Raw genomic sequence first — 142,394 nt, 5'->3', positions numbered from 1 at the left:
TTATATTTTTGTGCTTATTTCGAACTTGAACCCATATTTTCAAGGCCGTGCTGGCACCACATCTATGGGGGTAAAATGCATGATGATAGACCGGCAAATTTGAAGCCCGGTCGCTGGCGTTCGGGTCTTATACTAATCCACTACGCTACAGCCGCTACCTCGCAGCGGTCGAAAACATGCTATACATTTCTTAAATAGGGTGTATTTAAAGTGAAATCCCTAAATGATAGAATAAGGCAGGATGGACGTTGCTTATGGATTTTTAAATCATCATCATTCTATTTGGATTAATGGCGAACAATTCTGCATTTGGCATAGTTATTTTACAGACAATATGCAGAATCTTTTCACTTATACTCATATAGACTGCTTGATCTATCGTAAAGGTGAGAAAAATGACGCAAAAAACGCCCCTTTCACGTGAACGCGCACTGAACCTAAAGCGGAAAACCTGGTTCAACTAATTGAATCTAAAGTGAGCTTCGTGGTACCATTTAACTCTGATTGCGAGTTGCGGCTCTGTCGAGCCAGGTTTTCCCAAGAAAGCCTGGGTATGTTCAGCGAGCTTCGTGGTATAGGGCACAGGTTTGGTTGCGAGCATAAGTCACCATGGTGATACATCGACGCTAAAAGAGATCGACTTTCGTGGTACAACTAACCCAGGCTTGGAGCAGGGGCGGATCTACTGGGGTGCCAACTGCCACCCTAAAAAAAGCCTTGCCACCCCAGCTGCCACCCCAGTTGGCAGCTCAAAACTCATTTTTTTTTTTTTTTTTTTGCTTTTACAAGACATTTACAAAAGCGAGTTTCAAAGGTCAGACTGCAAGTGAATGCAACCAGGAAATATTGCCCCATCCCGCCTGCCCCCCCCCTCCCCGAGACTCCCGCCGGCACTGATTTTGAATACAAGGAAGGCGCGAGAGTCCTCCAAACGAACGATAGCGATTGGTTATGGCATATCCAGAGTGGCACTGGGCAGATCCAATCATTTTAAACTTCAACAGACACCCGCCTTCAAGTGAGTTAACGTTTGTCAATTGATTAGGTCCTGACTCTCTGTACAAATGAAATGAAATGAAGTGAAGTAGGCCTACGAGAGTCTGGTAGAACCAGGCTAGATCAACCGTCTATCTATGAAGAAATTATAATAATTAGAAAAGAGCAGGGCTGTGTATTACAGAAACATCATAGTTAAAGACTTAAGTTAAGATTGGAATGCCTTATAGCTGCATAGCAGGCGCGTGCCGTATGGGCAGGAAGGGCGGCGAACTCCCTGCAAAAGCATTCTCCCAAAAAAATAATTCCTCAGTAAATCATTGCTCCAAGTTTATTTTTAATAATGTGATTGTCACATTAACTATCTATAGTTTCTGTAGGCTTTCCGACTATTTTTGTTCTGTTGATATCAAATTGATGGTGGCGATTCTAGTTGAGTTTAACGTGTCATGCAATGTGGGGCGGCGGAGCTCAACGACCGCGTCCCTCCGTATGTTTCTCGCATAACTCTGCAGGCTGCAATAAGAATTGCAATCCGCGCTAACGAACACAAACCCTTCTACACTCAGCTGGTTTTCCTGACCGTTAACTTCATGTGCCTCCTTTTGTATCAACAGTCATTCGATTTGGTTATATTAAACTTTATTGTCATTGAACCAAGTAACAGGTACTTGGACAACAAAATGCAAGTCATCTTCTGTAAATTATTTACAAATGGCCATCTCTAATCTACTTGGTTGCACACCTGTCTGAACTTTTATAAACCAATATAAGTCATCAATAATTAATAATAAAACAAGCTTCACATGAAGAGCAAAAAAAATAATAAGGTAAACCCAAAAGGTCTTAAATACTTAGAAATTAAAGATATAAAAAAAGAGAGGGAAATCTTTGATAGCACTTCCCCTGAATCCCCATTTGGCTCTTCCAAGCATGCAGGTAATACACTCTACTTTGGGAGTTATTCTATGTCACCGCACTTTGAGGGTGGCATTGTATGTAAATTATTGGAATCGGTGAATAAAGTGATATTTGCACTCAAGTTGGACTGATGATTGACATCTGATAGGAATATCTCATGGACCAATACCAACTTATTGTTAACTAAAGTACATATACTCTCTTTGTATATATTTTTAGCCCCATGCCCCTGCGGTTGTAATAGTGCAGGTGTTTGTTGTAAGGCAGGTTGATTTTGTAATTATTCAGTAATAATTTATTACATTTTGTCTGAAACCTTTTATCTTTAAATGTATGTATGAATTTGCAACATTAGAGTGAGGCAAAATTAATTTTCCCATTCCGCAATATAATAGGCATAACTCTGTTATCCTCAGTCCTCGTATGTCATCTTCCACTCTGTAATTTCTCCTTTTGTTTGATGTAGTTTCCCCTCAGGAACATGGGTGGATTACTGCACGGGCATGCCCAGGGGCCCAAGGGCTCAGCCCTGAGCCGCCCCACAAGTTACTAACAGTGGGGTCCAGGGCCCCACAAGTTACTAACAGTGGGGTCCAGGGCCCCACAAGTTACTAACAGTAACTGTTAGTAACTGAAGTAGACTGAGCCGCCCCACAAGTTACTAACAGTGGGGTCCAGGGCCCCACAAGTTACTAACAGTAACTGTTAGTAACTGAAGTAGACTGAGCCGCCCCACAAGTTACTAACAGTGGGGCCCAGGGTCCCACAAGTTACTAACAGTGGGGCCCTGGACCCCACCGTTAGTAACTTTTAATGTTGCATTGTCGAAGCAATCAGTAGAGAAATACAAAAATTCAAGCGAAAACAGCAATAGTAGGCCTATTACTACTGAGTAAATAAATTAATAAAAAGATCAATAGGGGGCACTATTTCAGTTTGTGAATTTGAGACCGGTCACGAACAAGTCACTGTCATTTAAACATGGAGCAACGGCGAACTCTAAGTGGAGCTTTGAAGCAATGAATTTATTCAGTTCAGATCATTTAACAAGAATGATGATGCAACCCCAAAATGACTGCTACGAATTCTCTCTTCTGTCCAGGATAACAAATGAACTGAGGACGAAAATGTCACAAAAACGCCTCAAGGCACTTTCTCTCATGGCAATTGAGAACGACCTTACCAATGCACTGGACTTAGATGATATCGTGGAGGATTTCGCACGGAACAGTGCCCGGAAAAAATGCATTTCATAGGTGAAATGCGTTACTGTCCATTAATGTAAGGAACTGTTCGTATTGAGTTGCTTTAAGTCGTTTTTATTTGTGGTTGAAAGCGGTGCATTCGAAATTCGTTCAAATCGCCCAAAATTGCATCAATTATATATATTTTTTATCCTGTTTTGGTTGAATAAAGATGCATTTATTTGTAATAATTATTGCGAAGTTGCCTTTCCTGTGCTACAAATCCTGCTGAGTTGCAGGTATAGGCCAATGACTTATTATCGCCAATAAGTGTGTGTGTATTCTGGGTGCGTGTGTTTATGTTGGAAGGGGGGGGGGGGGGGGGGGGGGGCTGCGGAGTCCACGTGCCCAGGGGCCCGATATGTCATTATCCGTCTATGCTCAGGCAGTTGCTGAAATGAAACCTCCATTTTGAATAGAAATTACCACCGAAGGACAGATAGAATCGTGCTGCTCCCGAAGCATTGAAGAAGAATATAACATGAGTGGCACATCTCTTTATGTCTGTCAGTCAGTCTGTCAGTCTGTCTGTCTGTCTGTCTGTCTGTCTGTCTGTCTGTCTGTCTGTCTGTCTGTCTGTCTGTCTGTCTGTCTGTCTGTCTGTTAACTGTCTGTCTGTGTCACTGTATTGTTGGGCTTTATCTTTCTTTGTACTGAATTACAGTATTCCAGTAGACAAGCTGATGGAATTCTTAACCCACTTGGATCTTTACTGCTTCTTACAGGCTGTAAGAAGCATTAAAGATAGATTTTTGTAATGTAATGTCGGCTGTAAGTTACAGCCGACATTACAATAAAAGGAACTAAAATCAATGTCAATGTTCAACGTGTTGAGAACGACCTTACCAATGCACTGGACTTAGATGATATCGTGGAGGATTTCGCACGGAACAGTGCCCGGAAAAAATGCATTTCATAGGTGAAATGCGTTACTGTCCATTAATGTAAGGAACTGTTCGTATTGAGTTGCTTTACGTCGTTTTTATTTGTGGTTGAAAGCGGTGCATTCGAAATTCGTTCAAATCGCCCAAAATTGCATCAATTATATATATGTTTTATCCTGTTTTGGTTAAATAAAGATGCATTTATTTGTAATAATTATTAATTGTTACTATGTCTATTTGGCACAAGTTAATTTTTTTTTTTCCACTGACCACAGAGTGTCGCTGGTTTGGGTTAGGGATAGGGTCGTGTGTTAGGGTTGGTTTAGGGTTAGGCAAACAACTAATGTTTAATTAATGATGAAAAACTATTAACTTGTGCCAAATTGGTATTTTAGTAGTAATTAACAAATTTTGACAATGGGTTAGGTAATGACTAGTTTGCTATGTATTAGGGCACCTTATTATAAAGTGTTACCTTCGATTACTTATTAATTTAACTTCAGGACTGCAGACAAAAGTCCGGAAGGTTCAATATCGTCTCGCACTGTCTTGCTTGTCAACTACCCGTCTTATCCATTCATGTTGCAGAAATGACAGAAGAAGAACTGTATACCACGTACAAGGGTGTGTATTTGCCCAAAGTGGTTCACTTCAGAGAGAGCCTGAAATACTACGAGGAGTTCTCTTTTCGTCCAGATGACATTCTTATTGTAACTTATCCGAAGTCAGGTAAGAGTTCTCCTGGTCGCTCAGTGGAAGTAAATGGCAAATGGAAGCAAAAAAAATATTAATAGGTAGTTTTGCAAAATTAGTTTTAAAGTAGTATTTAGGTGGGACCTTAAAAAATATAAGTTGTTATAAATTGTCAACATTTATATATATTGTGTTCAAAATCAGAATCAGAATCACTTTTATTATCTTATTATTATCTTATTATCTTATTGTACAGTACACAAGAGTAAAAATCTTAGGCTTGGTTCCTCAACATTCACGTTGTTGTTTTCATCGTGTTTAACATTCAAAAGCAAAGGTTAACATTCATTGAAATTCTTCCTGCAAATGCAGGAAGAATTTGTGTATGTGTTTGAACATGTAGTGTTAAATGTGTTAAACACTGTGAACAACAAGTATGGACATGGACATAGACTATGTGGAATAAACCACAATGGGGTCTCCCATTATTGGAAATAATGACCTGAATAAACAACAACAGATGATGCTAGTATGACACTTTACGCATTTTGTTGGATTTGTGGAGGTGTCCAGGTATTGCAAAGTAATACAAATAATAATCAACTCTTGGAACGATATTGATCAATCAGGATCAAGTACTCAACCACACTGTGGTATAGCCTAATAATGGTGTTTAAAAAATGATATCAAAACCAGTTGGCCATTTAAAAAAACATGTATTAAAGGTCCCATGGCATGAAAATCTCACTTTATGAGGTTTTCTAAAATAAATATGAGTTCCCCTAGCCTGCCTATGGTCCCCCAGTGGCTAAAACTTGCGTTCGGTGTAAAACGAGCACTAGGTGTTCTGCTCGCCTTTGAAGAAAACGGAGGCTCAAGCACACTGATTTGGAATGTGCTCCCATATGTCGTCTTAAAGGATCTAAGCTCCTCCCCTTTCTCTGCCTTGCCCGCCCAGAGAATTTGGCCCGCCAATGAGACAGGACCATGCGAGCGCCACATGTGTGTGTGTGTGTGTGATTGCACACACTGTGACGCAAGTGTTTGCTGTCGGTTCTTTGACGTTTCTTGTATTTCCACAACGAGAATGTAGCGGGGGACCCAGGGGTGATCTCAGCCATGGTTGAGAATGAATTTGGGGAAAGGAACTTTGGCTTTGACTCCCTCAAGAACATGAACCACGACATGGAGGTGAAAGGGATTGTTGGCCGCGAATGTCTCCCGCTTGAGCCCGCTTCCCGTTGCCAAGGGACCGCTGCCGAGGGACCACCGCCTCGGCGCTGCAGGAGGCGGAGGTAAGCGCTGCCCGGCAACAATCCCTTTCTCCTCCATGTCGCAGTTCAGTCTACTTCAGATTGATGTGGAAGTGGAAGAACCAGGAACGCAACGCGGTCATTTGAGATTCATAATATCGGCTCACACAGCTTTTGGCCGTGATATTATTGTGGCGAATATCAAAAGCAGAGGCGTGCTATATTCTTTCAGTGACTTTATTGAAAAATCGCCAGTTCCCCGTAACCACAACCAAGCTCAACGAGCACCCCGTAACCACAACAAAGCTCAACGAGCACCTGGTAACCACAACAAAGCTCAATGTCTTTTTAACTCCTCCCCTAACTTCCGCACCGCAAAGCATGATGGGAACACATCAACCAATAGCAGTCGTATAACAAAACAACAAACATAACCCCGGCGCTACATTATATATTATATGATATAGATATCTATGTATAATATGTTATTATTTAGAAAAAGAGCTCCAGGACTCCCGTGTGTTCTAGAATATTTACAGAACACGGCTAAAGGCTGTGTGCGCCTCGCCATTGAGATCAGGGATGCAAACAGCTCACTTTTTAAGTGAGACTCACTTTTTTGACGGCCAAATGGGTCACTTGTGTGGTTCATGCAGATCCAAGGAGTTTTTGTTTGGGGGGGGGGGGGGGGGGGGGGGGGTCTAATTTGCGCCAGAACTTTCGTGCGCATGCGCACTCCTCATTCCCGTAACTAACCGTTTCTGCTATGCTTTCTGCCATCTAAATCGTTCAAAAACTATCAAGCGGAGAAATAGAGCTTGCGCCCGTATATTAATCATTACGGTAGCCACACCACTTCCGCAGAACTACCGTCAAATCACAGAGACAAGATTCACCAGCACCTGAAGTATTTGTAACGTGAGCTTCTATGTACCGTAACTCCTGAATGGTTGGGGAATTTCAAAAATTTCGACCGGTTTCTGAAAGTAAAGAATGAGAGCTTAAGGTAAGGTTGCAGTCTTTTGCTGAAAGTTTAACATGAATATTATTTGTCTTGGAAGTATCCATGATGGAGTGACCAGACGTTCCCGGTTTCAGGGGACAGTCGCAGCTTTTGGTTGCCTATCCCCGGGAAAATAAAAATAAACTCTGTCCCCGTTTTTTTTAAGATAAAAAATTAAGGAAGGCCGATAACAATCAAACTGATGGCCACACAGGAAATCTCCCCGTTTCTCTCCGCCTTTTTTGGATTTATGTCCTGGTATTGAACATCGGATGACTGGTCATTTTCATCCATGATATCAGTTAACTTGAGCTGATGTTAGCTAGCGTATAGACCTGCATAGTTAGAGATAACACTGTTACCAATTAAGTGTGGCGTAGGTAATCTAGGCCTAGGGAACGTGAAAGCTTGCGATGTGTGCGTTCGCACCAAACGCGACGGGGCGACAGGATCCCATACAAAGTGAGGCGTATCGGGCAATTTTTTTGCGAGGGAAAACCGGCGATAAGTTTTGATTTGTCACACCATACTTTCGCCGTGCACAGGCGAGCGCGTTCATGAGGATTTGTGGCGCGACAAATTCGCTTGACTTGAAATATTTAAACTTTGACGCGAATTTCGTGTGATGACAGCCAATCAGCGTTCAACAGCGTGGCCACTGAGTGACATGTGTAACGTAACAGTCAATCAGCGTTTAACCGTCAAACTCAGTGCAGTGCAGTCCGGGGTGAACTGCAGCATGGAGGAGAAAGTGATTGTTGCCGTATGCGACTCCCGGAGCTCTATATATATAATAGTATATAATATGATATAATTGTATATATAATATCACAGCCAAAAGCTCTGCGCCTCCGGATGGCCGTAGCGCGGGGAGCTCACAGGGATTGGGCTTCTCAGGGTTTGTATACCGGCGTTGCTATGGTTTCCGGTCTTGTGTGTTACATGATGAATGAAACAGGCGGTCGAAACTGTTGTGCATTAAGCTTTATTGTTTAGTGACTCTTTTAGTCAGATTCTATCTAATGTAGGGAGGTAAAGTAAAAACCATTCAGGTAGTAAATGTTGAATGAAATTAACTAGGACTTAAAATTTGCAATTTGGTTCACCATGGACTAGGCCCACATGTTTCAGACCTGGCCTATATCTACAAAAGAAACTACCTTTGGAGAACCCCATCCTACAATCCCTCTCTGCTCTAGACCCCATCCTCAGAGGTCACTCGCAAGCTGTGATCCATTTGAAGAAGCTGGCCACCAACCTTCAACACTTCACAGACCCTGAAAGTGATGTCCACCTCTGGGTACAGTGTGTCTCCAGATTTGGCCTCATTCAGTGAGGGAGAGGACATGGTCACTTGGTTGGCCAAGGTCTTCAATTCTCAAAAGTTCCCTGCATTGAGCAAAGTCGTGAAAGCCGCCCTCTCCATCTTTCATGGCCCATTGGTGGAGGCCTCCTTCAACCTTATGGGGGACATTATTGACCCAAAGAGCAGCAACATGGCTATCCCTACATTTAATGCATTCCAAACTGTTAAATACACACTAAAATCAGGCAACATGTCCGCCACTCAAATTTTTAAGAGGGACGATCCAAAATATGGGAAATTGGATCAAAGGCTGTGTCAAAACATCAAGACTGCTGGGGCAAGGGATGCGGCTAGACGCCAAAAGAACCGGATTTCAGCAATGGAGAGGGCTAAAGAATATGGGTACGAGAAAGCACAAACTGCAGAGGACAGTAAAAGGGCTGCACTCGAAGCCGAAAAGAGGGCAAGAATGAAGCATGCGGCCAAAGAAAGGCGTCGGGCACTCGAGATCCTGGTGGCAAAAAAAAAGAAGTAATTCTGTCAAAATGACAATGAAAATGTTGTTTTGTTTGTTGTATTAATCCGTTACTCTAGCTATTGCCAATATGTTTACAATTCAATAAAGAATGGAGTAGAAATCTTTGGCCCTTTTCATCATTGCGTCCCTTCCATGGTCTCATGTGGGATCGGCAAGTCGCCGCGATGTACTCACTTTTTTGACCCTTCACCTGTTTGCATCCCTGTGAGATACATCCACTGTAAACAGAGTGCTTGGTACCGTGGCTGCAAGCTGCTCAGGGCCACACCCCCACCCTCCTCCTTGACCCGCCGCGCTCCTCCTCATTTGCATTATAGCTACAGACACCAAAACAGCGCATTTGGGGGAAGCTCAATGTGCGACTAGCTCGGAGTGGCTGTAACTCTGCACCACGGTTGAATTTCGGGAACGTCTTTGAATACTGTGTTATTGGCCCACTAATACCTATATTAAAGCATCCATAAAATAGCATGTTGTGGGACCTTTAAATAAGACAACCGCAACAGCAAAAACACCCTGCGTGATGCTTTCAGGGACAACATGGATGCAGGAGATAGTGCCTCTGATCATAAGCCAGGGAGACCCGGAACTGGTGGACACTGTGCCCAACTGGGACCGGGTACCCTGGTTGGAGGAAACCAGAGCATGTGACCTTAACCTGGACCAGAGACCGTCCCCACGCGTCTTCATTACTCACTTCAAGTATGACATGATGTCAACGGGCTTCTTCAAGGTCAAACCGAGGGTATGCTATGCAGCTTGGAGCCATACATCTTCATTAAGGAAAGATATAAACCAATGGAAATGTCCCTGAACACTCCCGCTTCTAGATTAGATTAGATTAGAAAAACTTTATTTACCCCAAAATGGGCAATTTCGTTCACAGTTTCCAGTCTCACATAATAAATTACTTAATAAATACAATAAATAGCAATAGGAGGCAAACAAAAACATATATCAAAGGCAGTCCAACGCACACATTTAACATATTATATATTAACCTTGTTTATATAATTATTACATTAGAAGGAACTGTATACATTCTCCCTGTAACTTAAAACAAATCCCTTCCTCTCTTAAACTGAGAGAGGTTAAGTTAATTTGTATTCAAGTTCCCACTGGAGCCAGTAAGTCTGGTTTTGTGACCAGGCCAATCAACTGACTTCTTTGTTGTGTAAACTCGTTTAGAGCCAAACCTGCAGACATGTCCAATACCCACCCATTGTATTACAAATTTACTTGGCCTAAGGTCACTCCCACTCCCTTCCCACAATGAAAATGTTCCCTATAAGAATCTTGTGAATCTATTGTCTCGTCGAATGTGTTCTCGGTAAACTTTGCTGCCAGTACTTTTCCCATGATCATGCCTTAAGATTAAATCAAATATTTCGCTGTCCGACGTGTCCGTGAGAGAACTTTCTCTTCATCAGTCATCATTTAGTAACCTGATGGTTGCAGGGATTAAAGAGTGGGAGTACCTCATTGTTCTTGTCCTGATTGAACAGTAGCGCCGCCCTGAAGGCATTAGTTTAAATTCTTTACTGAGAACATGGTCAGGCGGACTGATAGTGCCTTTAACTTTCTGGACTGCTTGTTTGTTACACAATGAACTTATGCTCTTGAGCTGGATGCCAGTGATCTTAGAGCAGATCTTAACAATTTTATTTAAACTATTCATGTCCTTCACTGACCGACTGTCCAGCATATAAATGAAAAAGTTAAAAGACTCTCAATGAAAGATTGGTAAAAATTTCTCAAAATAACTTTAGGTGTACCCTTTGTTGTCCCTTTTTAACAATTACCTCAGTATTTGTTTGAAATTTAAGCTGGTTATCAAATACTGTGCCTAGATATTTGTAGGTGTCTACAAGTTGGACTTCCTCCCCATGGATGACACTTGGTTTGAGCGCTCCCTTCACTTTCCTAAAATCTAGCTCCTTTGTTTTTTCTACATTTAGATCTAAGAAGTTGTTATCACACCAATTAACAAACGATGTCAAAGCAAGGCCATGGCTGCAATGTGGACCTTGGAAAAGGGACAGCAACGCAGTGTCGTCTGAGTATTTAGCTAGATAACTTCCCTGTTGCGAGGACCTACAGCTATCTGTGTACAAAATGAACTAGAACTGCGAACAGTTATGCAGGGGTCCAAGCGATGTGCATTTCGCCGACACAACGCGAAGCATAAAATGAACAACAGGGGTGAGAGTACGCACCCTTAGGGTGAACCAGTATTCGAGGTAATGGCCTGGGACAAGTGTCCATTTACAGAGACCCTCTGAGTTCTGTCTGTTAAGAAGTTTAAAAGCAACAACAGTATCTGATGGGGTAAGTCAAACTCAGCAGCTAGTCTCTCAATTAAAATATGTGGCTGCATCTTATTGAAAGCAGAAGAAAAGTCTGCAAATAACAATGTAGCATGAGATCCAGGCTTTTCTAAATGTTTATACATTGTGTCTAAAAGGAAGGGTTTTGCATCATCTACTTTGCTACACTATGGGACTTGATATGATAACTGTGCGTGTGCGTGTTTGTGTGTGTGTGAGTGTGCGTGTTTTCTTTGTTATTTAAGGTAATTTATGTGATGAGGAACCCGAGAGATGCATTCACTTCCTACTCTCACTTTAGTAGGATGGTCTCCTTCTTGGTTAATCCAGGAACACGGCTGAAGTTCTCCACAAATTCCTTGATGGAAAAGGTGTATATGGATTGCTGGTATACTTAAGTCACTTTTACCCTTTGAATGATGGGTATTTGATGTCTTCGGTCATCGCAGATTCACATCTGCAATGACCTTTTTTCTTCACTAATCTTCGTGGTTTTCGGCTCTTGGTTCGATCACGTGAAGGGGTGGCTGTCTGTTGGAGAACAGCAGCACATCATGTACATCTCCTATGAACAGATGATCCTGGTAAGAAGACTGCAAATACAGCTCAAAATACCCCTCTGTTTATCATGTACACTGTAACAATCTAGATCAATCTTAAAACTTAAAGTGGTTCTATATCATACTAAGAAAATGAATAGTCATGATGCTTTTAACCTATCACTCTATGTAGAACCTCTGATGTTTAGTTTTTTGAACCCCAGAAGGGTGAGATATCAAAGGTCTGTCACAAACCTGCATAGGCTGGGAGTGGCACAAAGAAACCGGAATGATGCGAAGAGAGACAATGCTAATGATTATTTAGGATGATGATTAAAATAAATACTTCAGTAACTCTGCTTTGATAACCCCATATAACAGTATGGTTAATCATATCATTAGCCCTTAGTACTATCACTTCTTCATCATTCATCTGATTCATCTTTTCTTTTGCAGGTATTGTCGGGGACTGGAAGAATCATCTTACCGTAGCAGAGGCGGAATACTTTGATGAATTTTACCAAAAGAAAATGCAACATGTAAAACACACATTTGATTGGGATTAGAACATATGTTTATTGTGTTTTCTATCGTTCTTTGGGAAAGGTAGCCAATCCGCAAAGTCGATTAGTTCTGTTCTTGCTCTCTCTGTGTGTTAATAACCTGGGACTAGCTCAGAGAAGATTTGACTGATTTTCCGGATGAATGCAGATCGTTATTTCATTGAAATGCATTTAAATTCTTGAAATTAATTATATCTGACCTTAATAATGTGTCTGTTCCCGGTTGTGGGTCCAGGACCCATTCTATACCTATAAATAAAAGTTTATAATCTGATAATAAATACTTGGTTATCAATTTATACATCTCGTTGATTCTAGTATCAATACGAAGTGGTTAACGAAAGCTCAAAGGCGATCTTGCACACAATATACCACATGAGTGAGTGAGAGAGAGCGGGATAGTCTGAGTCTGCGTGTGTTTGTGTGACGAAGGTGCTTTAGGAGACCTGACTTTATTTATGTTCCATTATGTTTTGATCCTAGGTTCAGGAGCACAATATGACCTCAGACTGAAGAATGATTAATTACTTAATGGTGTATGAGGTGGGCTGGGCATCATAGACACGGATGCATAGTTTCACAATCTATTTGGCCCATTGTCTAAGATCACACCTCCTGCTAGAAAAAGCTCTGTCAATTCGCCCATAAATTGGGCTCCTACTCCACCCTCCTTCTGTGGAGACCTCAGACCGAAGAATGATTCATTTACAAAATGTCACACAAGGACATACGCTTGCCAAAGTTAAGTGACAACGTGTTCTTTTTGAAACTGGAACATCTCGTACAATCTGTACTAGTACTGAATGGTATCTCATTAGGTTGTAAAGCGGCCCTTCTGGTCTCTCTCTGTCCCCCAACATCTGGGGAATGATGCGTGGCTGAGGCCCGTCCTGCTGCCTCTTTACCAGTCTCATACCAATCTTCAGAAGACAGGGACGCCTCTGGTCACTAGCATAACGTCTAAGACACATTCACAGTGGGCTACCCAACGACTATAGATGACTATAACATGACAAATTCTAAAAATGTTGTGTTACAAGACAGAGATATCTGATATTTATTTTGTTGTTCATCTCTGGTTATGTACAGCCAGACCCCGGCCCAGTATACTCTTGGATTAAGATTTTTCATTATCATCAGCAATTCATTGATTCAGTCATTTTATTAACCCTTCAGGACTGTAGATCAGTGACTGAATGCTTCTATAAAGTCTTTCACTGTATGCTTGTCAACTACCATTCCTATCTATGCAGGTTGCAGATATGGCAGAAGAAGACCTGTATATCGTGTACAAGGGTGTGCATTTGATCAAACAGACTCATACCCCAGAGAGCCTGAAGTACTACGATGAGTTCTCTTTCCGTCCAGAGGACATTCTGATTGTTACTTATCCCAAGTCAGGTAAGGGCATTCCTGGATACCCAATGGAAATAAATGGCGAATGTTTGATGCATCAAATAGTAAGAAGCAGTTTTGCTAAATTAGTTTTAAAGTAGTATGCAGGTGGGAAGTTTAATAATTAGCATGTATAAATTGTTACACATTCATGTATATAACGTGGTGGTCGTTTTCATCGTGTTTAACATTCAAAAGTAAATGTTAACATTCATGGAAATTGAAATTCTGCTAATTACATGTTAATTAGCAGAATTAACATGGATTGAATCCTGCTAATTAACTTGTGTGTAAAAGTATATCAGATTAACTTTTATATGAAATTTAAATATTTTAAATATATTTTTGATGATTTTAGCATATTGTTGCATTTAAGAGTTGTCCAGGTATTGAAAAGTAATCAAAGTAATATTCAGGATGGAGTATTCAACAGCACTATGGTATAAGCCAATACATCACAACCAGTTGTCCAATAAAAGCGCATGAATCAAATAAGACGACTGCAACAGGAAGTACACAACAGCACCACAAACCCCACAATAACACCCTGCGTGATGCTTTCAGGGACAGTATGGATGCAGGAGATAGTACCTCTGATCCTGAGCCAGGGAGACCCAGTAGTGGTGGACACTGTGCCCAACTGGTCCCGGGTCCCTTGGTTGGAGTCCAGAGCATTTATCCATAACCTGGACCAGAGACCGTCCCCACGTGTCTTCACTACTCACTTCCAGTACAACATGATGTCAACGGGCTTCCTCAAGGTCAAACCGAGGGTATGCTATACAGCTTGGAGCCATACATGTTCATCATGGAAAGATATAAACCAATGGAAATGTCCCTGTAAACTGCTATTTTTATATTTTGAACTATTTGTATGCTCAGACTTCATAATTTAGTCATTGAGCAGAAGTTCTTGCCTGCTAGGTGAATTGGTATGAGTAACAATCAAAATGTTATTGCTGAGGTAAAGCCACCTGTGTGTGTGTGTGTGTGTGTGTGTGTGTGTGTGTGTGTGTGTGTGTGTGTGTGTGTGTGTGTGTGTGTGTGTGTGTGTGTGTGTGTGTGTGTGTGTGTGTGTGTGTGTGTGTGTTTTTCTTTGTTATTTAGGTAATTTATGTGATGAGGAACCCGAAAGATGTATTCACTTCCTACTCTCACTTTAGTAGGATGACCTCCTACTTGGTTAGTCCAGTGACACAGACTGAATTTCTCCACAAATTTCTTGATGGAAAAGGTATACAGTATATGGATTGCTTGTGTATAGCGTTTGTTCACTTTTACCCTTTGTGTTTGTTTTCACTGCTTGGCTTAATATTTAATCCTTTTTTTCATCTCTAACCTTAGCGATTTTTGGCTCGTGGTTCAATCACGTGAAGGGCTGGCTGTCTGCTGCAGAACAGCAGCACATCATGTACATCTCCTATGAAGAGATGATCCTGGTAGGAAGACTGCAAATACAGCTCCATTAATCATGTACATTATAACAATCTAGATCAATCTTAGAACTTAAACTGGTTATATTTAATACTAATATAATAATCGTGACACTTATAACACATATTTAGATTATATATTGATAGATTCATATAGATGAAGATGGGGATGATGATGATAATTAATACTCTAGACACTGTGCTTTGGTAACCTCTGTTGCTGTAGGATCTGGAGGCCTCTGTGACCCGGATGGCTCAGTTCTTGGACACACCTCTGGATTCTGAGATGATAAGGAAGATTACCGATCGATGTGTGTTTAAGAATATGAAAAAGAACAAGATGTCGAACTACTCCCTGATGCCAAGTAAAATGATGGACCAGAATGGGTCAGAGTTCCTCAGGAAAGGTAAGGGATTACTAAGAGCAGAAACACACATTTATGGTTGATCTTATCATTAGTCCTCAATACTTCTTCATCATTTATCATATATCTTCTTTTTCAGGTATTGCTGGAGACTGGAAGAATCATCTAACTGCAGCAGAAGCGGAATACTTTGATGAATTTTACCGAAAGCAAATGCAGGATGTAAAATACACATTTGTTTGGGATTAGTTTTGTGTGTTCTATCACGTCCTGGGGCAAAGCCAACCCATTGTAAAAGTACTATTCCTAATGGCCATGATTCATCATGATTTAAAATCACATTCAGCATTACTTAGACGGAGACGATCTTGACAGAAAACGCAAAAGTGGCGTTGCGTTCTCACTTTTTATTCAGCGTTTAACAGGCACTGTTCAACAGGCCCACCCAAAACTTTTCTTAAAAAAATTAAAAATAAGATAATATATAATATATTTTTAATGATATATTTTTAATGAGTGAACTAGGATTTCAGTGCTGGATTGGGTCAGTGATGGGCGGAGTCTGGCGATGTTGCGGAGGTGGAAGAATGCAGTCCGGGTGATGTTGTGAATATGGGGTGCGAATGAGAGGGTGTTGTCCAGGATGACGCCGAGGCTCTTGAATTTGGAGGAGAAGGGTACTGGGAATCCATCGATGATTATGAGTGGAGCTGGGGTGTGTTGTGATTTGGTGATGGTGGATTTGGAGCCGATGAGCAGGGCCTCGGTCTTGTTTCCATTGAGTTTCAGGAAGTTCCTGCTCAACCAGCTCCGGATCTCTTCCAGGCACGTGATGAGGGAGGTGGGGGGGATGGCAGCGGTGGGTTTGGTGGAGATGTAAATTAAATCCAGAATGTGACCTTTGTTATGGGTTGGGAGGGTGAGATGTTGTGTGATGCCAAGACAGTCCAGAAGTGATGTGAAGTCATTAGCAAAAGTACAGGATGGGTTGTCAATGTGGACATTGAAATCACAAAGGAGGATAACAGTGGGGGACATTGCACATACAGATGTAAGTAGTGATGAGAATTCATTGAGGAAAACAGCAGAGGGTTTTGGTGGTCTGTAAATGGTGACCATGATATTGGGTTTGGGGCCTGTGAGTTTTACAGCTAGACATTCAAAGGAGGAGTGATGGGGGACTGTGACAGTGGTGACTTTGATGTTATCACGGTGGAGGAGAGTGAGGCCTGATCAACAATTCGAATGGTAATTATAAAAAGACCCACCTTGTGAAGTTATATTTTCGCTTTGGCAACATAGCCGTGTATTAAGCGGCTTTTAAATGTGCAAAAAATGTCTAAATATCCAAGTGATCTGAAAGTGTAAACATCATTCCAGTAAAGGACAATGCTGCAACCGTCGTTGTTTAGGTACCTTAAACGTACACGAACGGTCTCGGAGTCATACCTGCAACCAGGAGATGAAGGAGAGCTGAGATTCACAACACCTACATCTTCCTCTCTGCCACCCCAGGATGCTAGCGCGACCAGCGCCAATTCTATCGCCTCTGCCTCTGCCTCTAACCCGCGAGTGATGATAGCCCTGTGGATCTGTCTACCGTGGATGAGCCCGCAACTCAACCAGTGCTTAAGTATCCAGTCACAGTGATGGGTGACAAAGCAAGGAGTTTCTCCAAAAACTGGTACAGCTGATACAATTTCCTTGAGTACAACATTAAGAAGGATGCAGCCTTCTGTAAGATGTGCAGGCACTTTGGTGAGCGGGGCAGGGAGGAGAAGTTTAGCCAGACTGGATACTGGGACTGGAAGCTCCTCAATCCCGCTGGTTTAAAGCACCAAGATAGCAAATCGCACACGATTGCGCTGGATAAATTTAACAATTAAAGGCTGTCAATGTCTGAGCGTGGCTCTTTCATCCATCAACTCAACAACACAGATGGCAGACAGGGTGAAATAATAGTGAGCAAAAGTGTGTGAAACTGGATGTAGTTTGCCTGTACTGCACATGGATGTGACATAAACGCGTACGCGACGAGAGCCAGAATGAGCAGATCAGAGCCCACTTGTGTGACGCATACCAAGAGGCCAGATATGTCCTTGGCGACTGGGGAGGCGTCTGGCTCATGTGAGGAGCAATTGATTCACGTATCAATTCTAGAGATACGTTTCATCTATCTCAAAACACACAAATGCTTGAACTGATGAAACAGCAACACTTTTCGTGTTTGCTGAGCTTTTATTCCAAAATAATAATTTCAAACTTTGCTAATTTTATTGTGAATCATATCTCTAACACCACAGTCAAATATGCAGGGCGAGTGCTTTCGCACCCCATCTTCTTCCCGGCGGGTTAATCCCTTTGATGGCCGCCGCCTCACCCATGATCTCCCCGAAGAGATTGGCCATTCGGCGCGGTCTCTCGTGTTGTACGACGGTGGCGGTTGTAACCCGAGAGCGGGAAAAACCGGACGCCGAGTCGCCGAAGACTTCGTCCATGGGGTGAAGCGGCGGCCATCAAAGGGATTCCCATGCCGGCCCTGCCTCTCGCCCCCGTATCTGACGATATGCAGGGCGAGTGCTTTCGCACCCCATCTTCTTCCCGGCGGGTTACCCAGTGCCCCTTGTTCCCGCCTGTGCAGCACTTGTTTACTGCTGCAGGTGGGGACCCTTCGACCCTGAAGGCTCCGGTAAGATCCTACATGGATTTCACCAACGTGGAGGGGTGGGCCGATACTCAGGGGAGTATCGGCGCTGCCAGGGAAGCGCTGCCAGGGGAGGATCCAGGCGAGGGGGATCCCTCGCCTGGAGCCTCCCCTGGCAGCGCTTCTCTGTCCGGGCGCCGGATGGCGCCCTAACGAAAAGCCGCTGCCCCCCGACCGCCTCCAGAAGCAGATTGTCGGCCTAACGGACAGGCTGTTCATTTGTGCCTCTCAATCCGCGGCGGCGGTCAACAACATCGCCCTGCTCTCCTCTGCCATGGTCTCCTTGTCGGCTGACAGGGAGGCCTACGGCCCGGAGGAAGCCGCGAGATGGCTGGCGGTTTCCCGCTTTTCCAGCGCCATCCTCCAGCTATGCCAGCCGCTAGCCGTTTCGGCCGGCCGGCATATGGCGTGGGCTACCATGATTCAAAGGGCCATATGGCTATCCCACACTGCGGTGCCGGAACGAGAGCGGGCCAGCCTCGTCCAGGGTCCACTAGCGCCGGATGGCCTATTTGGTCCCTGGTTCTCCGAGGTGCTTGCGCACCAGCCATCAGTCCGTGAGAATCGTTCCCGGTTCGGGGCGATTCTCACGGGCACCGATTCTCACGGGCACCAGCAGCAGGCTGGGAGGAAACGGGGTCCAGGCCGGTCCCAGCGTTCCAGGGGGGCGCCTCCGACCCCAGCCCCGGTGCAGCAGCAGCAGCAGCCGCAGCCGCCGCAGACGGGGAGAGCAGCGCCACGGACCGGGAAGTTCCGGAAGCTTGCTCCTACTTTTTCTTTCCCTATTAAAGAAAAAAGTAAAGACCGTTCGGCCGAACGGCAGTACATGGTACCTAAAGAGCGATATTCCTTAGGCCACCTGCGTCCTACGCTTGTGGTGCGTTCCTCCATTTTGCCTCTTTCCCCCTCTCAGCCCGGTGGCTGTAGGGTGGCGGTCGGACGGCGTGTTCACATGGCCTCTGGTTCACCTGCTTCTAAGAAGCGGCGTTTCCTTGGAGCCTCGTGGACGGATCAGAGACTCGTTGCACGAGCCCGTGGATACGGCCGCTTGTACCGGTCTCCTGGTTCCCCACATTATAGTTAAGGAGATGGGTCCGCGCGCTGTGGCTACAGCCTGCGGACAGCGCATGCGCACAGGTGCGGCGGCCGGACGGCTCGCTCCCTGTTCAGCGGGCACGAGCGCGACGTCTAGACAGCTCGTTGTTTTTACAGCGGCTGGTTCTGGTACGTCTCCTACGCTCGCTGAGCCTGCTCCCTTTCATGGGAAGGAAGAGGAGGAGGAATACGGGTTATTCGTGGACGGTCTTCCTCAGCTGTCGGCTCGCCCTCTCTCCGACCGCTATGCGTGTTGGCAAGAGCGGTGCGTTCGTGGTTGGACACCACGTTGAGATGGGGCCATCCCATACAGTTCAAGCGTCGTCCCCCACCCTTTATGGGGTTGGTGGAGACCACGCTACGGGATCCGGCTGCGAGCACGGCTCTGGCAGCAGAGGTGGCACGTCTCTTGGTGAAGGGGGCCATCACTGTCGTTCCCCCCCACGAGTCTCACCTAGGGTTTTATTCCCGCTACTTCCTGGTTTCCAAGAAGTCAGGGGAAAAGAGACCTATTCTGGATCTTCGCGTGTTCAACAGATTCGTTGCCACGAGGAAGTTCAGAATGCTCACTGTCGGAGCGTTGTTCCGGTGTGTGAGAGAGGGCGATTGGTTCACATCCCTGGATCTCAAGGATGCTTACTTCCACGTCCCTGTTCGGCAGGCGCACAGGAAGTTTCTCCGCTTTGCCTTTATGGGGATGGTGTACGAACGGCAGTCCCTGCCGTTTGGCTATTCCCTGCCGTTCGGCTATTCCCTGGCTCCGCGCATCTTCTCAAAGTGTGTGGAGACGGCGTTGGAACCGCTCAGGCGTCAGGGAAAGAGGATTCTCTTCTACCTAGACGACCTGCTTATTCTGAGCAACTGGGTTTTGCCATCAACTGGGAGAAGAGCTCCCCGCTCCCCAGCCGGCAGACAGTCTACTTGGGGCTTTGCCTACACTCAGCCACCATGACTGCGATGCTTTGCCTCCTCGGCGAGACGCCATCCTGTCGGCGCTCTCCCGTTTTCGCGTTCGCAGAAACGTGACCGCACTGTCCACCATGCGCCTGTTAGGGCTGATGGCAGCTGCCCACCCCGTGGTCCCCCTGGGTCTGCTTTTTACTCCAGCGGTGGTTTGCTCGCCAACGGTTGGACCCCAGACGACACAAGCTCAGGGTGCTCCTCGTTCCCCGTTCGGTGTCGCCGGACCTGGAATATTGGAAAAGACCCTCCGCCCTTCTCAGGGGTGTTCCCCTGGGCAGGGTGGCGTCCTACATAGTGGTCTTCACGGACGCCTCGTTGACGGGTTGGGGAGGAACGTGCCTCTCTCACTCGGTCGGAGACGAGTGGCGCACGCCCCCTGCAGCACACATAAATGTGTTGGAGCTTGACGCTGTGAGGAAAGTGCTGTTGCATTTCTTTCACCTGGTGCGCGGCCGCCACGTTCTGATCAGGACAGACAGCGTGTCGGCGGCGGCGTACATCAACAGACAGGGGGGAGTCCGCTCCCCTGATCTCCACCGAAAGGCGGTCGAGCTCTGGCTTTGGGCTCACCAGTATCTCCTCAGTCTGAGAGCCCTGCATATCGCGGGCGCCCAGAACTTTGGGGCGGACCTCATGTCTCGAGGCGGTCCCCGTTGAGACGAGTGGCGGTTACATCCCGACATTGTCAGACTGATCTGGCAGAGGTTCGGGACAGCGCAGGTAGACCTCTTCGCATCCAGGGAGAACACGCACTGCAGGTGATGGTTCTCCCTCAGCCCTCGGGATCTCCCCCCGTTGGGGGTAGATGCGTTGGCACACACACCTTGGCCGCAGGCTCTCTTGTATGCGTTTCCCCCGCTCCAGCTGATCCTTCCTCTTCTGGAACGGGTCAGACAGGAGAGACTGTCCCTGATAATAGTGGCCCCGGAGAACCGTTCAGCTCTGTGGTTTCCAGAGCTGGCCGCGCTCTCGCGGCCGGCGCCGTGGCCGGTACCGTTCAGGCCGGATGCGCTTTCACAGGCCCACGGGACGGTGCACCACCCGCCCGATGTCTCGGGACGGCTGTTGGTTTGGCTCCTGAGAGGTTGATCCTGCAGGGCAAGTGTTTGCCTGAGACGGTTATCAACACTATTCAGAGTGCTCGTGCGCCTTCTACTTCTTCCCTCTATGCGGCGAAGTGGTGCGCCTTCTCTAATTGGTGTGAGAGGAACCACGCTGTCCCATCTCAATGCGAGGTGGGAAGCGTGCTTTCGGTTCTGCAAAACTTATTGGAGAAAGGTTTGGCCTTCTCCACTATCAAGGTCTATGCGGCAGCTGTTTCGGCTGGCCATGCAGGCTGTGATGGTGGACCGCTCTTCAGCCATCCACTGGTCAAGAGATTCTTGCGTGGGGCTAGACGGGTTAGGCCTGTTTCACGCGTGCTTACACCGCGCTGGGATCTACCCACCGTGCTGCGCAGATTGTCCGGGAATCCTTTCGAGCCTCTTTCTCAGGCCCCTTTGGATGCCCTGTCCTTTCAGACGGCGCTCTTGTTGGCCTTGGTTTCTGCCAAGCGGGCCGGTGAGCTAACCGCTCTGTCTGTCAGCCCGAGCTGCTTGTTGCTAAACGAGGACAGCTCCTTCGCGTTGCTCAGACCTAATCCTGCATTCCTCCCGAAGAACATTAATAGTTATTTTCGGTCTAGGGATATTGTGCTTAAGGCTTTTCACCCCCCGCCTCATTCTAGTGAGGCGGAGGCGGAGTTGCTTCTCCTGTGCCCGGTTCGGGCATTGGCTATGCACGTGAACCGCTCGGCCGCGTTCCGCTCCACACAACAGTTGTTTGTGTGTTATAGTGACGCTAGCAGGGGCCGCGCTCTCTTTAAGCAGCGGTTTTCTCACTGGATATGTGAGGGTGTTTGCTTAGCCTACTCTCGGCAGGGCTTGGCGCCACCGTTGGGCGTTAAAGCTCACTCCACACGGAGTGTGGCCGCTTCAACTGCTCTACTCAAGGGCGTTTCGGTGGAAGACATCTGCGCGGCTGCGTCTTGGTCTTCCCCCGGCCCCTTTGTCCGTTTTTACATGTTCTTTAAAACGGCGTGGTTGGATTTCCTCTCGCCGGCTGGCGAGTTGGACGACTACCAGTCTTACTCTCCCACCTTTTTTCAAATGAAAAAAAGGCTCTGGGTTTTTTCCATTGGCCCGCCAATTGTCAGGTGGTTTTGTTTGCCAGTATGGCACTCCCGCCGTTTCTTTCAAATAAGAAACGGCCGAGAGAGACCCCTTATTGGAGAGACGGATTCCGTAGCTCCACCCCCGGTGGTAGCGGACCTAATGGAAACCGTGTTGCTCTGGTTTTTCTTTTCCTTTTCTTGGGTTCCATGAAGCACGGATTAGAGCCGGAGTCTTTATAGACTCACTTTTTTCTCTCTTCATCATTGCCTTGCTTGATCTAGGAGGAATTCGTTTTTTATTAAGCTGTTGTGTTTTACACTTCCTTGGCTTTTTGAGTCTTAATGTGCTCTGGTGACTTAAGTCGTTTTGACTGGGGTCCAGCAGGAGTACATTGATCGGGCTCCGCTCGCAGCTTCACCTTAGCCCATAAGACGAAGCCTAGACGGCGTAGCCTACATGAAATAGAACGATAGTTATGTTATCATAACTCTAGTTCTATGATTGTAGGCGTAGCCGTAGGCGTAGGCGTAGTTTCCCACCTGCTGTACCCTCCAAATGCTGAAAGAAAAGCGTGGAGGATGAGGGACGGTATACACCGCGTTATATAGACACGATACCGTGGGAAATGTGGGCGGTGCCCACGCTGATTGGTGCATAGTTTCGATTTTCAGACAAGCCCATAAGGCGAAGCCTAGACGGCTACGCCTACAATCATAGAACTAGAGTTATAATAACATAACTATCGTTTTGAACCTCCTGACAGTCAAAGTCTGAAGAAAAAAAAAACGTTCCTGGGGGCGGGACCATTTAGCTCTAAACCTATTGGTTGCTCTCGGCTGACGTACATTCCAATCACATTCTTGTCATCGGCAGAGCACTGTCAATCACGCACAGCCCGGTGAACGGCACATGTACATCCTTCGTCCCTCCCTTATCCCCATGCGGGTGTTGGCGGATGGGGGAGTCTGGGCGGTGGACTGCGACGGTATGATAGTTGTCTGACCGCTTGGAATGTACCGACGTACATTCCAATCACATTCTTGTCATCGGCAGAGCACTGTCAATCACGCACAGCCCGGTGAACGGCACATGTACATCCTTCGTCCCTCCCTTATCCCCATGCGGGTGTTGGCGGATGGGGGAGTCTGGGCGGTGGACTGCGACGGTATGATAGTTGTCTGACCCCTTGGAATGTACCGACGTACATTCCAATCACATTCTTGTCATCGGCAGAGCACTGTCAATCACGCACAGCCCGGTGAACGGCACATGTGATTGGAATGTACGTCAGCCGAGAGCAACCAATAGGTTTAGAGCTAAATGGTCCCGCCCCCAGGAACGTTTTTTTTTTCTTCAGACTTTGACTGTCAGGAGTTTCAAAACGAATGCGCGACAGAACACTGCCAATATTCACGTGACTCAAAGCTTGCGCCTGTGTGGTCAAATCTCTGAAAAGTCAGTGCCGAAAATTCAGTTCTGAAAAAATACATTGCAATGGCGTAAACGTACACCTTTACAAGTTTTTAAAAATAAATATTCAACCTTTCAAAACGTATTTCTCAATGTATGAACACCTGTTTGCAGAATCCCATTTACAAGGTTTCAAAACCGGGAAACAATGAAATACACTGTTAGAACAGTGCCAGATTTGAAACTCTGCAAATTCGCTGGTGATATTGTTTGAACTTTGAAAACATGTTTGTGAAAAAAAAAATACTTTGAAAATGTGTTGGTGAAAATTATGAAGAAGATAAAATAGAACACAAAATCATATTTACAGATGCCTGAATTTTTGTTTGAATTTTTTTCAGGTTATAATCTATTTTTTCAGTGTTGCAAAACCTTTTTTACAAGGTGTTGAGATTTCAAACCCAGACTTACAAGCCTTTGAAACTTTTTTTTTCAGGTTTGAATTATGGCAGGAAACTGGCTCCATAGATAACCCAATAGCGATAGCCTTAAAAGGCGAAGCCTATACGACATAGAAGCGTCGTTTTGAACATCAAACCGCTATGGCAAGCCATCCCCGCCAGAAAACGGCATCATTTAGACGTGTATCACCTTCATTATGCCGTAAAAAACTTGAACCACGTTCAAGTGCGGCCATAACTAAGGCTAAATATAATTAGACTATCTAGTCTAATTATATATATATATATATATTAGTCTATTGCTGGTTAAGGTGGTTGGCTCTTTTTTCTTCGCTGCGTTCTGCCTTCTGGTGTAGCCTATATGCATGTATCTATTTTTGTTTTTCTGTTTCGGGTTTAAAAAACCAACACACAAACACAAATGCCGTTTATTTGTTTATTCCTTTTGCCCTTTTTCAGTTTCAAAACCAAATCAGAAAAACCAAAAAACAATCCTGTTAATTGTTTTTTCTGATTTTGTTTTAAATCGGAATATTCAAAGAACGAACCATACACAGATTCTTATACCTCCTATATTCTATCACTTTACTGACACATACAATGTGTGGCAGTAAAGTGACAGGATCATTCCATAGACAAAAATCTTTCCATATAACTAATTTCATTTTGGATAGTCATTGCACAGCTGTAACCAAGTATTCTCATTATAGCCTAGTTCCTAGTTTTGCATAATTATACATTGTATCCTATTTTCATATTTCATGTGGCATCTGTATTTTTATGTAGGCTACAGCATCTGTATTTTAAATTTAGCTTATATCTTCTTTTTACATTTTACCTTTTGCTGAGGTGGTCGCTATATTAGCCTACTGTATAGGCTGTCTGTATTTGCTTAAGAGTTATTTGTATTGTGTAACCTGCTGGATTATGAAAGTTAGTTTGGGGTAAATAAAGTGTCTGTCTGTCTGTCGGGGAAAATGCCATGAAAAATGTACGCACGGTGCGTTCAGGATTAGGGCTGATATAGCATATGTCGGCTATAGGCCTAATCAATCGTGTTTTAATATTTGAAGAATTCATATTAGTCTATTCATTTCGTAGGCTACAGAAATCTGAAAATAAATGGATTCGATCCGACAACCTCCTGCCTACAGAGCAAGCGTCTCTATCGATTGGGCCACAGTGACCACACTGTTACAACTGCATTTACTAATATATATATCTATATGACGCTACAACAGCAGATCTGTGCTGAACTGATTTGGTCTGCTTGTCTTGGTCAGCGATTGGGCTCAAACACTTCAAATGCATTAGCTGAGAGAAAAGAAGGGCGGAGATTATTAGCATACTAGAGAAACGCCATATTTTACGCCGTTGTGATGTGCACAAACGCGCCGTATTTTAAGGTGCGGTATGATGTTCAAAACGGTGCTTTTTACGTGCGCACTTGAAAAGCTTAATTGCGGCGTAAAAAGCGGCGCTTTTTTGCGCATATGATTTTTTTCTACATTTAACAGCGTTTTTTACGGCGTAATGAAGGTGGTATCGCGTCTCAATGATGCCGTTTTCTGGCGGGGATGGCTTGCCATACCATTGTTCTCTGGCCACGGCCCATACTGGCCGTGGCCGTCGCAACTGTGGCCTGGCCACGGTAGGCTCTTGTACATACGTCATCACGTCGTAAGTAACACGTCATCACCAAGCGTCCGCTGCATGCACCATAATAAAGTCTGCCGCCAGTCAGAGTTTTAACAACAACGGACAGCAACACAGAGAACACAGTTCGCATTTTGCTGAGTCTGTTGCTTATTTGGATATATGTTTACCGTTTAATGGGAAAGAAGACTCATCGCCTTTATTATGTCCGTGGTCGTCGCATGGACTATACGTCATCCAGCTCAGGTTGCGTAGCCGTGCGTGTGCGCGTGTCGGCTCATTAGCATCTGTACCGTAGCGGCCCATACCGTGGCAGCACACCTCTCCCAAGTGGCCAAATTGGCCTGGCCTGGCCAGACTGGCCACACTCACACTGGCAGATTTGAGCACGGTTAGGTGTGAAAACGGCCACTGCCACGGCCAGATGGCCTATTGTGAGTGCACCCTAAATGATGCCGTTTTCTGGCGGGGTTGGCTTGCCATGGCCCCTGACTGCAGCTGGTAGATCGAGCATGGACATAATAAAGGATGGACCACGGACTGGAAAATGGCCGCCCATTCATTCCTATACAAACTGCTCAGTGGCGCAGGGTAACATACAGGAGCGATTTGCTTCCGCGTTATGGGGCCAAGACAGGTGGCCTAGTCCGTGACGTACCGGATGCAGAGATCTTCTTCTTCTTCTTGTTTAGTGGCGGATCATAGTTTTTCCCCATATACCGCCACCTACTGGACAACTACACAGGAGTGTGTGACAAGGACGTTGGCAAATGATACTTTAAATCATAATAATAAATTCAAAGAAAAAACCAAACTAACGAAACAAAATAAACAAAATAAAACAAACTAACTAAATAAATGAATAAATAAAAAATATATATACTTAAGGTTAAATTCTTCTAATTAGGTTAGTATCTTTTAGCTAATTTATCAGCAATTTCATTGCCATATATTCCATGGTGGGCTGGAATCCAACAGAACTGAATTACTAAACCAAGGCTTATAATATTTAAAAGAAGATGCTTTACCTCTATCACCAAATCTTCACGTATTGAATTATCTGTTATAAAACGTTGTAGTACTGCCATAGAGTCAGTACATATCACTGATCTAAGAGGTTTAGTATCTACAACCCAGAGCGGTTATTATTGTGGCCATCTCGATTGAGTATACTGGTAGAGTCACCCACTCTATATATCCTTTTTCAAATTCTGGAATATATATGCCAATACCACATTGTCTTTGGATCTTTTGAATAAATTGATCAATACATGATGAATCACAATGATCGCAAGCAGAGGACCGTGAGAGTTATTGAGCAGCAGATGAACCAGTCCAAAAATCGGACACGTTAACGGAGCACTGAACTAGGCCCTCTCGGATGCCATTTGTTTTACTACGACTCCTTTCAGCTGAACACCCCTCTTCCCCAGCGAGATAACGGCTAATAAAACGCTTGAGGTGGCGTTTTGAAAAGAAAAAACTTAATTTTTTTTAGGACATGGCATGAAGGTAATTTTGAGCCTTTGATTGATATCCAGACATTTTTTGCGGAGACACATTCCTGTTCCCCACTTGTATTGGAGTGGACGGCGATATCTACTTCTGGGCCACATGAAATAACGGACCCCCGTCCACAGCCAGCCTAAACAGCTGCAATACCAGGCTTGGCCTCTGAGCACTGGTGGATTGCGGAAGTATGCACTGCTCCTGGGGGCCTGGAGATCGAGGAGGAGCTTAAATTTTCCCTAAATGTGGGCTGGCCTAAACGTTTAACCCATGGTTTCACCCCCTCGGGCGCCATCTGGTGGCGGAGATCCGGCAGCACATTCTCAAACGTCAATACAGCACAGCACAGCACAATGACTTAATATGGAAAAAGCTTCATGCATTTGATAGACTTAGAGATTCCTACTTTTAACTTGTCAAATGACTTTTTTTTACCATGAAAAAAACAACAACATATATATAAACCATAGCATTATATTTAAGCAATAGATCACGCCAGGCTGTGGTATGTGCTCATTATACCACTGTTAAGGGCCGTTGTCCGGCCCCGACGCGCAGCGGAGGGCCGGCGACCCCCTTCACAGTGGTAGGCCTATAATGAGCACATGCCACTGACTGAAGTGATCTATTGCTTTTATACAACGGTTACTGTTATGGCGAAACGAAAGTCATTGACACACTTCATTTAAAAAGAAACCAAGAAAGTCAAAATAGCCGTTTTTATTAAAGACTACCAAAAAGTAGTCCCTCCTGGCTGCCGCTATTTATCGACGGTCGCTATGCAACACACTTTAGCGTCCCTCCGAGAGAAGGCTCCGATAGAGCGGTTCGCCAGCAATTTATCCTATGGAGCAGTTCACTCGCCGTGTGCCTAAGATTTCGTTAGTCTCTCCATCGCCTTGCTCACTCCCGGAGTAACAACATTTACACCCTCTCCATCATCCAAAATATGTTTTACTTTGAACTGTTTTTACTTCCAGGCGCGGAGTGATATGCAAACTTTCACAAAATGATCGGGCGTCATAGCAGTTATGTATACGTTCATTATACAACAGTTGGGAACCAATCAGATCGCTGGATTTAGGTCCCCCGTTGTATAAATATATATATATATATATATATATATATATATATATATATATATATATATATATATATATATATATATATATATATATATATATATATATATATATATATATAAACCATAGCTTTTCCATAAGAGTATAGACACATATTATTTTGTGCACTCAATTATATTAGTCAAATACACCAAAGACAGAAGACTTCGCATCAATGATTTTTATTTTCACCCCAGGCAAAGATAATTTGATCTGCAAAGAAATTTTCTTTTTTATTTTAGCCTAGCCAAATACATTCCTTAAGCTTCCAGAAATGTTTAATAATGGCAAGTATCAGGGTATTTTTTCTCGCCCATAACAAGCAACCGTGTTCCCGGTTTCCAGTTCTGTCAATTTCCCAGCGTCTAGAAAGGAAACGGACTGCGGTTCTTATAGGCACAATAACAATGCAAGATGTAAAACAGATGATTGAAATAAGTGGAGGGATTAAGATTTAGTCTAGCAATAGTTGACTACAAGACTAATTAATCACTAGACCTCTCACCTGTAGCCCTCCTTGCACTCGTCGCCGTTTTCTGTGCTGCAATCGGTCTTCTTCAGACCTTAGTGATTTAATGACAACATACATTCACTATGAAAACATTCATGTTGGTCTGTTGACAGTGAGTAAAACAGTTTTTTTGTGATTTGATTCAAAAGTGTGATATTCAGGGCACTTACGGCTAAGGGAATTTCTGCAGGAGAGAGAGACACCACCATCTCCTAATTTGCAGCATGTTTTCCCTTGAAGAAGGAAATGCAGGAAGATGTTAATATGTTGTAAAAAAAATAACACCATGTACACTTAGCATAATGTGTCACGATTTACACATACCTCTCTGAAATCACAATTGGCCCCCATTACAATATACAGAGTGTCACGGTTTGACCGTGACACCAATGATTGGATGTGGTGGCAATCGAAAGGCAACATCCCGCTCCTTTGAGCAAAGTCAGCATTCAAACGACACTGGTCGACCTCACAGATGATCTTCTGTGCTGGCCCCCACATATTCTTGATGACATGTATGGGTGTTGCAGGACCACAAAAAGATTTTTCAACTGCAAACGCACCATGTGTACCATCGATACACTGACAGGCCAAAAATCTGTCCTTCGTTATCCTCTCAAGGAGGTTGGTGTGTTTTCTCCTGCAGTGTGTTTTGAAGTTTCTTTTGTTTAAAATCAACTTGCAATGAGGACAACGGAATTTATTTTGATCACTTGATTCTTTAGTGGCCGTGGAACATTCTGCAGGAGCCAATGGGAGCTGAGTGGGGGCCACAGGGAGCTGAGGGAGCTGAGCGGGGGCCACAGGGAGCTGAGGGAGCTGAGCGGGGGCCACAGGGAGCTGAGCGGGGGCCACAGGGAGTTGAGTGGGGGCCACAGGGAGCTGAGCGGGGGCCACTGGGAGCTGAGTGGGGGCCACAGGGAGCTGAGTGGGGGCCACAGGGAGCTGAGCGGGGGCCACAAAGTGCTGTGCAGGGGCCACAAAGTGCTGTGCAGGGGCTGCAGATTGCACCTCCTCCTGGTGTATTTGTAGGTGCCTTACCAATTGCAATAGATTTCTAAGTGTGAAAATGTGTTGCCGCCCGACAACTAAATCCACACTTGATTATTGTGAACTCTGTAAGAGAGGAATAAAGGAAGTAAGATTCATACTTGTGAGAAAATACAAATTAATTCATTTGTGTAATAGGGTTAGGGTTTTCACTGAGGAATGGCCTTTTACATTGTTGTCAACTTTATATTTTGCACCCACGTATTTACAGAAGGGACGGTGGAACAGTTCACTGTTGGTGATATTATTAATGTTTGGTGTATCACCATTTAAAAGTATACTAATGTGTCTCTATATATCAGAGGGGAAAGGAATAAACATTAAAAGGCACATCAACACTTAAAACCCTCCTAAAACATAACTTTTACCATCTGAAATTGACACTGACATTTTTATCTTTTTTAGAGAATATTACTATGATAAGCCCAAAATATTGGAGTTTATTTAATTGTCTTCATATGTTGACGCCATGCACGAAAGGGTTAAAAAAAAGCTGAAAAACACTGCCTAAATGCTATTATTCAAACGACCTCATGACATAAACATGAGGCCTATGCATGTTACTTGCATTAATATTTTAATGATCAACTTGTTGGTCTATCCATACATTAGTTTATAATGTACACGAACAGAGAGCGGCAACTTACCTCTAGGCTGAAAAGCGCGCAGTATCAGACGGAAATACGTTCTCCCGCTTTCTGCTTAAACGTGTAAGCCAGCCCACATTTAGGGAAAATTTAAGCCCCTCCTCGATCTGCGAGCTGCAGTCAGGGGTTACTCTGGCCACTGGCCAGGCCACACTTGCGACGGCCAACGGCCACGGCCAGATGGCCTAGTGTGAGTGCAGGCCAGAGAACAATGGGGCCATTTGAGCACGGTTAGGTGTGAAAACGGCCAACGGCCACGGCCAGATGGCCTAGTGTGTGTGCACCCTAATAATTCATTCCCAGTTTTTTTAATCACATTTTTCACTTCACTTAGATATCGTTGGGAAATTTTTGCAAAGATGATGTGTGTAAAACACCCAGGCGCATCCTATTACTTAAATGATATCTTTTTTCTTTCAGTAGTCCCCCCAAAAATAAATTATATGTCTCACATGAAGGTGGCACTGTGGAGCCACAGAGAACAGCTGCTGATACAAAGCTTCTATACTTCTTCAACCCTAATCAACACAATGACTTCATTAATACCCTGGTAGGATAAAATAACATCTAACAATCATGCTTTCAAATTCATGATAGCTCAGGTCCTACGCTTGACACAAGTACAGTGATAGAAACATTTGAGGACTAATCCCAACACATTGAACACTTTTTCAAAACTGCAGATGGCGGGCTACGTATAAAGCTCCTGGGATCAAAATACTCCTCTTGAGGGATTGGTTTTCTATGTATCTATTTCTATTTTCAATTGTAGTTAATCCAATTAAATCGATTAAATTTGTCAAACTATTAAAAAAAAATTGAAACGACCCATCTTAGAAGAGTAACACTTTTATTTATTCACACACAAACTTGAATAAATACATCAACATTCAAATAATCAAAATAATTGACCCTCAAAACAGACCTAATACTTTAGGCCTACGTTAACTCTATAGACATAAAAGTATCAAGTAGGCCCACAGTTGCAACAAGCTAAAAAATCCCAGTGTCACAACAAATGTATAAATAAAGTCCTGTATTAATGATAAACCAAACAAAGGCAAATATAAGACCATGTTCTGTTTATGTTATGTTCAATGCTGACGTACAACAATATACATACACTCTGTAGGCCTATTTCCTGTTATAGCCTTTATAAACACAATGGTATGCAAACAAGATATTTTAACATGATCTTTCTTGAAGAAAACAAAAATGTTGCATTATAAAATATAATGAATAAAGTGAGGCAAAACATACACAAAACTCAGCAAACCAAAAGAGGCAAATGACACAATCTAACAAGGGGAGGCCCGACAATGTTTATTTCATATAACAATCGTTAATTGTAATTAAAAATACATTTTTATTTGAGATTTAAAAGATGGTGTTGTACACAAAAGTGTAAATCAGACTAACTAATATGGCATATTTCCTAGCATGCTTTTTTCCAGGATACATAAAAACCTTGCCCATCACAAAAACAGCATAACAGGCGCTAGAAGATAAATCAATACACTTTAACTACCCTACATTCCCATCCGCTTAAACTCGGCCTTTACTTTGAAAATAATCAATCCAAGCCCTTAACACGTGCAACTTCTAATGTATTGCACTAAAAAACATATTGCATAGGATATAAGCTGTTCAGCAGCTCCTTGTTGCCCAGCCGTTACACTGTAGAAAAAACACAACTAGCTCTTTGAAACACCTCCACTGCAGGAGTAAGCCATTTGCTTTTGATACAGTGAGAGTAAAGTCGAATACTGAAAAGCTATCAAAACACCTGTCCCCCTTCGCAAAGACTTCGGCTAAGCCTCAGAGACATTTGCACCAGAATATCTCGTATCTCTGAAGCCGTGAACCGGGATGATTTATTGTTCTGAGGGTAAACGCGGTGATATATATAAACACTCGTGCTCACTTAGTCCCCAGCGCGTCCCCAGAAGCCTTGGATGACACACTAATGGCTCTGCTTGTCAGGACCCGGTCTAGCAGTCCTGCCTCTCACTGCAGGTGGAGGTGACCCTGGCCTCGGACAGGACCAGTTTGCCGCTGGGACACACGCACACCTCATAGAGTCCCTGGGCGTCCCCGAACACTGCGTCTCCGCTCAGTGGCAGGCTGGGCATGCGCACCGTCTCGGCGTCCAGCACCAGCTGTGGGACGGAGAGCGAGGACGTTTAAACGGGAGCGCAGTTAGGGGAAGGTTGTTGGCTTTGTTTCTGGGGGGAGGGTATCACAGAGAGAGGATGGAAAGTACAGAAATGCATCGTAGTGACATTGGTGTGCCCATGCAGTACACAGTGCAGTTCAATACTTCACAGTTGAACACATAATCACCCTGACAGTACTGTCCCATTTTGTGTGCATACATGCAATCACTGGCCATGTATGAAAAAGCTGTTTGGCAACTTGCACTATGACAGAGGTAGAGAAGATGAGAAAGGGTATTGCCTCATTCTCCAGAGTCTAGGCGACATTTTTATACTTGGATTCAAATTAATATTTAATGTGGTCCGAGATACATTATAGCGCATCCCATTGACAGACGGTCATTTTACTGCCTTATCATCTCTGACACAGAACAATTCAGTTGGGCTTATCTGACTCAAAAATAACCTGGAAAATATTTTAAAAAGGCGGAAAGGTGAATGTAGGCCGATTGGGGTACAAATGTAACACTAGTGATTCTGCTCTGAGACAATGACCTGCCTTTGTAGCTAAAAGTCACAGGCTAATGGGATGCATGCCTTTTGCCAACTCCAAATGGAAATACTGCGAAGCAAGTCAGGGATAAAGTTTTTGCTTGATAACCTGTTGAATAAAACAGCAGGCCTTTTGCAGGTCTATTGACATTGCTTTGATTAATGGGGGGAATGGGGTTAACGGACTTAACGGCCAAAAACATCTCAGCTCTCTGCCGGTCTTCAGCGGTGGAAGGAGCTGTCATGATGTAACCGTGACAACGCAGAATAAACATGAGTTGTCTCACCAGGCCTTTACTGGACTGCAGAATGAAGTCCATGTTGGTGGAGGCCTCGATGTTTCCGGACATGGCTTTGAGCAGCACTCCGCTGGGCGCGTCCATGGTGAGGGAGCGGGTGGGAGACTCCAACCTTAAACAACACCACGCTAAAGCAAGCCCTTCTACCTCGGTACCGTACTGCCTCATAAGGAGGTTTGTTTCCACAGAACCGGAAGCGTAGATCATGTTTGTTTGAGTGGATGAATGGATACTAGTACAAGTAGATGTTATATTATTGTTGATTTTTAGCAGAACCATGGCAAGTATTCAAACCAAACAATTCATCCTAATTTTTTATAATTCTGATATGACTAACCGAGACTTCTTTAAGAAAGGATGATGTCATTACCATCCATTCAAATGATCGATGCACCGTTAGTCTCACCTCAAGTCTTTCTGCGCTTCTGATTTGAGCAGAGGCGCCTCTACCGAGTGCTGAAACAATGCTCCCTCAGCGCCTGATAGGAGACACAAACAAACACACTCTAGAATTAGTACGGGAAACAACTTTGGATAAAACATTTATCGCAAGTACAGTTCAGACAGCTGGGCAAATCTTTAAGTAGGCTTTAGTACGACAAACTCATCTGCGTAGCTTACATCACATCCCAAACGGCGTACATGAAGACGTATTATAGATCATGAGGTTGAACTATCATTCAGCCCAGCTCGGTCCAGCGTTCATGAAGTTCATTTATATTTTTACGAGGGAGTAGAGGGAGCGATTAAAGAATAGAGAGAAAGAATTGCAACCACAACTACTTGTACCAATAAGGCTTCATTGCCCCCCTGCTGGTTTTAACAGGAACAAAATGACCAAAACACAACACTTATCAGTTGAACTTCACACAGTGAAGCTGATCACCCACCATCGACACAAACCATTTACAATGTTTGGTCCTATCAAACATGTTCACTATTGTTCATTGTATTAGCTTCCCGTGTTCAACGGTCACTGGAGGAGAAAAGGATGTGTGGCTGTCAGTGTACCTAGCACATGAAGCTTCCCTGTGCCCACCACAGCCTCTTTGCCATCTGCCATAAACAGCATCTGGCCGTCGGGAGAATGAATGACCATATTCTGAGCTTGTCCTTGCACTTGCGTCGGGCCTACAACACAATAATAGGAGCAAAACAAGGAGAAACAGTTAAATCAGAAGTTAAGTAATTTCAAAACAACCCTGACATCATGCAAGCCAACAGGGTGTGGATTTGATTACTAATTAATTAGGGTTTATTACATCAATATATCCATCATTATTTTGATCATTTCGCCTTTATATTACTAAACCAGATGCAGGAGTGATGAAAAGATCCAACCCCCCACTAACTGTTACAGAACGTTGCAGAAGATAAACTGTACGACCTAAATACATTTTATAGTGTTGTACTTAATATTTACAGAACAAATAGAAAACAGCTTCAATAATCATGGTTGCATGATGGTCCGATAATATGTGTATGTTGGTATTTTCCTCTTGTTCCACCAAACCAATTGTCTTTCAGAGACCAAATAAAAATCAATAGCTTGGAAATGTCTTGTGGCTGCTAAAAACCCATTGAAGGAATTTGGCTCAAATCTATTTAAAATGGGAAACTAAGGGATTTTTAATGGAAGATGCATTAATTTTGACACTGTTAATTTCAGATGATGACTGCCTCGAGACAGGTCCGAAGAAGAATGGTGTGTGTGTGTGTGTGTGTGTGTGTGTGTGTGTGTGTGTGTGTGTGTGTGTGTGTGTGTGTGTGTGTGTGTGTGTGTGTGTGTGTGTGTGTGTGTGTGTGTGTGTGTGTGTGTGTGTGTGTGTGTGTGTGTGTGTGTGTGCCTGCCTCTTACCCACAGATATTCTCCCCGTCACATCACCGATGGGTTCACGTGCGTTGAGCACAACATTTTCATCAGAGGTCACTTGAAGAGAGGAGACCTATAGAGCAGGTCATAGAGGCCATTGGGGAACCAGGACAAAGACATGAAGAACGATCTCAATTAACATTTTGAAAATGTGGCGACCATTGTCTCTTATAAGTAATGTTTTATGTTTCAATTTGGAGTTATACATGTTTAACCAGGCACTGGTTTAAAAAACTGCTTCTGAGAGAGTAGTATGCCTTCTTATGTGATTATATAGTTTACTAAATAAACTGTGATCATCCAAAAATAACACAACCTTGCTACCATTGAAAATAAAGTAACGCGTACTATAAGTATACGAGCCACTCCATAAATAAGGTATACAGCTCTACAGAATTAAATTGGGCTAAATATCGCAGCCATGAGCCTGAAACCCACATAACATTTAAAGAACTCCAGAAAAGTGTTTCCATCTGCTCCTAGCAAGCATGCTATGAAGCTGTTGCCACCACAGACATGCATGAGGTAAATCTGCCCTGCTCTCCTACCACCATGAGAGGAACTCCGCTGTAAGCCAATTCCTCTAAACATCCCCAAAGCTGGAGGCTGAAAGTTCAGTTTTCTGATTGCAGCTTGGCTGAAATGGTGTGCGTGTGCGTGTGCGTGTGTGTGTGTGTGTGTGTGCCTGTGACGTGTGCGTGCGTCTGTGAGTGTTTAATGTGAATCAGATCTTAACAGGAAGCTAGTTTGTCCCCACGGATACGAGCACCACTTTAATCACTGTGATCAGTGAAATTAAATAATATTCGTCGGGCTTCGGGAAGGTCACTTAAAAGACTGAACCGACAGCCCTTACTGCTCACAAGGGGAGGCGGGCAGGGATGGATAAAGCCAGAGCAAAGTAGATGAAAAGGGAGAGAGGGGAATACAAGAGGGAATGAAAACTGCAGAAAAGGTGAATTCCCTCTATAGGGGTCAGAGCATGAAGGAGCTGGGAGATTGTCTTACATTTCTGGAGTGGATCTCATTCGCATAGAGCGGCAAAAGGAACTCCGACTCTCCTTCCTCTAGCCTGACTCCGTCTGGGTGGACCCCCAGCAGTCCCATGCCATCCTGCAAGAACAGCCAGAGAAGATATATGTAAAGACACAGCAAGACCTCAGAACTCTGGAGCTGTATGAGACCAAACCTCAACTGTAAATCATCTGAAAGGCTCCTTTTCCTCCACCACACATTTTACAAGCATGGCATGCGAGGCTGTCAACCATTTTGTTTCCATTATCCCGATTCAACAGATTGCCAGGTGTTCCAGCCTGCACAACACGCTACGGGGTGCAGCAGAGCACGTTTTGTAATAAACCAGCCAGGAAATCGTTGTCTGTCGGTCGGTCCATGTCCCATTGCGTACGTGTGAGCGACTTTGTTTGTTGATGTTGTCCTTTCTCTGCTAAATCTGGAGTTTGCCATCTGCTGTGCTTAGACAGAACCACCGCTATTGCCTCATGCTGGGACACAAACACATCAACTATCCTGATAATACAGCCAAATATCCACAGTGGATACCCACAAGCTTCTGTGGCTTATAAAACAGGAAAACAACAAAAATAGAACTACAACAAGATAAGCCACTGATAAGATGCCTTGTTTGCAAGATTAGCAAGACAATCAACCCAATGTAAAACGGGGCCTGGTTGAGCATCTCACACATACACACACACACACACGCACGCACCCCTCACGCACACGCACACACACACCGTGTCGAACCACATCACTCGGAGGATCCAGATGGTGAGGGCAAAGTTGACCAATAGTATGGCGATGAGCAGCAGCACAAACAAATAGAGGCATCGTTTCCGCCAGCCGTAGATGCCGATCTTGTAGACGTGGTCGGGGATTGGGCTGGGCACGCTGAAGTCCTGCGTGGTGGTGACATACTGCTCCCGGACCATCTGCTGGGCGGGGAGGAGGGAGCAGGGCAGCACGGCGACCATGGAGGAGGGAAAGAAAGAAGAAAGAATCACTCACTAGAAAGTACTCAGCACTTTCTTACTCGGTTTGTGCAATTTCATGCACATCACTGAGAAACAATGTTGAAGACAAGGAATAAGTTCTCATGTACATCCATTATAACGACATAGTATTATAAAACTGTTTTTTTAACTATTTGCTGATTTTAAGAGCATTAGGGGCAGGACATTTTTCTGCAATCTACCTACCAATGCATTTTTTACTTTGCCTTTATTTTCTTTAATTAATCTATTTTATTATTGCATTCAATTGTATGATGAGGTATTTATGTGAAGCACTTTGAGTCTGCCTTGTGTATGAAAAGTGGTATATAAATAAAACTGCCTAGCCTACCTGTACCTTGAATTAGACACCCAACCGTTGCTCAATAAATGCATTAATATAAAGGGTAAGAAGATCAGAGTAACTTGCTTAGGATAAAAGTATATTCTAAATGACTTAATGCTAAATCTCTCCGCTTTGGGGAAACTCCTGTGTTTGGGCAGTGCCAGCCAGCACTTACAGTTCTCGTCCTGGCATATCTGGCAGTCAGCGATGGAAAGCTTGACAGGACTTCCAGGAGTGGAGTAAACTAAAAGAGTAATGCTACTTGGTGTAGGATATAGACGCTGTAGTGGCTGGCTACAGCATGCTATCGGGGGAAGCATAATGTGAGTTACGACTCGAGTGAATAATTCATTACGTATTAATTATGTATTATTTATCAGTCAGTTTACGCATCCAGTTAGTAAAGGGGCTATGAACTAACCCAAAGCACACGTACCCTGCATGAGAAACAGCTAAGAAGCAGATTCAGACTGGATGAGGCTCATTAGAGAGGTTAGGGTAAGGCACTTAGGGAGGCGTTCTGTTGCTCAATCAGCCTTATAACACAAGCTGGTCTGACTGAAACCGGCCTGGAGAAAGATATTGGTTTCTATTAATGAAATCTAAAATAGCAGAAACAGGTCATAACATTCCAAAACAGAGTCCCTGTGGAGTTATTTCGACTCTGAAGCCTAAAAATCTAAACTGCTCTGTGGACTGAAACACAGATGAAGCGATCAATATAACTTTCCCCTCCTTTGGGGAATCAGGAGAAAAGAGAGACACACACACACACGCACGCACACCTTCTCACACAAACAAACAACAGCCATTTCTCCAAACTTCCTGGGTTCCCTGAAGGCACCACTGTTCTCGTACCGGCTTACCCAATGTAATTCTAAAGACATCTAAACAAATGTGCACTTGCACTGTCTCCATGGAGTGAATCATACATCCAACGGGGGCGTTGGATTAACATAGAGGACAAATGCTGTCTCCTATCACCACAGTAAACCCTGGTTTCCATCACCTTTAAGGGGCCACTGTTCAAAGCCAAACAATGCATCTTGGTAGACACTAACAGATGTTCTGCCAAGCGCCTCAAAACCCCAGGTGAGCTTTGGATGACCTCCATGTTACGCCGGTGTCTGACAAGCAGCAGCTCATGCCTCGCCACGTGTCTCTGGAGAGTCCTTCTGATTGGGTGGATCTAAAAAAGGAACTAATACTGGAAAATCGGATTTGGTCATTCAAGCTGGAGAATCTTCTTATGAGTTGATACAGAGAATATATGACTCGATATTATATTTATTAATAGATCCACAATCCACAGTGATCATAAATACAGTGGCCTGTTAGAAACTGTTGGGGAGTAAAAACCCATCCCCCCAAAAATGCAGGATCATGCGCACCAAGACCACAAGTTATGATTTATGGCTGTCCATTGTACAACCTGAAATATGTACACGTTGCTGGAAAAGGCTAAGCCCACTTGAAGAGAGGGTGGGAGAGCGAGGGAGCGCTGATAAGGACCAGGTTATTAAATGCAATGCTATTTACTTCCTCTCTATCTGGCCTCATTTATATTCATTAATTTTGGGAGATGAGTGAGGATATGTCAGAAAGGCCCAGGAATGAAATGTCAGCAACAATTCCTGAAAACGTGCTGTGAAACTATAAGAGTACAGTGTTCTTCTTTTAAATATCGGCCTCGTTCCTCCGGGATCAGATGCAGAGTCTATCCTTGTTTCGCCATTGGGTCCTTTTTATTTTCATTGGGGGAAATAAGTATTGGAAATATTTCACAAAAATGTGAAAGTGACCCGTGGCACAAAGGCAAGCATTGAGAATTAGACACAGTTTGTTGCAAACACTCTGTGATATGGAATCTGGGTAAACTACCACAAAAAGTATTGCAGCTCTGGGTTTCGGTCATTATGGTGTTAATGAATTTGTTCAAACTCATTCTAATAAATAGAAACGAGGGCATTACAGGGCTTCCAACTAGGAGCATAGGGGAGGGGAGGGAGGATCCTGAGGCTAAAGAGGTTGTTTAAGCTGCTGCTCCAGGCTCGAGTTTCAGACTGGAGCCCCTCCACCAACTGAAGCCTTCCATAGCAACCCAAATAAACACTGTTAAAAGCGACCTCGCCACTGAACCGGTATGGAAGTAATGGTCCTAACCCTAACCTCAATTAAAGGGGCGTTGTGATCAACATAAGGTCTGACCTTGGCTGTGTCTCATGGAGCAGTGGTCTCATGTTATTCCTTCAGGGCTAAAGGCCATTACAGACGGACACATTAGTGGAATACGTTATACGTCTGCACTAAGGACAACAGTCCTCACTCTATTTGTTCATCGAAAAGGTAATTGAAGAACAGTGCTTTGCAGCAATGTTATTAAAAAGGACCAAACAAGTCAGTGTGGTTTAGCTTCTTTCGTGTTGAAGCCAGTGATAACATTTCCACTCTCTACATTATGAACCCAATTGGGGGATGGCACCTTCTAGTTTAGCTTTTTCTCTATTAACCTATTGAGATGCGGTGTGTCTGTGTGTTTGACCTCTACTCTGAGAACTGTTGTGTTGCAGAGAATAAAAGTCCCTACTAACCCACAAGGGTTAGTAATTGAAATTCCAGGCTTCTCTGACTTACAGCGTGACCTGAGCAAACTCCAGAAAATAGGCGTTTAGGGAGATAGAGCAATAACCACTTCATTGAGAAATGGCCTTCATTTGTTTTGTTGTGTCAAGTTTAATCTCATTCACCAATAAAGATGGATGGAACATGTCAATAACCCAAATTAGTTAGCCACCGCAAGTTGCATTTGTTGATTGAAAGCTGAGCACAGACAGAAAGAGATCTGTTTCGGTCCCTTTCTAGAAAGTTGCCGTCTGCCTGTCTCTGCTGTAATGCTACAACGTCTAAAAATAGCACACAGCATTGTGAACTAAATTTAAAAAGGCGCCTGAGCACTGTCACAAACACGCACAAACTGTTTTAACTCATACATTTTTGCATCATTAAAACTTGCTCAGCAAACACTTCACACACACATTCATACCCAGACACAGTCAGGAAAACGTGGCTCCTCTGAAGGAATATCACCATGTAGGGTAAAAATGCCTGACAGTAAAAAAAACCTTTTTTTTCCCACTCCAAAGGCAAAACCATCATTTCAAAGGACACCAAGTCCTACAGACCATTCATAACACTCTTTAGACGGACTGGAAAAAGATGATAATGCCACTTGACCTTTGACAGCTTACAATACGGAGAAATAAACTACTATTAGCAAATGGGAAAGCAGGCAGTTAACAGAGAAAGAGTCTGGCTTACCTCTGGGCTGTAGTAGGCCTACGGCAGTCCTCTCTCTCTCTCTCTCCCTCTCTCTCCGAGGCTGAGGAAAGCAGCGGCAGTGGTGAACCTCCTCGGGTGTCTGACAGCCAGTCAACAGCTGCGTGCCATATACCTATAGCCCTGTCCCCCAACCCATCTCCACCAGACGGCGCTCCCACTCCCTGCTGGTCTAGGGAGATTTAGGAACACCCATTCCCTATCTCTCCACGTGTCCATCCCATCATCTCATTAAAGTGTGGCATGCGTTGATATGTATTAGGAAAGGCGGGTGGGAAAGCCGGAGAGACGCGCACTTAAAAGAAAGGGCTCGAGTAGACTGTATTTCGGGGACTGGAAGGAATGCATTTGGCAGGCAGCAGCTTCACACGCACATTGGTATGAACGTGGGATATTTTTTTGTTACTCCACTGAGAATGAAGCGTTTCGGGAGTTTATAAGCTATTATGTTTTAATTGTTGCGGCAACTTCTTTTTTGTGGTTTTGTTACACGGTCTCATTCTGAATGTTTCAAACATGAGTAGGCCTAATGATGAGTTCAAATACTACTAAATCATCCGATATTTTTAATAAGTTCTGCAATTCACCTTGCGAAAGATACAGCCTTCGACCTGTACTTAGAATAATTGTTTTAAATGTCTCCATAGACCAAAAAACGATCACTTTGCACAAAAAAATAAAATTGGTCGTTAAGGATCCTTACAATCTAAATCGTGCAAGACAATTCCTCGCACGGAAAGAACTAAAAGCTCATAAATAGAGCCACGTTTCCAGGAGATACGATTGGCTCGCCCCTCCTGAAGAAGAGCCATTCATGAGGTGAATCAATGAGCGGTCACGTGACCTCCGAGGGGAAAACGATGGGTTGTGCAGTAATTGTTTTTTGCTCTCGCGGGCATACATTAGGATGGAGGACTCAATGTTTGCTGATACTAGCCAATCCGTCAGTGGAGAAAACCAATGTTTGTTGTGCCACTGCTGCTTGCGGTGGCGCTCGGCGGTGACAGAAGAGACCTGACAGCATCCATCAGACGGCCCCCCTTGTCTTGCACGGTTGCAAGCCCAGAGAGAAAATACACAATACCATTTCTTATAAATATCTCAGAATGGCCCGTAGCCATCGCATTGGAAAGGAAGACACAGGATTAATCCCCTGCCACTGAAAGTTGTGTGGGAGATAGCCCAGTAATAGTTTTTGTATTACCCAGGTGACAACATAAGTTCATGTCACTATTGGGTAAACGAGCTATATATCGAACGCTGATAGCAGAGCACAACATAGGCTACCCAAGGGAGTGTGAGAAGTGGCAATATCCCATGAGGCTTTTAAGGGCACTGCTCATGCTGCACTCCCAACAGCAAAACATCCAATTGCAGGGGTCTACCTGATGAGCTAGATGCTCGTATAATGACGTGGGAAAACATTGTGGAATTTAATCAATGCATTTTGAACTAAGATAATGGAAGGCATTGGGCTGTCCGCCTCGTTAGAGATGAACATGCATCTAATAGAAAAGAGAAAGACTAATTAACATAATGACAAAGATGTAGTCAATATAACCATATTACCATTCTAAAAAAAATGAGCACTTATTCACTCTTTAGACACCTTCTCCCAACTATGACACAAGAGGCTAGTCGTTTATAAAGATTACTTATTACTTTGAACTGCCACTAGGTGTAAGGCATCAACTAGTACCATCATACAATGGTTAGGTCAGACGATAATTTAATTTGTTGGCCAAATGACATTGGGAAAGCATTGGAAAAAAGAATTCTAGACTCACTCATCTGGAGAAAAATACATCACATAATACGTAATTCGGCAGTTGTTCGATTCCTCTAAACTCTTAACATTTAGATACAGCCTTGACATTATTCCATTTAAAATCAAGCAGCCCTGCTGTTCATCCTCAAAGGTTGGTCTGGCTAGAGATGACTTAACAGGGTTATCAATAATTCACCCTCTTATCCATTTAATAGCCTAGCATGAAGCGAGTGAGTCATTAGATGTGGACTTCTGAATTGAGGAATTCAGGCACAGCAGCCCGCTCTCAGATTTAGGCTACCTGATTGTGTTTCTTTCCAGTCGCAGATAGCCCCTTCACTTTTATTGATCCCTTCTCACAAGTCAAACTTCTGCACCACTTTCAGTTGCCCTGAAATTACTCAATTTGAACTACTTATCGGCAAGCTTAATTACCAGTCACATCCCCTTAATTTTTGCATCCTGATTAAGGAAGCCGAACATTCCCCTCCAATAGGGGGTTGCTACTTGTATGTTTGCTACAGTTGAGAAGTCCGAAATGCTGATTTAATTTCAAAATTATACAATACTCCAAAACACTATTGTACAGTGACCTTGTATGGTAGAGCAACTTCAGTGTAGTATTAATGTAGACAGGGAGGACATTGACACCAGATAGAGTTGCCTTTACATTTTTTATTCACCTTCCATTACAAACAGCTCACGAGACAGCCAAGCAGAACCACTGTAAGGGAAAGCAAAAAACTGTTAGAGATCAGTTCACCATTTACTCTCAATTCAAAACAATTTCCTAAGATTAAAACTGTATTCAACATACCAGTTTATGCTTTCTCTGCTTTAGTAGTAGCCGCAGCCGCCGCCTCTTCCTCCTCGGGGCCCTTGGTGTTACGTGTGTAGATCAGCTGAGATCTGTGTTTGGACACCAGTTTGATCATGCCTAGATGATGGGAAGAACACATTGGACCATAGTTAAATGGGCACGTACAGAACTCAATAGAATTCTCTCATCTTTCACATTCTACATCCGGTTCTGGATTTGTATTCCATTTTATATTATGCATCAAGTCAAGGATATTCATTGCCATGTGTGCTTGGTGATGAACGTGCATTTATGTAGTTTACCAGCAAAAACCATGATGGTACGTTGAGATGAAGATTGTGATTCAATTTAATAGTTACAAAATATACAGTTCAAATTGAAGGTGCATGGGTCTGCTAGTTTGCCTGCAGTACTCACCTTAAAACTTCTCAACGACTTGAAACAAGTCAAAGAAAATCCACGAATGGCAGAATTTAATCTCTAGTTTCTGCTCAAAAGATTTAAGGGGTCGACATTTGCCCAAACTATTTTCAGGGATGCTGTGCATGACTAACAGCTGCTTGTTTGTGGAGCATACCTTTGGTGAGCAGTTCCTGGAGGGCGTTCCTGGCCAGGGAGCCGCGGATCTTCAGCCTTTCAGAAACGACAGCGGGTGTGATGAGCTTGTAGTTAGGGACCTCCTTGTACAGCTTCTCGTATGTGGCCTTGTCGAAGAGGATCAAGTTGTTCAGCTTATCCCTGACCTTTCCCTTGGACCACTTCTACTCGGGGTAGACAAAAAGACAACGTTAGAAATATTAGGACTCACACAAAGCGCATACATATTATTAATAAATACACGTCTGCCATCCTGAGGTTGGGGAACATACCTTCTTCTTGGCCTTGCCTCCAGACTTGTTGACTGGGTCCTTGTCCTTTTTGGACTTCCCCGAGTCCTTCTTCTTATCCTGCTTGGGAGGCTAACAAATATAGACAACACAAGATTACTAAAGAGTACTTTAATAACGTAACAAATTGAGTAATTGAAGGGTTCTGTAAACCAAAATGTGGTAGCCAGATCATTCATTGATTTACCAATGCGACCTGACATGAATAAGATCATGCATACAAATTCCCTGACTTGTCCAATGAAAGATAGATGATAGATGGCCTTAGAATAAGTTCACATTTTTCAAACCTTTAAATACCTTTTAACGTCAGATACAGGTAGGAGTTATCGGATATTGAGTTTTTATCGGTGTTATTGTAAGAGATCTCTCGCTCTGCGCCTATTAGCATGAAAGCATGGTTGATAGTAGCGTTATCCTAGCTGGCTAAATGCTAAACGGATTGAATGGGTGTATTGCTAAGATTAAGGCAATATTTCGACATAATAACGAACCATCCAAAAATGCAGGAAAATTCCGGATAATTCATAACGACATTTATTTAACTAAAGGGTGTATAACGAACAAAACCGACTCGTAAATCGGTGATTCGCATGCTCACCATGTTTCCTCGTCAAGATGTCGGAGGGAAAGGAAGTTGGTCCGTGCAGGAGCCCCTTAGACAACCCGTACTTACGGAAATGGAACACAGTGGCTTCTGGGAAATTGAGTTGTTTAGCGCTTCGGTATTTTTTTGCTGTCACGTTATATTAGTATATGACATTTATTTTTTAGTACGGAGAACAAAAAATAATGACTTGTTTTGAGAGGGAAAATCTGAGTCTGATTATTTTGTGTCAAAACGTTTTTTTTGTGTGACAGCCTTTTCCTGACAGACAGGGGTCACGTGACTATCTCGTCTACAAGCGTCAGCTGGACGCGTCGTGAAGATGGCGATCTTTGCGACGGATATGAAACACGGTGGCGTCTGGGAAATTGAGTTGTTTTTGCGCTTCGGTCTTTTTTGCTGTTACGTTATATTAATATGTGACATATATTTTTTCGGATGTATACACGGAGAAAAATACATAATCACTTGTTTTGGGAGGATGAGGAGGCGTCAGATTATTTTGTGACACAAGTTTCTTTGTGTGACAGCCATTTCCGGACAGAAGGGGTCACATGACAGCTCGACAAGTCGATGAGCTGGACACACCGTCGCAGAGATGGCGATATTCAGTGTTTATTTGGTGAATAAGGCCGGGGGATTAATCTACCAGTATGACAACTATGTTCCCCGAGCAGAGGCAGAAAAAACCTTTAGCTATCCTTTAGATCTGGTGCTCAAAATCCACGACGAGAAGGTTATTGTGTCATTTGGACAACGTGACGGAATCCGAGGTAATGTGGTGAGGCATTTTCACATAACATGAGACTGCTGCAGGTTTTTGGCCACATATTCTGATGCACTTTATAATGAAGTCTCTTACGTCTCATTGTCATTGGTCGTGAACCAACATGCTTTCAATGGATTTACTGATCAATGACAATAAACATAAGAAAGGTCTGCCATATGCCATGGTCCACAATGACAGCCACAGACTACTTCTAAAACTTGACGTTTAGTGGTTTGCTTTCTAACTTGTCCTGTGTACATTCCCAGTGGGACATGCAGTGCTCTCTATTAACGGAGTGGACGTGATGGGGAAGAATACCGCTGATGGGAAGGACGTTATTGAATATCTAAAGGACTCCTCAAACTACCCGGTGTCTATTCGTTTTGGACGGGCCCGTTTGAGCTCCAACGAGAAGCTGATGCTGGCCTCTATGTTCCACTCGTAAGTCCACATGGACGTTTTCATCAAGGTTTCTTCATTTGTAAGAAGCACCAAAGAGATAATAGTCGTGCTGTGTTTATTATGCTTCTAGGTTGTTTGCGATTGGTTCACAACTGTCCCCGGAAGTCGGCAGTTCTGGGATAGAGATGTTGGAAACGGATGTCTTTAAACTGCATTGCTTCCAGACACTAACTGGTAATTTGGATGCATGAGAGACTAAAGGCTCGATTCCACCGGAGGCGTACGCGCCGCGGTCACCGCTGCTGATCGCTTCCACTCTAATCAATGAGACCATTTCCACCGGGCGCGCCGCGGAACGTTTCAGCAGCGTCCCAGGAGCGGCGCGCCGCGCCGCGGCGCTATCTTTCCGTCGCACGTCTTTTTCTGCCGCGAGCAGCTGCTAAACAGCGTCAATTTCAGATCGAGCAGGGCAGGAAGTGAAAAAGTAAAAGACATAGAGCATCCGGTCAATTTTCAAAATAAAACAATACCCAGCTCATGTAACTTCACATCAACATTATTACGTCATGACCGGTGGCACCAGGTCAGCAGTCAATCAATCAAAGGGTCTCAGTCAGAGGGTCGGCAACATGGACGACGAGAGACTCATTGTCGAAGTTCAGCAACATGAAGTCATTTATGTACCAAATCATCCTTTTTATAGGGAAAATGTCAGAAAGGACAAAGCGTGGCATTTAATTGGAATAGTTTTGGGAGTGGAAGGTGAGTACATTAGGTTTAGGATTATCGCGTGATCTCGTGATCTTGCGTGAATACGGCTGGCTCGCAAGGGAGCGCTACGCTGCCGTTACGCGCCCGGTAGGAATGGACGCAGGGCAGAGGACGCAGCCGTTCCGCGGCGTGTAGGCGTCCGGTGGAATCCCGGTGTAAAGGCTCGCTTCCACCGGAGGCGTACACACCGCGGCACGGCTGCGCCGCGGTCACCGCTGCTGATCGCTTCCACTCTAATCGATGAGACCATTTCCACCGGGCGCGCCGCGGAACGTTTCAGCAGCGTTCCAGGAGCGGCGTGCTGCGCCGTGGCGCTATCTTTCCGTCGCACTTCTATTTTTGCCGCGAGCCGCTGCTGAACCGCGTCAATTTCAACAGAGCAGATCAAGCAGGGCAGGAAGTGAAACAGTAAAAGCCATAGATCATCCGGTCAATTTTCAAAATAAAACACAATACTCAGCTCATGTAGCCTATCACAACGTCATTTATGTACCAAATCATCCTTTTTATAAGGGCAATGGCCGGAAGGACAAAGCGTGGCATTTAATTGCAGTCGTTTTGGGAGTGGAAGTTGAGTACATAAGGTTTAGGATTATCGCGTGATCTCGTGTGAATACGGCTGGCTCGCAAGGCAGCGCTACGCTGCCGTTACGCGCCCGGTAGGAATTGACGCAGGGCAGAGGACGCAGCTGATCTGCGGCGCGTACGCGTCCGGCGGAATCCCGGTGTTACACCGGGATCCCACCGGACGCGTACGCGCCGCGGAACGGCTGCGTCCTCTGCCCTGCGTCCATTCCTACCGGGCGCGTAACGGCAGCGTAGCGCTGCCTTGCGAGCCAGCCGTATTCACGCAAGATCACGAGATCACGCGATAATCCTAAAACTAATGTACTCACCTTCCAGTCCCAAAACTATTGCAATTAAATGCCACGCTTTGTCCTTTCTGACATTTTCCTTATAAAAAGGATGATTTGGTACATAAATGACTTCATGTTGCTGAACTTCGACAATGAGTCTCTTGTCGTCCATGTTGCCGACCCTCTGAGACCCTTTGATTGATTGACTGCTGACCTGGTGCCACCGGTCATGACGTAATAATGTTGATGTGAAGTTATATGAGCTGAGTATTGTGTTTTATTTTGAAAATTGACCGGATGCTGTATGGCTTTTACTTTTCACTTCCTGCCCGGCTTGACCTGCTCTGTCGAAATTGACGCGGTTTAGCAGCGGCTCGCGGCAAAAATAGAATTGGACGGAAAGATAGCGCCGCGGCGCGGCGTGCCGCTCCTGGGACGCTACTGAAACGTTCCGCGGCGCGCCCGGTGGAAATGGTCTCATTGATTAGAGTGGAACACATCAGCAGCGGTGACCGCGGCGCGTACGCCTCCGGTGGAATCTAGCCTTTATGGTGTGCTCCTGAATCCTCGAATGCCAGACTTCGGAGTCGAAAGTCGAAGAAGTCTTGCGGCATTTCTCGAAGGCACGCCCCCTTTTTGTCTTTCAAATTTCGAAAATCTGAGAGTAGACCGGGAGCAGTGATGACGCCTTCAACAAAATGGCTGCGCCCTAGAAGAGATTTTATTTTTTTGTATTTGTATCACGTAGGTCATTTTAATCTCGATTTTAAATGCTCTTACATCACATTGCTACTTTATTCCGGTCACCAATTGAGACATCGCATGGTCTTGCTGTGCGTGCAATACAATGTAAAGTTGTGTTGTTTGTTTTCGGCTTGGTTTGCTAAAGAGGCTAATGTAGCTAACAATAAACAACGATTAGCTAATTTCATGCCACAATCACAAAGACGAACCGGAACGCTATGAATGCTCCGAGACCCGAAGTGACGTCAAACGTGCAACTCGGAAGGCTGGTGTCCTAGGATTCTGGAACACACCATTATTCCAAAGTATTCCTATTGTAAACCATGCTGTACATTTGAGATCCAAATATATTATCTGCCAAATGCAATCTATTTAATACTGTTTATATCAAAATGTAAATATCGAAGATGCAATATATATTTTAATTGCAAGTTATCTGCTTATTTGTGACTTCTGATTATCTGTTCTCCGATGTTAAAGGGATAAAGTTTATAGTCCTGGCAGATCCACGGCAGTCCGGCATTGATGCATTGCTGAGAAAGATTTACGAGATCTATTCAGACTTTGCCCTCAAGAACCCCTTTTACTCTCTGGAGATGCCTATCAGGTAACTATGAAACTATGAAGATAGCTTGATGAAAAAGCAAAAGAGTCTTACACAAAGCCTTTCAGAAATGTTGGCTGAAATGATGTGCCAGTCTTGCCTTAAGTGCTTTTGTTTTTCAGGTGTGAACTTTTTGATCAGAATTTGAAGATCGCATTAGAGGTGGCAGAGAAGGCTGGAAGCTTTGGACCTGGTTCTTGAACTTGAGAAGACAAAACTAGACTGCCTAAACTAGGTCATGTATATTCAAAACAGATGTGTTGAAGTACCGTTGAGACACATTCTAATGTTGGATTTTTGCTAATGATGTGGTTATATTTGTTGCATTGTAAATATGACATGTGTAAATACCTTGGGAATAAATTCCTGTTCATATCTTTGTCTTTTTATGTTTGCAATCATATCCAACCTGATCTAACCATATTTAGCAGACATTTGTATGATTAGGCTTGAATTATACAAAATGAGAGTGAGAGTGAACTATGACAAATGTAGTTAACTTTACGATTCCTTAAAATATGACCATGCACCCCATAAATGTACTCACATGAACAATATTTATAGTTCCCAGCAATATAATTGAAAGTCGTTAAAAAAAACTGAACATGATACACCTTTCGAAAAATGTTTGCAAAAAATGCAGCACCATGAATGTATAAGACAATGTTTCACACAATGGACACAAATTGTACTATAAAAAGTGGAAAGAAACAAAGGTAAATTATCCATTCTGAATCAATTCCCTTCTTGGCAGCGGTGAATGATGATGTGCGACCAGCGATATCTAATCTGCCTTCTTTGAAACGTGTCCCATCTTGGTTCTGATGTTGCGCATCAGGAAGAATGCCACCGCAGTGATGAGGCAAGTGATCTCGGCCACCCAGAAGGCCATTTCCCAACTGTAGTGTTTGGCTATGGTGCTGAAGGGCAGGCCGGACAAGAAACCACCAACTGGCAAAAAAAATGGGGCAACCATGAGTTTAAAGCACACAAAATAAGCCTCAGCTCATTACACTAATAGGATTAGTGTAATCCTATTTTGAAATATAATACAATATATCTTTAAAACAAATAGGACAAACTTACTGTTGGCCATCAGAGCAACAATAGCATGGGATGTCCCACAGTAGTTGGATGGAGCGCTCTCATTGGCTATCACCCCAAATAACGCTATTGGTCCATAAGAAGAGAAGCCAAATGCAGCTCCCAAAAACAAAATCCACATCTATAGATGGGGATACACGTTAAAAAAAGACAATTAGTTCTTGTTATCTTTCACACGTATCCTGTAAGGATGAACGTTTGAAACGGTGAAATAGTACCTTGGGGCTGTCAGGAGTGACGGTGAGTCTGAAGAGGAACATGGACACACACATTCCCGCCATCATGCAGATCAGGAGGAAGTGACGAGGGTTGCCATAGGCCTTCATGCCTTGCTGCACAAAATATGAAATGAAATTATAGAATAAGAAAGCAAGAAAACTAGGTGATCAAATAATAAATATTTTTGGAAAAAAGTATAGTGATATGTATAGCATGTTGATACTCAATTAAGATTTTAACTCATGAATATGGTAATACTAGTTAGTACTACAATATTGAAGTTCTAAATGGATTTTATATCTCACCAAAACAAAGGATCTAAAAAAAGTCTTTGAGGAAGTCCTCACAGTGTGCTATGTATGAGATCACCTTGGCAACAGCCTTGTCAGAAAAGTATCCTGCTGCTAGACTACCCAGTAGGCCACCAAGCTCCAGAGAACTCATGTATGAGCTGCCTATGAGAACAGAAAGTTAGAAATACCACAGCACCTGACACTTTAGCCTGTTTCCTTTTAAAGATGAATATTAGATCAAAGATATATTCAGTCAATTGCGGTCATCACCGAGGTATCAACACAGACTTCTAAGTGGTTGGTAGAATGATTTGCAGTCATAGCCCTTCCCAACCCTACCCATGAGTGCGGACTGTCCCTTGTCCTGAATGAGGAAGAGCTGGCCCCAGTCGGTGCAGGCTGTCTTCACACCAAACACCACCAGGTAGGCACAGGAGAGCAGCCACAAGTAAGGGGACAGCAGGAACTCCTTCAGGGTGCTCTCGTCACTGGACAGCCCTGAGACAGCCGGGAGAGAGAAGAGGACTTTAATAACACAATACTGTGATAATACTTGCTAGCTGTGCTTAACATGAATCAGAGGTGGAACGTGTCGGTTTAATACAAAAAACGAAATGCCCCCTTGGAGTATTTTGAGACAACCATGTAGAATATGTTTTGTTGTAAACAGGGGTATATAAACCGGCACAATAGCGTGGGATGAACATGGACATTCACATCAAGAACTTTAATTTTCCACATCTACAAATAATTATTTTTGTTAAGGTTACAGAACACACAATCAATTCTTGTGTTTATGAAAGTTTCCCTTCATTTGTACAAAATAAGTGATTGTGAAATACCAGGCCCCTAAGTCAGCAAAAGGATCCCAACATCAACACATGACGTATCTGCGCACTCATTGCTGACGTCAAGCTCACTAACGCTAACCTAAACTCTGCTCATGCAAGTCGCATGTGAGGGGCATGCTGGGTACAGGGTCCGCTGTGTTTCTGAACATTAGATGTCTCGCGGACGTGCTGAACCACACGATGCAGGCTCAATTGTTGATTGCAACATACCATAAACATCATAGAGCTTTTCTGTCCCCCAACAAAAACAAAAGTCTGGGTTTTTAAATGGTTTCATATAATAAGTGAGTGAGGATTTGATGAACATTTTATGTCCCCTTCACAATCATCCACTTGCCTGTCTTGGCCTCAAGCTCAGACTCACCCACTTTTCCTGTCTTGGCCTCCACCTCACACTCACCTGCTTTGCCCTTCTTGGCTGATGTCTCAATGTTGGGCAGGCCCACGTCCTTGGGCTCGTTCTTAATGACCAGCAGGCAGACGAAGGAGAGTACCACACAAATCATCCCTGAGACGAACAGCGTTGTCCTCCAGCTGTAGCTCTGGGCCATCACTGTGGCGATGATGGGTCCCAGACTGCCAGCCAGATTCATGCTGCAGGAGAGGATGGCCCACCACGTGCCGAACTGAGAGGGCTCGAACCACTGTCAGGACAGAGGGGGAAGACATCCGGTATAGAGGACATTGTGTCGAGGATTCTAAAGGGCCTCGACACAAAACCCTTCTGTTTATAGTTTTAAACAGAAGGGTTATTCATCACCTTGCCTGTTTTCACAAGGGTTAGGAGGTTGTTTTTTTCTACTCAGGTTAAAATACAGATTTAAATAGCTGAGAGACTTTGTTATTTTCCCCTGCAGTCCACTCTCCCGCTGTAAAAAAGTTACTATCAAACACGCATTATAAATCAATGCATGTGCTTGCGTGTGTGTGTGTGTGTTTGTGTGTGGCTCCCATGCCTTCTACGCATCTCTTTGTGGATGTGTCGAGTACCTTACGCAGCACCCGTCCGCAGGGGGGCCAGCCCAGGCCCTGGCCGAGGCCGTTGAGGAACCAGAGGCCAGAGAAGACGGCCACGGTGGAGGACCAGGAGAACAGCACGTTGATGCCCCCCACCAGGAACAGGCCGATGGAGAAGAGCCAGCGGGCGCTGATCTGGTCCGACAGCACGCCGCTGATGAACTTACTGATGGCGTAGGCCAGTGACTGGCTGCTGGTGATCATGCCTGGAGGCAGACCGTAGGGATGGGGAGGTGGAGCATGAATAGAATTTTTATAAAAATTCTCATAACAACAATCAAGCCTTACAGTACACAATGGTCAATGATTGTGCTGGTTTTGAGGTTCGGTGAATTATTCATAAAGTATATTGACAGCCATTACACACAGTGTTCTCCAAATAATAACAGGATGGGAGGTTAGGTCTGACAAACATATGTGTAGGATATGTCCAGGTGGTAGCCATCTTCATTTAGCTGGATAAGTAAGGATTGTACTTCAACTGGTGGTAACTAACGTGTCTCTGTTCATAATTGATCACCTATCATTTCTACATGGTGGAGGATTGCAGGATTATATCCACAGCAAATGGAGCAAATGGATCAAAACCAGTGGATAGTTATATTGGATAGTTTCAGTCGGATAGGCAAACCAACGTCCCTGGGGCCAACAATGCAATGTTGGTTAAATTATGCATTAACGTTCAAGCTAAAGAATGAACCAGATTTTGACAAACAACAAAACTCATACCCAGGTCATCTTTGTCCAGCGTGATCTCTTGCATGAGGGAGGGCATCACAAATGAAAAAGTCTTTCTGTTGAAGTAGTACAGCGTGTAGCCAACAAACATGGCCAAAAAGATAGTGGTGCGGTAGTATCCATAGCTTGGTTTACCCATTGCTGGTTTGGGTCCCTGCAAAAGTGCAATACTTTAGGGTGAAATAACCAACAGAAAAGGTCCAAGATCGTTCCTGCAGTGTGTGTCAGGTCTCAGCTCTCTGATGCCAATGAAGCTGAACTTTGCATCATGATCCACAGTACAGATCGTTACAAGCTTGTACCTCTTTGTTGAGATGTAATCAATAGGTGAGGTTAATGGTCAACTTCTCAACCCTGAGATTTGACACATACACACACGCTCGGGCGCGCCCACACACACACACACGCACGCACACACACACACACACACACACACACACACACACACACACACACACACACACACACACACACACACACACACACACACACACACACACACACACACACACACACACACACACACACACACACACACACACACACACACACACACACACACACACACACACACACACACACACACACACACACACACACACACACACGAGGACTGCAGTTATGTATCAAGTAAATCCAGAAAAAATACATAAAGACATCACAAGATCTCCGTGTCCACGTGTTCTGCTGCCGTCCACGGCTGTAATGCGGGTCAGTCAGTCAGCCCGATGAGGTTAATGATTTATTGCGAATTCGAGTGAACTCTCGTCGAGCTGTTGGGATTTTAAGCGCTTCTCGTCAAATAAATCCTGCAGATGCACACGCAAAACTGATCAAAACCAAAATGGAAATCGGAAATGTCCCATTGGCTTACTTTGACGTCCAATGAGTCAGAGTGTAGGGACAGCATGATCTAGTCCTAGACCAGAGGGTCGGAATCCAGGTCTTCCGTGAAAACCGTATTATCCAGAAGTTTAATTAGTAAAAGGTACAGGTGACCCTCCTAAGATGGCGCATTTTGATTGGTTCGCTATCTCGAAATATTGGGCAATATCCCATGATTCAAATCTCGAACTCTGGATATTGTTTTCATCGCAAAGGAGCGCGTGTGACGATAGTCATCACGCTAATAAAAACAAATAAAAAGTGTTATCTTGTTTATTTTTGGAGTGTTCACGTGTATTATATACTAAAACAATTATTCACCTCACTCAGGCTCCGTGAATAGTGGGGGATAGCCCCCGAAACCGAGCCTTCGGCGAATAATTGTTAACTATAGTTTTAGAGTTTAGTTTTTTCTCCCCCTATTGGTTACTGTTACGTATTTTAAGAATCTAAGCTTCCCTCACTTGTCAACTAGGAAGTAGGACCAAACATATAAGCTGCGTTACCCTCACATAGCCACAAGGGGAGCATGACGTTATTGAAGGCTGCTCCTTCTTCACCTTTAATTAAGTGAAGAAGCCGAAGCCATAACGTCACCCCGGCCACGCCCACTAGGCCACGCCCACTGCATAGGCCACACCCACTTGACGTCCTGTACGGAGGACGTCGAGTGAACAGGCCAGGGTTCAATAGGTAGACGGCAGAGAGCCCTCGGGCCTAAGCCCGGGGGCTTGAAGTAGATCACGGTATTTTCCTCTCACTCGTGTTAGATACAATTCCCTCCGTATAGCTTCACTAACCATGCCGAAACATGCCTACTTTATAATAAATTAAGTGAGTTAAAGCAACCCGGGATTGGACAACTTTCTTCGAGAATATGCAACATTACCCTCGTGCCTTTAACGTGGAGCCACCATCAAAGTTACCTACTCGGTTAATCTAGTGAAGGCATTATCTGAGGAATTATCTAACGTGACTCACAAGCCTGTTATTTAGGTCCCCCTTAATAATTGTTGCCGATTTAGTTTGAGCGGGGAATTTTATTCGGGGCAGCTCAGTGATATAGGCCTATACCAAATGGAATAAAAACGGACCTATAATTCATCACATTCATAAATTAAAGAGTCAAACACTGTCAGGCAGGGGAGAAGGCACGTGGACCGGGACCCCTCCCTCTTCCTCCTCCGAGATATGCCTCCGAGGTTCCAGGCGTGTTGTCATAGCAACACGACAACAAACACACGTCTGAACCTTTACGTCTGCAGCAGGGTCTCGTATCCATAGCAACTAAACGGCGGCGATGCGGTGCGATTGTCATACACCTTGAACATTTTATTACAGCAAATAAAGGAAAAGCTGCCCCTTTCTTATTTTCTGAGCTCAGAAATAGACCTACCCGAGGATCATGGTAAGTGGTCAAATTATTAATATTCAATGTTTCTTTCTTCCTTGCTCTGTTAACCAGGTACAGCATACATTTACCCACATGTCAGTCTCCATATCCCTGTTAATGTGCCGGTTATAGCATAGTAATGAGTTCATTTCCATCTGTAGTCCTTGGGCAGATTATTACAAACGTGTGGCCTAATATTAACAACAGTACTTCAGCCAGCACTAGAGTAACACCTCAACATAACACAATAAAACGCAATGAAAGACAAAACACTGCAAGGGTAACAACCATCTGTAAAAACAGTGAGTCTGTGAAGGACGTGGTGGAGAGGAGGCAGCGTGATTCCTCATGATTGGGGCGACAGTAGCTCAGGAGGAAGAGCGGGTTGGTTGCCTGGTAACCTGAAGGTTGCTAGTTCGATCCCCGGCTCATCCTCGCTGAGTGTAGAGGTGTCCCTGAGCAAGACGCCTCACCCTGACTGCTCCTGACGAGCTGGCTGTTGCCCTGCGTGGTAGACTCCGCCGTCGGTGTGTGAATGTGTGAATGAGCGGTTGAAATCCCCTAAATGTAAATGAAATGTAATGATTGCTTCAAGCCACCTCTGAAGGTTAAAGCTCTGTCAATGTTAATAACCTCCTCAGCCGCAGAGCTCGGGAGCGTCCACCTCCCGGCGCAGCGGGAGCTGCAAGACGCGCCGCTACCGCACCCTGGCCCCCAGCTCCCAGATAGACGAGAGCCTGTTCGGGGGCCCCAAACGAGTAAGTCGCCGTCGGGCTAAACGTGCAGAATTAATATGCAAAGTTAGACGTGTGAATGTCTCATCAGGATACAAATATGTGTATCAAATTTGGATATATATCGTCCCCCAGCAATCGCCACCAGACAACCTGAAGTCGGAACCCCGAGGAGGCAGAGGCCCCCCGTCCAGAGAGCAGGCCCGCTCCGCCCCGGTGCAAAGGACCAAGCGCCCCCAGACCCTCCGCATCATCACCAAGGACCTCATCCGGGAGCTGAAGTAGGGAGGGCTGTTTAAACACACACACTGTACATGTTTGGATGGGTATGTTATGTTCGTAAGTTAAAAGTCATTTGAGAACAACGGTTGATTGCTAATTTACCTCCGGATGATCTAATCTAATCTAAAAATGAGTCTGCAAATTTACACAGGTTGGCTTGCAAAATAACGACTAACATTTCGAAGTACATGGATGGCATCGAACTTCCTTCTCATTCAAGAATGTCATGAGGTCAAAATACAGCTAGCTAGTGTCTCAGACTATATACGGTCTGGTAATGCCACCAGGTGTTAGTGTGATTAGCCATTGCAGGCCGTTTGAAAATCAGCCTTTTCCTGTGTTTTAGTGACATCACAAGTGGGCGTGTCCAGCCAGATGTATGATGGATAGTTAAATCTAGATAGACACTCCCACTTGTGATCTCACTGAAAACCCAGAGAAAGGAAGAATTTCAAACGGCTTGTCATGGCTAATCACCTGGTGGCATAATATCACCCCTTTAAATGTCAATACCACAGGCATACCCACTAATACATCGACTGTTCTGCTCATTGTCCCGTGGTGATCAGGATTCCCAGTGAAGATCCTTCCGGAACATCCATCATCCTGCCGCCGATAGAGGTGTCGCGGCTAACCACGTCGTCCCGCGTGCTCAGCAAGCAGCAGAGAGAGGCAGTGGAGGAGTCCCTGCAGCAGAGGAAGGAGGCTCTCTTGGTGAGGGCAGTGTGGTCATCCCCCTGCCCGCTGCTTTACCCTCTTCTGACGATGTGTCTGACAGGGCTCAGACTTCACCACGTCACGTCACAGTGACCTCCGCCATTTTGGAAGCATAGGATTATTGAAATGTTAGTTGTTGGGTTGTCTGCGAAATGATTTGCCGTTATCGCGGTACCTCTCCTGGAACCGTCACCTTATCGTGGTGGAGAGGTTTGCGTGTCCCTGTGAACCTGAGGGCTGTGTTGTCTGGAGCCTTGTGCTCCTGGTAGGGTCTCCCATGATAGAGTGGTCTCAGGTGAGGGGCCAGACTAAGAATGGTTCACAAATACCCAGTGAATAAACTAGCGTTCCATTACTGAAGCTGAAGCTTGGAGGCAGAGCTTCAGGCTGATGGGGGTCCGTGGTTTCCCTGGTGGAAGTCACTGAGGTAGTCAAACATCTCCACAGTGGCAAAGCCCCAGGGATTGATGAGACCCAGATAGAAATGCTGAACGCTCTGGGTCTTGAGGGGCTGTCTTGATTGACACACCTATTCAATATTGCGTAGGAGTCTGGAACAGTGCCAATGGAGTGGCAAACCGGGGGTGGTGGTTCCCCTGTTAAACAAGGGGGACCAGAGAGTGTGTACCAATAACCGTGGTACCACACTACTCAGCCTCCCTGGTAAAGTCTACTCCAAGGTGCTGTAAAGGAGGGTTTGGCTGATCGTAAAACCTCAAATTGAAGAGAAACAATGTTGTAACCGCCTCGTACCTGGAACTACGGACCAGCTCTTCACTCTCGCTAGAATCCTGGAGGGGGCCTGGAAATATGCCCATCCAGTCTACATTTGTTTTGTGGATCTGGAGAAGACGTATGACCGGGTCCCCGGGAGATACTGTTGGAGGTGCTGCGCGAGCATGCGGTGAGGGGGTCACTACTCAGGGCTACCAATCTCTGTACTCCCAAAGCGAGAGCTTGGTCCGCGTTCTCGGCAGCAAGTCAGTTTTGTTCCCGAAGGTGGTTGGCCTCCGCCAGGGCTGCGCTTTGACACCAATCCTGTTTGTGATATTCATGGACCAGACCAGATATTGAGGCGTAGTCGTGGTGGGGAGGGGTTGCAGTTTGGTGGTCTGAGGATCTCATCACTACTTTTGCAGATGATGTGGTTCTGATGGCATCATCGGCCTGTGACTTTCAGCACTCACCGGATCCGCTCACAGCCGATCCAGCTCGCAACAACGCTATATCTGAGGCCATGACTCTCTGGGTAGCAAATTACTCCTTAGCCCAAGTGATGGAGTTGAAGTACCTCTGGGTCTTTTTTTGCGAGTGAGGGGACGATAGACTGTGATATTGGCGTCTCCCATAGGGAAAGGGTGAGAAGCTCAGCCATCAGTTGAGGTGGTTCGGACATCTGGTAAGGATGCCCACTGAGTGCCTCCCTAGGGATGTGTTACAGGCATGACCAGTGGGGAGGAGACCTCGGGGTAGATCAAGGACTAGGTGGAGAGATTATATCTCAACACTGTCCTGGGAACGCCTCAGGATCCCCACGTCAGTGCGGGGGGATCTCGGGCCCCCTGCTGGAGCTGTTGCCGGTACTACAATTCCCTTGAGTCTTGAGTCAAAATGGGGGACATTCACAAACAAACAATCCCATGATGTATTCTGCCCTACAGACACAATTACTGATTGGTTGACTCTCCTATCCAATATCACCACGAAACAACTGCATTGCTGAACTCCTGTCCTGTGATGGGTTTGTGTCTGAAGGACAGACACAACTGAGTAACACACTCAGAGACGCTGCACTGATGACAGCCAGAGTTACTGATGGTTTGGATGTTCTGCTGCCAGTTTGAGAGCTTCCATTCCCACTGGGGCCTCATGTAAATGTAAATGGACTGCATTTATATAGCGTGTTTTAACCTATTGGCCACTCAAAGCGCTTTACAACAAAAAACATTCACGCACACATTTTGACAGACCGACGGCGTAGTTTCCAGCCTTATTTGTGTTCCTGGCTCGGGCTTCGATTTTTCTAGTTTAGCAGACGTAGAAAAAGCATGATATCACCCCTTTAAGCATGTGTGCACCAAGGAACTGCGAGACACTGTGGATGTCAGCGTCCACCAAAAGGGCATGTATAGTCTTTCACACAAATTTAAATTAAACAGTTTACTCGATAGCAAGCCTCGCACTGAAAGTTGAGACATCGATATAATTCACTTTCTGATAAAGAAAAACTAAAACATTCTACTCTTTTGTCCAATCAAGTCACAGCGTGATATTTTGTCAGGATGCCGTTGAGGAGCGGAAGGCCCAGATGCACCAGGCCAACATGTCCCGCAGGAAGAACCAGGCTCTGAATGACCTGGAGGAGGAGGCTCGGGACCGGGCCCAGTACTTGCTGGAGAAGGCCAACGCCATGCGGATGGAGCAGGAGGACGAGGTCAAGAGGCTCAATGAGGTGCCCACCGCCCGACACACAGCAGATACACATCCTCAAACAGCTGCTAGAGAGCATTCCTAAGACCCAAACATAAGATGACAAATGTTTGCAATTCCCCATTTCTGATTGGCTCAAACGGACCATGGTGTCATTAGCACCAGGAACCGATTCCAATCAAAATCAAGAAATGCAACAACATTTTATAATTATTGTTATTATTGGTTATATTTTTTGACCCCAGCAACCGATGACACGCGACACAAAAAAATAAATAAAAAAATAAAAAAATAAAAACTAACACTTTCAGGTACAGACCGCTTTGAGCTCAGTTTTTATCCCTTCGGGATGGAAGCCATATGAGAAAAAAAGCGGTATATAAATACCGAGGATTGATTGATTGATTGATTGATTGATTATTCTTAAACAACCTGTGTGTGTGTCTCTGTGGATGTGTTACCATGTGTTCGTTGTGTGTGTGTGTCTGTGTATGTTTTGTTTGTGCGTGTTACCATGTGTGCGTTGCGTGTTTGTGCGTCTCTTTGGGTACGTGTAACCCCATGTGTGTGTGTTGTGTTTGCGTCTGTGTCTGTGTGTTTATGCGGGTGTGTGTAACCATTTGTGTGTTGTGTCTGCATGTGTGTCTTCGTGTTTGTGTGGATGCGTGATACCATGTGTGTGTTGTGTCTGTGTCTGTGTGTTTGTTTCGGTGCGTGTTACCATGTGTTTGTTGTGTGTGCGTGTCTGTGTGTGTGTTTGTGTGGGTGCGTGTTACCATGTGTGTGTTGCGCGTGTGTCTCTTTGGGTGCGTGTAATCATGTTTGTGTTGTGTTGTGTCTGCGTCTGTGTGTTTGTGCGGGTACGTGTAACCATTTGTGTATTGTGTCTGCATGTGTGTGTGTGTGTGTGTGTGTTTGTGTGGGTGCGTGATACCATGTGTGTGTTGTGTCTGTGTCTGTGTGTTTGTGTGGGTGCGTGTTACTGTGTGTGTGTTGTGTCTTCATCTGTGTGTTGGTGTGTGTGTGTGTTACCATGTGTGTGCTATGTGTGTTTGTGTGGGTGTGTGTCATCATCTTGCGTGTTTGTGTGTCTCCCCCCTGGTCAGCTGATCCTGGGGGCTCGGTGCCATGCGGTGCGCGAGGGTCAGATCCTGGAGAGGAAGCAGATTAAGGCGGAGCTGGTGGAGGAGGAGAGGCACCTGGACGCCCTCATGGAGCAGGGCCGCCTCAGGGCCATCGAGACCCAGGAGCAGATTGACATGCTACGCAAGGAGCAGAGGATCCGGTGGGTGGTGGAGGACGGACGCTGATGACGGCATGCTTTAACATTTACACATAGGGCGTTTAGCAGACGCTTTTATCCAAAGCAATTTACAACGGTTCATGCACACTCAGACACCGAGAGCGGAGTGGTAAGCCACGCAGGGCGACAGCCAGCTTGTCAGGAGCAGTCTTGCTCATGGACACCTCGACACTCCTGGGAGTATGCCTTCATGACGTCTCGCAAATCGGACAAATCTGAATCACATCTAAGTCTGAACTGAGATCTGCTTCACTTTGTGAAGCTTCATATTATTTTGGGTCCAAACCTGTTGCTGGAGTTATTATGTTCCAGATCAACACTGAGTGGACTGGCCACTTTAGAACTACTACTGATGATATCTGATGATTATATATCCATGCATTTCATCATCAGTATCAGAATATTTCTCAATTATTTTTAAATTACTTTAACGCTTTTAGGAAATAGTCTTCCTACAACTTTTTGGCACAACCTCTGAGTTGAGCAGCTATTTCATTTGAATTGCATGCATGAAAGGATATTTTGGAAGTAATTTTGGTCTTTGACTCTTCTGTCGTTAGGGTTAAGGTTAGGGTGCCATACCGTATGAATGATGTACTATACAGTACCAGTTTGGGGCTAACTGGTAGTGTGTGTGTGTGTGTGTGTGTGTGTGTGTGTGTGTGTGTGTGTGTGTGTGTGTGTGTGTGTGTGTGTGTGTGTGTGTGTGTGTGTGTGTGTGTGTGCTACAGAGGGAAGCAGCAGATCATCCACCAGATGGAGGAGCGTCGGGACGAGGAGCTGCTGCGGGGGGAGCTGAAGGAGCAGGAGGCCCAGCAGCTGCTGGAGGTCCTGGAGAAGTTACAGCTGGAGGACTTGGAGGTACACACACACACACACACACACACGCACGCAAACACACGCACATGCACACACACACACGCACGCACAAACACACACGTACATACACACAAATACACACATACACGCACGCAAACAAACACACGCACATGCACACACACACATGCACACACACACACACACACACACGTACACATACACACACACGTGTACACACAAGCTCAAACACACGCAGAAACACACACACACACACACTTGTAAACCCACGCATACACACGCTACACGCACACAGAATCTTTAAATCTCATTCGTGAGCAGGTATAGGTTGACCTATATTGAGACTGTGGACATGGGGAAGTGAACCGAGTACCCTTATGACTGGGTGTGACAACTGAACCAAGCACCCTTTTGATGCATGTGTCTGTGTTTGTGGCCCCAGGCTCTGGAGAAGAAGAGGCAGCAGCAGAGCCTCCTGCAAGACGAGATTGAGCGTATCAACAGAGAGACCATACAGGCCAAGGAGCAGAAGAAGGAGCAGGAGAAACTGGCCGACCTGAAGGCCATGGAGTACACAAAGCAGAAGATGGTCAGACTCCCACAGACTTTCTGCACACATGCACACACAAATATCACAAGAGGCGGACATTTGTAATCATGACATGTGCTGAAACCTTGTAAGTAAGTAAGACACACATTATTTAATCGTTGGAGACGTGTCCATGCTATATACATACATTTTACTTTTGACTTGAAACAGAACTTTATCTAAACTCAAAATCCTCTTCTCTGTTCCCAAGTGGATTTTAACCATGTGGTCACCAAATAGCTGTTGGCTCAGTCGACTGTGTGTGCCTGGGCGCGTGCGTGTATGAGTGTGCCTGTGTGCGTGCATGTATGTATGTGTGTGCATGTGCCTGTGTGTATATATGTGTGTATGTGTGCATATGTGGCACCTGCAGGAGCGGGAGGCAGAGCACGAAGAGAAGCAGATGCTGTTGAAGAAAGGGAAGGAGAAGGAGGTGGCCCGGCTGAGGGCCCTTCAGGAGAGGGACAGAGACCACAAGGCTGACCAGGTCTGCCTCAGCCCCCCAGGACGAGCCGCCATTAACAAAGGAAGAATTGGCAGAAAATGTTTTTCAAAATGATGGGAATGTGCCTAAACCAATCCACAAGCTAAAATTTGACTTATTTTCCTGAAATGACTTCATGATTGTGTATTTCATGTCATTGAAGTTACTTGAATAGCCTTATTTATAATTTTTTATCACTTTTGATACCGACCACTGCTCTTCTGAGCATTATTCTGAGGACTCCCAGTTCCATCTCATCTGAACCTATCAGCGTAATCGATTGCCTTTCTATTCCTTCGCCCTACTATCACTTTACCGTTCACCATGCCGCCAACAAGGACGAGCTGCGGGCGCGCCGGAACCGCGAGGCGACGGAGAGGGAGTGGCGCCGGAAGACGAAGGAGCTGGCGGAGAGGAAGGTGGTGGAGGACGCCAAGCTGAAGAGGGCGCGCCTGGAGCAGGTGGGCCACAAGGAGCGGCTCCTCTCTGTTGAGGCGGGCCGCGAGAGGGCCGAGTTTGAGCGGGTGCTGAGGTGAGAGCTGGATCCATCACAACGACACTTTATCAGCGAATGTAGCATTCAGAATCAGAATTACTTTTACTACATCTTATTGTACAACTACACAAGAACAAAATTCTTAGGCTTGGTTCCTCAACAACCACATAGCAGCAACAATACAAGATAGTAAATAAAGATACGTACAAATACAAATATGTAAAAAATAAGTTGATAAGTAGCAGCATAGATCCCAATAATCAATAATAAAATAAAGTAAGTAATAAGAGAAACTAAGACAGTGGTCAAAAGTAATAATGAGTAATGAGGTTTATTAAAGTGTAAATTGTAGTGTTAATTGTAAAGTGTTCAAGTGGTAGTGGTACTCAAGTGGGATTCAATCACGGATGATCCCGGGTTGCGTGTCGGGGTCCGTGTTGCTAAAGCACCACACAGTCCGTTCCATTGGCTGCCGTGTAAAAACACGGATTTGCACGGATTCAAACATGGCCTTCTTTTTCCTAAAGTGTGACTTGATGGGATTTATTCTTGTACTCAACTAATCATAAAAGAGCTCTTTTATGAAAACATGAGGTCCTTTTTTCACCCCTTCAAGGGGATTCAAGGAGACGGGGCATACCATTACCAATCCATTTAGATTTTATCTGGTTTGGTGTGGAATTTTATCCTAAAATCTGTGTGATACAACATTATAACACAGTTTAAGCATTTGTAGTAATCTCTCATTTCTCATTCATCTCAATATTGTTGAAGACTGAATAACCCATAGGTTTAGAAATGCATGTTGTCTCTATGTTGTGTGTATCTATGTGCTCCTAGACAGTCCAATGATCCACCCACTTGCACTGCTGTTCATTGCATGCATACAAATACCTCAAAACATATTATTATATTGAAATACCAAGCGCAGTATAGGCATGTACTACAGAGAGAATACATCCACTCCTGTGATCTGAACATTAAGAAATGATCCAGGAAATAACCATATAACACACTATAGAAGGGCCTACCGGCTTGGGCAGCACACTCATCGACTCCATGCCGCTCCTCATTAAAGGGGTGATATTATGCAACCAGGTGTGAGTGTGATTAGCCGTTACCAGCCGTTTGAAAATCAACCTTTTCCTGTGTCTTAGTGACACGTCAAATGGGCGTGTCTGATGTATGGTTGATAGATCGGTCTACCAGCCTACCCAGTGGACTGTAGCAAACGTTGTTTATCTAGCCTTCATACATCTCGGTGGACGCGGCCACTTGTGATGTAACTAAAACACAGGAAAAGGCTGATTTCCAAACAACTTGTAACGGCTGATCCCACGCAAACCTGGTGGCATAATATCCCCCCTTTAAGCATCACCACAGCATTGAAATCCACTTGTATTCTCACCGCGGTTTACAATCCTATTTCAAGGTTCAGCATTGAGTGCTGTCCAAGAAGGCCATCGATGTACGATCATAAATCATCCGCACCCCCTCTCCCTCAGGGCACAGCGGTCGGCCATCAACCTACACCATTAATCCTCATCATCATCATCCTCTCCCTCAGGGCCCAGCAGGCGGCCATTGCCAAGCAGGAGGCGGAGGAGCAGGGGCACCGGCAGAAGGCGCTGCAGCACGCCGACGGGGTGCGGCAGCAGGTGAGGGAGCGTGAGCTGCAGGCCGTCGCCCGGCGGCGCGAGGTGTACAAGGAGCGGGAGGAGCTGGACGAGGCGGGCCGCCAGAGACGCCTGCGCCTGGATGAGATCAAGGAGAGGAAGCTGAGGGAGCTCAAGTAGGTAGAGCGTGAGCCAGGGGAACATGTGATGTGATGTGGCGGGCGGCTGTAGCTCAGGAGGTAGAGCGGGTTGACTGGTAACCAGAAGGTTGCTGGTTCAATCCCCGGCTCCTCCTAGCTGAGGTGTCCCTGAGCAAGACGCCTCACCCCGACTGCTCCTGATGAGCTGGCTGTCGCCCTGCGTGGTTGACTCCACCATCGGTTTATGAATGAATGAGTGTTGTTAAGTTGCTTCAGAGTTGGCAGACACAGATATTTGTGTCTGTCTGTACACACAGACCAACAATTGTGTCTGTACACACACACTAACATTTTTGTCTGTACACACACCCACTTACATCTGTGTCTGTACACGAACACACTGATATTTGTGTCGGTCGGTGCACGCAGACCAACAATTGTCAGTACACACAAACACACACTTACCTTTGTGTCTGTGTGTGTACAAAAACGCACACATCTGTGTGTGTGTCAAACGCTCTAACATTTGTGTCTTTTTGTAGGGCGGCCGGCATCCCAGAGAAATACTGCAACCAAGTGGAGAGGAAGCTTCATGCGTTGCCCCCTCTGGCTCAGTAGAGCTGGCAGCCGCTTGTGTGACCCCATGACGATATATACTCTCATACCAGTTATGTGAAGCACTTTGAGTCTACCTCGTGTATGAAAAGTGCTATATAAATAGAGTTGCCTTGCCTTCCCACACTGTGCATTGTGTATTTCCATAGACATAAAACTAGAACAGTTACGGAAACGTTTGGAATAAATTCGAAGTTGAACTTGATGGGTTTCCTTTGTGTGTAAACAATACAGGCGTACGAGTCACTGAAGAGAGAAAAACACTTCAAACTCCCCACAGTGTTACACGACAGTGTTCCACGACACGGTGCTACACGGCACGTCAGAAAGAAGCAGGCCACAGCACAGCCACACATTGTACCTTTGTGTTTTAGTGTTTATTAATATTTTAGGTACTCTGGCTTGTATATCCCTTTCAAAGTAATCATAACCTTCCTTAAACCCTTCACTGTAATATGACCATAGAAAGGAATTCACATTATAAGGGTGACGATGTATACACACATACACACAAACACACACACATCTCAAAAGCCTTTAAGGAAGTACATCGAGGTAAATACAGACATTTTCTTTATTTCATAACCATTCTGGACAAAGTATTGTTCGAAGCACGAAGACCTAGTTTCTTACCATCTAAACACATAAACCTACAGGAGTGTTTTAAGGATCTATTCAAGTGGACATTAGGACACCAAGCGTTCCACCGCCCTGTCCCCCTCCCCCTCCAGGGTGGTCCGGGGGGGGGGGCTTATTATCCTCCCATGGGTGTGTCTTTTTGTGTGTGTGTGCCGGCGGCACGGAGCACGCCTACAAAAAGAAGAGGAGAGCAGACAGGGCGGGCGCCGGCCGGTCCGAGGACAAGTCCTCATCAAAACAAGTTCCTGATTCATATTCATATGTTTTTTTCAGAGCTGTACACACAGAGAAAAAAATAATAATAATAGTACTGGTGACCTAGAGAGAGAAAGTGGGGCGGGGAACACCACAACACCTGGCATATACACACAAACCAGACCTCTGCAGGAGGGACACACACACACGAACACACACACACACACACACACACACACACACACACACACACACACACACACACACACACACACACACACACACACACACACACACACACACACACACACACACACACACACACACACACACCCCTTCCTGCCCGTAGACAGACGCGGTCTCACGCACAAGCACAGTACAAGAGTTCACCGATATACGCTGAGCCGACGTCAAAGAGCTAACATTGAGGGGTTGGGATATAGCCTCGCACAGGCCGAGAGAAGGGGGGCTTAAAACTATTATTTTGATCTTCGGCTCACACACATACACTCATATACACAAGCACGCATACACACAGGCGTGCACGTAAACACGTGTCAACGGACTCCCTTCTTCCACCCACAGGTATTCGTTAAAACTCCATAAAGCCACACGCCTGTGCACAATATACTATCGTTACTTAGTGTTTTGCTAGCTATAGCCATCCGAGTGGCCAAATATATGTTCAAATATTATATGTAACGTTTTTCTTTACTCTTCCTCATAATATACATTGATGAAATGCATTATACAGACAATGGACAACTTTCACAAGGTCAATTTATCACTAAATTAAGAGCTTTCTGTAAATCATTGCTGCTCACAACAAGAGTGCAAATCACCGCTTCCCAGCACACTTCAAAAGGTTCACTGCTCAGCTTCCAGTCCACCTCCACAATAAACCAGTTTAAAAAATAATAATTATACATAAACATACACAACAAAAACAAAAACAGTCTAAATAACAAGTAGTCATAAATATGGAATGTGAGAAAAATACTAAACAATAACATCATACGGTCCCCAGCCTCTTGGTTCGCCTCTTAACGCAAACAAAAGTCCTTCAGTACGGTTACAATAAACCATGATAAAAAAAGTAAAGAAATAAAAAAGGTGTTTAAAACGAGTGTGGGCCGTTAGTCGCAGACCCTTCAGTAGAAGACCCTGGTGAGCTGGTGAGGAACACGAGTATAGATAGAGACGAAGAGAGAGAGAGAGAGAGAGAGAGACAAAGAGGGCAGCAGGAGAGACAGAGAGAGGGAGGGAGAGAGACATAGGAGAGAGGGAGGGAGAGAGAGACAGGATGGTTGTAGATGAAGGTGTGTTTTGGGGGGAGGGGGGGAGATCACATGCCGTAGCTGAAGCCGGGCTGTGCGGGCTGGGAGTAGCCTCCGGGGGCCGCCGGGTAGCCGTAACCGTAGGGCTGCTGGGGGGGAGCGGCCACGTTGTTCCCCGAGGTCAGCATCAGCTGGGGGGTGCCTGCAACAAATCAACCAACCCATCACCCAACCCACCAATCAACAATCAGCCAACACATCAAACATCAACCAACCTAGTACCAACCAACCCATCAAACACCATCCAACCCACCAACATCAACCAACCTATCAAACAACCCAAGCAGAAGATAGCAGCATGTCTGGTTTAAATGGGTGAAGCCCCACAATGAATCCTATACGGAGCGAGTGAACCCATACAGCCTGCTGTAACCCAGTGTGCTCCGTTAAAACAACACCACTCATTTCTTTTTTTAAGGTTGCGCTTCAAAATATGAAGCGAAAATCGTTGCATTCTGCTTTCAACGGCTTTGGAGGCTGTACCATAGACGATGGGCTGGGCCTCGGTTGCCTGCTCCTCCTGTTTCCTCAGAGATTCAGAGGCCTCGAGCTGGTCGACCTATGGGGGGTGGGGGTGGGGGGGCAGAGGGACAGAGGGAGAGGTGTAAGTCCCCAAGGCAACCACTTGGGTGGGAGGGGCGGAGCTCTTGTGACGCCAAGCTCGTGTTTCTTTTTTTTTTTGTGCAAACAAAGCAAACCAAACTGACCTCTGGGTTATTGCACTGGCTGGCGGGTGGGACCATTCCTGACAGGCGGAGACGAGTACACTTTCAGATTGAAACAGCCGCTAGAACTAGCCATGCTGGGTTGGGAGGGGGGGGGGGCGGAGCAGCTGACACTACAACTACAGGCTGGCTCTACGGAGCTGGGCTAGGTCACATGACCCAATGGTTGTGGAGGGGGGGGGGATCTCTTTGATGAAGAGTCAAAACACGCAAACAGCTAAAGGTAATCTAATGGTCCCACCATCCAGCCAACAAATCCATCCGTCTTTTTCTCACACTATGGACGCCCTCAGTATGTTGACAACAAGCAGTGTGTGTCTGTGTGTGTGTGGGGGTGGGGGGATTTACCGACCTCCATTTAAAAGTCCAGCACAAAAAAAATTGAGTAGTGGAATAGCGTAGCAATGCAGTCAGACAGACATCCAACTTTTTTTCTCAATAGTACAAAAAGGTTATAAAACCAAAAAGGGAAAGGAAAGCAGCTGTAACTCAACCGTTTAACTCGTATGAAGCGCCAGGCCAGCACTGGACAAAAGGAAACCACTGACAACATCTCTGAATCGAGCAGTGGAAAATTTGATAGTGCCTTGATTCATGGTTGTAATAATCAATATGCATGACTTAAAGGGGCCCTGGCTGATGCTCTGGCTCGAGTTCTCCACATACTTGGTCGCCACTACATCTACTCAGCCAGTCCATCTGGTTATGCAGGCTTTGTTTCTTTTGGTCAACAAAAAAGTTAAGATAGGCTGCAGGTTTGGATTTGAAGAGAAGAGAGAGAGGGAAGAGTGACATGCTGAAGAGGCAGCCAAGTCATTCCCCTCGGTTAAAAGAGTGCGCGAGTGAGGAGGAAACGGAGAGAGGGGAAGAGAGGGAAAGAAGAGAAGCCAGAAGCCGGCTGTGGTGAGAGGGAGGCCGGGGTGGGGTTTGTTCCAGCTGTTTCAAGGCGTTCAGAAGCAGGCAGCAGCCAACAACAACAGCGTCTTCTAGCCTGGCCGGAGACCTGCTAACGCTACACGGAAACAGGTGGTGGTGGTGTGTGCGTGTACGTGTGTGTGTGTGGGGGGGAGCTAGGCTGGTTATCGACACCGGTGGCGTTTGATGATTAGTTTAGCTTTTTTGCGCGTGCTCTAGTTGATGAAGAGGGTCACTGTCAGAGTTAAGTCAATCAAAAACAAAATCGGGTCAGAATTGCACAATGTCCGTTGATCAATTCAAGTTAGATTTCACATCATGTGGGCATAATGGAAAGATAATCTGAAAGAATGGTGACCATTCATTCAGATTAGGCCCTAGTTTTGCCCTAGTTAGCGCATCTTGCCACCCTATCATGCACTTGCTATCATGGTACTTAACAATGAATAAAGACAGAACTCTGGGCCATTTTATTGAGCCTTTATAGCTCAGGGAGGCACGGTCTCTCCCAGAGCGAGTTTGGGTCTGCCGCGGCCTGGCGCTAGCGGTGCTGTCCAGACTTTGACGTGATTACAAGACGTCTATCGATAGGGTCCAGGGACCAAACAGGCCTTTAGATTCGAGTAGGGCTCTCTGCGGACCGCACCCTGGAGAGACACTGGGCCGGCTGGTGTTGATGGATGCCTCATGATCATTCATACGACGTCTGGCTGAGAGCATACCACTTTCTCCAGTTTATTATAAGTACACACAAAACCCTAGAATTGAGATTGGACATTTGTGATCACCTCTCTACCAAAACCATAGAATGGCAGGGGCACAGGCATGGCCAGGTTGCCCAGGTCCTATACCAAAACGCACTAGCACTATCTATTATGTTAAGGCGAGTGCTTCCTCTTTACTCTGCATTTACACACATTTGGCTCTTTAGTCGGGGTAACGGTTCAGAGTCTCACCCCTATTCCCCATGATAACACAAGACCATCACTGACACCAGCAGACCCTTTGCATTCCCTGGGGTTGGGGAGGAGAGAGGAGGAGAGTGGACCACTGAGGTGTGGCTAGCTATAGTTCAGTCTAAAGTACTAGCTACAGTCCTAGCTACAGTGCTAGTGAAGCTAGTGGTGAGAATAGACCAAGAAGCAGCAAGAGTGATATCAAGGGGGAAGGGGGGGGGCAGGGAGAAGGAGGACACAGTCACATGCAGTTTAATGCTAATCATCACTCCTCCAGAACTACAGGCTACCGGGAGCAGGAGGGGTCAAAAAGAATGGCTGGAAATGGATTAGACTTTCACCTTTTCCTTTATCGCATCAACCTGAAAGGGAAGTTCAGAGAGGCAACTTAAGGAGGAAAAATAAAACAAAAAGAGTCCAACAGTAGACAGACAGAGAGAAAAGCAAGCAAACAGAGGTATCATCGCTTACCAAAAAGAATTATAACAAAAGGTAGATGCAAATAGCGCTACTTTTTATACAAATGCATACTTTGGCTTGGTAAAATTCTGACGGCTCATAGTAATGAATGGAGGTATGTATTTGGAATTAAAGACAGTGGTCGCACAACTCTCAACTGTTCATAAGAAAATCTGATCTAGTTCAAATTCAGCTTAGGGCTTTAAACTACTTCAAATACTTCACCTATCCACCTAGATGCCATCTTGGTTCCGTCTTGTTTCTAAACGCTATCTGGTTGAGCTGAATACGGAATTCCACATTTAGATCAACCAGATAGTGTTTAGGAACAAGATGGCCGCCGGGTGGATGAAGTTCACTGAGTCATCAAGACAGGCTCGTTATCAATCTATTTAATCCACAATCTCAAAGTGTGGTTTTGGGAGTGTTTCACTCTGCTGAATAAAAAGAGAAATGTGGCGTGGTGACAAACCTCCTCAGATACACATTTGTATGGAAAAGGAGCAGAGAATGAAAGGTGAAAAAGGGACAAAAAAATGGAAATAAGACCAATAATGCCACGCATCATTGAGGTAGAGGATGAAAGCATATTTAAAAAAGGAAATGGGCTTTGGCTCTCAAAACGTCCCCCAATGTGAAGCTACAGTCTGAGGACCTCAGATAATGTTAGGATGAAGGATCCATCAATGGCTATATTATTAATTATTTTTAAGCAGAGTTTGAGGCAAAAACCAAAAAAAATTACATTGCATAGATATATTTGCAATGGCGAATATTTATAAATGACTCACATTTCAGTACCTGCAAGTTCTGGAACCTTCTGGCTATGAAATATAATTCAGAAAATTGTGTATTTTCTGTATCGTCTTTTTCTATAAAGAAACTGCTTATGTTACATCCTCAATTATTCATCTTAGTTACTTGACTTTCGCTCAATTACATTGTATTTGATGAGGATTGTTTTGTCTCACTCAAAACACCCCCCTGTTATGTTCTGTCTAATCAAGAAAAGAGGGCCACCCACCTTGCTGAGGTACTCCCTCATGACTTGGATGAAGTAGGGCATGGAGAAGTCCATGAGGTTGTGGCGCCAGGCGGTCTCCAGCACCACGTCGGGCCGTAACAGGTCGTAGCAGGTGAAGAGGCAGGCGGCGAAGCACTCCTTCTTGTCCTCCTCCAGGAACCAGGCCAGCAGCTCCTCCGCCAGCTCCGTGTCCTTTGACTCGGACGCGTACTGCATGGCATCCTGGGGAGGGGAGGAGGGAGCGTTACATGGGGAGGGATTGGGGTTAATAGTGGAAGGGAGGCATATGAGACAGACTGGTTTTGTGTTTCCAGTGGGAAGAATGAACATGAATGAGTCTGTCCATTCTGGGTTGAAAGCTGTTTTTTGCTGTCCACTTTTCTAGAGAGCGCGATGTGTAGTTATTTTTCTGTCTCCGGCTCACTCTGTCCGTCTCTTTACTGTCTCGCTGTATTACTCACTCTTCTCCCGCTGTATTACTCACTCTTCTCCCGCTGTCTTTCTCACTCTTCTCCCGCTGTATTTCTCACTCTTCTCCCGCTGTATTTCTCACTCTTCTCCCGCTGTCTTTCTCACTCTTCTCCCGCTGTCTTTCTCACTCTTCTCCCGCTGTCTTTCTCACTCTTCTCCCGCTGTCTTTCTCACTCTTCTCCCGCTGTCTTTCTCACTCTTCTCCCGCTGTCTTTCTCACTCTTCTCCCGCTGTATTACTCACTCTTCTCCCGCTGTATTACTCACTCTTCTCCCGCTGTATTACTGACTCTTCTCCCGCTGTATTACTCATTCTTCTCCCGCTGTCTTTCTCACTCTTCTCCCGCTGTCTTTCTCACTCTTCTCCCGCTGTCTTATCTGCCTTCTCTCTCTTTAATTCTCGCACTTCTCTCATCTCTCGCATGATCGCTCACTGTCTCTGTGAGCCAGGCAGCCTGCGCCGGGAATGCACATATTCGATTGGCTGAGTAGCATCACATGGGATGGCTTAACTCGAATGCAATTGGTCAGTGGATTTCCTGATTCTGATTCGCTAAACCAGTACCGTAAAGTTTAGAAACGCTGCGCCGGTCAAAATTGAAGCGCCCGTCAAAATTTTAATTACTTGAATAATTGATTGACTTTAAGTCCGGGTCCGTATAGGACGGCGTCTGGGTCCGGACCCGGATCGCGTTCCGCCTGTTAGTGACCCCCGCCCTATGCTAACGCTATATAATAATGCTTAATACTGAATAAACTAATATTAATGAACTGTTCACCAATGTGTTCCTCTCTACTGTAACAGGATTTAGAGGGTCACATTGAAGAGCTTGGTTAACGCGTTACCTTGTGCTGTAACAGGGTTTTGTGGGTTACCTTGTAGAGCTTGGTTATTAACATGTTACTGCAACAGGGTTTAGGGGTCACCTTGTAGAGCTTGGTTATTAAAGTGTTACTGTAAAAGGGTTTAAGGGGTCCCCTTGTAGAGCAGGGGTCGGCTACTGGTGGCCCGCTGGCCCGCAAGACATAATATCTGGTCCACCAGATTATTCTGAAGTTATATTATTATTATTTATTTATTTTTGAATATCGGATATCGGCTATCTTAAATGTAAAGGCCGGATACAGTGAACTTTGTATCTAATTGTATCTAATCCTGCTACTAGTCCTGGAAGGTTAGAGACACACTCGTCACGGTCACGCATAAGCTGCGAGGGGCTGAGCGGGAGTTATAGAGTGGCGAAGCCACGCCCCTTCCGGTAAAGCCCATGGGACCTATTAGATCTAAAAATATTAAATGGTAAATGATGATTTAATTTTTCATATAAAGAAAACTAAAAATGTTTGCGAAGAAGTTTGATAATGTTAGGTTATGTGTGAGGCCGCTTTGTGAACTACAGCTTTTCGCTGATCTCGACGCGAATGATATACGTCCCCACCCGCACTTGGAACTCCGGTACAGACATGGCGATCTCTCTTCTCCACCTCACTGCTTTTTTCCAAGGGGAGGATAAAAGCATCGAAAGAGGTGAAAAATATTATAAGTCGGGGCATTTGGAGAATTTCAGTCTTGTCTTGTCCACGCCAGTCGCAGGGAGCGTGACGTTACATGTAGCCTTTCTCATGTATTTTCTCTACAGCCTTTAACTGAACAATTGCACAATAAACGGTCAAACTCTTGACATGAAAAATTATCATTTAAATCCACAAACATATGTGTAATCCGGGACATAATAAGACTGGGACCAGAAAATAATTACTTTCTCTCCATTGAAATTCATATTTTTTAGATATCATAGGTCCCATGGGCTCTGCTGGAAGAGGCGTGACTTCGCCACTCTTGGAAACTATGCAATATTAAATTAAACGTAACCCCCTCTATAGGCCAATCTACAACAACCATGGCGACCCAACATTAAGTATTTTTGTGTGATGCTGCATGCAGAGAAAGGCAGGAGCTGTTGACAAAGTCCACAAAAGATTTAAGACGTCAAGCTCTGAGACTTTGCTGTTTAACGCAAGTAGAGTCATGATGAGGCTACTTCGCCTCTTCTAACGGTGAGTAGGCTAGGAACGGAGGTTTGTGTGTGTGCAGTCAGTCTACACTGCCAAGCCGGCACGCCCGGCGATTTTACCGTATTATCTTAAGTTACCCGTGTAAAACCGAGGGGGTAAAATCCCCCGTTCCTCACGACGCAGGCTTTCTTGGTTCAATGGAGAAGGCGGGGCTGCGCACAGAGTCTAGACCTCTTTAGAAGAATTAGCATATTCCCGAATGTTTTAATTTTTTTATGAATATAGACACCCGCATGCAATAATGAGTTCACGTCCGAGTGTAGGCTACAATCGCGATTAACAATTTACAAGTGCAAAAACGCAAACATATTCTTTATTTTGCTGACCACTTGTTTTTTATCCCAACTAAAGTCTCCCAAGGACAGTTCCGCTGCGTCCCTCTCGTAGATCGTCTTTCAACATCTTCCTTTAAAACGACTGCATCATCTTCTCTCACATGATCAGCAGCTCGCGGATTTCACTTTCTCTCCAGTTAGAACTGCTCATGATGATATCGCTGCGTTGTCTCTGTGGAGACAGTGCAGCAACACCTCTACCCTCTTTGTGTTACTGTAACAGGGTTTAGGGGGTCACCTTGTAGAGTTAGTTTAGTAATGTGTTACTGTAACAGGGTTTAGGGGGTCACCTTGTAGAGTTAGTTTAGAAATGCGTTACTGTAACAGGGTTTAGGGGGTCACCTTGTAGAGTTAGTTTAGTAATGTGTTACTGTAACAGGGTTTAGGGGGTCACCTTGTAGAGTTTGTTTAGTAATGTGTTACTGTAACAGGGTTTAGGGGGTCACCTTGTAAAGCTTGTCCTTCTTGCACAGCTCCACGCTCTGCTTCCAGCGGTTGTTGCCCTTGAAGAGATACGCCGCGATCCTCCTGAACTCGATCAGCTCGTGCTTCTCCAGCCCCTGGGCCAGCGAGATGTTGTCAAAGTTGTCGTAGGCATCGATGGATGCGCGCAGGGCCTGGATGGGAAGCACACCGCACAGCGGGATGAGAACGGAGGAAGAAGAACCAGGCCGAGGCCTCACCGAATACTGCATCACTACTGTCTGCATTAGCACAATAAACAGGTTCATCGGGTTTCTCAGTTGCTGTAACGGTTAATGCAAATAAACACAAAGCCCAAAATGGTATGCCGTACTGCATAGTCTTCCTCTGTGATGAAGAGGTTGTTCAGCGCCTCGTTCACAGATTTGTTGTTGTGGTTCTGGACCGACCGCAGGTACGGTTTCACCAAGGGCAGCTGCTTGACCTGGAGGGACAAGTAGATACCAAACATTAATGATATACACTTAAGAATAAGAATCAGAAATTCCTTCTCATTACTGCCCCCTTCTGGCCGGTATGTGAACTTCAGCAATCTGGAGTTTGTGCCACTGAGCTTGTGTTATCAGAGCCCTGGAGTGTGAGCTCCGTGGGATGAGACAAAAACAATCACAAACTAATGTTGTTTTTAATCCTAAATAAACTTCAGTTAAAAAGGGTTGAAGGAGTAGGGATTTTTTGCCATTGTTGCTAGGGATGCACGATATATCGGCAGTGATATCGTTATCGGCCGATGTTAGTCATTTTTTAACATTTCGGCATCGGCCCGATAAGTAAAACTGGTCCGATATTAACAGCCGATATTTATTTCCTAGTCTAGTTGCCGTTGTGTGTGTTTTTTGCCCATGCGCAGCTTGTTTGGTCATGTGACATTGTCAGTGACGCAGCCAGAGACGCACAGAGAGGCAGTACAGGAGTGTTTGTCACCTTAACTGAAAAGAATCAATGTCGGCGGTTTGGATGTTTTTTACGGTCTCAAATTAAGGTACTCGAATTGCAATATGCAGTACTTGCAAAGCCGAAGTAATGCGGAGGATGCCGTGTCAAATCATTACATACATTACCGTAGCGAAATACAGTTTCTGTTGCGTTTTATTTGGCGTTCCGTAATCCCATTGAAACGGAAACTGGAACCGGAACCGGATATGTTTATATTTGGTTGTAGTCTTTTCGCTCGGTTCTCCGGATCAACAGTAGGGATAGAACCGAGTGAAAAGACTACAACCAACCTCCCTCGATACATTTGATTTAGCCTATTTCACATATTTGAGTTGAAATTTACTTAAACTTGAAACACTTTTTCTAATTTATCAGACAAGTGTCTGGTTTCCATGAATACTGGCAAATTTGATTTAAGTTATAAAACCTTGTCAAGATATTGACAAGTTGTAAAGTTGTATAAGTAGCCTAAAACTAACACTGTTAGTAACTTGTGTTTGTTATGGATGCCCTGTAACTTGTTGAAGAAACAATGTATTTCGAAGTTTTGGTAAATAAAGAAAGAAATAACTTTTTCATATTCATGTTCTTCAGTATGCAAAATCATCATAGAAAATTGTTTTTATACCAATATCGATATCGGTAAATATCGGTTATCGGCCGTAACAGCAATTTTAATATCGGATATTGGCATCGGTCAAAATTTTTATATCGGTGCATCCCTAATTGTTGCACTTTATTCCTTTTTCAAAGCAAAAAGCCTGGTTCAGATATAATATAAACCATAACGCAGGCTGTTCTATTCCTCAGAGGCTCCTAAAATTTTAATTGAGAAATGTTCTTTTACATTGTTCCCTACAAATGAAATAGATGAATTGTAAAGATGAATTGTAAAGATAATGTTAAAAAGATAAACCCATTTCAAAACAGTACACATGGTAGGAGGTGGTCCTGAAGAGGTACCTTGCTGAAGTAGTTGACGGCGCGCGTGTGGTCCAGCCTGGGAGACAGCACAATGAGCAGGTCGTTGAGGCACAGGGGCTTGAACTCCAGGTAGAACTGAGTGGCTTTGTAGTACAGCTCAACGTTGGCCACCTGCCACAAACAGGACACGTTTTAGACACCGGGATCAAAGTAACAACACCATTACGTAAACACAACATAAAAATAAACGATGGGATTCTTGCACGTGAAACCATCACTCAGTCAACCCGTTCTGGTGAACGCCCCGGGCCGGAGAAAATCCTCCACCTGTCCCGCACTGCCACGCGTGAGGGGAACTGAATGAACGAGCCCCCTAGAGGCGGTCGTGTGAACAGATGGGGGTCGGCGTTGGCGTACCTTGGTGACGATGTCTTTGAACTGGCCCTCCTTCCAGGCATCGGAGGGGTGGCTCATCATGGTGATGATGGCGTTGTCGTACTCCTCGTACTTGTCGTACAGGAACACCAGCTCCGCCCACAGGTGGGCCTGCTCCGCCGCCCGCAGCACCTGAGCAGGGAGACCAAGGGGAGGTCACGAGGAGGTCAGGGAGAGGTCACAGGGAGGCCAGGGAGAGGTCAGGGGTAGTCGGGGAGAGTTCACGGGGAGACCAGGGAGAGGTCACAATGAGGTCAGGGAGAGGTCACAGGGAGGTCAGGAGGATACCAGCGAGAGGTCACAGGGAGGTCAGGGAGAGGTCACAGGGAGAGGTCACAGGGAGACAAAGGAGAGGTCACGAGGAGGTCAGGGAGAGGACACAGGGAGGCCAGGGGGAGGTCAGGGGTAGTCAGGGAGAGGTCACAGGGAGGTCAGGAGGACACCAGCGAGAGGTCACAGGGAGGTCAGGGAGAGGTCACAGGGAGGTCAGGGAGAGTTCACAGGGAGGTCAGGGAGAGGTCAGGGAGAGGTCACAGGGAGGTCATGGAGAGGTCACAGGGAGGTCAGGGAGAGGTCACAGGGAGGTCAGGGAGAAGTCACAGGGAGGTCAGGGAGAGGTCACGAGGAGGTCAGGGAGAGGTCACAGGGAGGTCAGGGAGAGGTCACAGGGAGGTCAGGGAGAGGTCACAGGGAGGTCAGGGAGAGGTCACAGGGAGGTCAGGGAGAGGTCACAGGGAGGTCAGGGAGAGGTCATTAGGAGGTCAGGGAGAGGTCACGAGGAGGTCAGGGAGAGGTCACGAGGAGGTCAGGGAGAGGTCACGAGGAGGTCAGGGAGAGGTCACGAGGACCGTTATGCATGTTTGGGGGGGGTTTCCCTTTAGAGCCAATAGTACTTGGTAGAAGTCAGATAAGGGATATTTATCTTGAACGTAATGTAAAAAATGCTAAAATTAAATGTAAACATAGTGATGTACTCATCATCATATCAGTAAAAACTACATAATTACAGTAGACATAACGTCCTAGCAGCGGTACTATGAGCAGCTGTAGTGGTGGTGTTGTTTAGAGCCATGCTCACCTTTGGGATGTTGACCCGGGACCAGAAGAGCTCCAGGTGCTCCCTCATCTTCTGGGGTTTGAACTTAGAGTAGAGGATGGCCAGCTCGGTGAACATGCCCATGTGGGCTCGCTCCAGGCCCAGCGCCGCCTCCAGCATGGTGATCAGCTCCTCGAAGTAGCCACGGTCCTGGGGAGAGGAGACGCACCACACAGGCAGAGGGCGTCACAGGTCTAGTTTGCCATCCTCCCCATGCATATACTTAGGCAGGCACAAACACACACACACACAGCCATAACCTAATCAACAACTGGCCAATCAATTTCCCTTTGAAAATATGCCACACACCATCAAGTGATTAGTAGCAGTTTGCTCGTGGCTACATACCCATACAGTCTAGGATCAGTACTCTCATCCTATACTGAATACGGGACCTTTAAGAGAGCTTTCAAACCCTTTACATATTTGATAAACAAAAACGTTTTGTTTAATATCTATCGATTTTAAGTCAGCAACCGCCGACGGAGACCAGGCGACCCTAGTAAGGGTCTACTGTGGACATCTGGGAACACTAGTATAAAGACTAATAGAGGAGTCATGTGTTCCTGCGTCTCTGGAACAACAGGGGTACCTGGTAGTAGTTGATGAGCTCCTCCAGCTCGTCAGCGTGCACCACGATGTGGAGACCGCACATCTGGGCCAGCCGGAACTCCTTCCCATCCACACAGGCGAAGCACACCTATCGAGGGGGGGGGGGAAGTAGAACAGAGGAGTGTGAAGAGAGTGGAGAGAGCAGCGGGTCACCTGACCTTTCTACCATGTTTGTTTGGATTTTAATTTTATGTATGAATTTTTTTAATCTATTTAATGTATTATATTTATTATGGAACCAATCATTACTGACTTCAAAAAACAATGCAACACAATTCAACTATGTTCAATACTGATCCCGGAGCCTTAAGGCCCATTAACTACCTCACAGAAAAATGGGTAAAAGTGAGATTTCCATACATTCATGTATGCATTTATTTGCCCAATATACCAATAAACACGTCCCCTGTGCGTGGAGTGGTGGGTTAGCAGCCTACCTCCTTCCAGGTGCGGGTGCTGTTGGCCTTGCGCGCCCCGTCAACGGCCGCCTGGAACTCCCCGAGGTGCACCAGCGTGGAGGCCAGCCGGCCGAAGTTGGACACGTTGTTGTACAGCAGCTTGGCCGCGTCGTACATCTTGTCGTCGTAGCAACGGTCGCCCACCTGAGGACCAGGACCCGAGGAGAGGAAGACGAGAGGAGACGAAGGAGAGGGTCAGGACGCGGGGTTGTGTGTTCCACAGGGGGTTGATGAGTGAGTGAGTGAGTGAGTGAGTGAGTGAGTGAGTGAGTGAGTGAGTGGCCTGAGGCGGACCTGCTGGATGTGGGCGTTGTTTGGGCCGTTGATGAACTCCTCCAGCTCAGCCAGGCGGTTGGTCTTGGCCAGGGCGAAGATCAGCTCCGTCTCCACGTAGGACTCTCGGGCCTTCTTACGAGCCATCTGGAGGAACTTCACCAGGTCCTCCCAGTTACCTGCGGACCAGCATGCACCTCACCATCATGACCGATACAAGGGCTCAACCAACATGCACCTCACCATCATGACCGATACAAGGGCTCAACCAGAACAGACTACAAGACATTACTATTAACTTAACTGAGAGCAAAGGCATTTTTATATGTAACACGGATGAACAAATCTTCCCTTAGAAGAGACCTGAAAATTATTTTGAATGACAGAATGCCTCATATCACGCATGTTGTTTATACAAGTGGATACAAGTGTGCAATTCAGTTAGTTTTCTTATTTGTATCCTAATAGTATTTCCCAGGCTCTGGATCAACCTGACAGTGGACCCAACGCTAGCGGTTCCTTACCGCTCTGTGCGGCCGCCTGGCCGACCTCCATGTAGGCGGAGGGGTCGTCCGCCTTGATGTAAGAGTCGATGGCCTCCTTCACCAGCCCCTTCTGCAGCTGCGCCTTGGCCAGCTGGCTCCACACCGGCGGCTCGTTGCAGCGCTCGGCAAACTCGTAGGCCCGGTCCAGGTTCCCGATGTGCTCGATCAAAACCTAGTGAGGGGGGGAGGTCAGCGGGAGCGCATTGATAAGAGGCAGAACCCACTTCTGGAAGTTTGTGAGGAATATATTTAGATATGACGGATGCGTCAGTGATAGCGCACTGCTGATGAGAGCACGGGACAAGGTGTATGCGTGCTGGTGCTTTGCTGGCCATGTGTTAATAATCAGCATCATGTCATGTGCAAGTACATCACAATGCTAATTGGAGCTCTTCCCCTTACAAAATCTGTTCATCTTGATTTGCATTTTATTTCTCAAACTATTTAATCAACAGGCGACCGACCTGCACAGCCGAGGTGTTGACGTCAAACTTCTTGAAGATGGCGAAGGCCTCCTCGAATAGCTCGTTGCTGATGGCGATGTTGGCGATGTCGGGGGCGTCGTAGTTGTCCAGGCGGTTGATGTACTCCATGACGCGTGTGCGGTCCGCCTTGATGGCAGTCAGGATCAGCAGGTTCTGCAGGTTCCTGTTGGAGCCACAGAGTAGGGAGGTAAGAGTTAAATATAAAACTGAAAAGGAGGACTGCGCAAACACAATGTATAAACATTAGAGCTGTCAGTTAAACGCGTTATTAACGGCGTTAACGCAAACCAAATTTAACGGCGTTAAAAATTTTGTCGCGCGATTAACGCAATTATTTTATAAAAAAAACAAAACATTTTTTTTTTTTTTTTTTTTTTTTCTTTGGCTCAAAACAAAGAAGCAGTAGCCTGACTGCTATGTTCAAATGACATTTGTTCAAAGCAGTCGTTTAATTGCACTATAGGCTCTTTTTTTGTATCGTCCTGTTTTGATCAGTGTATATGCCAATGTTGTTATCAATAAAAAATCATTTGCACAAGGCAAGCCGATGCACTTCACCATGTTGATAAGATAATTAAAATGAGAAGAATTATGGGACAAAAAAATCAAGGGATATTTAGCATAGAAAAAGAATTTGCGATTAATCGCGATTAATTAGAGTTAACTATGACATTAATGCGATTAATCACGATTAAATATTTTAATCGCTTGACAGCTCTAATAAACATGTAATGTATAAGTGTTTAGATCCGCGATGCCATTGTGCAGCCCCATTAAAATGACGAAATAACAGAGAAAGCAGAGGGTTCTCTCCAGGACAAAGACAAGAGTATCAATATACCGGTTTTAAAATTATACCGGTATATTTTTGAAAGCGATGTGTAGTCGAGACAATATCACCATACCGGTATATTATATATTATTTTAATGTTGCCTTGCGAGCGCCATTTTATAAAGCCGACCACTGCTCTCTGAGCCTACAAACCATGTTCAGCTGCTCAATCCCGCCCCTTACGTACGTAGCGTTCTCCCACCCACGGACGTTACGCATCACAACAAACTTCGAACAAAAACATGGCGGACACGGTGGTCGAGAGTACTGAACCCATAAAGGGACATGGGGTAAAAATAATGTTTTTAACGTTTCTCGTGAGCACGAGAAAGTATCTGGTGCGCATATCACTGGCTGTGTGTGTGTGTGTGTGTGTGTGTGTGTGTGTGTGTGTGTGTGTGTGTGTGTGTGTGTGTGTGTGTGTGTGTGTGTGTGTGTGTGTGTTTTCAGCGTGTGAGTGCGGACGAGTGAGCGGTAGCGTGCATGTCAGTTTAGTGAAGTAATGATCGAGTCCGGTTGTGTGTAAGAATAAAGAGTACGGCAAGGATCGGTGGCCGCTTCATTCCGACCATATTCCGACCTATAAGCAGACCCACTGCCGGTCAAAGTGAGGGTGTTGCCCCCGAGAGATCATCTGCCCTGGAGGGAACGTCTCCCCTGTGCTCCTCGTTCTGGGAGCCGACAGCAGGAAAGGTGTAGAACCAGCTCGCACTCAGAGGCGGATCGCAAGAGAGTAGTACGTGCTCCAATAGTGCAAGATAAAAATAAAGCACATTAATTTGAATGATTTTAGCTTGTTGTATGATTTATCGCGGGCATGGGCACACACAAGCTAAAATCATTCAAATTAGAGAAGAGGCTGCTTGTCAACCCCAGCGTCTTCGGTTGCTATGCGACGTCAACGGCAGACTATTTCTCTGCTGATCAACACTACGAATGCTGGTTACAAATAAATTGTAAAAAGACACACCATGGTTATTTTTGTCGTTTAGGCAAGTAGCCGTAATAAACGGGATAATGTATAGAACGTCGCCGCTCATTATCGAAAATAAGCCCCTTCAGGGCGTCCTGTTCGCCCTGCCGGGGCTTATTTTCCGATAACGACCGGCGTTCTATACATTATCCCTGACATATCTGTTGTTAAAGTACAGCTGTGCTTTGTTGAGCAAAAAAAAAAAAAAGGTTGATAGTGAACACTTGTGGCGTGGAGTTAAAACTACACACTTTACCCGTTTTGTTCAAAATATCGTTATAACATCGTATATCGCCATTAGAACAAAAAATATCGAGATATGAGTTTTGGTCCATATCGCCCAGCCCTAATCCATGGTACATCCATGGGCTACAGCCATCATGCAGACAAAAAGAGATCTCCCTACCGGTGCTCGCTGAACACAGAGTTGTCCAGGACGATCTTCTCCAGCAGCTCAATGAGCTCGTTGGGTAGGTCGGCCGTCATGAAGGCCTTGACCGTGACCGACACCTCCTCCGGGTCCTGGGTCTCCGAGAGGGCAGTCTGCACCACCTAGAGAGAGATGGGAGAGAGCGCGAGAGGATGAGATGCTGCGTGGTCTGGATCAGATTGGACTTTAAAAAGGGCAAGGTGTGATGGACCAAATGCAGTTCATTACAAGGTTTTGTGGCTGCTGTACAGTGATGCCATTTATAGATGGCAAGGGTACATTACAGCTTAAATATATTCACAGTGTGGTTAAAAAAGCAGCCATCTACGATGTGTACAGATAAAACACACAGGTAGCGTGGTGGTCTCCACAGACTCAATGCCAGTGCTGCCAGCCTGGGGCAGTGGGGCGTACCTGGTCGATCAGGGGTCTCCTGTAAGGGTTGGTCTCCAGCAGCACGCTGGCCCACAGCTCGGGGTCTTTGCGACGCACTAGGTAGCGAGACAGACTCTTGAACAGAGAGTTCTCGTTGCAGACCTTGGGACAAAGTAAAGCACACACACACATACGTTATTCTACAGTCCTGACCAACACTACTGTGATTGGCTGTCCCAAGCCCTCAAAAAGGGGCAGCATTTATTTTTCCAATTATGAATGTTGCGGTCAGTATCAATTCAAGGTAGAGATGTCCGATATTATCGGCCCACCGATATTATCGGCCCGATATTAGCATAAAAATGTAATATCTGTCAATATCGGTATCGGATTTTTTTTGCCTTGAAACCGATTTTTTTTTTTTTTTTTTTTATAGCTCAAATAAATGTTTTCAAAATTGTGCAGTACAGTGCACATTGTAATTGACTCATATTTGTGCATTTATTCAATTAAGGTTATTGAGTTTTAGTTCAAGAAACATACTGCTATGTTGCACATAGTTGTTCTGGTACAATGTTTTATCATTTGTGAAGTCAAGTTTGCCCTATTTGTTGTGGGCATTGTCAAGATTATCTCAGGGAGAGTGTAATCCAAACTGTTGTCTGAGACCATTAAAAAAATAAAAATAAACATGGCACTTTTCCCTTAAATTAAGTTGAAGTATTTTTCATATTTTGCACAGACAATGTTAACATTTGGAAAGCCTTGTTGCATTCAAGAATGCATCCAGTGGGGCATCACAATAACATTAAGCATGTTGTGTTAATTCCACAACAGGAGATATGTAATGTTACCTAAATAAGGTTTGAGGAAAAAAACCCAAATATCGACATCGGTATCGGCTGATATCGGAATCGAAAATTTAGAGTTGGACAATATCGCATATCGGATATCGGCAAAAAAGCCAATATCGGACATCCCTAATTCAAGGTAATCCATGAATCGCTTGGGGTTGCCGTATTCAAATGACGAAATACGCTTCTCACGGATAAAACGTCACCGTGTTCACACAAATAATGTACTTCCAACATGTTGGGCACCAGGGGAAGGGAATAAGGAAATGTTTTAATACCGCCAATCATAAGAAACAATTCATCATGTCCTCCTTACGTGGATGAGCTCCTGGTCGCACTGGCCCCTCTCGTAGGCCACGCAGGCCAGGTGGGGGTCCCTCTTCTCGCAGTACTTGCCCACCACGCGGCTGTCGTAGAAGGGGTTTTCCCGCAGGAAGCGCTCCGGGTTGTTGTTGCTGTCGATGTAGATCTTGGCCAGGGCGTTGTGGGTCGCCGGCTCCTCGCAGCCCTCGTGGATGCGGGCCTCCAGCCAGGGCAGCAGCAGCTTCAGTCTGACACACACACACACACAATAATGCTTATTATCAGACTACACCAGACTAGCGCTGGTGACTAGCACAGTACAATTAAGAAAAAACAAATAAGTCCTTCCTAAATTTGCATATGGTTTCCATCATTTCCATCTGAAGTTGCTTGAGATGAGACATTTACATATTCTATTTATATATAAGTATATATAAGTATATATATTTAAGGCACCGGTAGTCTACTGGAGTTGCTGCAAATCAAGCGCCTCACTAACGTCCTTTGTTTAAATATTCACTGCTTTCAAGTCACACTAACGCAGGGATGGGCAACTTTCATGATAAAGAGGGCCACATTTTTCATCATAACCATCGGAGGGCCACATGACTGCACACTTCAGCTAAACGTGAGCTGAGAGGAGCTACACAATTTTGAATTTGGTAGATATGATTTCCTGTATTCTGGTGCATTTTGGGGAAGGCCACTACCTAAAAAATCATCGAGAATCATAACCTATGTACGGTATGTTAATTGAACCAACATACATTCATTTCATGTTTTCCATCCTCAAACAGCCACATGAATGGTCAGTATTTTTATCAGTGCAAAGGCCTCACATACATCATCATTCAATGAAGTCAAAAAACTGAAAAACAGTGGCCCAACATTAAGTGCAACAACTCAATGAACTCAAACCCAACAAGCAGTTGTAGTAGTTGTAGTGGCGACTTAAGTGGATATCTTTAATGACTGATATCGCTTCTAAGCAAACTAGACGCATGGGTTTGCCTTCGAATTCTATGAATTCTTCTCATCTTTCTTGACCGAGTTTTCTGTAACTCGATCAATTATTATTATTCTTTTTTTTATTTTTATTTTTTTTTATTATTATTTTTTTATTATTATTATGTGCGGGCCTGACTGAGTGAGGATGCGGGCCGCATGCGGCCCGCGGGCCGCCAGTTGCCCATCCCTGCACTAACGCAATGGAAAGGTTTGCCCAGTTAATAGGGTTTGATCCACTCCTTAAAAAAAGACCCAGGTACACAAGCTCCAACCCCGGTCTCACCTGTTCCTCTTCTCCACCTCGGCCACCAGCTCGTCGGTGGAGAACTGCCCCCGCACCACCATGATCAGGTTCTTGATGACGTCCTCGGCACAGTCCACGTCCAGCAGCCCCCCAATGACCACGGGCAAGCGGCTAGGGTTCACCTGAAGGCCGGACCAAGACATCAATTCACGGTCACAGAGCTCCCCGGCTCACGTCTATGTAAATCAAAGTCTTCAATATGAAACCGTTTACAATTTAGCAAAGGCTTATCAACAGTCAGATGGATTGTTTGGAAACACTTTAGACTAAGGGTACGTGAATAAACCATTAATGAACCAACAAATTCGTGCTGAGAGTTGAACACCCTCACCGCCACACTGTCCTGTTCAGTGTTCAATAAAAGGCACATCTGATCAGATACACATTATTAACAACGGAGGGGACTTGGGAACATGTTATCTGATATAATGCCTGCTTTGCCTTCAGTAGTGCCGCTAGGCTTTGATTGAGCCTATGAGATCGCCGTTCCGGGAGCATTTTATTTCTAGTACCTTCTGCACATAGATTTCAATGTACTTCTGCAGGCTGTTGCGGTAGAGGTACAGCACCAGGTCGTGGACGAAGTCGAAGCGGTCGCACACGATGATCAGAGGCAGCTGGTCCGTCAGCTTGGCCTCCTGGAGGGACGCCGCGGGGAATGAGATTCAGAAATAAGTCCAACCACAAATCACAGCTGGTGACCAGATCCAACCCACAATCAAAACAGCAACGCTTTCAAAGAGATGGCAGATGTAAATATATATTTTTTTTTATATAACAGAGCTACGCTCGGCAGCCGCCCCGGACCTTGAGGAAGTTCTTGACTCGCTCGGGGTCGTAGCAGTTGCTCTCGCGGCAGATGCGCTCCACTTCCTTGATCTGGCCTGTCTTGCAGGCCGCCTGGATGTACTTGAAGTGGACCTCGGGGTCCTGGCTGAAGTTCACGATGGAGCCCAGGAAATAGAAGAGGCCTGTGGGACGAGCAAAGGCATTTAAAACAGCGATTAACCCCACTTGAAGGTTTATGAGTGAATGGAAGCGCTGAAGCAGGTGGACAGCGACTCGGGACACAGTTTAAGGAGATGAGGATGGCTTGGCTGTACGCCTACCCTCGAAGCTCTTGAAGGACTCAAAGAGCTCGGTGAGGGACTGCGTGGAGAGCTGCTCGTGGTACTTGGAGGCCACCTGGACGCAGATCTGCAGGTTCTGCCGGATGTTGGCCGACAGCATGGCCCGCAGGCACTCCAGGGAGTCCTCCACCGACAGGGAGCCGAAGAAGTTCACCAGCCACTGGGGGGAGACAGAGGCAGAGGGTCATGACGAAAGGTCATTATGAGCCGTAGAACAGGTTTGGAGTCACTTTACAATAAAGGGTATATTAATTAGCTGTTATTTAACATGAATGAATGCAGTAATAAGCCTTATTATATAGCATAGGGGTTAAGGTTAGTTGGTAACTCTAGCATAGGGTACCACGAATACCATTATTTAACAACCCCAGTATAGGATTAACATCAGTTTACTTAACGCTTATAACCGTAATAACTAATGTCAATGTTTCAATGGTATCTATAACAACAATACTATTGTCATGTAGTTTAATGTTTCAATGAGGGAGCACCAATTAAAAAACATTCCTAAAACAAATTGAAATTTGTCACACGGATGTGCCAGATATTTGAGAGCTCACATTTTTCTCAGACGGTGGGCCTTCGCTCTCGGTACAAATACGTTCCACATTAATATGACATAATGTAGACCGATGTGTCTGGCTCTCCGAGGTGACGCGCCTCCCCGGGCCCCTACCTCAGGGTTGAGCAGGTGCGTGTGCACCACGGCCCGCTTGATGTCGTACAGGTCGGTGTAGTGCTCCAGCGCCCTTTGCAGGAGGCCCGCCTTCTCGCACAGCTGGGCCACGTGGGCGCGGTCGTAGTGGGTGAACATCTGGTTGCCCAGAATAGCGTCGGCAACCTGTCCAAGTACACGGGCGGTGAGATACACAGATAGGAAGTACCAGTGGTACCAGACCAGTCCCTTTGGTGAATGGACCCGTGGGACACACATCACATCTGCTCGGAGAATGAGTATCGATGGGAAACCCGTGGATTAGTTGCTCAAAGCCACCGTGGGCACCTAAAGCATTTTAAAGACAACTATTCAACCCCCTCAACCAGCTCTGTCCCCAGCCACCCCGTACCCACTATGAGTGCCGTGTTTCCCTGGGTGGGGGCGGGGCTGAGGGGCGGAGCTACCTGTGGGGCGTGCACCAGGTTCATCTCCAGCAGGCGCGTCTGCAGCGGGCCCTCGGTGGGCCGGTTGTTCTTCAGGGCGTCCAGCAGGAAGGAGGTGCACTGCTGGATCAGGTTGTACTCCATGAACACGTCCACGATCTGGAGACACAACGCAGTGACCGGCCATGTCAGCAGGAGGAGAGAGTGGAACGAGCTCGTGAATCAATGACAACTACCAAGGGGTGATGCACGGTGACGCCCCGCCCCCTGACCTGTGTGATGTCAGCCAGTGGCTCCTCGTCCTGGACCAGCATCTGGGAGAACTGCAGGCCCTGCTCCGGACTGATGCGCATCACGTTCCTGAGCAGGAAGATCCAGTCCGGGGTGTACCCCACCTACACACACACACAGATGGACACCGTCAAAATGGATTCGGTATGTGTTCAGTATTATTCATTCTTATCTGAATATTGTGGTTACAGATTATAATTTTATAGCTGAATAACCGATACCGTTTCCTTCCATAGTCAACCAAGAAATACATGTTCTATGATGTATTAGAAAGACAAAACTTTTGCCTATTCTGAGCATTCAAACACACGGTTTCAAAGATGGGAGTGGCCAGAGCCACTAGGAACAGACTGACACCAACCTTCTTAGCGTAGAGGACAATCTTCTGGAACTGGCCCGTCTCTGCAAAACACTGGATGACCTTGTTTGGGACGTTGGCCCTCAGGTAGACGCTGAGGGCCAGCGTGGGGTCCACAGACTTCACTAGGTCCCCCAGTTCCTCTGAGCACTCCAGCTGCACACACACACAAACACACACACACACTTTAGGAAAACATTCTATACTTTTGCTAGAAAGAAATGCTTCCAAATGCAACCAGTTATAGTTCGTACTTCAAGTACTAGTAATACTAATAAGTACTAGTACTTATTAGTTAGGCGAGTGCTGCATGCAGCGCTCAACTATTGTTCTTCATAAGTTTTATTAGGCAAGTGCTGCACGCAGCGCTCAACTATTGTTCTTCATACGTTTTATTCTCTCTTTCTTTCTTTATTATTCTCTACAAACTTGGGGACCTATCTCCTTCCTCAATTTTTCACCTAGAGACTCTATTCAAATTTTTAAACATTCAGAATAGCTTGGAATCTAGCACTTCTTTTCAGATTAAATTAAATTAAATATTTTATACTTTTTAAGATATCTACTATTAAAATATTATCTTTTTTTTAACATGGGAGTCAATGGGAGGACGGCAGAGCCGTCCTCTGGTATGGTTTTTCATTGGCCGACGGTGACTGTGAACCGTCAGTCAATCTCTATCTCTCTAAGTGGTCACCAACCTTGTCCTCCTTGAGCCACTTCTCCAGCAGCTGCTTGCGTCCCTGCTGGAGCACCGGTCTGCACAGCTCTAGGGACTCAAACTTGTTGAGCTGGCCCTGGTCCAGCAGGATGCCAAAGTACTGCAGCAGGGGGGACGTCTGGCCCGGCTGGGCGGGCACGCTCTGGAAGCGCCGGATGGTGTCCGGGGTACGGAGGATGCCCTGCACACACACACACACACACACACACACACACACACACACAGTGTGAAATGGAGAAGAAACCGTTGCTGTCATTGACGGCTGAATGTAAAGGTACTTATAGGCCAGGATAATTGCATAAAATGCACACTTTGACCATTGTACCAACATGCTGCACTGTGCAGTGTGACAATTTCTGTAAAGAATCATTGACATTTCTGCAAAGAATATAAATGCAAATTAGCATCCCTTAAAGCTAGGGTAGGCAATTAATTAAAATATATAATATATATAATATATATATGCTGAAATTCTCTTCAGAAATTATCATCCCAACAGCAATCAGTAAATCAAAGGCTCTGACCAAATAAGAGTATTCAGTATCCATGGCTGTCGCAGGCCTGTAATAAGCCCATCCAATTATTTATTGCAGCCCTAATGAACTGATTAGATGGTTTGCGGGTGTGACCACCTTCCTAGCCGGCTACCTGGGTGCACTCTGCCCGTGCTCTCATTGTGCACGACCAGAGTCTTCCACAAGGCTAGGCAGACCTATTGCCTAAGCTAGCAAGCCATTCCTGTGTTTTTGGGGCGGGGCTATGGAGGGAGCCCGGAAGCCGGGGAAAAGGATTTCCTCGGTTGACTACTTTCAAAATCTAGCTTCCCCTGGCAGGTGTCACACATGGCCTACCCTGGCTTTTCCTACCCTAGCTCAGATACCTGAAGACGGAGGTGTCTGAGCCCTGCATTAGCAAGAGTTTTAGGCGCGGAGGAGCGCCTAGCGCTGGCCGTACCTTGGGTGCGTTGGCTGCCACCTTGGCCGCCTCGGAGTAGTTCCCTGCTGCAAACAGGGTGTTGAACTTGCGGGCGAACAGCTCCTCGGCGCCGGCCAGGTTGTTGCGCACGGCCATGCGCAGTGCCAGGTCAGGGTTCTGCAGCACGTTGGTGATGTAGGGGATGATGTTCTCCTCCTCCACGCACACCGACAGCACCTGCAGCCCCACAACACAAGGGGGGGGGGGGGGGATCCCTGGGTCACTCTCTCTGGGTCCATGATGAACGGCCACAGAACTAATACATTCAAAGAAATATGTGCGGTTTTGCCAAGGAGATGTGTAAATAAAGCTTTTGTAACATTTGAACAAAGATTTGATCATCATTTTAAAATTGCAACTGCAAAAAAAATTTTATTTAAAAAGACTGCTCTCTTGCCTGGGCCACGAAAGCATTAAAAAAAAGAAAATCCAAATGAAACACCGATATCTGAACAACTTTGAATGGTTAAGTCAGAAAATTGAACTATGCATTAAAAACTATTACCCAATCACATTCTCAGAAGTAACCTGGCCACGTACAACATTAAAAAGTCTTTGTTTTTCAGTTTGTGGAGTGAGGCTGTGGAACAGACTGGGTGTGGAGCTCAAGCAATGTCCAATCATGATCCAGTTTAAAAAGAGGTACAAACACATTGTATTCAGAAGGTACCAGGAGGAAGAAGGGATTTAATAATCAGGTGTTTTCATAAATGATAAATGTTTTATATATTTGTTCATTTAATCTATTTATTTTCTAATTTTTGTGAATATGTATTATGTAAATATGTATGTTTAGGGAGAAAGATAAGTTAGTTAGTTAATTGAGTAGCGTAGAAGGGGTAGGTTTAAATAAGCAAATGATTCATCCTACTCCTTATCAGACATGTTAGGTTTACATTATTACTTTTGCTTTGACTATTGTTATTGTTGTCTTGACTATTCTCATTGGATTTGTTTGTTTTTCAGTTTATTTTGCTGTATTACTCGAACACGTTCGAAATAAAAAAGATAAACTAAACTAAACACGTTCCTAAAGTGTGTTTGTGTAATTCTAGATTGTTTAAGATAAGACAAGAGCACTAAGTAGGAGATTAGCAGGCCTAGCCTGTCGGACATGCTCTGCTTATGTGTCAGTCCCGTGCTGCTCAACACCCCTGGTGGGGCCACTACCGCTGACATTCACATGTATTCCTTTGGGTTTAGAGGCTACAGTGAGGTCATACATCCACTCACACAACAGGAGATGGTGACTTAAGATGGCAGCAGTAGCATACAACACACACGCACACACACACACGCGAGCGAGAAAAATAATTATAGGGCAGTCATAAACATTAAATAAAAACTAAAATAATAATCACTCTGTATCACACACAATGACATTCATTCATTGAAACCGACTGCATAATGAAGGTTCTGCTCTGTTGAAAGCGCTTTGATAGTACATCAGCGGCGGTCGTTAGTGTGCCACTGATCGCTGCAAACCAGCCATTAGACAGAATTAAAGGCAGCGAGCAGAGAGGGCTGGGAGGAGTAAGGGGGATGACACACCGAACATAAGACGCAGCACTGTACCTGTCCTTTCCTGTTGACCCCGATGATGCCCGCGGTTGGCTCGTGGGGGGCGGTCACGAAGATGGTCTCCCCGCTAATGCGGTTCATGTAGATGCAGGTGCCGGTCTCCAGGTCATACAGGTGGATGTAGCCATACTTGGTGATGAGGAACACCACGTCCTGCTTGGAGCTGATCTGTGGATGTGGATGTGAAATCAAATGGTTAATATAAAGATAATGATTCACTTCCGACTCGGTTACCACTTAGGATTTTATTTTGCTGTATGGATGCTTAACGCACAATGAGAATGTATTAGTTTTACCCTGCCACATACTTTCACACCGTTATTCCTTGTAAAATCTGGATTTATATTGGTTAATATCTCTCCTGAAAGCAGGTGCTAATTGCAGAATTACAGTCAGGCCTAGTTCGTGCTGAGGAAAGCATCGTTAAAGTTTATGTCACTGTTCACAGTCCTATTTTGAAGAAGCTTATGAAGTAGATTCTATTGGATTTTATTGTCCTCATAAGAGATACATTTCCGCCGATGTACACGACAACACGACCTCCGCCATAACAACACTTACATCCCAGATCACCAACAGGCACACCTCCTACTAGGGATGGGCAAAATGATTCTTTTCCGGGAACTAGTTCTTTCAGTTCAGTTCACTATAACGATTCGTTTATTTGATTCGTTCGTTACGTCAGATTACATCTTAAAAAAAATAAAAAATAAAAAATAATATATTTTTAATAATTTTTTTTTTTTTTTTTAATTGGTCGTGGGTCCGGATAGGACCTTCAAGACCGCAGTCCGCCGTTTGGAGATGCCTGCTATTTAGTATGTCGAACGTCCCACCAATATTTATACCACTTGCTTACTCTCTATATTTCATTCATGGTTTTACATTTATAACTTTATTTTACTTTACATTTAATTCTTCATTGTTCAGGCATTACAGGACTTGCATGGTCATAAATAAAAAATAGGAACTGCAGTTTAATTTCTTTGTTTGTTCTTAAATTGACGTAGAATGGAGCAAAGACTCCTGGGATTGGGAAATGCGTTTATTCAATAAACAGATGCAGGTCAAGTCTATTTTCGAAAAAAATGTAGGGGGATATATGAGTCGAATGGTATGACCCAAGATACGTCAGACAGAGAAAGCGCGCATATTCGACGGTACCGCCTTGTCATTGGTTTACCCAGGTGCCATTCCAACACCATTGCTACCTCTCATTGGCTGAATCTTTGAGAACGTTGTAGACTCAATCAATGGAAGTCGCGAGGAAGACGGAGCTCTGTTCGTTTGTATATTTTATTTACGTGACCATATGTTTGGTTTATGTTAAAAAAAAAGAATCAAAGAACCAGTTCTTCTTGTTTTGGGGAACCAGTTCTTGTCGTTCACGTTCGGGATTCGTTCGTTGTAACGAATCAGTCGTGACCGACACATCCCTACCTCCTACCCTTCCTGTACCAAGCATGCTTACTAGCCTCGGGACCTCCATCACTTCAGATGACCTGGAAGCGCCCATTAAAAGGCCACTGAACACAGCCCAGGTACCTGCATGGCGACGGGGAAGTCGTTCTGGGCCTCCGGTGGGAAGAACACGTCCACGGCTTTCTTTGGGAACGGCTGGTTGCCCGTCGGGGGAGTGCCCACCTCGATGATGTGCAGCTAGGAGGAGCAAGCATGTGTTGTTCCCAAAATCAATACACACATCCACCATATTCTACCCGATTAAATAACGATAGCCTTACACGGTGTGGACATGGTTGCCCGAAACTAGGATGCAGTCCCTGCCAAGAGTTGTATTGAGAATATCGAGAGATTTATTTTTAAGCCCCCTCTCAGCGGAGGTCATTTGATGGTTTGTGGATATTGAACCGGGGTGATTGTTACAATTTTAACAGCCAGACAAAATGCCTGCTGGCCACTCCCGTCCTCCCCCTGCTGAGTAGGAGGCTTGGTGTGGATGAGTCATACCTTTCCTCCAGCCTGTCCCCGCACGGCGAAGCAGAACAGAGTGGACTCCTCTGTGTTGCTCTCCATCTTGAACTGGGCGAAGCCCGCGGCATGGCCTTCGATGGGCTGGGACACCTTCCTGTCCACCGAGTACAGCTGCATGGCCCCCACCACACGGTTTTGCTGGAGCAACGGAGAGAGGGAAAGGAATATGAGGCGAGGGCCCTTCGGATTTTAAATCGTAGTACGAAACCTCGTATCCAGAGATTGATGATATGCTGGTTTCCACAATGATTATTAAGTGCATGCATCCGGTTGACATTTTAACGACATACAAATGCCCAAATCCTTATTTAGCTGTTTTCTTAGGTGGTTCATCCAAAAAACCTTAATTGACAACCTACAAATGACTTTTAAGAACCAATATTTTCCTCTTCATCTAATCTAATGCACAGCCAGGCAGGACCAGCTGATAGTATGAACAGGATGAACTCATGAAATATAGCAGGTCATAGCATTTTGGATTATGCCTTTAAGCAAAGACCCTTTCAAACCATTCCGCATTTTCAGTTCAGAGGGACTTAACTAAATGAGAACCATGCCCTGATTTAATAAACACTACCAGGGATTCCTACCTGTGCTGAAATACCAATCAGCAGAAGCCATTTCTGTTTGGCATCGGTGCGGTAGTTAATGATCTGACATCCGGCCAGGCTGGAGTGACGGTCAAAGACTTTGATTGGCTGGGAGTCTCCTTCCATGCTCCAATGGTAGACGGCATTGTCGGTGACCAGGGCGACCGTGTTGAGGGAGATCCACTTCCAGAACGTCACGTCGTCCGTCATGGTGTGGGCCTTCATCTTGCTCTTCATCTCAATGTTAAAGATCTGTAGAGTCTTTGCAGCTGAAAAGAACATACAGGATGGGTTAAGGCATGCAGGTCAAGATAATGCTTTTTATTTGAAAAAAAATAAGCAATATAATATAAAATACTCCGACTACTAAACACACAACAAACACAACTACAAAAATCTGACCAAAAAATACAATTACATGAAATTAAAAAAAAAACAGGCTTCGGGAATAAATGAATGGAATATAAAAAAGGTCACACTCATAGGAAAAGTGTTAGCCAGGGTTAGACGGAAGAACCACCAAAAGAGCACACAACAAGCTAGGACCAGGGGCAATGCAAAGAAGGAAGCACGGAAGAATCAAATAGGTGGTAGGATCTCCATTCAGGTAGGAGCTGGTGAAACAATCCTCACCATCCACATACAAACCACGTGCAGAGCAATGAGCACCATCACTTGCACCCCACCGAGATTGGTGAAAATAGTCTGTTCATCATTTGATGCAAGCCTTTCTACATGCGCTCTAGTGGTGAAATAACTGGGGAGCTGCTGCCTATGCAAAACAAACAATTTATGGTCCTCTAAGAATATCCAGACACGTGAGATGGTTCAAAGTTGCTCAAAAGTTAGTATTTTTTTGGCAGGGCACCTCATGCATGCTTGCATTGGTATGGACAGTGTTTAAGTGTATATTTGACTGCAAATTGTGGTAAGAATTCCCTGTAAGAGAGGAGGCAACAGCAACATACTGTCTTGGAGGAAAATTTCACAGATTGGACAAAACCATCAGAACTTGCCGACATCTAAACTCAAGTGTAGTGCCATAAGAACCAGACTATCTACTATACATGTGTTGAAAAATGTGTCCAGACCTAGATCTAGTTGTGTTATTCAGATTTGTATAACTGAAATATTTCTATGCCATTAACATGTACATTTTGACCATGACACTTTTACCCTCACTGACCATGTTATGCGGTTCATGTAATTCAGGAAACAGATATTTAAATACTTGGGCTAGTTATCAAGAGAAAAAACTGAAATAGTGTACTAAAAAATGTTAAAAATGGATCTCCTAGTTTTTTTGACAAAGTCAAACAAACATCTATTAGCAGCACCTGAAACAAGATAAGTAGGAGAAAATAACTTTCAGCATTACCGCCTTTGAAGGGGTATAGTCGCGTTTCCACAACACTACCGTCAACCAGAAACCTCACACGTCAGGCATGTGATCACAAGCTCTTTAGCGACTCCTAACAAAATATGTTAATCCTCATAACAGGGATGCAGGACTTTCGGTCGGTTCTGAATGCACATTAGCAAAGAAAGACCACAAAGCACACAGCACAGACATGATGTTGGGAAGGTTGTCAGGCACACATAAGTCCCTTTCTCAAAAAGGATTGATTCAAGTCATTATGATTCCCAATAATATTGTCCCACTTCAAATACAAAATATACAGATAGTCGGTATTGAGGTATGGTAATCAATAAGTTCCTCCACAATGCTTATCCAATCATATAAAGAACCCATACCAAGGGTTCGTAACACAATTTAACAAGGGCAGTTTGAACTGCACAACGAGTTATCAAACATAAAATGAATGGTTATAATCTATTCAATGCTATATTATGATTGTGCCATCAATCTGCGACAAATTCTTTCTAAAATACTGAGAAATATGCCATTACAGCACGTGGTTACCCTGGCAACTTTATATTAACCTGATGTCAGCTGGGATTTGGATTAGACGTAAAATTACGTCTAATTCTGAGATCAGTTGTGAAGATCATTTGACATAGGGTTTCCCTGCTTGGCTCAACTACAATCGGGCCGGAATTCGTACCCAAGAACAACATCAAAACTAAGCAGACATTTCAGCAGGGTGCACACAGAATAACAATTTGACAATCATGATAGGTAAAATTCAACTCACCGTCTGCAAACATAAGAAAGCAGTAAGAAATGAAAAAAGAGCAAAAACAAGCAAAATAGACAACTCATTCATGATTGCATGACATTTGTAGTAGCATTGCTACAGTCTCTCATGTTCTATACAAGTAACAATCAATGCTCTGTAGATTACTTTACAAACAAATAGAGTAATGCTGGTTGTTTAAAGGTCCCATGGCATGCTACTTTATGGATGCTTTAATGAAGATATTAGTAGGCCCCAAACACAGTATTTGAACACGTTCCCGAAATTCAGCCGTGGTGCAGAATTATAGCCACTACGAGCCAGTCGCACATTGAGCTTTCCCCAAATGCGCTGTTTCGGTGTCTGTAGCTTTAATGCAAATGAGGAGGAGAGGGGCGGGTCAGGGAGGAGGGTGGGGGTGTGGCCCTGAGCAGCTTGCAGCCACGGTAGAATGCGCTCTGTTAGTGGATGTATTTCAATGGCGAGGCGCACACAGCCTTTAGCCGTGTTCTGTAAATATTCTAGAACACACAGGAGTCCTGGAGCTCTGTATCTAAATAATATCATATCATACATCGATATCTACATCATATAATATATATTATCACAGCCAAAAGCTGTGTGAGCCTCCAGACGATATAATGAATCTCCAACGACTCCGTCGGGGTCTCCGACGTCTCTGGTTCTTCCACGTTCACATCAATCTGTAGTAGACTGAACCACGACATGGAGGAGAAAGGGATTGTTGCCCGCGATTGTTGCCCGCGATTGTTCCGACCGGAGCCTCGCTGCCGAGGGACCACCGCCTGGGCAGCGGTCAGCGCTTAGGCGCCACCGCCTCCTGCAGTGGGCAGCGCCGAGGCGGTGGTCCCTCGGCAGCGGGAAGCGGGGCTCAAGCGGGAAAACATTTGCGGCCAACCATCCCTTTCTCCTCCATGTCGTGGTTCATTACTTCAGGGAGTCAACGCCAAAGTTCCTTTCCCCCAATCCATTCTCAACCATGGCTGAGATAACCCCCACTACGAGTGGGGGTTATGGCGCATGTTATGCGCCATAACACCAACAGCAGAACGGTTATCCAAATAACGAGGAAGTGTACAACACTTGCGTTACAGTCCTGGAGCTCTCCATCTAAAAAATACCATATTATACATAGATATCTATATCATATAATATACATTATCACGGCCAAAAGCTGTGTGCGCCTTCAGACGATATTATGAATCACAAACGACTTTGTCGGAGAACCGACGTCTCTGGTTCTTCCACATCAATCTGAACTAGACTGAACCGTGCGCTGCCGGGCGGTGGTGCCTCTAGGCAACCGGCAGCAGGCAGCATGTTGCAGTTCATGTACTTCAGGGAGTCAAAGCCAAAGTTCCTTTTCCCCCCCAATTCCTTCTCAACCATGGCTGAGATAACAGTCTTCATGACGACATATGGGAACACGTTCCAAACCGGCACGCTTGAGCCTCCGTTTTTTCAAAAGGCGAGCAGAACACCTAGTGCTTGTTTTACACCGAACGCAATGTTTTATCCACTGGGGGACCTTAGGGAGGCTAGGGGAACTCATATTTATGTTAGAAAACCTCATAAAGTGAGATTTTCATGCCATGGGACCTTTTAATTATTTAGCAAATGTTGATCGATGATTTGGCCTGCATATGAACACCAAAATGAGAAGCCAACACACAACTCCATCAACCAATCAACAAACATAGTTTACACAAAAACATGAAGGAACAGGGAACGACAAAGTTCACAAATTAAAACCCTATTATTTTTGTTTAGCTGTGTAGATTCAGTCATTCACTCATAGATATGTAGTTCACTCATGCCGTGAACTGGTGCGAAGTGCTTACCTTTGAGGGCGATCACTTTACTGGCTGGATTCATGATCGCGCTGTCTGCAGAGATGGGTCTGCGGATGGGAGTGTTGGGGTCGGCCATGTCAATAATAACCACTTGGGCCTGTTCGCCCACCTTCTCTCTGATGCAAATGAATTTATCAGACTCCATGGTCAGAGTGCTGAACCCGATGTTGGCTGGGTTGATTCCAAGGTTCTGCAGCTGAGGGAGGCACAGAAGGCAATATACCAGGTGAGCACAAGTTTTTCGAGTTTCACGGGACCATGTATTGAGTTCAAACCAACCCGTTGAAGGTAGACTTGACTAAAGAAGATAAAACACCCATAGTCCCAAAACTCCAAAGAAATTATTGCAATAAAATAAAGAAAAAGGGGATTGAAAAACCAAAACAAAGGGATTGGAAATGCGTCGGATGATACTAACATAGAACTGCCATTATATACCTTATGGTATAACCGTCTCTGACGGGTGTGCGAGCGTACAAAACTAACCGGAACGAGCATCTTTTCTTTTTAGACACAAAAAAAGCGGTCCAGGAATGACACTTTGCATGAATGAGTAAATGGTATAAATACATTAGTTTACATATACCCGGGTCGTGGGCTTAGTATGCATGGTCAATCAACATGGAGATTTCCGTGTGTGTGCAGACAATCTGTATCATCAGACCTGACGGTCTTCAGGATTAACGTGAACCCTCGTCTGCGCGGCGCGGCGCTGCGCCGCGCGTCGTGATGCTATTGTGTAACGTGATACATAAACACAACCATCACAACCTCTAGTAAAGCTACAACAATCAACCGTATTAAGGGATGTGAATAATCCCTCGGGGAAGTCACTCACGAACGGGTGAGCTGTAGAGCTACCGTGCCCACAACACGTCTCGTCGTCTCAAGCAGGGCTCGGACCCGTCCCGTTACCACACGCACTGAAGGTCAAGGCGCCTAGCACGGTGATGTTACAGAAGATGACCTCGTTAGGGTACAACACCGGGTACCGCCGGAGTTCATTTGGGTACAACCCCGGGCACCGTCGGACCTCGGGCATCACTGTGTAGCCGCCCCCGCCCCCCGGGGGAGGAGAGGTCATCCACCGCGGAGGAGGGAGTTGATATTCAGCGCTAGGGCTAGGGGTTAGGGGTAAGGGTTATCACCATCAGGCATCACCGTGTAGCCCGGGGCGCTACCGTTAGCGGCTAGGCACCCAGGTGGAGGGGAGGTCATTCATCGCGGAGGAGGGTGTTGATGTTCGGCGCTAGCCGCGACTAGCTGCGAGCTGTCAGACCGCAACACAGAGCCGGAGCGGGGGGATAACACATCCTCTGGATCACAGTGAATAAACAAAAACAAGAAGCACCCCTTGTAGTTCCTACCTGCAGGTGCTCCTGGAAGCGGATAGGCAGTATTTGAGCCATGTTGCTTGAGTTTGGTCCCTCAATGGTGCTGATGTTGTAGCTCTACAGCTAGCTGACAGTGGGAGTAGCTTAGCCGCGCTAGCTACGACCTCTCCTTATCTCTGTAGGTCGGAGCCAGGGAGGAGATAACGAAGCCGGATCAGGGCGGCAAAACTGAGTGTTTTTGAACGTTTGAAAAACAAATTCCGTTGTCAGAAATGTCAAATATGTCCCCCGGTCCGTGCGTTATATCCACCGCATCGGAGAGGAGCAGCGGCTACGGCGGCACAAGCTTTACTCCGAAAACCGCAATGGCGGCGGAAGCGGCGCAGAAGCTCTTCAGTCCGGAAGCCTCACTGGGGACATCAGGCTGGGAGGACGCACTGGGGCTGCTCTACCACCTTAGAACCCACTGGTTAATTCAGAATGGTGCTGCTCTACCCACTAAGAACCCAATGGTTCACTCACAATGGTGCTGCTTTACCATCTTAGAAGCCACTGGTTAATTCATGTGTATCATTATTTTTATTTATTTTTTAAAGCTGAATAGTTAGAGCTATTGGGTAAGTCTCTCGCAAATCTTCCCGCACCCCATACAGCGCCTTTTTAGTAATTGAGAGGATATATAATTGGCCAACTGAATGTAGGCTAGTTCCTCACTCTCCCCTTCTATTAGGGAAGCAGTCGGGCTATTTTACCAATTAGAATGGCTGCCTAACACTTGTCATACGTCAGATTTTTGACAATAACCACGGATTGGGGTTGTATTATAGAGAACAAGGAACCTATTTAATTAATTGCCTAAAAATATATAAATCACTAGGTTAATTGGCCATCCATGTAAGTCTGTATACAGAAAATAGGCCACACCACATCACACGAGTCATTCGGTAATAGATCATTAAACTTACAATACTTGAATATATCTATTTTTAAACATGGGTTGAAAATCGAACGATGTAGTAAGTGGTGGGATAGGCTGGCTATTGCTCGGGAACAAAGTAGTGTTGGTGCAGGTAGAAATAACAGGCCCACATAATATGTATTTGATTACAATGAATACAACTCATTATTTTGGAACAAATAATGCAAGATTTAATTGTATTTGGTCACAGGTCTTCCATACCATCGACTGGAGTAAAATCAACTCCATTGGCCTGTTGAGGTGTAGAAGTCCTGGCAGGATCCTGCATGCAGTTCCTGATGATCATTTTCTCTATTCGATTAGAAATACATTTTTCAAATTGAAAGAAAGACTCAACAATAATGCATTTCAAGAAGCAGCTGTATTTGACTATAAAGGCATTTCTAATCCAGTGTCTCTAAGCTGTTGTCTTTATATTTCAAGTGTAAAAAGTCTATACTCTATAGAAAAAAAGAAACAATAGTAAACCCAAAACATTTCTTAAGAAAACAATCATCAAAAAACCCATTCACCAGTCATCAATTAAAATAGAAACAGCATTTAATTTTTGATAACAATTTCCCTCAAAACAAATATATATTTTCCTTATATATATATTTATATATTTATTCTCAAGGCAGTTGGACTTGGCCAAATTAATTGACCTTGTCATGGCCAATTTTATTTCATGTTTTAAAGTTAGAAAACATACCCAGAATTCAAAAAAAAGAAAAGAAATCATTGTACAAGAAGCACAGTTTAGGGGAACTGCACTGGCCAACCGATTCTCTCTGAGTGGGAGGGCAAAGCTCATGTGTCAATTCAGTATAGCACGCTGACACACTTTCTCTGAAACAAGTGCAACGCAAAGAAAACCGACTTTCCAAACCATTTCCAACTTACAATACCCACTGCTCTGTCACAAACTACAACACGCGACCCTCTTCCACAGCACTCTGGGTGTCGTGTTTGTAGTAATCCCATTCCCTTTGCTTCTCCTCTCCGCCATGTGATTCCTCCGTCTTGTGGTGTGGTAGGCTGGAGCTGTGTTTAAATGCCAATAGCCAGTGTCTTGGGAGCTTTAAAATCCATCGGACGTGGGGGCTGGAACCGAGCACTTGTCGATGTGCCTTTAGACCCGCATGCATCGTGGCAGCCCAGAGCGCTCAACGTAAAGGTTCTCTGAATTCCCTGTTCTCCAACGCCATGTCCTTCCTTTTTCAGTCTGCCATCAAGGCAAAACTCCTTTTTGTTTGGTTGTTGTGTGATATTTGGGGGGGGGGGTTGGGGAGGGTGTTGAACCAAGCTCTCTGTATAGGCAGTGTCTTGAGGATGAAGAAAAGTGTGTCACCAGAGAGGGAATAGAAAAAAAAGATTTGAAGAGAAAAAAGTTGATTGCTTAGAAATCCCTGCATGCCAATATCTCACGATACAGGACAGTAACCAAAGTGAATGACGGTGATGATGATGTCCCCGAATACTGTAGATCACCCTGTGGATAACTGGCGTGGCCTGAAGACCAGCGTGATTCTGAAAATCACCCTGTGTGTTTATAACTGCCGTGTTTCGAGGTCGAGGCGGAAGAAAGCGATCGGTCGGGGGAGGGGGGGGGACATGGTTGATGGACCACACAGAGGGGACAGGGAAGACATACTGTGCTCAGAAGTGGTCTTAATGGAAGGAACGATCAGGAGGGACATGGACATGGGCGCATTCAATGAGTTGATGAAAGTTGGGGTCCTGGCTACAACAGCAATGGTTTAAGATCATCAAAGTCCCTGATGGCATAGGATCTGAAAAGGATTCCCTGGGGTCTGTTCATTTTTCTTTATATTTTTTTCTTTTGATAAAGTGAATATGTACGGTGGGACATATTAAGCAAGCGTGCTTACATGTGCATGTGTAAGAGACAGTAGGCATTGCCTAGTGTGTGTGTGTGTGTGTGTGTGTGTGTGTGTGTGTGTGTGTGTGTGTGTGTGTGTGTGTGTGTGTGTGTGTGTGTGTGTGTGTGTGTGTGTGTGTGTGTGTGTGTGTGTGTGTGTGTGTGTGTTAGAGTGACAGATAGATTAGATTGAGAGGCTAGAGATAGAGAGGACTATAAATCCCTGGGCTGAGCAGGAGGGGGCAGTGAGGAAGAACCCATGCAGGTCCGTATCCAAACTCAATCCTCTGATCCTCATGTGCTTCTCTTCTGAAGCTCCTGAACAAAGGCTGCGGAAAATGAAATGAAAAAAAAGAAAAAAGCACCCGTAATCAATCATTAATAATACCCAACGATGTTTCTCATGTTAATATCTGTAAAGTAAGTCACCTCCAATGATCTCCTCCTTGACTTTTTGTAGCTCCTTCCTCACCTCATCTAGGATTTCCTGGAGAGGGAAGAACATTTGGAAGTGGTGGGGCTTTCCTCGGTGCACAGTAGAAGCTGTAGCTCTAGATGAGGTGTTACTCAAGATGTTCAGTCGCTCGTCAGCGATCAATAATGTACCTGTTTCATTTTCTCCAGCTCAGTGTCGTCGCCTCCTCCGGCATCATTACCGTTACCAGCACCGCCCCCAGTCTTCACCCTGCAACACAAATGTGTACTTAATACAAATATATACACACATACACACACACAAACTAAAGCATGGAAGGCGACGAGCATGGCCAGCCACGATGAAGTTCCCCGCCATCCGTTGCTATGGCGCCACCAGAGTGAAGAAACAGGAACCGGAATCAGAGGTTTCAGGGAACACAGGAGACAAATGCAGACCCAACAAAGGTTGACCATCCTCCTCCATTTGTGTGTAGTATGGAGGCGCTTTAAGACAATAATCGATGCAGATCATCTCTGTGGTTGCATTTCAAAGCACTACATTGCTTGTCATTGATACGTATCAAGCAGTGTATAGCTCTTAATGAAGTCAATAATATTTAAATTGAAAAGTTAATGCATGCTCTTCCTTGCGAGGACAGAAGTGCATTTGCTACTCACCCTTTGCCTGGAAGTATAAATGTATACATAAATGTGGAGAAATCGGACCAACCAAAAGTTCCTTTGAGGAAAATAAAACCCAAAGCCCAAGACTACACATGCTAGTGCTCAGAGGTACCAAATATGCAAGCCATTGTCCATGTATCCCTGATAACAGATTTAAGTTGAATTCAAATCGATACCTATAATATTTTAGCTTTTGTCAACTGTAGTACACCCTCCTAGGTAGCTGTTCTATGCCATGAAAATTTTCGATCAGAACCTGCTTCAACACACAGACCCAGACACTGTTCAGAAGAGAAGCTGTGATGACCTGAATGAGATGGGAGGGAGGGGTGGGTAGAGAGGGGGGGGGGGGGGGGGGGGGGGCTGTTGACTGAAAGCACCGGAGAATGGGACAGCATTTATACCTGGAACCCTGGGGCAATGAGGAAGTGGAGTCCATGTTCTTGGAGACGGAGTTTATCCTGTTAGTGAGACAGACACACGCGCGCGCGCACACACACACAGACACACACACACTCTCCACTTAGAATGGAAACGCCGAGCGCACGTGAGCCACGCAATGCGCTCGTGTGAACGGATCGCACAATGTCACACAATGACCACTTGCAAACACAGACACACGTGTACTACAAACACAAAGGGGACCCCTCTATCTTGGACGAAGAGGTGGTCAAGAAAGGGCAAGAAGGCGGGTTAATGGCGCATGGGGACAGGAAAACACACTCCTCTCGAATTACCTGCTCATCGACGACTTCTCCCACGGTTTACGAGTGTCTGTGGAGCACAGTGCACAAGAACATGAGTGTTGAACAATGTGACGGAACGCTGATAGATGGGATGAGCTTATTGTATATTTACATTTATGTAATTTAGCAGACCCTTTCATCCAAAGCGACTTACAATAAGTACATTTGTCAGAAGAAGGAGAAACAATATATCGCTGTCGGTACAGTAAGGATGTTCATAGATCCAAGTGACAAGCACCAACAATTGCTAAATTAATCCATTCCCCGTACACAACACAGATAGCTAGGATAAGCTATCTATTTATACAACTTTCTTTTTTATTGTATGGAAACAGGTGGATGGGCCTTACCGTTCTGGCTGGCAGACTCAGAATCATCCTAAAGGTGGAAAAGAAAACCAGAAAATGCCCTCTCAACAATGAACCAGGTTTGGTATATTTTTATAAATCTCCTATTCTGGGATCACTGTCATGTTGCAGCACCAGGACATCATACATACAAAGCAATTTCCTCTTTTTAATCGGAAAACCAAACAATATGCTTACATTATCCTGTGTCTTTGCAGGCACCTTCTCTCCAGTGTCTGCAGCTTTTCTCCTGGAAAGAAATATCCAATTACAATCCATTGGCAATGACCATCAATTTGTAGACCATGTAATGTAGTGAACACAACAACCTGTACTCATTATGAAACACATCCCAATGGGTCGAAGCCTCACCAAAAAAAAACATTCAATAAAAACTGAATACAGGTTTCTGTTTAGCGCGTCTTCGAATAGTGACCCCCCTCACCTCCGTGCCAGTATGGCACTCATCTCCCCCATCAGACCTCCGCCGCCTCCGCCTCCTCCACCCCCTCCCCCTCCACCTCCACTGGAAGAGTTAGAGCTGCGGCTGGAGTCGGTCCTCCCCAGAGCAGCCCCCGCATCCTCCTGCTGAGGGCAGCACACAACACATCAGGAAGGAGGAGAAGCAGGGGGCGAGAGAGAGAGAGAGAGAGAGAGAGAGAGGGAGATGGCACAGGACACGTGTCCTGTGTGAAGACACACAGGACACGTGTCCTGTGTGAAGACACACAGGACATTGTGTGATCATACAACATCAGTGTGTGATGTTCCGTGTGTGTTCAAATGCATACGTGTGGCATAAGAGACAGATGATCCTATATCCAATAGATATCATTCCATTTTCCATCGGAGTACGCCCCTTGTGTACTCACCTTGGATGCTTTCCGGAGTTTAGCTGCTGCCAGTGCCCCTGCCAGGCCTCCTAACCCCCCTCCTCCTCCTCCTCCTCCTCCGCTATCCCCTCCCAGCCCACCGGGGGGCAACGGCGGCGGGGGTGGGGCACCTGCCCCGAGTTGTGGAGGTGGTCCAGGAGGGGGAGGGATCCCGCCCCCAGAGGGGGGAGGAGGCGGGCCAGGGGGTGGAGGAGGGGGCGGTGGTGGCGGCGGGGGAGCCCCCGCGCCCATAGGGGGAGCTGGGGGAGCTGGGGGAATGGAAACTGTAAAACATGAAACATAATGAGAGACGAAAGGAGGTCTCCATCGATAACCGTTAACCACCCGGGCGGAGGACCGTTTGCATAGTTTACAACATCTAGCCTAAGTATTTGGATATCAATAAAAAAGCCACCTGACCACAGCTATGGGTTGTTAATAATTATATCACAGGTAAGAAGAGAGCGACGTAAATCACAACGTGCATATTAAAGGGGTTCATGGACTTTTGTTGAGAATTTAAATCAGGCAGTTTAATTTAAAGATGAATAAATTGGACGACTGGACGTTGACATCCTCGGTGGCAAGGCATGGACAAGGGAAGAAGGCATCGAGCGATTCTGATGGAGCCAGGCGGGCCAGACTTTGACTGACCTGCAGCAGCTTGTCTCTCTCTCTCCATCCTCTCCCTTTCCAGCCTCTCTCTCTCATTCCTCTCCTTCTCCTGGCGCTCCCTCTCCAGCTGTTCCAGCTTCTGCTGCTCGGCTCTGCGCACACAGGGCAGGAGATACCAACCCCGCTCAGACACAGGCACTTGTTTTGACATTGCAAAGCTAGCAAAATAAGACACCGACAACGGAACATAACAGACATTTGTGACACACACAGACCCACAGTAATGGAGAATGAGTGTCAAACATTAATAAACAAGGATGTAAGAATGTACGGGTAATACAAAAACCTGTGGCTTCCCACAAAGGTGAAGGACAGGTAAGAGCAATATCCTTTTAAAGCCCACCCTAAATGTATTTGTAACTCCCTGGTAGACGACTACACTAGAGCAGACGGCAATAGTTTCATAACACTTTCCTAAACAGGGGCACACGGGGCTGAGTAGGAGAATGTGGGAAATCATTAAACAGACTCAAGCGAGTTCCAGAACTGGAACGGTTCGGTTTCCTTGCAGTTTTGGTGTGCATGCGCAGAATACACCTCAGTGCAAAAATAAAGCAAGCGCACGTGCCATTCATACACAGCTACAGCCTCATAGTCCTGGGAGAGTTGAATTTCGGTAGGTCGCCCTACGCCTTCACCGTTTGGGGCAGCCGGTAATCCAACAGTTGCCACTTTCAGCATATTACGAGGCCGCTTTCACCGGGCAGGTTACCACATACATTACCACTTAAATGGGATTAAAAAGGTCAATCCCTCAGCCTCGACGTGGGATGGAAAGACTCAGCCCGACTGATGAAAGACTAAATGAAAGTAAATGTGCTGAAACATGGGAATATGACGGGTGATAATGGCAGAACCAGGGAGGGTTCAGACAGGAGAGATGTTCACTCGGCTCTCTGGAACCTTTGCCTTGAAGAGCAGGACTTCGGGTTAAGCAGTGTGAGGCTAATGCGCTCCAATCCGCCCTTCCGTGCGTGTGAGATATTAGTGAAACGGTGCCGACAGAAAGACACCTTACTGCGTGTTGCTCGTTAGGCAAGTCAACGGAGACTTCGCTAGTTCTGAGATCTCAATCCGTGAGCAACCGCTGAACGCACACGTAGCTGCATTGCATTTGCCACCAGTTATGCTGAGTAATAAAGCACGCCACTAGGCTAGGCTGCATAGTAATGAAAGCCCCATGTGGACAGTTGATAGAGACCCACTGTGAATGTTGGACGTCTTGAGCCCGAGTTTATCACAGAATTAGAGCTCATAAATGTTACGTATATTATAGAATTCTGGAGATTAGAGAGTAACCAAATACTGAACCACAGGGACATTCTCAAGTGAACCGGCGTTTCCGGTTGGCTAATGTCGGTATCAAGTGACTGATCTGATCTGTGCACACACAGTGGTCAGTCTGAAACAATTAAATTAGCCCAGCAGTAATCACTAGGTGCCTCGGCCCACTCCTGGTACCTCCGCTGCTGCTCCAGCTCCTCTGGGGACGGGCCATTGGACACTGGGCGGGGGAGGGTGGCGTAACCTGGGGAAGAGGAACAATGAAAAACCCTCTTTTATTTACATCTTCAGAAGGCTGATTACATGGCTTACAGTGCAGTCCCCGCAGGAAATGGCCCCATCATGAGCATGAACACATTGTAGTGTGTAAAAATAACGTAGTTCAAGCATCGCTAGTAGTATTGTGATTTAGCCTGTGGGCGGAACTCCTCGGCAACAACAAACATTTTCATGGAAGGATCTTCAGTGAATAACAAATTAATGATAATGTAAAACAATGCAATAATTGCAAAGCAACCTGTAGTTCTGGCTGATAAACACCCGCAGAGACGACAATATTTTTTAATTGTGGTTGAATCTGTGTCCTCCGCCAGAAGACCGATTTACAATACGTTTATGGTGGTGTAATCTGTGAACTGGCCCAGTACACAGATTACACCACCATAAAAGTATTGTATATAATGTAAATAGACCTTTTGGTACATAAATGGCATTAAGCAAATTCAAATCATGCGTCTAAAGAGACACTCCACTGAACAGGAGGTGCCGGGCACGGGTCAGACCATATGGGCCCGCGTGACAACAGCCCCAATGGCTGAAGGGAACACACAGCTTCTCTGATTGGCTACCTGCGTCTGCCATGGAGCCGAGCACCTCCAGCGCGTGACTCATGCCGTTGGCGAACAGCGTGGCGTCCTCCTTACTGCCAAAGTTCAGCCCCCAGACCTGCCGCGCGTCACGCCACTGGTGGAAGTTGGGCGTGGCCTGGTTGTACTTCAGACCCTTCACGATTGGACAGTTGATGACCACCTGACGGGACGGGAGAGATCAATGGCGGGACACGTTTAGCGGCCGGGGCTCCAGGAGAGAAGCCTCTAGAAACAACCAGTTCATATACAATTGGTGTTTTTCTACATGCTATTGAAACGATTAGTTCTCAATGTACAACAACACACGCGCAACAACAACAAAAAAGAGAGAGAAGGGTATAACCAAAAAATGGGTAAGGAGCAAAGAACGCCTTGGTGATTAGGTTTACAGTGCGCCCAGCAGGGGGCATGCACCCTGTGAGACAGGAGGGAGCGGGGAGGGAGGCTGGACCTGAATGTGCTGACACGCCACTTCTGTGTTTGTTTTACAGTCACTGAATTCCACAGAACAGAGGAGCGCAGAAAACAGGAGCGGAGACGTGAGTGGGGAGCTTGTTAGGGTGAATATCCGAAACAAACACACACAGACAGGGAGACAAGCGCACACATATACACACATGTACGCTAAGGTCAGGCAATAGGTGAGAGAACCAATTGGTTGAGGTCCAAAACGTCCATTTGGCACATGCTCAGAAATATACCTCATCAACATAGCCTGTATTTAAAACAAATATTGGCAGTTTGCCAATCCTATAGTATAAATGATGTCCAACTTTCAACGATACACATTTCCCTGGTAATCCCGAGTTGCATATATACACACACGAGATCATACATAATCCGTCCAGTAAAATCTCTTCTGGCTGCTAATGAGGCCTTTTTTACCAGGGAAAGTCCAGGTACTGGAGCTGGCCCATGCCTGAATATTAACTTTCAGACCGATAACCAATAGATGAATGGGACACCCTAGTTAGACATGTGGACACCTGCACACATGGTGAAGACAGACGAGGAATCTTGATTAGTCAGTCAGTCAGTCAGTCAGTCAGTCAGTCAGTCAGTCAGTCAGTCGGGTGCTGGTGCTGGGATCCATGGCCCTAAAGTGTCACAGGAAATGGTTGGGTTGGCCAGCTATCACTCAGGAAATACGGCCCATTTTAGGGTCCGTCTCTGGGGAACACTTGGGAGGTCTGCATGTTTAAGGAGGAGGAGGCTGCTTCAAGAGAGATCCCACAGCGCCACCACCAGACTGAGTTCTCAGCCACAAACAGCATGGATTATAAGAGCACAGGGCCACAGACACTAACCACTATCCAGGATACTGCCATCACTGGAGACGGCGTCACGATTAGGAGTGGGGCACAGTCCAGTCCATGTGTTTGATTACTGTTATCCCAGAAAACCAGGACAATATAATGTGGGCGACGCTATCTGTGCTCCATTGATAAATGTGAGAAGATGCACAACGGTCAGCAGCCCTGCCCAGACCACGCCCCACATCTCAACCTGTGCACCAGGACAAAATCACAGAGTCGCTGGTCCCAATCGAGTGCTGGCTGAATTGAGGAAGTAGCCTGAGGTTTAATGACCGTTCGTACCACGTCCCTCCTTCCTGCAGATATGTTTTACAACTGGGGATTTTCCTGAGTGATGCGACAACAGAATGTCCATGTTGCAACCGCTTACGTTAAAAAAGCAGTTTTTAATGATCCAACAGTAGGTGTATGTGCTCATAGCTGTGCATCATTGCAGATCTAAAACCTAAATCTCTTGCACACGGAATAGCAACCAATGCATCCACCTACACCGCATGAGGAAGTGAGCAACGGCCTCACTTCTTCACATGTTTTGCTACCCGACAGGAAACCGCATGGGTATGCACCTCAGGACGAACTGTCAAACTCGCAACTGTGAAATCACAGTTTACAGTTCCTTTACCAGCGGCTCCTCAGACAGTTAGCCGACCCTTCCCTCACATCACCCCCCCCCCCCATAATCAAATGCTCAGTGAGTTTGAGTGCGTCTACCTGTTGGTCCGTCTGCATCTTGCGCCCCACCACCCTGAAGGCATTGTTGGTGGGGTTGTGGTAGATCTGCACCCTGCTGAAGGCCTGTGGCCCGGTGCCCGCCGGCAGCCACTTCTTGTTGCCATCGTCGTAGATCATCACCGTGGCCCGAGCCTGGCAGATACTCGACTCACTGCGGAGTCCCGGGGGAGGAAAAAACAGAGTGTTACACCTAATTTATCTTCGCAGCCAGGAGCTGACAAAAAATGTAAGTCGTCTCGGACATTCGCAGGGTTCATACGCCGATTTGACGGGGCTTACGCGCCTCTGAAGATGTGACGCTATAGACTATCAACGCCAAATCTGTGTGTTGAATGTCCTTGTGTACGGACTGTGTGTGTGGGCACTGTGTGTGCGGAAACTGTGTGTGTTTATGGGGGGGGGGGGGGAAGTATGTGTGTGTGTGTGGGGGGACTGTCTGTGCACTTAAACAACAGAGCATTGCGGGGACTCTAAAAAACTGCCCTTTTGGGAGAAGATGAGGCATGGCGCAGCACTGCTTTCTTGACAAAATGTGGGTTTCTATTCCAGCCAACTTTGCTTTATGGTACGTGTGGTACTTCTTTGTTTAATCAGTATTCATTGTTTGCACGTTTCATTGCTTACGCGTCGTCTACGTTGATGAGTAATTGTTTTCCGGACCACAGCAACTCAACCACTTCCAATTCCGGTATACCTCGATTCCCATTTCATACAGAAATAATAGTGTTACTGTTGGTGTCGGATAAAATGGCAAAAAAATAAAATCTTGAACATTTGACAAATGTGATGAACCATTCAAAATTTATTTGGTGGAAAAAAATGAATGATTTCTTGATTTCAATAGCATACTATACGTTTTAAATACTGCTCTGTGCATAACATAAATAGACTTACCATTACAAACAGTCAAAACTTACACTCTTAGCACACTCTACTTCGATCAAAGTGTAGGCAAGACGGCAAAGTCGAATCTAGCCACTTTACCAGTGTACTGGTTGCTATAGTGACACAAGGTGAGATAAGGGACAAAGAATAGAAGGGTGGTGGCCCAAAAGGTAAAAAATAAATAACTTATGCAAACAAGTGATAATTAACGGAAAGGTATGAGGAGAACGTTTGTACTCAGTTGGTGTGAAAACAGGGGGAGCAGGAGGGGAAGTAGGGAAGCAAGTCAAGTCAATATCAAATAAACGAATAGATAAATATATTAAAAAATTAATTTATTAATATTTTATCAGGTACTCACGGTACTCATAATGCCATGTTGAGTTATTTCAGGGGACTGTTATTTCATAATGCCACATTTATTAGCCCAGCTCTTTCTTTTTCAATCTATTATACACAAATGAGCGGGGCACAAATGAGAACAGCACTGAATCCCTGAATATACATTAGCTCCGAGTATAAACAAAGCTGCAACATTTCTAGCAGATGGAAGGAAGGCTACATGGGGTGTTCTTCTCATAGATAGACCTAACTGTACCACTCATGAATAGATAGAGTAGCAGAGCAGTCATGCACTCTTCTTCTCCTTGTGTAATGGAGGGTGGCTCCTGTCAACTAAGCAACTTTTAAAGTCGGGGCAAACTTCAGCAGTACACACTACACAACCGGGCCTGCTGAGCATTCTTGCATGCCGTCGGGCCGGTGGTCCACACTAGGCTATTGGGAACATGCGAGGTGCACGTTCTACACACATGAAGACCGTTCCTTCTGATGGTCCACTCTACGCAATCACACACTTCGTGAGTCTGGCCCGATATCAAGCAATTTCAAAAACATCTTTGCACTCCCGACTCGACGAGGGTCGGCAAAAACTCATGACTTGAGCCCTGCAACACCACACGACAATCAGTGAAGCTTATATTTGGCAGGGTTTGTCCCATGGAAGGTGAGGCCAGGTGCATTACAACAACCTACTATGAGCCTTATCAAGTGGTCAGTGCTGTTCTGGTGCTGTAGCTTTGATCTGAGATGACCACGCCCCACTTATTCGGATATAACAGATGGAAATAAATATGGAATTATGAAATTAAATAATATAAATAAAAGAGGTCCTTCTGAGAAACATATGCATTTATTTATTTTATTTATTGAACTATAGTGACTGTATATTTAATTCAGGATTTATTTCACACTGGCATATATATTTATTTCACAGGCATACTCGTTTATTTAAAATGGACTTAAATTGTATTCCCTACAGTCTACAGAAGTAATAAGAGGGACCTAAAGCTGAGCGGTCGCTACAGAATCTAAGCTAGGCTACATTCTCCATTGACTTGTGTAAACAAGCTATGGTGGGAGATTGGAGCCAGTGTTTCCAGACAGGCCTGGCCTCATCTGGTGGGACCCAACACACTGTCACAATACACTGCCTCTGAATGGGCCTGGGCATGCTAATACGCACAGCTGAGCGCCATATCTGGGTCAAGTAGCAGTCACCAAACAATCCCAAAGCTTTGGTAGAACTTGTTTGTAGTCTGCAGAGAGTAAAACATCAGTAAACGGACACAGGGAAACGATCAGCACAGCGTACAGCAGATAGCGGTTTGAATGCTTGCCTTTGATCGTTATAGCGATGATATTCCCTTTTTTGTTTCAGAGGGAAATGGACACGGCGACAAAGAATACTGTTAAAAATTTATAAAATGGAAAATCTATGCATTATCTATAGATTCTATTGATTTTATAGATTCCTGGCCAAAAACTGAAAATATACACCTTTGTGCTTTACTTTCAAATTAACCAGCATGGTATTTAAAAAAATTTAGCATCAGATGCCTCTGCTATAGGATTTTAAGATGATACAGGCTAGCCACTAGCACAATAAATGATGTGAAACAATACATCTTTATTAATAAAATATAGCTTTCAGCTTTCTTTCCATCACACAACGGTAAATATAAAGTATCCATTTACAAATCGAGGCCCTGTGATTCCACGGCATGAGGACAAAAATAACTAAGTGATGCATTAAGCAATGGCGGGATCATGAAAAAATTAGGAACAAAGAAATAACACATGAAAGAGGAATCTGTTATTTGAATATGATTGACCATAAAGGAAATGGAGAAATTGTGGATTTACAAAATCGAAATCAGAGGAAGGAGATAATGGAGTTTGATAAAGAGAAAGGAAATGATTGATTTGAGCAAGAGATTTCAATCACTTTAACCAACTCATCCTGTCTGTAGACGCAGACAGGCCCGAGTTGGCCTGATCAACCTTTACAAACTGACGCAACTCCTGTTGGAGTCATTAAGTCACAACTCCCTGCTGCATGTCTACTGTAGTGAATGTGGAACAGCGACCTAAAGCTAGCCTGGGGTAGCCCTGGCTGGTCACAACCCTCAGAGCCATTGGCAGTCATGCCGTACTGTTGTGCCAAGTCTCTCACACACACACACACACACACACACACACACACACACACACACACACACACACACACACACACACACACACACACACACACACACACACACACACACACACACACACACACACACACACACACACACACACACCAACCTAGACATTAACCTTAAAGAGAGCTGAATGAAGAAAAGCAGACTGACAAAAAAGTGCATGAGAAAGAGTCCAAATGTCCCCTTGCCATTCAGTTACATCTCTTTCACTCAGGCTGTGCTCTTTCCACTACACTCAACCTAATCCATAACCCGCCACACACACACACACACACACACACACACACACACACCCCCATCTGTCCTGCCTGTGACACAATCTGCTACTTCCTGTGACAGAGCAGCAAAGCCACAACCCACTTCCTACCATCTAACGTAGGATGTCGTTACCTTAACCATGACATACATTTCTCAGTTATACATCCTTATCTCTCCCTCACACAGATGTTATGGAACAGGACAGAACACACTCAAAAGATTACTTATTTTTTTCTCAATTCTCTCATTAAAAAGGGTACCCCACTACGATGAATTGTTAAATGTAATTTCATGACATTGTAAAAAGCGAACAACATTAAATCAATAGACGCATGTTGTGTGATTATGCGGACACCAAGAGCACATAGTCATGCTGGTGAACAGGTACCAATACCTGCACTGAGCGTGCTGTTGGCTCGGAGGGGGTGGGGGGGTTATGGGAAGTCTGAGGGGACGAAGAGAGAGTGTCTGGGAAAATGGCTGCATTTTTAATGAGAGGGGAACCTGGTCCTGGGAGCCCCCCCCCCCACTGGAGAGTCCTTGTCTCCAGCTAGAGGGCTTGAATTATGGAAGGACTGCAGACACCGAGACGGAAAAAAACTGCGCACCCGTCACCACTCTCGCAACCTGCCGAATGCCAACACATGACGCCTACCAAATGTTGAGCAAACTGTCTGAGCTATGGTAAGGGGGGGAGGGGAAAGAGGGCAGAGTATTAGCACTGCAACAGACTGCCACAAGCTGTGGTCGTTAACATGCTATTCCTGGCCCTGCTTGCGGCTACAGACAGATACTGTCCGCTAGGCTAGGGCGCACACTGTGGTAGCTTGTCGTGCCAGGCTAACTAAGCGACTAGTTGACTTAAGAGGGTTTTTAATGGGCGAGCACATATAGGTCACTGGCCGCCACTCTCAGGGATTTTGTGCCTTAAGGAATTTGATAGAGATCAAAGTATAAGATTTACATTTCCTTCCTAAACCAGCAGCAGGAATCATCGCAACAGGCAACATGACAACTGGATGTGGGAAGTAGAGCTGCTCGATTAAGAAAAAACAAAACATAATCAAGATTATTTTGGTCAATATTGAAATCACGATTATTAATATGTTTGAGTTAAAAAAAAGGAAGAAAATGTTTCAACTAAGTTATATTAGTTTGGAGATCGTTTGACCAAAAAAATCAGAATAACGATCAGAATTAGATTAATTTCACAGCCCTGGTAGGAAGTTGTCACAATGGCGTGGTGTTGTAATCATAACCATAGAAAGTGACAGGCTTCAGAAAATCAATGCTTGCAGACAGGAAATACACAGCTGCAACACACAGAAAGAAAAAACAGTCACTTGTGTATCTTAACCTTCTCATATTTCAGCCTAAATGGGATTCTGATCGTGCCACAATTACTTGGTCGGGGAAGGGTTAACAGGAAAATGCAGTGTGCAGCTGGGCCACAGGCTCACTGTGAAATGTCTGTATAAGGCTTTGCTTTTAGAGATTTCCCATAATACGCTGACAAGAACAGTCAGGCCCGGTGGCCCTCTTTTTCTCCCCTCCTGTTTGCGTTCTCTCTCTCATGTTCTCCTCCTCCTCCGTTCACCTGGCCCTACCCCCTGCACTGTTTTGCTACTGTTGTGTCTTCCTCACCAGGGCCAGTGCCTCAGAAAACACCGTGGGCAATCCTGGCTGACACACCAGGGCTTACCCTGGCGCACTCCGGTCAGGTCCCAAAGGGATGATTTGCATATTGTTTAACAAATATTTGGTTTATTTTGTAGAAGCTTTAATCTTGAAGAACATTTGATTCCAGATACAAGGCAACGGTTGGGGTTAGGCATCTCAAGGATGCCAACCTTTCCTTCAAACCCCTTAGCCACTTCATCATTCCCCTACAAAACATAGATGGAACGACCGTGGACAAAAGCTTCAAGTGAGACATAAGAGAGACAGGGTATTCATTCAACACATCACAATTGAGTAGAGAAGGTTATGCGTGTATCTTTCATATAATGAATGTAGCAGTGAGGTGTACGTGCAGCCACCGTGCCCATCAACCAAGCATTCCTTTAATAAGAATCCTCCTGGGGGGAATTAATGAGGAACATCACAGGCTCCTAGCTGGGCTTAAGCAGAGATGGTCCACTGGGCGTGTGAGGGAGTGAGCCACCTAAGACAAAGCAGAGAGGGTCCACTGGGCTGTGTGAGGGAGTGAGCAACCTACGACGGAGCAGAGAGGGCCCACTGGGCTGTGTGAGGGAGTGAGCAACCTAAGACACTGCAAGAGCCTCCACATTCCTCCTACGCCACTACTTACTCTTCCATTCCAGGACTCACAAAAAAACACTTCAAAAGCCTTTTTCTGTCTCGAAATCTCAATAAACTGACACAGAACTTACTTTAACTCTGATGACTCAACTTAAGGAACACCTTTGTCCCTTCAAAAAATAATGAATGTGCAGTTAGTTGACTAACAGGCTTATGGCCAGAAAAAGTGTTAGAGTGAGTCTCCTTTGGTACAGAAGTGCTACTGCTAGACTATGAAAGACTAACAACGTAGTCAGCCCTTCTAAATACAGAACCACATTATTCACTGCAGCAGTTTATCCATGAGACTTAGTCATGGATGACTCAGTAAGGCGAAGACGAGATAGGAATAATGTGTTGGCGGAAAAGGGGTCACCATTTGGTTGCCTTGCAAACCTCAGAAGGCCTTCTAATGAATTTGAATGATTTTTTTTTATATTATTGTGTCATACATTAGCATGCCCAGCCCACAAGGGCTTACAAGACACCATTATAAAACATAGACAGACCAAAAACCAAAAGTAGATGCTAAACATCTGAAAATAACAATAATAGCGCATTAACGGAATATCTTGTTGGCCTATTGCTAAAATTTCCAATTAACACTCAAGTGGCTGTTTGGGTGGGGATAAGCAGGAGGGGACCATAAAAACTAACTTTTCACACCGCCTTCTTTGTGACTAGTCCAGCAGAAATCCTTCCCCTTTCAGGGCCTGATAAAAAAAAGAAGTACTATTTGCATTCCATATGGCTCACAAATGTTAATACACTGAAGCACCCAACACCCGATCATAAGGTTGCATCTTCAGCATGTAATGAGACAGAACATGCTGAGCTGGCCCAAACAAGGCATCCACAAGGGTTCAACTTGTACACCATTGGCGGGCCGGAGTCAACTGGCCTCGCGTGACCCCACACCAACGCATGAACAACTCGGAAAGGAAAGTGACACTTTGCTACTGTCGAGTTTCAATACAGAAGCCATGGCCAAGCAAATGAGAAAGTTCAAATTGAGATGTTCCTGATTCCTTCATTACTCTGTACACCAATGTGATTTCCAGCTAGGGAATGTTCAAGACCTTGAAGCAAGAAGAGTAACACGAGTCTTCCCTCAATACACTGCAACATCACAAGCACAGTAAAGTACTCAGCAGTACATGCGCGGAACTTGAGTGTCTAGACGAGAGCATGAAAACCACATTGGAAGTACGGTACCCTGGTGTGAATCATCCCATGGTGCAATCTTTCCCTGTTGCCCCGTGTGTGATCCTTGACCTTCTGTCTTTGTAAAGGAGTCCACGACCGTCCTGCTGAGACCTTCACGACCTCCCAGTTCACATTCCGTTTCTTCCGACAGATGGGTCTGGCCTTCATGCCATTGAAAGTCATTTCAATGCTAGGACCACATGGGGGTGGCATTTGACGTTTGTTCTTTTCAGATAACATGTTTTTGCTTTACTTCTAACTGGGTTCGGCAACGGCAAAGAGAAAACGGTCATTCTGATTGGCTATTTGAACAATGTTTTGAAGTTTTGAACAACGTTAGGCCATGTCCATATTTGGAAATCAATTGCTGCCCAGACAAGGCTAGACTGATTTTCATTGCAAAACACAAATGTGGATTTCATGAGGTCTCATGAGGCCAGACAAACTTGACTCTCAAATTTATGCTGAACCAAAAACCACAATGATATTATCTCACCTAAGAGCCAATCTTTTGCCAGTTGGTTCCTGTGCCGGACTGTTATATAGAACTATGTAGAATATATAACTGGCCCACAACACTAGTTAGAGAAAAATCTTGAACATCGTTTGTGTGCGTTCAACCCAACAAATACAGTACAGGGTCACAGTTGGTGGCCAAGGGTTTGACCTCAGCTTGTAGACTAGCATACAGTAGACCACTAATGTCAGCCCAGACCTCAGGGAGAACATTGTGGACCTCCCGCCCCCAGGACCAAGCCCCTGACCACAGCTTTCAGTTATGTGGAGCCTTGGCCTACACGACACAGGCATGGCATTACATGTTTTATATCTCCACCTATACCTTGGATTTTAATTGGTGCTAATTGGGTATTTGGAAACATGATGTGTTGACTCTCAGTCAACATAGCTGCATTGTAGTCACAGCCGTGTCAAGCTATTTGATGGAAAAACAAGACATGATTCAGGTTCAGGTTCAAGTCAAGACTGTCCTTGTATGGAAGCCCCGAAAAGTAACATGTGGTAGGGAAAACCCAACCATTTAACGCGAGCCAAATTTGGTTGGTCAAAAATGGGCCTTATAACCTGGAGAAAAGCCTCCAAGTGTTTTCTGTATGTAACGGAGCTGGGCTACTCACCGTTAATTATGATTCATATGTAAGGAAGCAAATGAAGAAGCTTAGCAAGTTCTCCATGGACTCTTTAAGTCTAACTTGTAAAAACGCACAGTCACACAAATGCAGCCAAGCACCCACACGCTGCAGGCTAATGCCTTGTGCCTCCCCAAAGCAGCCACACAGAGAGGTATGCCAGGCATCTTGGCCATCCCTCAGCTCTCTTTCACAATGCTCCCCATCACAATTAAGACAGAGAAAAATAAAAGATGGTTTGAGCCCTCTCAATTCTGGCCATACTTTTCATTAAGGCAGAGTTGACAGCTCAAAACCTTCTCTCCAGATCCCTGCCCCCACCCTCTACACATTCTTTTTGCACTGACTCATTACTCGCTTGGATCCCCTGACATCACAGCACATCCTCCTCCACGTTGAATGGGCCGTGTGGCAGAGCGAGGGAGAGCTCCTCCTGGATTGTGCTGGACCGCTTTAAGGAAGTGCCCAGCAGAATGCTTCCTGCTTCTTAAGTCGTAAGGCGGGAGTGAGGGGTTGGTGAAGGGGGAGGGAGAGAGAGGCTGCCACACTTCATGCCCTTATTTGGAATCCGCCAAATCACCTTTCTCCTCCTTGCCGAGTTCAATTCCTTTTACAGGTTGGAGCACATCCTCCCTCTCTGGGGCCGGGGAAGAGGACGACTCTTGAGGAGAAAATTCTGTCCGGACACAGAGAGACTCCCACTCCACCGTCCTGACTTGCACACGGTCCGTTATTACTGGAAATGGTATGCGTCGTAGACCGGAGTCCCGGGAGAGACTGAAAGTGGATCCTGGGCTCCTGCTCTGTAGAGCTTGCTCATCCATAACAGAGCAACACGTCATGAGTGTAGTGAAGACATGAGAGGCACATGTAACAAAAGAAAACAGATCATTCTCCATTGTTGACACTCTCAGTCGGTCCAGTGAACCCTATTAAAATGTAGAGTTCACAAAAATTAACCCACAACAGTCAAAACCGAGTGGGGGACAAATTTCCAAGTGTGAAAAACAAGGGGCCAACAACGCTATGGCACAATAATGTCTGCCATGCAGGAAATAATTCTGACATAACCAAACATGCCACAGCTGAAAAGCTATTTTCTGCTCTTTTGTCCCCCCTGCGGAGTGACTTCCAGATCAAAAACCCTGTGCGATATAGAAAACATCCAACATCCAATACTTAATTTTGTCAGACATAACCCCTTTTTCTCCAGCACCAGAACTTTTAACCCCCCCCCACCCCCGTCGAAAGCAGGCATGCTTTATCAGCTCCCATCATCGTTGCTGACCAAATGGGTAGAGCCAAGGTCAGGAAACATGAGAGATAGAGTGGTTTAAGATGGCTGACATTATGGAACCAGTCATACACAAAGAGGCATCCATTATGCTCCATTATAGAGGGGAACTCCATTGCAGTCTTATGTGCATCTCTGGCCATTAGCAGTGGCCAGTGCTGACCATATATTACCCCATGAAAGCATCTTAGCGTCTCGTCTGACAACCATTATTCTACTCCTCCCAAACAGAACACCCAGAATCCCCATCACATACCACACACGGAGTTATCAAAAAATGAAATGCAAAAAACAACATTAAAGCATATAGAGATTACAGCTATAGCAGCAGTCCACTTTGTAAATTGATGGATATGTTGATCCAGGCATTTTCTCTAAAGACTTTATCAGTGAGGATGTCAGTGTTGTATGTTGTCATTGATTTCCATAAAGCACTCAGGATAATAGAACATTATACAATTGCCACAGGGAGTCCAACCAAAGCCCTGTTACACTTCCCGTTAACCACCCAGTCCTTCCATCTGCAACATTCAGAACCAAAAAAAAAGGTTAAGCTTGTGGAACGGCTAGTTAAGGGGATTATGGTGTTTCAGGCTATCAACAACACGCCGGTCATGGTAAAGGTTATGTTGAGGGAAGGAGAAGAGAGCCAAAATAATCTCAAGGAGACGGCGAGAGAGAACATAAGAGCCTATAGACACAATAGCTACCACTGAGGAAACTTGATTTGTCCTCAAGTAGACAATGGAAGGTTTTGTGCATTGAGCGACTCCTGTAGCAAAGCGCCTAATCCAGGGGGCCGGTGGCCATAATGGCCTGTTTATTATGCGTGTGAGGTGGGAGGACCAAAGGGGGTGAATTGTTACGGAGCGAGGGGCAGGGGCACTAGACATGATTAGGTGTTGTGGCAAAACAAGGCAAATGCATTTAACTAGTGCACTGCCTGCACTACACAGACAGGCATTGTTTTAACCTTTTCCTACACAAACCCAGGCGTAACATTGCTGCCGTCCAGGCAAATCTTCTTCATGTTTATTTAGAGTCCCTTTGAAAAAAAAAACATGCCAAAACAAAAGCATGAAATGAAACTTGTTCTTAATATAGAATGGAATTCCCACACAAAAATCTACTGCCTAAAACCATGTGATGACCAACTACTTGTATTCACACACACACACACACACACACACACACACACACACACACACACACACACACACACACACACACACACACACACACACACACACACACACACACACACACACACACACACACACACACACACACACTTCTAATTGCGGCCTGTGTGGACAAAAAGCAGAGATTGATGCAAAGGTGGACATGAGAGGGAGGGACACATTCCTGCCCATGATAGATTTGCTGTTGCCCTCTTAAAGCCAGGCAGCTCTGGAACACGATAGTGGGAATGGAGACAAACAAAGGAGACCAGAACCGGGTACGTTGCTCTTGCTTTTACGGTGGATCGATAGTAAAGAGTAAGGCCCTTTCCGCTATCTGCATCTCCCTGACCCCAACCCTGCAGAGAACTTAGGAGATCTCTGCGTCAGTAAGGAGGGTTAACTTGTGCGATAGAAGATGTTACCTGCCTGTTAGTATGTAAATGTGTGGCCTAAATGATTAGTCAAACAACCAATGTGTCAAATACAATTGATAAACTAAAAATAACAAAATTTTCTCCTTCATGTAGCAGTTCAAATCAAATATTTGATTCATGGACGGTTATAAAATAAGGGAAGAGTTGGTTTCTTTGCCCCCTGTCAAATAAAGCAAGCCCATTTAAGACATCACTTTACTATCATTTATGAAATGTCAGACTAAATGATTACTAAATTAAAACAACATTTGGTTGATGGACTGATCATCTTTAGTTGCTGCCCTAGTGTTTGGGTTCCAGAGCCCCAACTTTAATGCCCTTTAAAAGACATTACATTTTTTCTCAATCGTTTAAACACTTTTTCTGAAACTATAGCTCTATCTCTCAAAACTCTCAACACAAACCTGTGAAGAGTTAATCATTTTGTCAAAACTCAACAAATTCTTCTCAAAACAGATTTCTTGCAACAGTAAACACAGCTATCAAATTAATATCTCTTAGAGAGCATCAATTGAACACTGATGTGATCAATTCAAAATACTTCCAACAAAATACTATTTACATACGTATTGGCTTCATGAGGCCATGTTACATATTCCAATGTATAAAATTGTTTAGAAATAGCTTTGGCAAATTACAGTACAGTAATTGCACTAATGATTACTGTAAAATGAAAAACACTACAGTAAGAAAATGTTAAGACTGTTTATCAGGGGATCTAATGATGAAAACAGTGCCCAAGTTCAAAAAGGTAACAAAGCAAATATTTATTTGTCACTGTAATACAGAAAATGTTCATCTGAACTGACTGCATAGAAAGCTTTTCGTAGGCCAACAAAAACATTTTTTTTATCTGTATCCCACGTCCGATCCTGATGAAGGCCAGAGGACCATATCTACAACACAGTAGAGCTCAACTGAGGCCTCTTTCATGCTCCGACACATGATTGAAGTGTTTTGCCAGTTGAGTTTGAACGGGTGAGAAGTGAGTTAGACTTATTGGTAATTAGTTGTTGCGTTTTGAAGGCCAGTGTTTCCAGGTGAACCAAGTGTGCTTAATGTTTGAGATTTTTGCAAAAATGTGATTTAGAATCACTATAGGCCTACGTGTGAATGAAAACAGTGGAATTGTGCTTAGAGTTAGCAGTCTGGAGTCTTGTAGTTGATACATGAGCTTAAATTTTTCAGAATATCGTTCATAGTTCCATTTTCCTTTGTGTATACAATCAAGAAAAACTGTAAAGGAAGGCTGACAGTCTGATCTTCATGGCAGGAGTCACCGCCCTGACCGTAAAGGGCTCTTTATGGTTCCACATTCACGCAACGCGAGGGGGTTACGGACCCCTTACGTCCTTGCGGACCCTCCTTGCGTCCACCGCAAGGGCCGGACGTGCGCCTCCCAAAAATCGTAACCTTCCATCAAGGCGACGCAGAAGCAAGGGCTGCGATTGGTCCGCTTACTGAAACCCGACGCAGAACCATAAACGTTCACGACTGCGTCGAAGCGTCTGCATGGTCATTGCGTTGCGGGAATGTGGGACCATAAAAAGGCCTTAACTCACATGGCATACCTTCTGTTTCACTGAACAAGAGAAAATAAGAGATGATTGTGATTTTTAACCCTGACCTCCACAAAAGTATTTCAAAATTATATTAGAGGCGGTCAGCTCTGCAATGCAGCAGCTAAGCTTGGGGAGAATAACATAAAATAAAACGTATATGGGTCAATGTCACGAAATGGCCTCCCCGTAAAACATGAACTGCATGGATAGAGTTGCTGGTTGAGATCCTATGCCATGGAGGCATTTATATCAACTTAAGTAATGTTAAATTTAGACACTATATGGGATGGCCTGGTATCAACTCCCCTCTCAACTCGAAGATTTGTGCCAACTTGACGACAACAGTAAGCCATTCTGTAATTGTTTGTATAAAAAGGTCTGAACCAGTCGAACGATTTGGCTAAAGGAATTAAATAAAGATGAATATGTTAATCAGTATAACTCAGAAGATCAATGGATTTAAAGCAACTACTGTCCATGCCAACTACCAACTCTGTGAATATACCATGTTAGGGCACACAAATACATCTATATACCATTGCATATGTGCATTTAGTTTGAGGAATGTGGCTTGAATAAATAGGCCAACAGCCCTCCTAACACATTGCAGTGGCTTTTGCCACAGTGAATAGACCACGCAAACCTTGGACCAACCATTGTCTCGTTGACACTGTTTTGGGGGTTAAAGTGGTAAGATTGCTTTAGGATAAGGAAGTCCTTACACGGGTGGCTCACCAACCATCGTCATTTGTATAAGAGAAACTGGAAATTGAATGTGAAGTAGCAGGCCTACTATATCGAGTCCCAATATGCATACGGAGCGCATGGATAGAAAAGAGTAAATATATGTCCACAAAAAGACGTAGCGAGGAGTGGTGGTTCAAAACATGTAATTGTAACCTGCACAGGCTGTGACAGGATGTGGAATTCGCCGACTTGGGTGTTGCATAGAGAACTTTTGTTCCGGGTCCGACCCTCCCTGACAATATCCAGAGTGGGGAAAAGGAGCCGACCTACACGTTGTTAGTTGTGTGGCTCTAGAAAACTTTTCCCACCATGGTTGGTGGGCTTCCAACCGTTAATATGCACCATAATAATGAGAAAACAATCATCACCACCACATAGGGTCCAAAACTATACTCGGGGATCGCAGCAGAAATGTGTCATGTGTAAACATCAAAGTGAGCATGGAGACGGAAACTATGTGGTCATCGAGACAGTACCTAACCTAGGAGCATTGGTTCTGGATCCGTCTGAACCTATTAGGTCCATGGTCTGAACTTGGAACACCGGGCATGATTGGAGGAGATACACACACTTACATGGTTGGAGGAGATACACACACTTACATGGGTCGAGGAGATAGGTACACACACTTACATGTCAGGTGTCGGGACACGTTGTTACGCAAACAACGTCGGTTAGTGACCGTCAAAGCCTGGATAAAAGAGCCCCGTTTACAAAGATGTTTTCAGCGGGTTTATTGTAGCAAAGCCCGATCGCCATGCGCTTGACTGCTTCACTGTGTGGAGCCAGTGTGAAACATGGTCACAAACCAAATTGACTCATGTTTCAAAGCAAGCGATTCAATCTTTTTTGATTTATTTAAGTTTATATGGTTGTCTGCATTGTTCATAAAAAAAATAAAAAAAAGTTAAGAGCCTGTAATACGTGGGGGAACTATTGTGGAGCTGGCTGAACACAAAGTGTAGCACACACAACACACAATGAATCCGTGGAGAGCGGCGGTCCGACCCGCTTTACCCACCTCATTGTTCCGCCGGGGTGGAGGTCCTCTCCTCGGGTGCAGTCCGGGTGTCTTCAGATCAAAAGCCCGGGTTTAAGAAGCAACCGGATAACGTAAAGAACCCGACAAAAGCCCGTCAACGTACATCTAACACCCGTAGAGGGGGAGCTACAAGCCGGATAAAGAAGGAGCACACCTCGGCGGTGGATTTCCTGGTTGTGCGGAGAGGGGGGGGAGGGGGGGGATACAGTAGTGGAGCGGCTCGTCAACTCCGATCACTATCCCGCATTGGTCTGATATCACCACCGAGCACTGAGCTCCAAGACAAAGTGAAAAAAAAAACGCACGTCCAAAGCGCAACTTCTTCTTTAATTGGCACTAATTGATCTGCTGGTTCCACGGACACAATGGCGTGAATGTGCGTCAGACTGTTCTCCCGGCCTCAAGGCTGTGGGTGAGTTCACTGGAGTCTGGCCCTACCCGAGATATTCCCTCATCCAAAGCCCTCAGGCGCGCTTCACCTCGCCCTGGCGGTGGCTCCTTTATCATCCAAGTTTGAGATCATTATTCACTTCAATTTTATTTGTATTTTTCTTTTATGGTGTGTAGTAATCAAATCAATGGCGGAAAAACCTTGATCCATGCAATACAATTGCAATATAATTATTTTTTGGATTTAGCCTATTTATTTTTTAATTATGCACTTCAACAGTTGTAACCGAGGGGGCTTTTTCTAAGCAGGGGTCTAAAGTCATTTAATACAAAGTGGACTACTTAAGTAGACTTTCATCGATGTGTCGTGTAGGTCATTCTTGGAAGTGCTGTTCTTCTAAATAGGGGGAAGTAGTTGAAAAAATGTAAGGAATCCATTACATATTCATAGTATGTGTAAACATTCAGACATCCAATCTGTCTCACAGAGGCACACACACACACACACACACACACACACACACACACACACACACACACACACACACACACACACACACACACACACACACACACACACACACACACACACACACACACACACCCCAGTTGACCAGTTAGAGCAGCTGCTATAGGTTTTTAAAGCTGCACCCTGAATTTATTTTGTCGTAAACTACAGTTGCACATTGGAGCCATCTTTGATCGATCAACTCATATTCATATTAAACACATGAGGGAAAAGATGGCAGTGATTTGCAGATAATTATTATTTAAAGGAATCCTGCCTAAAAAGTCAAAAATACAAAACCGGGCTGTTTAGCAAAATCAATGAATAACATAGAATTATAATGGATGTCAACTTAGACACATTCATTTCTAAAGAATAAGGCCTTAAAAATGCAAATGTTCGCCTCTGTATCCAAATACACCTTCATTTGTTGACTCAGGTCAAATACGAAAGACAACAAATACTGCTATTTCTCTCTCCAAAGTTCTTGTCTTTTTGCATATGCCTTTGCCAGATAAGTAAGTAAAACAGCTCTCACTGAAGCACACAAGGAGTACAGAGAATAACCAAAAGCAAATCCTGGTAACCCAAACTATAGCTAATCTTGGCCTTGGGGGGGGTTCGGAATATAATCATGTTAATCTTTTGATTAATATGAGGCCCGCAATCGGTTTGGCAAAGGGATAACTGATAGGCTACTGGTATTGAGACTGATGAAAGCGGGGATGGATTAGCAAGAGACCACTGATAAATGGAGCAATTTGTGGGTTTGTTATGCAATTGCATTACTTTCAAAACCATAATAAAATAGAAAAAATCGGTTTGTTCCTCTTTAAAGCTAACTGCCTAATTCGGATTTCTTCACAAATGTTGGTTCCTCTGTTGGTTGAAAGGTAAATAAGATAAGGGTTACTGACAGTCCGTCATTGCAAGTCTCTTTTAAAAATGTATTGGCAAGAGTAAGGTTTTGCTAATTGATGTCTGTTTTACCTTGAATATTATACAAAATCCTATTTTCAATCCCCGTTCAATTATGGTATATTTTTGCAACTGTGTCTAGGCTATTTTGTGCTAGACACAGTTGAGAGAGAGAGAGAGAGAGAGAGAGAGAGAGAGAGAGAGAGAGAGAGAGAGAGAGAGAGAGAGAGAGAGAGAGAGATTTTATAAAATGAGACAAACATCAAATTGAAACTCTTCATGCTGAATTCTGCAAATCAATACTAAAAGTCCAAAGAAAGACGCCAAATAATGCATGCAGAGCAGAATTAGGACGATATCCAATCGTTATTAATTCAGAAGCGAGCCCGAAAATTGCATAACCACCTTAAGGAAAGCGACAGCAACACACTCCACAACAAGGCTCTTACCCACCGAGAATTACATCCAGAAAAGTGCCAGCTTGTCCTGGGAACATCATCCCAACACATCAGGCAAAACCAAATTATAAGAAAACAAAAGGAAAAGTATTTGGCACATTGGAAAGAGACCACCAAAAACCCGGGTAAATTGGCCTGCTATTTGTCCCTTAACAGAGACTACACTGTGGCAGAATACCTGACCACCGTGACCGACCCAAAACTGAGGAAATCCTTGACCAGATACAGACTCAGCGAACACAGACTGGCCACCGAGAAGGGACGCCACAGGCAGACCGGACTCCCAAGAGAAGACAGACTGTGCTCCCACTGCCCACACAACCAACTAGAGACAGAACACAACTGCACTTCCTGACTTCCTGCCAGTCATACGAAGACATCAGGAATACACCCTTGCCACAGATTACAAAGGCATGCAAGGACTTCAAAGAAACTCCAGATGCTCACAAACTGCCATACCTGTTGGGAGAAATACAACAATGTGCAAACGCAGCTGCAAGATTCGTAACCTGTTGTGATGAGAGAAGAACCTTAAACTCCCCATAGACTCATGCCCCTGGACTCACTCTTCACACAATAATTGCACTATTGCACACATCCTCCATAATGTAAATACTGTTGAGTGTATCTTTAATTTATCTGTTCATACGAGATACTGTAATTTTGTTAATTTAAAAATATCGCATTTTACTTTTTATAGTACTTTTATAGTATCACATTTGATATGTATAGATATTTTTTTACGGTTTATACTTATTATATTATGTATTATAAAATATACCTCACCTTTTTAATTTTTATTTTATAACGCTGTTTATTTTATTGTTCACCTGCTTTGGCAATGCAAATGTATATTTCTCATGCCAATAAAGCTTTTCTGAATTGAATTGAATTGAATTGAATTGAATTGAATTGAATTGAATTGAATTGAGAGAGAGAGAGAGAGAGAGAGAGAGAGAGAGAGAGAGAGAGAGAGAGAGAGAGAGAGAGAGAGAGAGAGAGAGAGAGAGAGAGAGAGAGAGAGAGAGAGAGAGAGAGAGAGAGAGAGAGTATAATGCTCAGAGCAGAGTTAAAAAAATAAATAAAACGGAAGGCAATCGTAAAAACGACACGGAACGGTATAAATAAATAAATAAATAAATAAAGGAATCTAATATTATGTATAAGCCGCCCTCTACTGGGGTAGCTAAGCTGTTTCACATGTCGGGTGGCTTCCACTAACTGCCACTAGATGGCAGTATATAATCGATGATTTATAATGCAGCGCTGTTCCGACGTTGTTTTTGAATCGTTAAGCAAACATAAAAGAAACGATGAAAATAAATATAAGCAGTAATACATTAAATATTAAGAAATGATCGTTTATCTATTTAACAGCACACACATATTGAGTGCCATTTGTAAAAACTCTGTTACCTTTTTTTTAGCTGACACATTTTCAACATTTAGCTCACTTTCCTCACATTTTGCGCATTTCCTCACATTTGAGAGAGAAATTCATGTAAAACAATACGATGTTCAAATGTACAAAATCCATGTTAGAAATTATATGTAAACATTTTACATCTAAATATAAATGTTATATCTAAATCTAAATGTGAAATCTAAATGTTAAATTTATATATAAATATTAAATGTTAAATCTAAATGTTAAATCTAGAATAAATGTTAAATCTAATCTAACTGTTAAATCTAAATCTAAATGTTATAGATAAATCTAAATGTTAAATGTAAATGTTAAATCTATATCTAAATGTTAAATGTTAAATCTAAATGTTAAATCTAAATCTAAATGTTAAATCTAAATCTTATATATAAATCTAAATGTTAAATCTAAATGTTAAATGTTAAATCTAAACGTTAACTCTAAATGTGTCGCTAAGTGTAAAGCTAAATATTTAGAAAATATTCAAATCCCAAAGGAAACCACGCCCACTGCAGACTGCAGTGGCTTCAAATCGCGCTGCAAAGATCGCACGGCAAAGGCAAGGCATGGCCGGTTCTCTGGGAGTCCTAGACATCGAACGGGTGGTTATTGCAGCTGTACGGGCTGCACCTCAGGGGGTAGCTCCCCCGGTCCAGTCCACAACAGCAACGGTAAGTTAAGTTGTTTTAATTAGGGGTCCAAGCCAACAGGTTGGATCCCTATTGTTTTTGTAAGGATTTTTCCTATTATTAGGGGTCCAAGCCAACAGGTTGGATCCCTATTGTTTTTGTAAGGATTTTTATTAGGGGTCCAAGCCAACAGGTTGGATCCCTATTGTTTTTGTAAGGATTATTAGGGGTCCAAGCCAACAGGTTGGATCCCTATTGTTTTTGTAAGGATTTTTCCTATTATTATTATTATTATTATTAGGGGTCCAAGCCAACAGGTTGGATCCCTATTGTTTTTGTAAGGATTTTTCCTATTATTATTATTATACTTCCCCCCGTACTTGTGGGACTACAGCCCAAACCGTAAATGGTGCACACGCGCCAATTACATGACTAGAACCAGGTCCGGCACCGCTACTCAGATAACCAAATCCAGACACGCCGGCCACTAGGTGGCGCTATACCAAGGAAAGACGCGTTTGGGGCTATAACTCCCACACCGAACCTCGCACAGTCAAAAACTTGTACGCACATATTCACTGGAGTCTGCTGGATCTTTTGGCATAGGCCACGCCCATTTCCGTCTAGAATTTTTTTTCGCAAAATCGCGAAAACCGCAAAACTGTTTTTTCCCTACTCCTTCCACATTTCTCGCCCGATCAACACCAAACTTTGCACACGACATCTTCAGACGCACACGCAAAGAATGCACGAAACACTTTTTTGATGCGACCTTTGACGACGAAACGGTAGCGTTTTGGATATTGGTTTATTAGCTAAATTAGAAGTGGAATATCAAAAATCCAAAGAAATCCAAAATTAGACATCGGATCGAGTCCAAGTTTTACAGGCATGTTGGTGTTAACCTTAATGTCGTTCGATAAAAAATTCGGAAAATTTCGCCATTAGGGGGCGCAATAAACGAGGAAATTGTATATCTTCTACAAATTTTCGCCGCGAAAACGCTACACTGACTTCTCGCTACTCCTACCACAGTCAAATCCTTTGTATCCACAGGTTCAGGGTAGCGTTTTGAACACATGCTTCGCGGTTGTGCCGGCGAAATGCACATTTCTTGTCGCGTTGTGCCGGCGAAATGCACACTTCTTGGACCCCTGCATAACTGCTTGCAGTTCTAGTTATTAGGGGTCCAAGCCAACAGGTTGGATCCCTATTGTTTTTGTAAGGATTTTTCTTATTATTATTATTATTATACTTCCCGCCTTGAAAGTCGGTCCACAGCCCAAACCGTAAATGGTGCACACGCGCCAATTACATGACTAGAACCAGGTCCGGCACCGCTACTCAGATAACCAAATCCAGACATGCCGGCCTCTAGGTGGCGCTATACCAAGGAGAAACACGTTTGGGGCTATAGCTCCCACACCGAACCTCCCACAGTCAAAAACTTGTACCCACTTATTCACTGGAGTCTGCTGCATCTTTTGGCATAGGCCACGCCCATTTGCGTCATTAATTTTTTTTCGCAAAATCGCGAAAACCGCAAAACTGTATTTTCGCTATCCCTCCCACATTTCTCGACCAATCAACACCAAACTTTGCACACGGCATCTTCAGACGCACACGCAAAGAAACCCTCGGACAGTTTTTTGATCCGACTTTCGACGACGAAACGGTAGAGTTTTGAATATTTGTTTATAAGCTAAATTAGACGTGGAAAATCAAAAATCCCAAAAATACCAAAATTAGACATCGGATCAAGTCCAAATTTTTGAGACATGTCGATGCTCCACTTAATGGCGTTCGATAAAAAAATCGGAAATTTTCGCCATAAGGGGGCGCAATAAACGAGGAAATTGTATATCTTCTCATTTGCCAGAGGAATGTTCTTCAAACTCGAGGGAAACCATCAAGGGGCAATCCCTAGTCTATATAGACAATATGGCCAAGAATTATTAATGTGGGCGGGAGTTATTTGGAAAATGAAAATTGTCTTTGGAAAAATTCGCCACAAGGGGGTGCAAAAAAACGACGACATTGTCTATCTCCTATTTGGCCAATGGAATGTTCTGAAAACGCGTTTCAGGCTATAACTCCCACACCGAAGCTCCCACAGTCAAAACCTTTATATCCACATGTTGTTCACGGTAGCGTTTTGAATACTTGCTTCGCGTTCTGCCGGTGAAACGCACATTTCTTGTCGCGTTGTGCCGGCGAAATGCACACTTCTTGGACCCCTGCATAATTATTCTTCCCCCCGTACTTGTGGGACTACAGCCCAAACCGTAAATGGTGCACACGCGCCAATTGCATGACTAGATCCAGGTCCGGCACCGCTACTCAGATAACCAAATCCAGACGCGCCGGCCACTAGGTGGCGCTATACCAAGGACAGACGCGTTTGGGGCAATAACTCCCACACCGAATCTCCCACATTCAAAAACTTGTACGCACAGATTCACTGGAGCCTGCTGCATCTTTTGGCATAGGCCACGCCCATTTGCGTCCAGAATTTTTTTCCGCAAAATCGCGAAAACCGCAAAAATGCTTTTTCCCTACTCCTCCCACATTTCTTGACCAATCCACACCAAACTTTGCACACGACATCTTCAGACGCACGCGCAAAGAATGCAGGAAACACTTTTTTGATGCGACCTTTGACAACGAAACGGTAGCGTTTTGAATATTGGTTTATTAGCTAAATTAGACGTGGAATATCAAAAATCCAAAGAAATCCAAAATTAGACATCGGATCGAGTCCAAATTTTACACACATGTTGGTGTTAATCTTAATGTCGTTCGATAAAAATTTCGGAAAAATTCGCCATTAGGGGGCGCAATAAACGAGGAAATTGTATATCTTCTACAAAATTTCGCCGCGAAAACGCTACCCTGACTTCTTGCTACTCCTACCACAGTCAAATCCTTTGTATCCACAGGTTCAGGGTAGCGTTTCGAACACATGCTTCACGTTGTGCCGGCAAAACGCACATTTCTTGTCGCGTTGTGCCGGCGAAATGCACACTTCTTGGACCCCTGCATAACTGCTTGCAGTTCTAGTTAGGGGTCCAAGCCAACAGGTTGGATCCCTATTGTTTTTGTAAGGATTTTTATTATTAGGGGTCCAAGCCAACAGGTTGGATCCCTATTGTTTTTGTAAGGATTTTTATTATTATACTACCTCCCCGTGAAAGTGGAACCACAGCCCAAACCGTAAATGGTGCCGACACGCCAATTGCATGACTAGATCCAGAATCGGCACCGCTACTCAGATAACAAAATCCAGACACGCCGGCCACTAGGTGGCGCTATACCAAGGGAAAATGCGTTTGGGGCTATAACTCCCACACCGAACCTCCCACAGTCAAATACTTGTACGCACATATTCACTGGAGTCTGCTGCATCTTTTGGCATAGGCCACGCCCATTTGCGTCTAGAATTTTTTTTCGCAAAATCGCGAAAACCGCAAAACTGTATTTTCGCTACTCCTCCCACATTTCTTGACCAATCGACACCAAACTTTGCACACGACATCTTCAGACGCACACGCAAAGGAATCGTGAGACAGTTTTTTGATCCGACCTTCGACGACGAAACGGTAGCGTTTTGAATATTGGTTTATGAGCTCAATTAGACGTGGAAAATTACAAATCCAAAAAAATCCAAAATTAGACATCGGATCGAGTCCAAATTTAACACACATGTTAGCGCCACCCTTAACGACGTTCGAATAAAAAATCGGAAAATTACGCCCTAAGGGGGCGCTATAAACGAGGAAATTGTATATCTTCTAATTGGCCAAAGGAATGTTCTTCAAACTCAAGGGAAACCATCAAGGGGCAAACCCGAGTCTATATAGAAAATGTGGCCAAGAATTATTAATGTGGGCGGGAGTTATTTGGCAAAGGGAAATTGTCTTTGGAAAATTAAAAATTTCGCCACAGGGCGGCGCCAAAAAACAACGACATTGTCTATCTCCTATTTGGCCAATGGAATGTTCTGAAAACGCGTTTTGGGCTATAACTCCCACACCGAAGCTCCCACAGTCAAAACCTTTATATCCACATGTTGTTCACGGTAGCGTTTTGAATACTTGCTTCGCGTTGTGCCGGCGAAATGCACATTTCTTGTCGCGTTGTGCCGGCGAAATGCACACTTCTTGGACCCCTGCATAACTGCTTGCAGTTCTAGTTAGGGGTCCAAGCCAACAGGTTGGATCCCTATTGTTTTTGTAAGGATTTTTAGGGGTCCAAGCCAACAGGTTGGATCCCTATTGTTTTTGTAAGGATTTTTCTTATTAGGGGTCCAAGCCAACAGGTTGGATCCCTATTGTTTTTGTAAGGATTTTTAGGGGTCCAAGCCAACAGGTTGGATCCCTATTGTTTTTGTAAGGATTATTATTATTCTTATACTTCCTACCAAGAAAGTGGTACCACAGCCCAGACCGTAAATGTTGCCGACATGCCAATTGCATGACTAGATCCTGGTCCGTGAAGACTATTCAGACGACAAAATCCAGACACGCCGGCCACTAGGTGGCGCTATACCAAGGAAAGACGCGTTTGGGGCTATAACTCCCACACCGAACCTCCCACAGTCAAAAACTTGTACGCACATATTCACTGGAGTCTGCTGCATCTTTTGGCATAGGCCACGCCCATTTGCGTCTAGAATTTTTTTGCGCAAAATCGCGAAAACCGCAAAACTGTTTTTTCCATACTCCTCCCACATTTCTTGACCAATCGACCCCAAACTTTGCACACGACATCTTCAGACGCACACGCAAAGAATGCATGAAACACTTTTTTGATCCGACCTTTGACGACGAAACTGTAGCATTTTGAATATTGGTTTATGAGCTAAATTAGACGTGGAATATCAAAAATCCAAAGAAATCCAAAATTAGACATCGGAACGAGTCCAAATTTTACACACATGTTGGTGCTGACCTTAATGTCGTTCGATAAAAATTTCGGAAAATTTCGCCATTAGGGGGCGCAATAAACGAGGAAATTGTATATCTTCTAATTGGCCAAAGGAATGTTCTTCAAACTCAAGGGAAACCATCAAGGGGCAAACCCGAATCTATATAGAAAATATGGCCAAGAATTATTAATGTGGGCGGGAGTTATTTGGCAAAGGAAAATTGTCTTTGGAAGATTTCGCCACAGGGCGGCGCCAGAAAACTACGACATTGTCTATCTCCTATTTGGCCAATGTTCTGAAAACGCGTTTTAGGCTATAACTCCCACACCGAAGCTCCCACAGTCAAAACCTTTATATCCACATGTTGTTCACGGTAGCGTTTTGAATACTTGCTTCGCGTTGTGCCGGCGAAACGCACATTTCTTGTCGCGTTGTGCCGGCGAAATGCACACTTCTTGTTATTAGGGGTCCAAGCCAACAGGTTGGATCCCTATTGTTTTTGTAAGGATTTTTATTATTATACTTCCCGCGCTAAAAGTGGGCCCACAGCCCAAACCGTAAATGGTGCCGACACGCCAATTGCATGACTAGATCCAGGTCCGGCACCGCTACTCAGATAACAAAATCCAGACACGCCGGCCACTAGGTGGCGCTATACCAAGGAAAGACGCGTTTGGGGCTATAACTCCCACACCGAACCTCCCACATTCAAAACCTTGTACACACATATTCACTGGAGTCTGCTGCATCTTTTGGCATAGGCCACGCCCATTTGCGTCTAGAATTTTTTTTCGCAAAATCGCGAAAACCGCAAAACTGTTTTTTCGCTACTCCTCCCACATTTCTCGACCAATCAACACCAAACTTTGCACACGACATCTTCAGACGCACACGCAAAGAATGCACGAAACACTCTTTTGATGCGACCTTTGACGACGAAACGGTAGCGTTTTGAATATTGGTATATTAGCTAAATTAGACGTGGAATATCAAAAATCCAAAGAAATCCAAAATTAGACATCGGATCGAGTCCAAATTTTACACACATGTTGGTGCTAACCTTAATGTCGTTCGATAAAAATTTCGGAAAAGTTCGCCATTAGGGGGCGCAATAAACGAGGAAATTGTATATCTTCTAATTGGCTGAAGGAATGTTCTTCAAACTCAAGGGAAACCATCAAGGGGCAAACCCGAGTCTATATAGAAAATATGGCCAAGAATTATTAATGTGGGCGGGAGTTATTTGGCAAAGGAAAATTGTCTTTGGAAGATTTCGCCACAGGGCGGCGCCAGAAAACTACGACATTGTCTATCTCCTATTTGGCCAATGTTCTGAAAACGCGTTTTAGGCTATAACTCCCACACCGAAGCTCCCACAGTCAAAACCTTTATATCCACATGTTGTTCACGGTAGCGTTTTGAATACTTGCTTCGGGTTGTGCCGGCGAAACGCACATTTCTTGTCGCGTTGTGCCGGCGAAATGCACACTTCTTGGACCCCTGCATAACTGCTTGTTATTATACTTACCTCCCTGAAACTGTGCCCACAGCCCAAACCGTAAATGGTGCCGACACGCCAATTGCATGATTAGATCCAGATCCGTGGGGACTACGCAGACGACAAAATCCAGACATGCCGGCCACTAGGTGGCGCTATACCAAGGAATACGCGTTTGGGGCTATAACTCCCACACCGAACCTCCCACAGTCAAAAACTTGTACGCACATATTCACTGGAGTCTGCTGCATCTTTTGGCATAGGCCACGCCCATTTGCGTCTAGAATTTTTTTTCGCAAAATCGCGAAAACCGCAAAACTGTTTTTTCCCTACTCCTCCCACATTTCTTGACCAATCGACACCAAACTTTGCACACGGCATCTTCAGACGCACACGCAAAGAATGCTAGAACACTTTTTTGATCCGACCTTCGACGACGAAACGGTAGCGTTTTGAATATTGGTTTATGAGCTAAATTAGACGTGGAAAATCAAAAATCCAAAGAAATCCAAAATTAGACATCGGAACGAGTCCAAATTTTACACACATGTTGGTGCTAACCTTAATGTCGTACGATAAAAATTTCGGAAAATGTCGCCATTAGGGGGCGCCATAAACGAGGAAATTGTATATCTTCTAATTGGCCAAAGGAATGTTCTTCAAACTATGAGGGAACCATCACGGGGCAAACCCGAGTCTATATAAAAATTATGGTCAAGAATTATTAATGTGGGCGGGAGTTATTTGGAAAAGGAAAATTGTCTTTGCAAAATTTCGCCACAAGAGGGCGCAAAAAAACGACGAAATAATACATCTCCTAATCGCCAATGGAATGTTCTGAAAACGCGTTTTGGGCTAAAACTCCCACACCGAACCTCCCACAGTCAAAACCATTGTATCCACAGATTCACTGGAGTCAGCTGCATCTTTTGGCATACGCCGTTTCTCAGTTTCGAACACATGCTTCGCGTTGTGCCGGCGAAATGCACACTTCTTGGACCCCTGCATAACTGCTTGCAGTTCTAGTTATTATACTTACCCCCCTAAAAGTGGTACCACAGCCCAAACCGTAAATGGTGCCCACACGCCGATTACATGACTAGATCCAGATCTCTTCGGACTACGCAGACGATAAAATCCAGACACGCCGGTCCCTAGGTGGCGCTATACCAAGGAATACGCGTTTGGGGCTATAACTCCCACATCGAACCTCCCACAGTCCAAAAACTTGTACACACAGATGCACTGGAGTCTGCTGCATCTTTTGGCATAGGCCACGCCCATTTGCGTCTAGAACTTTTTTTTCGCAAAATCGCGAAAACCGCAAAACTGTTTTTTCGCTACTCCTCCCACATTTCTCGACCAATTGACACAAAACTTTGCACACGACATCTTCAGACCTACACGCAAAGAATTGCTAGAACACTTTTTTTGATCCGACCTTCGACGACGAAACGGTAGCGTTTTGAACTATTGGTCTATTAGCTAAATTAGACGTGGAAAATCAAAAATCCAAAGAAATCCAAAATTAGACATCGGATCGAGTCCAAATTTTACACACATGTTAGCTGCTAACCTTAACGATCGTTACGAATAAAAATTCGGAAAATGTACGCCATTAGGGGGCGCCTATAAACGAGGAAATTGTATATCTTCTAATTGGCCAAAGGAATGTTCTTCAAACTCATGAGGGAAACCATCAAGGGGCAAACCCGAGTCTATATAGAAAATATGGCCAAGAATTATTAATGTGGGCGGGAGTTATTTGGCAAAGGAAAATTGTCTTTGGAAAATTTCGCCACAAGGGCGGCGCCAAAAAACGACGACATTAGTCTATCTCCTATTTGGCCAATGGAATGTTCTGAAAACGCGTTTTAGGCTATAACTCCCACACCGAAGCTCCCACAGTCAAAACCTTTATATCCACATGTTGTTCACGGTAGCGTTTTGAATACTTGCTTCGCGTTGTGGTGGCGAAACGCACATTTCTTGTCGCGTTGTGCCGGCGAAATGCACACTTCTTGGACCCCTGCATAACTGCTTGCAGTTCTAGTTAGGGGTCCAAGCCAACAGGTTGGATCCCTATTGTTTTTGTAAGGATTTTTATTATTATACTTCCCGCGCTAAAAGTGGGCCCACAGCCCAAACCGTAAATGGTGCCGACACGCCAATTGCATGACTAGATCCAGGTCCGGCACCGCTACTCAGATAACAAAATCCAGACACGCCGGCCACTAGGTGGCGCTATACCAAGGAAAGACGCGTTTGGGGCTATAACTCCCACACCGAACCTCCCACATTCAAAACCTTGTACACACATATTCACTGGAGTCTGCTGCATCTTTTGGCATAGGCCACGCCCATTTGCGTCTAGAATTTTTTTTCGCAAAATCGCGAAAACCGCAAAACTGTTTTTTCGCTACTCCTCCCACATTTCTCGACCAATCAACACCAAACTTTGCACACGACATCTTCAGACGCACACGCAAAGAATGCACGAAACACTCTTTTGATGCGACCTTTGACGACGAAACGGTAGCGTTTTGAATATTGGTATATTAGCTAAATTAGACGTGGAATATCAAAAATCCAAAGAAATCCAAAATTAGACATCGGATCGAGTCCAAATGTTACACACATGTTGGTGCTAACCTTAATGTCGTTCGATAAAAATTTCGGACAATTTCGCCATTAGGGGGCGCAATAAACGAGGAAATTGTATATCTTCTAATTGGCTGAAGGAATGTTCTTCAAACTCAAGGGAAACCATCAAGGGGCAAACCCGAGTCTATATAGAAAATATGGCCAAGAATTATTAATGTGGGCGGGAGTTATTTGGCAAAGGAAAATTGTCTTTGGAAAATTAAAAATTTCGCCACAGGGCGGCGCCAAAAAACAACGACATTGTCTATCTCCTATTTGGCCAATGGAATGTTCTGAAAACGCGTTTTGGGCTATAACTCCCACACCGAAGCTCCCACAGTCAAAACCTTTATATCCACATGTTGTTCACGGTAGCGTTTTGAATACTTGCTTCGCGTTGTGCCGGCGAAATGCACATTTCTTGTCGCGTTGTGCCGGCGAAATGCACACTTCTTGTTATACTTACCTCCCTGAAACTGTGCCCACAGCCCAAACCGTAAATGGTGCCGACACGCCAATTGCATGACTAGATCCAGATCCGTGGGGACTACGCAGACGACAAAATCCAGACATGCCGGCCACTAGGTGGCGCTATACCAAGGAATACGCGTTTGGGGCTATAACTCCCACACCGAACCTCCCACAGTCAAAAACTTGTACGCACATATTCACTGGAGTCTGCTGCATCTTTTGGCATAGGCCACGCCCATTTGCGTCTGGAATTTTTTTTCGCAAAATCGCGAAAACCGCAAAACAGTTTTTTCCCTACTCCTCCCACATTTCTTGACCAATCGACACCAAACTTTGCACAAGGCATCTTCAGACGCACACGCAAAGAACGCTGGAACACTTTTTTGATCCGACCTTCGACGACGAAACGGTAGCGTTTTGAATATTGGTTTATGAGCTAAATTAGACGTGGAATATCAAAAATCCAAAGAAATCCAAAATTAGACATCGGATCGAGTCCAAATTTTACACACATGTTGGTGCTAACCTTAACGTCGTTCGATAAAAAAATCGGAAAAATTCGCCATTAGGGGGCGCAATAAACGAGGAAATTGTACATCGTCTACAAAATTTCGCCGCGAAAACGCTACACTGACTTCTCGCTACTCCTACCACAGTCAAATCCTTTGTATCCACAGGTTCAGGGTAGCGTTTTGAACACATGCTTCGCGTTGTGCCGGCGAAACGCACATTTGTTGTCGCGTTGTGCCGGCGAAATACACACTTCTTGGACCCCTGCATAACTGCTTGCAGTTCTAGTTATTAGGGGTCCAAGCCAACAGGTTGGATCCCTATTGTTTTTGTAAGGATTTTTCCTATTATTATTCCCCCGTAAAAGTGGGAATACAGCCCAAACCGTAAATGTTGCACACACGCCAATTGCATGACTAGATCCAGGTCCGTGAGGACTACGCAGACGACAAAATCCAGACACGCCGGCCCCTAGGTGGCGCTATACCAAGGAATACGCGTTTGGGGCTATAACTCCCACACCGAACCTCCCACAGTCAAAAACTTGTACACACATATTCACTGGAGTCTGCTGCATCTTTTGGCATAGGCCACGCCCATTTGCGTCCATAATTTTTTTTCGCAAAATCGCGAAAACCGCAAAACTGTTTTTTCCCTACTCCTCCCACATTTCTTGACCAATCGACACCAAACTTTGCACACGACATCGTCAGACAAACACGAAAAGAAAAACTCAAACATTTTTTGATCCGACCTTCGATTACGAAACGGTAGCATTTTGAAAATTTGTTTATTAGCTACGTTTTACGTCGAAAATCAAAAATCCAGAAAAATACCAAAATTAGCCATCGGATCAAGTCCAAATTTTACACACATGTCGGTGCTACCCTTAGTGGCGTTCGAAAAAGATTTCGGAAAATTTTGCCATAAGGGGGCGCAATAAACGAGGAAATTGTATATCTTCTAATTGGCCAGAGGAATGCTCTTCAAACTCAAGGGAAACCATCAAGGGGCAAACCCGAGTCTACATAGACAATATGGCCAAGAATTATTAATGTGGGCGGGAGTTATTTGGCAAAGGAAAATTGTCTTTGGAAAATTAAAAATTTCGCCACAGGGCGGCGCCAAAAAACGACGACATTGTCTATCTCCTATTTGGCCAATGGAATGTTCTGAAAACGCGTTTTAGGCTATAACTCCCACACCGAAGCTCCCACAGTCAAAAACTTTATATCCACATGTTGTTCACGGTAGCGTTTTGAATACTTGCTTTGCGTTGTGCCGGCGAAATGCACATTTCTTGTCGCGTTGTGCCGGCGAAATGCACACTTCTTGGACCCCTGCATAACTGCTTGCAGTTCTAGTTAGGGGTCCAAGCCAACAGGTTGGATCCCTATTGTTTTTGTAAGGATTTTTCTTATTATTCCAGCAGCTAAAAGTGGTACTACAGCCCAAACCGTAAATGGTGCACACACGCCAATTACATGACTAGATCCAGGTCCGTGAGGTGACGGCAGACGACAAAAACCAGACACGCCGGCCACTAGGTGGCGCTATACCAAGGAATACGCGTTTGGGGCTATAACTCCCACACCGAACCTCCCACATTCAAAAACTTGTACACACAGATGCACTGGAGTCTGCTGCATCTTTTGGCCTAGGCCACGCCCATTTGCGTCTAGAATTTTTTTTCGCAAAATCGCGAAAACCGTAAAACTGTTTTTTCCCTACTCCTCCCACATTTCTCGCCCGATCAACACCAAACTTTGCACACAACATCGTCAGACGCACACGCAAAG

At 44.9% G+C, this 142,394-nt stretch overlaps 8 protein-coding genes and 1 pseudogene across 18 annotated transcripts; 4 read left to right on the top strand and 5 right to left on the bottom strand.

The window, feature by feature from the left end:
* The first annotated feature begins 4,635 nt into the window (after positions 1 to 4,635).
* Positions 4,636 to 12,780, top strand: LOC115561611 (sulfotransferase family cytosolic 2B member 1-like; annotated as a pseudogene).
* A 723-nt stretch (positions 12,781 to 13,503) lies between these two features.
* Positions 13,504 to 15,948, top strand: LOC115561388 (sulfotransferase family cytosolic 2B member 1). Its single transcript, XM_030381423.1, has 6 exons — positions 13,504 to 13,668; positions 14,227 to 14,435; positions 14,770 to 14,896; positions 15,007 to 15,101; positions 15,322 to 15,502; positions 15,600 to 15,948. Exons 1-6 carry the CDS (start codon positions 13,515 to 13,517, stop codon positions 15,707 to 15,709), a joined length of 876 nt encoding a protein of 291 aa, XP_030237283.1. The 5' UTR covers positions 13,504 to 13,514; the 3' UTR covers positions 15,710 to 15,948.
* A 15,625-nt stretch (positions 15,949 to 31,573) lies between these two features.
* On the bottom strand, positions 31,574 to 41,491 carry sgcg (sarcoglycan, gamma). 2 transcript variants are annotated; one of them, XM_030381449.1, is made up of 8 exons: positions 41,297 to 41,491; positions 37,378 to 37,572; positions 36,629 to 36,733; positions 35,606 to 35,693; positions 34,759 to 34,878; positions 34,154 to 34,226; positions 33,736 to 33,859; positions 31,574 to 32,899 (listed from the first exon to the last, which is right to left on the bottom strand). In XM_030381449.1, the coding sequence occupies exons 2-8, from the start codon at positions 37,570 to 37,572 to the stop codon at positions 32,732 to 32,734; spliced, it is 873 nt and encodes a 290-aa protein (XP_030237309.1). In that variant the 5' UTR covers positions 41,297 to 41,491; the 3' UTR covers positions 31,574 to 32,731. The 2 variants fall into 2 exon arrangements, with proteins under 2 accessions (XP_030237309.1, XP_030237310.1); XM_030381450.1 differs by having other exon boundaries at positions 37,378 to 37,575; positions 41,297 to 41,453.
* Positions 41,492 to 43,737: 2,246 nt separating this feature from the next.
* rps25 (ribosomal protein S25) lies at positions 43,738 to 45,674 on the bottom strand. The gene is made up of 5 exons (XM_030381448.1): positions 45,391 to 45,674; positions 44,772 to 44,861; positions 44,480 to 44,663; positions 43,900 to 44,019; positions 43,738 to 43,806 (listed from the first exon to the last, which is right to left on the bottom strand). Exons 1-4 carry the CDS (start codon positions 45,391 to 45,393, stop codon positions 43,904 to 43,906), a joined length of 393 nt encoding a protein of 130 aa, XP_030237308.1. The 5' UTR covers positions 45,394 to 45,674; the 3' UTR covers positions 43,738 to 43,806; positions 43,900 to 43,903.
* Positions 45,675 to 45,859: 185 nt separating this feature from the next.
* Positions 45,860 to 49,918, top strand: trappc4 (trafficking protein particle complex subunit 4). Its single transcript, XM_030381447.1, has 5 exons — positions 45,860 to 46,169; positions 46,432 to 46,606; positions 46,698 to 46,801; positions 49,420 to 49,546; positions 49,666 to 49,918. Exons 1-5 carry the CDS (start codon positions 45,995 to 45,997, stop codon positions 49,742 to 49,744), a joined length of 660 nt encoding a protein of 219 aa, XP_030237307.1. The 5' UTR covers positions 45,860 to 45,994; the 3' UTR covers positions 49,745 to 49,918.
* A 182-nt stretch (positions 49,919 to 50,100) lies between these two features.
* slc37a4a (solute carrier family 37 member 4a) lies at positions 50,101 to 54,118 on the bottom strand. Its single transcript, XM_030381446.1, has 8 exons — positions 53,757 to 54,118; positions 53,001 to 53,233; positions 52,411 to 52,654; positions 51,499 to 51,657; positions 51,236 to 51,321; positions 50,866 to 50,979; positions 50,630 to 50,768; positions 50,101 to 50,494 (listed from the first exon to the last, which is right to left on the bottom strand). Exons 1-8 carry the CDS (start codon positions 53,902 to 53,904, stop codon positions 50,328 to 50,330), a joined length of 1,290 nt encoding a protein of 429 aa, XP_030237306.1. The 5' UTR covers positions 53,905 to 54,118; the 3' UTR covers positions 50,101 to 50,327.
* A 1,323-nt stretch (positions 54,119 to 55,441) lies between these two features.
* On the top strand, positions 55,442 to 66,491 carry cfap45 (cilia and flagella associated protein 45). Its single transcript, XM_030381440.1, has 12 exons — positions 55,442 to 56,058; positions 56,685 to 56,801; positions 56,913 to 57,058; positions 57,629 to 57,773; positions 60,058 to 60,228; positions 61,313 to 61,491; positions 62,241 to 62,370; positions 62,789 to 62,935; positions 63,309 to 63,422; positions 63,758 to 63,951; positions 65,483 to 65,707; positions 66,214 to 66,491. Exons 1-12 carry the CDS (start codon positions 56,056 to 56,058, stop codon positions 66,287 to 66,289), a joined length of 1,647 nt encoding a protein of 548 aa, XP_030237300.1. The 5' UTR covers positions 55,442 to 56,055; the 3' UTR covers positions 66,290 to 66,491.
* Positions 66,492 to 67,764: 1,273 nt separating this feature from the next.
* Positions 67,765 to 101,424, bottom strand: LOC115561405 (clathrin heavy chain 1). 6 transcript variants are annotated; one of them, XR_003979917.1, is made up of 35 exons: positions 100,862 to 101,423; positions 99,483 to 99,690; positions 97,639 to 97,641; positions 95,483 to 95,751; positions 94,869 to 95,030; positions 94,446 to 94,559; positions 92,895 to 93,068; positions 91,299 to 91,496; positions 90,325 to 90,525; positions 89,627 to 89,779; positions 89,247 to 89,369; positions 88,996 to 89,133; positions 88,550 to 88,714; positions 87,853 to 88,033; positions 87,551 to 87,714; positions 87,256 to 87,381; positions 86,723 to 86,865; positions 85,445 to 85,679; positions 84,314 to 84,436; positions 83,876 to 84,021; positions 81,644 to 81,827; positions 81,159 to 81,351; positions 80,656 to 80,813; positions 80,341 to 80,505; positions 79,884 to 79,991; positions 79,274 to 79,441; positions 78,178 to 78,327; positions 77,800 to 77,931; positions 76,214 to 76,324; positions 75,864 to 76,034; positions 72,537 to 72,758; positions 71,395 to 71,415; positions 69,165 to 71,215; positions 68,941 to 69,016; positions 67,765 to 68,599 (listed from the first exon to the last, which is right to left on the bottom strand). XR_003979917.1 is itself a non-coding variant. In XM_030381438.1 (35 exons), the coding sequence occupies exons 1-34, from the start codon at positions 100,901 to 100,903 to the stop codon at positions 68,986 to 68,988; spliced, it is 4,920 nt and encodes a 1,639-aa protein (XP_030237298.1). In that variant the 5' UTR covers positions 100,904 to 101,424; the 3' UTR covers positions 67,765 to 68,599; positions 68,941 to 68,985. The 6 variants fall into 6 exon arrangements, 5 of the variants coding, with proteins under 5 accessions (XP_030237298.1, XP_030237294.1, XP_030237295.1 ...); XM_030381438.1 differs by having other exon boundaries at positions 69,165 to 69,202; positions 100,862 to 101,424; XM_030381434.1 differs by lacking the exon at positions 69,165 to 71,215.
* A 527-nt stretch (positions 101,425 to 101,951) lies between these two features.
* vaspb (vasodilator stimulated phosphoprotein b) lies at positions 101,952 to 126,654 on the bottom strand. Of its 5 annotated transcripts, none has more exons than XM_030381442.1 (14): positions 126,197 to 126,654; positions 111,590 to 111,761; positions 109,542 to 109,722; positions 108,871 to 108,937; positions 107,389 to 107,501; positions 106,735 to 107,018; positions 106,308 to 106,447; positions 106,061 to 106,112; positions 105,866 to 105,893; positions 105,507 to 105,543; positions 105,174 to 105,230; positions 104,275 to 104,353; positions 104,098 to 104,155; positions 101,952 to 103,997 (listed from the first exon to the last, which is right to left on the bottom strand). In XM_030381442.1, the coding sequence occupies exons 1-14, from the start codon at positions 126,199 to 126,201 to the stop codon at positions 103,963 to 103,965; spliced, it is 1,308 nt and encodes a 435-aa protein (XP_030237302.1). In that variant the 5' UTR covers positions 126,202 to 126,654; the 3' UTR covers positions 101,952 to 103,962. The 5 variants fall into 5 exon arrangements, with proteins under 5 accessions (XP_030237302.1, XP_030237301.1, XP_030237303.1 ...); XM_030381441.1 differs by having other exon boundaries at positions 106,308 to 106,450; positions 126,197 to 126,653; XM_030381443.1 differs by lacking the exon at positions 126,197 to 126,654 and adding an exon at positions 111,894 to 111,918 and having other exon boundaries at positions 106,308 to 106,450.
* Between the last annotated feature and the right edge of the window lie 15,740 nt (positions 126,655 to 142,394).

This window comes from Gadus morhua, chromosome 16, assembly GCF_902167405.1.
Source record: "Gadus morhua chromosome 16, gadMor3.0, whole genome shotgun sequence".
Lineage (NCBI taxonomy): Eukaryota > Metazoa > Chordata > Actinopteri > Gadiformes > Gadidae > Gadus > Gadus morhua.
The sequence above is the reverse complement of the archived record's forward strand: the minus strand, read 5'-3'. Positions and strand labels throughout refer to the sequence as shown.

What these genes read in the sequence shown, in the direction of transcription:
- cfap45 (XM_030381440.1), top strand. An exon ending in AGGTCAAGAGGCTCAATGAG is followed by an intron (nt 60,229 to 61,312) that starts GTGCCCACCGCC and finishes CCCCCTGGTCAG; the next exon opens with CTGATCCTGGGGGCTCGGTG. An exon ending in GAGTTTGAGCGGGTGCTGAG is followed by an intron (nt 63,952 to 65,482) that starts GTGAGAGCTGGA and finishes CCTCTCCCTCAG; the next exon opens with GGCCCAGCAGGCGGCCATTG.
- LOC115561388 (XM_030381423.1), top strand. Translation starts at nt 13,515, where the DNA reads ATGCAGGTTGCAGATATGGCAGAAGAAGACCTGTATATCGTGTACAAG. An exon ending in TGTTACTTATCCCAAGTCAG is followed by an intron (nt 13,669 to 14,226) that starts GTAAGGGCATTC and finishes TGATGCTTTCAG; the next exon opens with GGACAGTATGGATGCAGGAG. An exon ending in CAAATTTCTTGATGGAAAAG is followed by an intron (nt 14,897 to 15,006) that starts GTATACAGTATA and finishes CTCTAACCTTAG; the next exon opens with CGATTTTTGGCTCGTGGTTC.
- trappc4 (XM_030381447.1), top strand. Translation starts at nt 45,995, where the DNA reads ATGGCGATATTCAGTGTTTATTTGGTGAATAAGGCCGGGGGATTAATC. An exon ending in ACAACGTGACGGAATCCGAG is followed by an intron (nt 46,170 to 46,431) that starts GTAATGTGGTGA and finishes GTACATTCCCAG; the next exon opens with TGGGACATGCAGTGCTCTCT. An exon ending in CTGGCCTCTATGTTCCACTC is followed by an intron (nt 46,607 to 46,697) that starts GTAAGTCCACAT and finishes TTATGCTTCTAG; the next exon opens with GTTGTTTGCGATTGGTTCAC.
- LOC115561405 (XM_030381434.1), bottom strand. Translation starts at nt 100,903, where the DNA reads ATGGCTCAAATACTGCCTATCCGCTTCCAGGAGCACCTGCAG. An exon ending in GTCCTTCAAGAGCTTCGAGG is followed by an intron (nt 87,715 to 87,852) that starts GTAGGCGTACAG and finishes CTCGTCCCACAG; the next exon opens with GCCTCTTCTATTTCCTGGGC. An exon ending in TCAAAGACATCGTCACCAAG is followed by an intron (nt 77,932 to 78,177) that starts GTACGCCAACGC and finishes TGTTTGTGGCAG; the next exon opens with GTGGCCAACGTTGAGCTGTA.
- sgcg (XM_030381449.1), bottom strand. Translation starts at nt 37,572, where the DNA reads ATGGTCCGGGAGCAGTATGTCACCACCACGCAGGACTTCAGCGTGCCC. An exon ending in GACGGGGAGAATATCTGTGG is followed by an intron (nt 34,879 to 35,605) that starts GTAAGAGGCAGG and finishes ATTGTGTTGTAG; the next exon opens with GCCCGACGCAAGTGCAAGGA. An exon ending in GAAGCGCAGAAAGACTTGAG is followed by an intron (nt 33,860 to 34,153) that starts GTGAGACTAACG and finishes GTGTTGTTTAAG; the next exon opens with GTTGGAGTCTCCCACCCGCT.
- vaspb (XM_030381441.1), bottom strand. An exon ending in GAGCTGGAGCAGCAGCGGAG is followed by an intron (nt 107,502 to 108,870) that starts GTACCAGGAGTG and finishes CTGTGTGCGCAG; the next exon opens with AGCCGAGCAGCAGAAGCTGG. An exon ending in AGCTGGAGAAAATGAAACAG is followed by an intron (nt 104,156 to 104,274) that starts GTACATTATTGA and finishes TTCCCTCTCCAG; the next exon opens with GAAATCCTAGATGAGGTGAG.
- rps25 (XM_030381448.1), bottom strand. An exon ending in GAGGCAAGGCCAAGAAGAAG is followed by an intron (nt 44,664 to 44,771) that starts GTATGTTCCCCA and finishes TACCCCGAGTAG; the next exon opens with AAGTGGTCCAAGGGAAAGGT. An exon ending in CCAGGAACTGCTCACCAAAG is followed by an intron (nt 44,020 to 44,479) that starts GTATGCTCCACA and finishes CCCATCATCTAG; the next exon opens with GCATGATCAAACTGGTGTCC.
- slc37a4a (XM_030381446.1), bottom strand. Translation starts at nt 53,904, where the DNA reads ATGGGTAAACCAAGCTATGGATACTACCGCACCACTATCTTTTTGGCC. An exon ending in GGGACAGTCCGCACTCATGG is followed by an intron (nt 51,322 to 51,498) that starts GTAGGGTTGGGA and finishes CTGTTCTCATAG; the next exon opens with GCAGCTCATACATGAGTTCT. An exon ending in CTGACAAGGCTGTTGCCAAG is followed by an intron (nt 50,980 to 51,235) that starts GTGATCTCATAC and finishes TATTTTGTGCAG; the next exon opens with CAAGGCATGAAGGCCTATGG.